Consider the following 144,179-nt stretch of genomic DNA (forward strand, 5'->3'; position numbering starts at 1 on the left):
TACTGGGCCAGATTTGTCTCTGTGGCTATGCCCTGCTGTAGACAGAGAAACCCCAGCCAGGAGAGATTACGCCTGAAGAGTCCAGATTCAGGGAATTTGTCTTTTCCCTCCAGCAGCCCCCAAAAATACCTGAGAAAGAGCTACCAGAGAGGGAGGAGGTGACCGGTATGGCATAAAGGGAGGTCTTAGCGGGGGTTTTAGGCTCATTAGGACCGAATGGTGCAAAATAGTCAAATGCTGGAAAGTAGGTCAGTGGAAAAGATAAGATAGACTCAGTGAAAATCATACGTGCTTTTCCACTCTGATGCAAAGCTATCCTGAGTCACAGCAAATGTTGTTGTTGCGGTCTCACACACTGTCTGAAATGCAAATGGACAGCGAGAAGCTGTGCAGGCCACCAAGAGTGGCCAGGACTCTCAGGCCCGCAGAATGGTGTCAAGTGCAGTTCACACAGAGCAAAATTAATGCTGGAAACGAGAGGCAAAGTTCACTTATAAGCAACTCTCTAATGGACAATTACCTCTTCTCTTTTCCTTCATTTCTCTTTCCTTTTTTCCCCCCCTAACATTAAGGTACAGTAGGCAGTAGAGGATATGAAGGAGACTGCAGTTTTATTTAGTCTGGCAAAGAAGGCGGCTTTTATGCATTTTCTGAGGTGTGTATAATTACAGGTGCAGTTAATGTGCTTAAGAGCTTAGGGGAAGCAATTGCATATGAAAGATAACTTCCTAACAGACAGCTTTATTACAGCCGGGCCAGCCGCCTCTCAGCTCCGGAATTACGCACACATCTCCCTATTTCCCATCCCTCTTGTCCTCGAGGTCAGCTCTGTTAAAGATGCGGGCACCTGTGGAAATATTTGGCAGGGAGTGAAGCTGGGCCCTGAGACTTACACATATGCTTAATACAGGTCCTCAAATCCCATGCAACACAGTGATGAAGGGAAGCCCTCAGGGGAGGCTATGCCCAAGACTCTCACAACTAATACCTCACTGACACCTAAAAACTGACACTGAGCAACCACACATCATTTCAAGAACACAGATGAGGCGCTCCACTGGAGCCATTTTTAAATGGAGATGAGATTTTAGTAGCATCAATCAGATAAGCCCATTGAACTGGGTACTGGTCAGAGCCCTGCTGAAGGCCCGCTGATGCCCTCATTCTCCTCCATCGGGCCAGACGACCAAGTGACGAACATCATGTTTACCAAGGGCCCAGGATCTGGGAGGAGGAATCAAAAATATATGGAAAACACAATGTGGGTCAATTCTTTCACAGAGCAGACATGGAGATCAAGTCAAAGGAGAGAAAGAACAAGAAGGAAATGAAGAGCCAGGAACAGAGGGAGAAAAACAAAGGAGTTGAAAGTCAGCCAGTGACGTAGTCTCCTCTTGCTCCCCCTCTTCTCTCCCCATCTTTCCCCATCTCTATGTGTCCCTCTCCCTCTCTTTCACACACACACACACACACACACACACACAGATGTGCCAAAACAGTCGTACATAACTAGGACCAGACCCAAGGATACAGAGAAAGACAGAGAGACACAGACATAAAGACACAGAGAAAAGCTACAACTTGAACTTCTTCCCTTCAAAGGCTGAGTCAGACGAATGCTCATTTAAAAAAAAAAGGGTTGTATTTGTGTGAACGTAAGCAGCGTCAGTGATACCATCTCCTGGTACTCACTGCATGTTCTGGCTGAACTGGAACCAAGAACACCCTGTCCCTTCCACACAGGCCGTTAGTGGTCTGGGAGAAGCAATGGCCCAAAGCCATGATTACATGTGACACTTGACAGTCTATATTTTCTAGTCTCTCTTACGATTATCCTCTTTAACTTTCTGGAGAGGCAGAAAGCCGAATGTGTAATGCAGTTTTTAGTCTTTTACTTTGCTCCTCGATTAACTGAGGCCAGTTGACATGGCTGCATACCATATGCCTCCCCTCAAAAAAACACTGGTCCTTAAAGTCAGCAGTATTGTGTCAGAAGCTTCAAACGTAAAGGGACTAGATCTTAATTGTCCCCACTACAAAGAAGAAACGAAAATTATGTGATGGAGCTGTTAGTTAACCTTATGTGGTAATCATATTGTACTATATAAATGTATGAAATCAACAAGGTGTACACCTTAAACTGACTCAGTGTTATGTCAGTGATATTTCAATTTTTTAAATATTGTTTTCACAAAGAATTCTTCAAACACCCCCTCCTCTCACACCAGCACCCCCATGCCACAGTTGCTCCACTCTCTTACTGGGTTAAGCGTTGTGAACACAATGGCTAGGATAATGCCAGTCACCCTGCTGGAGCCAGGGGCACAGAAGAACCAGAGAATACTGTGCTACTTCTCCACTCAGGGTCATCTCATGATCCAAAATGGCTGCTGGACTTCCATGCGCAAAAGCTAAGAGACCTTCTCCAGCTGAGTCAGCTCTCCTTAAGTAGCCTTCTCGGAAGTATCCTTGTAACTTTCTATATGATAAATATGTGCTCTGCTGTGCTTGGTTGTGTCCAACTCTGCGACCCCACAGACTGTAGCCTGCTAGACTCCTCTGTCCATGGGGATTCTCCAGGCAAGAATACTGGAGCGGGTTGCCATGCCCTCAGGGAACTTAGCAGACTGTTCCGAGCAGCCCCATGCCTCACGCCTCAATCTTCCCTTGGCAGACATTCAGTTCCTGCGTCCCCAAGCTCCAGGCAACACCCATCAAGCCCTGTGATTTTCCTGAAGTACCCCCCAACCCAACATAGCTAGTGGTGTGGGGAACTGCCCGTGTGGCAGGCTGGGGATACAGCACACTAACCTCCTCCCCAAACAATTCCTCACCATCAGCCTCGGGCTTCTTGAACCATCTTTCCCAGAATTCCCCTCCCTCTATGGTTCTGGGCTCGAGTTGGCCACAAGACAAAACTTGTAGATGCACAAGATGGAAGTGAAGTGGAAGCCATCATTTTTGGGCCCTGAAGACACCCTGGCTGGGCATGTAGGCAGCTCGCTGGTCTGTGGTCTCCCTAGCTGCCGAGGGGTGACACCCCCATGTGCAGCTCCTCTGGTTCCCCGGGCCCAGCAGGCATGCTGCTCCAAGGCAGAAGCACTCCCTTTTCCTGCTCTGAGCTGGACTTGGGGAGCCAGGTGCTGGAACTGGTTTGGCAGGATTGAGTTTTCCTTGTGGCGGGGGTGGGGGGTGGGAGGGTGTCCCAGTTCATTCTGAGGGTTTCATTGCCTCTTGGTTCTCATCCACATCCACACTCCAACTGCTGGTCCAGGAGATTCTCCATAACTTCAGGCCCACAGGCAGATAAGGAGCAAGCGAGCAGAGGCTGCCCCGGGGTCTCCCGCAGCTACATGACATCCAGTCTGTAAGAAACCCCAAGGGCCCTCACAGCAGTTCTGCTCCTCTGAATGAACCCTGACCAAGACCCCTGCCAATTGACTTCCACTCCCCTTGTGCAGCTGAGGCAGGTCTGCAGGGGTCCAGGGCGGGCAGGACTCCCTTTGCAAGTCCTACCTAGGCCATCTAGCACCTCATTTTAGAATGTGGGTGCGCATGTCCTGCCTAGGCCATCTAGCACCTCATTTTAGAATGTGGGTGCGCATGACAACCAATATTTGTTCCCAGCCTGTGGGGCTTCACCTGAAACGCAAGAGATGACAGAATGTCAAACACGATTCTTCCCATGTGCTAACTGATAGACTAGCTGCTGGCTCAGCTGTAAAGAACCCGCCTGCCAACGCAGGAGACACAGGTTCGATCCCCGGGTTGGAAAGATCCCTTGGAGAGGGAAATGGCAACCCACTCCAGTATTCTTGCCTAGGAAATCCCATGGACAGAGGAGCCTGGAGAGCTACAGTCCACTGGGTCACAAAGAGTCGGACACGACTTAGTGACTAAACAACAACAACATTAGATCTAGATTGACAAAAACATAGATGCATCCCTAGAGCTTTTCTATCATGCTTCCCAGAGAACTCAGGCCACGGGGCTATGTAAAATCACACAGAAGAATAATGAGGTCCCAGCCACTACAAACTCTCTTGGTTCAGATGCTATTTATTGGAAATACGAGCCAAACCCAGTTTATGCTAATCTTCCCCTACATTGAGTAATATAATACTATAATGCTCGGTATAAAAATGTTCTAAACACGATCCTATTAAACCTCAAACATTATTTTTAATTTTCAAAAATGGAACTCATTCTTGGAATGGTTTTTCCTACCAATATGTGAACATTTAGATATTCACTTTACTTTAAAAATTATTTATTTAATAAATTTGAGTATTTTTATTGATTTTTTTTAAATTGTATTTTCTTTTGAGGAATTTTTCCATTTAATTTTACATATTGATTTAGTTTTAAGTATATGTTTGTAGCATAACAGTAAATGAAATATTCCTTATTTTGGAAATTAAGGTAAATATTTAAATATTATCTTTACAAAAGCATATGCCCAATAGGACAGCATTTCCCAAGTCAAGTTTTATAAAATGGAATACTAAAAAAGTGTTAATTAAACCAATAAAGTTTTTTTTGTTTGCTTGTTTTTGTTTTTTTGTCCAGCAGATTTGGAATACATTGGGTTAAAAAGTTCAAATTGGTTTCTTTACCTTAAGACTCATCAGTGAGTTACCTTTGCTGGCATGCTTAACCTCACCAAAAGGAGGTATACAATGTAGGATTTTCCAAATGTATTTACCAATAGAAACTTTTTTGGTAAAATATCTTGAGGAGCCAAAATACTAAGGAACACACTTCAGGAAAGTATCCCTGGAAAGTTACACAATATCTCAAAATAACTGGTAACATTTAAATATATTTGTATCATGTTGTATACAGACAAGATTTATGCCATACACTGGCTGCATGTCTTGACTATGATTTATTGAAATCACTATTTTATCATGACACCTCCATATCTCCAGTGAAAAAGAATAGTAAGAATACCAAAGCACACTTTTAAGATTATACATAAATAACTAATTGGGGGGGAGTTACTCCTCATACACAGCAATTTCTACAGAACTGACTGATGATAACATGACTTTGGACTTCATTTACCAAACACTTCTCTCTAGCCTAAATGACACTGTAAGACAGGGGTTCGGCACAGACACCTGAGAAACAATGGTAATAACTCTGTTTCAAGCTGTAAGATGGAATAAACAACCTGAAAACCTTCCACTTGAAAAAACCTTCTCAAATACAGATGAAGCGTAGCAAATACTCTGTTAAAAGGATAGCTGAACTTACAGTGTAGTAGAGCAACTCCCCAAGGGCTAGTAAAGAATTAAGAATTAGAAATCAGAAAGTTAAGGTCAGCTATGTTGAAGCAGGAGAGGCTCCACGCAAACCAAGAGACAGGTTAGAACATCTCACAGGAATAGGTGACAAGACCTTAGTCCCAACAAGACTGAAACTTAAAACTGAGACCCATAAATGAAGCCAAGACTTTCAAACGACTACATTCCCCATGAAAGGATGAATCGGAGGGCAGGGGGGAATTCATCCACTGGCCCAGAGAAATATCAAGGAAGTTTTTAATTATTGGCCTGAGCTTTGGCTGGAAAAAGATTATGCTGAGAATTTGGGAAAAAAAAAAAAAATGGACCCACTTCTCACTCTAGTTTTTGGCTTAAATGTATAGGTTTACATGGTCCAGAAACCTTCAGGCCAAGAAATTAAGATGAAAATGTTTCCAAAATGCTAATATCTTTAAGGTGTCTGGCAGAAGAAGACTCAAAACTACCCTGAAGGAGCGCATCCCAAACTCAGGCCACAGAGAAATGCACAGATAACCCCACCAAGGACACACATGTGACCTAGAATTTAGAGACATGCGCCTGATAAGCCCCTCTGCGGGCAGCAATGGAGACACAGACATAGGGAACAGACTTGTGGACACAGGAGGGGGTGGGCAGGGCGGGACGAATTGACAGAGTAGCATGGAAACACATATGGTACCACATGTGAAATAGGTAGCTGGTGGGAATTCGCTGTCATGACTCAGGGAGCTCACACCCGTGGTCTGTGACAACCTAGAGGAGTGGGATGGGGTGGGAGGCGGGAGGGAGGTTCAAGAGGGAGGGAACATACGTATACTCGTGGCTGATTCATACTGATGTTTGGCAGAACCCAATACAATATTGTAAAGCAATTATCCTCCAATTCAAAATAAATAAATGTTTTTAAAAAGACAGTGAGACTCAGAGAAATAACTGCCCAAGAAAAAAATCAAAATCTGTCTATATATATTTTTATACTAGTTATGCTTGCTGCTGCTGCTGCTGCTAAGTCGCTTCAGTCGTGTCCGACTCTGTGCGACCCCATAGACGGCAGCCCACCAGGCTCCACCATCCCTGGGATTTTCCAGGCAAGAACACTGGAGTGGGTTGCCATTGCCTTCTCCAGTGCATGAAAGTGCAAAGTGAAAGTGAAGTCGCTCAGTCGTGTCCAACTCTTAGTGACCCCATGGACTGCAGCCTACCAGGCTCCTCCGTCCATGGGATTTTCCAGGCAAGAGTACTGGAGTGGGTTGCCATTGCCTTCTCCGCTAGTTATGCTTAGAACATAATATTACAGAAAGGTTAGAAATATAAGAACAGAGAAAGGATACACCAGAAAAATACAAACCAAATCAAAGCTCGTTTGTGTGTGTGCTGACTGGCTTCAGTCGTGTCTGACTCTTTGTTGACCCCATGGACTGCCGCCTGCCAGGCTCCTCTGTCCACGGGATTCCCCAGGCAAGAACACTGGAGTGTATTGCCATTTCCTCCTCCAGGGGGCTTTTCCGACCCAGGGATCAAACCCAAGTCTCTTACGTCTCCTGCACTGGCAGGTGGGTTCTTTACCACTAGCCCCACCCGGGTATTATGTTCTGTTCAGGATACCCAATTAGAGACAAGGGATGGGAACACTGGAGAGCTGCACTAAAGGGAAAAAGCACACATGGAAGTTTCAGAAAATGCCCGCTTAAATCCAAACCAGTGGCCATGGGTTTACACGGTTTATGATTAAAGGAGCTGAAATGAGTGTTTGTTTACAATTTAGAAAGAGAAATAGAATAGCCTAAGAGCCTTCTCACCAAAGAGTGATTTTCACTGAAGCAAACCCAGGACAAGGGAGAGAATTTAAAGTAAGGTCACAGAAATGTCTCTCAGAAGCCCAGAGACTGCATACAGCTGGACTCATCGTATCCTTGGGAACAAGGCCACTCACTCCACCTCTTGGGGCCCCCACGGCTCGCATCCCCTTCCAGTTTCCTGCCTGACCCCTCTCCTCTCCCTAAAGACCACTTTCTAGGTACATCCATCAGCTTGCCAGGCCCCCAAGACAGCCACTGCAGACGCTAAGTCTCCATGGCCTGCACACTGGCCGCAGTCTTTCTCATTTTCATAATTTCAAGCTACAGAAAAGAACCGAGCCATAAAAGACCTAAGTCCCCAGACAGCACGGAGCCAGGAGCCTCCTACCCTTGCTGGATCATCCCAGGCCAAGGGAAGTGAATGATCTACTGGGACCTGGCCTTTTAGAGCAAGAAAGCCTGCGGGCAGAGAAGCCATAACAGAACTACCCTCTACACTGAGAACCACTCTACTCAGTATCTAATTGAGTAGAAGAAAACAAGGATGTCATTTGTGAGAGGAGACATTAAGGTTAATAAATAAGAGCTTATCTAATGGAGGGAGGGACTTCCCTGGTGGCTCAGACGGTAAAGAACCTGCCTGCAATGTAGGAGACCCAGGTTCAATCCTGGGTCGGGAAGGTCCCCTGGAGAAGGGAAAGGCAACCCACTCCAATATTCTTGCGTGGAGAATCCCATGGACAGAGAAGCCTAGCAGGCTACAATCCAAGAGGTTGCAAAGAGTCAGACACGACTTAGTGACTAACATGGTTTTCACTCATCTAGGGGAGGAACTGTGATTGCTTGCATATTCATTCAATGGGCGTTTATTAAACACCACAGGCCAGGAACTGAACCCAACCCAGGTGATACAAAGGTATGAAGTGCCACCTGCAAAAAACTCAAGGGTGACAGAATGCATTATTAAGAAAAGCTGTGCCATTTGCTTCTCAGGAAAATTACAAGAATCGTCCTTCTGGAGAACCCTGAACACAGCAGAGCCGCAGGCACACAAGCTATTCTTAAATGTCCTCTAAGTGACACCCAGTCCTTGCTTGCACGAAGCTCTACACGTGAGCCTTAGGTTTCGTGTTACTTCTGGGACCATCCACTTCATCTTAGGAAATCACCTGCCAAAGGCAGCTAGAAATGAGTCAGTCACCTTTGTGAATTATGGTGTTTCTTCTAACCGAGTTCATGTACTATCCAGTCGGTTTTCTCTTTCAGCATAGAGACCCGGGATCTACCAGTAGGTGGAATCAGAAGCAGACAGGTGTCTCCAGTGTGAGGTTACTTTGTTACCACTGGAGCCATGTGTGCCACAGACACAGGGCTGCGGGGTTTACACAGTAGCCCCTTGCTCTGGGCTGCTCAGCAAACATCACAAACATATTAGCCCTGATGCACTAGTACATTTCTACAATAAAATTCTATTCCCTGGTGGGAAAGTTAAAGCTCGGTAAGAGGACTTAACCTGCTGCATGGAATTAGCGATGAGCGAGTTCTGAGCTCCTAATTCCCAGTCTCGGTGTGGGAAACAGAAAACCCACAGCCCAGCAGTCAGAACTCTCCAGGCACAATCCCAGCATCACCTGTTTCTAATTATCCCTGTTTGTGTGATGAGTTCCTGATTAGGGTCAGAGTCAGGAGAACAGAACCAGGAGAAAGCAGAGGTCATAAATTTCTTTTGCTGTCAAGTGCCTGCAGGGCGCTCCGGGCCAGTCCTGCTCGATGGTTCGGGCCATCCCCCAGCAGTGACAGTCCCTTCTCCACGGCTGAGCAAGCCTGCCTCGGAGGCACCTCTGGACAGCATCAGCCGGAACTGGGCTCACTTGGGCCTCGGGTTCTCGGCCATGGAAACCCCGCCAAGTGGCTTTTTTTGCTTGTCATGTCTCTCTGATTGGCTGAGAGCAGTTAAAGGAGCTCGATGGGGAAAGATAATCGGGGGCTTAATTCAAAGTCAGTGGGGCTTTGGGGCATCACCCCCCTGGAGTGGGAAACCCAATCTAACCCCAGCCCACACTGGCGCCCTTCCAGGGAGGTTTCATTACCAAAAGCAGCAGAAAGGCCGCTTTTGAACAGGGCTCCTCTATAACACAGCCCTGCTTGGAACCCAAGGTCAGAGGTTCAAGGATCCCTGGGCAGAGCCTTAGCTGAAGTGCTGAGTGCTTTTCCATGAGGGAGACCCTCCTCAGAGTCAGCAGTTTTGAGAACAACTTTATTTCCACTGCTCTGTTCCTAGAACGCATCACTGTGCGAGTTTTTTCCCCCAAAAAATAAATGGATCAAACTTGATGTAGCATTACATCAAATGAGGTCCATTGACCTTTTTAATTCTTTTTCTCTCTCTAAGAATAGCTGACACGTATCTTGCCAACCACCTTTCTACCCAGGAAAGTGAGTCAAAGTACCCTGCGACTCCAGGCTGCAGTCCCACCATACACGTTGTATTTGTTAACTGTGGGACCTTGGGAAAGCTAGTTTACAGAAACCTGTTTCTCCACAGCTAATGTACAGGATGGTAGCATTCCCCAGGTCATGGGTGTAAATAGTGAATGAGACAATGTAACCATTTGGCAACCATCACAGTAGTAACTGTTTCAAGTGAAAAATCATCAACCAAGATGCTAACATTAGTGATTAAAAGGATGATAAGAAACAGGATATTTACATAGTCTCAAAGAAGCTGCCCAGGAGATACTTATTAAACACACAGGGGAAAACAGTGGCCTCACAGAGAAGAAACAAGACACCACCCTAGTGAAGACACCAACAGCTACAGCGTCACCACTAATGGGACAGACCTTACCACACACCACCCCGTGAGCAGGACTGAGAAGAACACACAGCACAGCCGCCCACCAAAATCTCACGGTCTCAGTCTAGTCTGATGGAACACCAGGCAAACACAAACAAGAGACTGCAAACATCTGGCCTGTATTCTTCAACACAAACCCTCCCCCGCCCTTGAAAATACCTAGCCAAAGGGTTTCTCTAGATATGGCAATTATCCTAGATGAACGGGGTGGTCCCAATGTAATCACGTGGGGCCTGAAAGCAGAGACTGCCTGCCCTAGGTGTGCTCAGATGTGATGACGAATGACACATCAGAGTGATGCAGCCATTCAAGAGGGGCTCAACCCAACTGGCCATTGCTGGCTTTGCAGACAGAGGAAGGAATCACATTCCAAGGAATGCAGGAGGTGTCCAGAAGCTGGAAAAGGCAAGAAAACAAGTTATGCCATAGAGCCTCCAGAAAGGAGCACAGCCCTGCGGACACCTCAGTGTTAGCCCAGTGAGACCATGCCAGACTTCTGACCCACACGGATATAAGACAGCACACTTGGTTGGTGAAATCACTGATTTTGTGGTAAACCGTTACAGCAGCATGGGAAATTAACACAATGAAAGAAAACAGAGAAGTATGATCCATTGCAGCTTAAAGGAAACTAAAAAGGCATGACAAATACATGTAATGTATGATCCTGGACTGAATTTGGACCAAATATAGAAAGTAAGTTGTATAGCTGAAAACTCTAGTATAACTGTATCAGTGTTAATTTTCTGATAGGGGTCATTGTGCTAGTCATGGAAGAGAATGGTCTTGTTTTAGGAAACACACACACTGAAGAATTTAAAGAGGCATCAATATTTGCAACTTATTATCAAGTGTTTCAGAAAAAATGTGTGTATGTGAGATATAGATAGATGATAGATAACAGGCAGACATGATAAACAGCAGGTAGGCTGATACATAGACAAAGATACGGAGAGAGATGACAGATAGATACGTAGATAGATGGATATGTTCAGAGACAGAAAAAGAAAGAAGTCTGGTAAAATGTTAGTATTTGGTGAATTTGGGTTCTGAAGAGTATTCAGAAATCCTTTGTACCATTACTGTAACTTCTTCATATGTCTAAAATTTTTCAAAGAAAGAAATCTGAAATACTGAAAAGTGAAATATACATATAATTTACTCAGAACTCAGCTGGCACCCAGAATATTTCCAGTGAATCTAGACTTCTCTTATTCTTCCTGGGTTAGGCATCAGTGCCCTCCTTGTCCAGGGCAGGAGAGAACAATTGGGGCACAGTGGTTAAGAGCATACATTTTGGAGCCAGGTTGGCTTGAATCCTGGCTTTGTCCCTGACTAGGTGTGTGACTTTGGACAAGTTACTTAACCACTCTGAACTGCACTTTTCCCATCTATAAAAGGGGGGGGGGGGGGAATACCTACAGCATATTAAAAAGCAGAGACATTACTTTGTCAACAAAGGTCCATCTAGTCAAGTGAAGTGAAGTCACTCAGTCGTGTCCAACTCTTTTCGACCCCATGGACTGTAGCCTATCAGGCTCCTCCGTCCATGGGATTTTCCAGGCAAGAGTGCTGGAGTGGATTGACATTTCCTTCTCCAGGGGATCTTCCCCACCCAGGAATTGAACCCAGATCTCCCACATTGCAGGCAGATGCTTTACCATCTGAGCTACCAGGGAATCCCCATCTAATCAAGGCTATGATTTTTCCAGTGATCATGTACGGATGTGAGAGTTGGACTATAAAGACAGCTGAGCGCCGAAGAATTGATGCTTTTGAACTATGGTGTTGGAGAAGACGCTTGATAGTCCCTTGGACTGCAAGGAGATCCAACCAGTCCATCCTAAAGGAGATCAGTCCTGGGTGTTCATTGGAAGCACTGATGTTGAAGCTGAAACTCCAATACTTTGGTCACCTGATGCGAAGAGCTGACTCATTTGAAAAGACCCGGATGCTGGGAAAGATTGGGGGTAGGAGGAGGAGGGGATGACAGAGGATGAGATGGTTGGATGGCATCACTGACTCAATGGACATGGGTTTGGGTGGACTCCGGGAGTTGGTAATGGATAGGGAGACCTGGCGTGCTGTGGTTCACAGGGTCACAAAGAGTCAAACACGACTGAGCGACTGAACTGAACTGAACCTACACCAAGGCTGAAGACTTAAAAAAATGATGTATATACAGTACAGAGAACAGTCTTAGGCACATAATAAGCTCTACATAAATAGGGCTACTATACAGTGGAGTCTGAGAAGGTATCAGGAGAACCCTTGTCTAAAGAGTCATCTGCACACTTCTCCAGCCTGCAGCTGGGGTTCTACTCCACTCAGAATTTATTTACTGCCTAAATTCAGAGTCTTTTCCATTTTTTAGAGATAGGTATATAAACATATCTGCTAGAGCTTTTACTAAGAACAGATCCTATGATAACAGAAAGAGAGCACCCAACAAATAACATGTCAATAAAACATAGAGACAAAAGAATGCTTGAGCATTGCTGGTGGGAATGTAAATTGGTGCAGCCACTATGGAAAAGGGTATGGAAATTTCTCAAAAAATTAAAAATAGGACCATATGATCCAAAAATTCTATTCCCGGGTATTTATCTAAATAAAATGAAAACACTAATTTGAAAAGATATATGCACCCCTACGGTCACTGCAGCACTATTTACAATTGTCACAATATAGATGCTAACTAAGTGTCCACCAACAGACGAATCAGTGAAGGTGTGGTACACACACGCACACATATATAACAGAATATTATGCAATCATAAAAAAGTATGAAATCCTGCCATTTGCAACAACATGGGTGAACCTAGAGGGTACTATGTTTAATGAAATAAGTCAGAGAAAAACAAATACTATAAATACCATATGATTTTATCTATATGTGAAATTAAAATAAAAAAACAAATGAACAAACAAAACAGAAACAAATCCATAGAGAACAAACAGGCAGCTATCTGACAGCAGTAGGGTGGGGGAGTCAGACAGACAGGTGAGGGAGATTAAGAGTTATGAATGCCCAGTTGCAAAATAAATAAGCCAAGGATATGGAACAGTACAGTGTGAGGGACAGAGTCAATAATTAGGTAATACCTTTGTATGATGACAGTAACTAGATTTACTGTGGTGATCATTTTGAAATGCATAGAAATATCAAATCACTATATCACATGATAGGAACTAACATAATATCATAGGTAGATTATACTTCAAAGACAAGCAAACAAACCCATAGGAAAAAAGAGATCATATTTGTGGTTACCAGAGGTAAGGGCTGAGAGGAGGGGGACTGGGATGAAGACCACCAAAAGGTAGAAATTTCCAGTTATAAGGTAAGTAAATACTATAATGTATGTGCTAAGTCACTTCAGTCGTGTCTGACTCTTTGCAACCCCATGGACTGTGGCCCACCTGGCTTCTCTGTCCATTGGATTCTCCAGGCAAGAACACTGCAGTGGGTTGACAGGCCCTCCTCCAGGGAATCTTCCTGACCCAGGGATTGAACCCTCGTCTCTTACATCTCCTGCATTGGCAAGCAGGTTCTTTATCACTAGCACCACCTGGGAAACCCAGGGATATAATGTACCACGTGATAAATAAAATGAATACTGAAATATATTATATATAAAAATTAATAGAGTAAATCATGTATTGCTGGTAGGAACGCAAAATGGTTCAGCCACTATGGAAAACTATGGTGCTTTGATGCTTCCTCAAAAAGTTAAATATAGAATTACCATATGATTCAGCATTTCCATTCCTAGGTACATACCCAGAAGAATTGAAAACAGGACTCAAATAGAAAATTGTACACCATGTTCACAGCAGCATTATTTGCAATAACCAACAGGTAGAAACATTTCAAATGTTCATCAACAGATGAATGAATGGGTAAACACAGTATATACATACAACAGAACATCATCCAGTCATAGAAAAGAATACAATTATGATACATCCTGCAATATGGAAGAACCTTAAAAATGTTATGCTGGGACTTTCCTGGTATTTCAGTGGCTAAGACTCTGTGCAACTAAATGCAGGGAGCTCAGTTCAACCGTGGGTTGGGGAACTAGATCCCACATGCCCCAGCCAAGTGTTCACATGCCCTAAAAATCCCACATTCTGCAACTTAAAAAAAGACCCCACGTGCTGCAACTAAGACCTGGTGCAGCCAAATAAATATTTTTCAAATGTTATACTAAATAATGGAGAAGGAAATGGCAACCCACTCCAGTGTTCTTGCCTGGAGAATCCTAGGGACGGGGGAGCCTGGTAGGCTGCCGTCTATGCAGTCGCACAGAGTTGGACACGACTGAGGTGACTTAGCAACATACTAAATAAGCTAGACAATAAAGGACAAACACTGTATGATTTCATTCATATAAGGTACCTAGAATAGGGTTCATAGGGACAGAAAGTACAATGAGGATTATCAGGGGCTGGGAGGAGGGGAAAGTGAGAGTAAATAATGCTTATTAGTGCATACACAGTTTCTGTTTGGGATGATAAAAAAATTTCTGGAAACAGATAGTAGTGATGATTGCACAACACTGTAAGTGCACTTAATTCCACTGAATTGTATACCTAGAAAGGGCTAAATCAATTATACTCCAACAAAAACTTTTAGAAAACAAAAACAAATAGCTAAAATGCTCAATTTTACACTATAGTTTACCACAACAAAAATGAATAAATAAAATCATGACAGAGACAAAATTTTCAGTAGAAGGCTGACAGATGAAATTAAGGAAGTCTCCAACGAAACACAGCAAAAGAGCAAAGAAAAAATGGGGGCGGGGGGTAGAATCCAATATCCAGGTTAATATCCAAACAATAGGAAGTCCAGAAAAAAAGAACAGGAAAAATAGTGTAAAGAAGGGGTGAATTCCAATGAAATCATTCAAGGAATTTCCCTAAATCGATGGATATGAATTTTATATTGAAAGCACCCACTGAATACCCAGCAAGCTGACTATAAATGGACCACATCAAGGATTATCACAGGAGAAGTTCAGACCCAGGAGGCAAGGGATCAAGAAACTGAGCAACCCAGGGTCTCAGTCCCCTTGACTCTAGAACGGTCTGTGGGGCCCCAGGCTCAGCCCCAGTGCATACGGAGTACCTGGTACAGGGCAGGCAGTCAATAGGTATCTATCTGCTGAATGCATGAATGGGCACGTGCACATGCGCCACGAGGCACGTCAGAGTTCATAAGCATTCACAGGAAGTCGAGATTACAAACTTGGGGGGACGGGTTGGCTCAATAAGCATGTTGAAGAACATTCAAAGTGATTCTTACATGATGAAGAGCATTTCAACAAGCACAGACTAGACAGCAATATGAAGACAGGCATCTATTGGGACAAAACAGAAGCAAACCTGGGGTCCCTAATCAGGCCAGGACGACTAAAGTGAAGGGAGGACAAAGATGGGAGACGTGGCTGGACAGGTGGCACGGAGGTGCTGGGCCTACGCCAGCACCCCAGGCTGGCCTCTGAGCAGGAAAGCAGGACAGACTAAGCAAGGAAGGATCCCCAGATTCTTTCCAATTCACTCAGGTTACAGATTTCAACACCCTGCCTTTCTTGATCACGTGCGTGTGTGCACATACACGGGTGTTTAACGACGATGAGTTCAGTGCCAACTTGCAGACTGCTGAATCAAGTACCACGCATGCCTACCTGTGAGTAATAAATGACCCTTGCCCTCAAGATACTCAGATTCCAGTGGAGAAGACAGGCACCCTTTTCAGCAATAACAGACTAAGCCGGAGCCAGGAGGAGGGTGGGGAGAAGGAGAGCTGAAACAAAGTTAGCAGTCTCACATTCTCAAAACAAAACACATGACTAACAGCTCAGCATCCTTGGCACAGAAGATGTTGGACTCATTGATTCTTAGAAGCAGAAAACAGACTGGCTGCACTAAAAAGGAAGTGTAAGTTGTAAATCCCTTACCAGTATCAGGGCTGTGCTAGGAATCATTTCTGGTTTCTGTTTCAAGATATTTATTCCATAAACTGGAAAATAGGGGGGTCCTCCCCTCACCTTCCAGGCAAGGGACTAAGTATTTCACCTTTTATATCCCTCTTTACAGTGCTAGGCACTCCAAACATATTCGTTATCTGATAACTCAGTTTCTGAAAAGATGGACAGACCATAAACAATCTCAGGCAGTAGGCTGAGCTAAAGATACCGCAGCCTCTTCACTGTGAGAGATCAATTATAATCTATTAGTTCAACAATTCTCATCCCATCAAAATTAAAAAATAAAAATTATACATCACTAATGAGCTACTCTGCTACACTGGGTCACAATCTGCATTTTAAAGTATCTATATTCACAAGTGCAGGGTATGCTGAACTTCACTGGTGTTATTGTTACTGACTTTCTGATAATTAATGGGAATTTTTCAAATTGTCTAAATCTCTATTTAAATGATTTATATAATGGACCTTCAAAGTTGCTGTTACAATCTATCACATTGTAATGAAGTAACTTAGGTGTGTTTATTACCAATTTATAGTGAATAAGGCAGACTGGAGGTGATAAAACTTTATTTTTTTCTGCTGCTTTCCTTACAGTTCTAACATTCTGTGTTAGAACGTAGCATATGACACATCTTAACACATGAGACATTTGTAGTTTGAAACCATAGATATTTTATTTAGGGTGCCGGCCAGTCCCTGGTGATTTATGACATTATTTCATTACAAATTGCTGTAAGGACAACCACTGCTCACCCACGAGGTGCTGTGCATTTACTCATAAATTTTCTGGAATGAGATAGTGTGGGTGCCAGGAATGATAGAATACTGTTTATTTTTCCCTCCTCCAGTTCTCTTAAAACAAAAGGATGTTTTAGGAAATGTAGTTTAGGAGTCCCGCCTGAGTCCAAGCTAGCATGTGCATATCTTAGGTGTAGGCCAAAGCAGAGACATCACGACCTCTGCTTAACTTTACGAAAAACAGGAATAATATTCATTCCATTTCTCTATCAGTGTGGCAGGACATCTACAGTAATGAAGCAGAGTTCGTACAGAAATATGAGCTCCTTTAGGGCCAATAAAGCCTTATTCAAATTTGTTACTCCCTCTAACTCTATTGAGTTCAATGCCTGGCAAATGGCAGTTGCTCAGTAAACACAGAATTTGAGTTAATCGATCTAAGTCTTTAAGTTGTGAAATATATATTTGAAAAATAAAACCAGTGACCAAGACATCTTTATTTGAAGGGTGCATACCATAGGGAGGTCTTTCACCATCATAAGATATTTGTAATACTATCTGAGGTTTTGAACATAATACACTTTGCATTCTTGATCTTTTATCTTTCATATTTCTTAAATATTGTAAATATGCAAAATGATGATCTTTTTCATCTGACTCATTTTGAGAGAACATAAAGGAAATAACCTTTTTAAAACAAAGATTGTTTTGTAATGATTAACAAATACAGGTATTTCCTAATTCAGCAAGTTCAAATGTATGCAAGTAGAAACTTTTCCAACTCTATGGGAGTTCTCTACACCAACATTTTTGTGAATTGAAATTTTTATAATGAAAATGTTTTAAGTTAGAACTATTGAGTTTACTAGTTGGCCGTGTTATGCAAAGATTCACCCAGAATTATGAGACGTCCAAAGTATTTTTTCACTGAACCTTTAAATTTCTTACCTTATGTCTTCTCCCCTTTTGTGTTCATCTGTTTTCTTTCATCCAAAGTATTCTCCAATACCTTGTTTTTTATCAAGCGTTTTTTATCAAGACTTCAAATTTAAACTTTGTGTGTCTGAAAATGGTTTTTGTCCTTACTGGATTTCTTTAGGGATAATTTACATATTAATACAACAAATTGAATCCATTTAGATGACTTTCATTATGTGTAAATACTCATAACACTCCCATTACAATCAACATACAGACATTACCATCACTTCTAAAAGATTATTTGTGCCCCTTTGCAACCCACCCCTCCCTCTGTCCCAGAAAATCACAGATCTGCTTTATGTCATTACTGATTATTTTACAGTTTACATAAATGGAAAAATACAGTTCATACTCTTTGTATCTCATTTCCTTCATTCAGCATGATTTAAAGATCCACGTTGCTGCATGTTTCCAAAGTTTGTTCCTTTGCACTGCTGAGCAATACTCCATACCCTGGATACACCAACTATTGCTTATCTACTTACCAGTCGATGGATATTTTAGATTATTTCCAGGTATTTGTCTATTGTTATTAAAGCTACTATGAACATTTCTGCATAAATATTGGTATGTATATATGTGTGTGTGTGTGTGTGTGTGTGCATGTGTGTTTTCAGTTTGGGGTGGTAAATACCTAAACGTGGAATACCTAGACCACTTGCTGAGTATATGTGTAACTTTGTTAAGACACGAATGTACAGGTTCCCAAAGTGGTTGTACCACTATGCTGCTGCTGCTAAGTCACTTCAGTCGTGTCCGACTCTGTGTGACCCCATAGACGGCAGCCCACCAGGCTCCCCCGTCCCTGGGATTCTCCAGGCAAGAACAATGGAGTGGGTTGCCATTTCCTTCTCCAATGCATGAAAGGGAAAAGTGAAAGTGAAGTTGCTCAGTTGTGTCCGACTCTTAGCGACCCCATGCACTGCAGCTCACCAGGCTCCTCCATCCATGGGATTTTCCAGGCAAGAGTACTGGAGTGGGGTGCCATTGCCTTCTCCGCTATACACATTCTCAAAAGCAGTTCATTAGAGTTCTACTTGCTCGACATCCTTGACCAAACTTGGTATTGTAGGTCTCTTAATTTTAGCACTTCTGTAGTATATAGTGGTTTCTCATTATAGTTCTCATTACAATTTTTCTTGATTTTTGCATTTCCCCGATGGCTAATCATATTAAGCATTTTTTCAAGTGTTCACTGACCATTCTTTATTTCCCTCTGAAAAGTGTTTGGCTCGAATATTCATTATTTTTGTATTGGGTTATTTGTACTTTTATTATTGAATTGTAAGAGTGTCTCATGATCTTGGAAACAAGTCTTTTGTCAGATAAAGTGAAAGTGAAAGCCACTCAGTCATGTCTGACTCTTTGCAACCCCGTGGACTATACACAGTCCATGGAATTTTTCAGGCGGGAATACTGGAGAGGGTAGCTTTTCCCTTCTCCAGGGGATCTTCCCAACCCAGGGATCAAACCCAGATCTCCCACACTACAGGTGGATTCTTTGCTAACTGAGCCACCAGCGAAGCTTTGTCAGATATATGTGTAGCAAATATTCCATTCCCTAGTTTTTCTTTTTCTTAACAGTATCTTTTGGAGGGCAAAATTTTTAACTTTGATAAAGTTCAATTTATCGATTTTTTTCTTTCACGTTCATGTTTACTTGTGTCCTATCAGAGCAATTTTGTCTTTCTTACTGACTCGATGGACATGAGTTTGGGTAAACTCCGGGAGTTAGTGATGGACAGGGAGGCCTGCTGTGCTGCAGTCCATGAGGTTGCAAAGAGTCAGACATGACTGAGTGACTGAACTGAAGGTCAAAAATATTTTCTTCTGTATTTTCTTCTAGTTTTATATGCCTTCTTGTTTTGTTTGTGTTTGGGGTTTTGTTTTTTACACCTATTCTGAAAAGATGATTCAACCAGGTGTAGAAATCCAGCATGGCAGCTGTTTTCTCTCAGCACTTTTAAGGTTATTATTCCATCATCTGGTATCTCATGTTGCTGAAGAAAAAATCTGCTATTCGTCTGATGTTGTTCCTTTTAAGTAATCTGTATTTCTCTCAGATATCTTTCTTTCTTTATTCTTGCTAGACTGTAGTGTCACTAAGTTTATCTAGGCTTTTATGCTCTATTTAACAATTAAGATGCCTTTTTCATCCCAGGATTCATGTCTACCTTTAATTCTAAAAAAGTCTTAGCTGTTACCTTTTCAAATATTGCTTCTCTCCCATTCTTGCTATACTCTCTTAAGAATACCTATTAGTCAGTTCATTTGCTCAGTCATGTCCAACTTTTTGCAACCCCATGGACTGCAGCATGCCAGGCCTCCCTGTCCATCACCAACTCCTGGAGCTTGCTAAAACTCATGTCCATCAAGTCAGTGATGCCATCCAATCATCTCATCCTCTGTCATCCCCTTCTCTCCCCACCTTCAATCTTTCCCGGCATCAGGGTCTTTTCCAATAAGGCAGCCCTTTGCATCAGGTGGCCAAAGTATTGGAGCTTCAACTTCAGCATCAATTCTTCCAATGAGTACTCAGGATTGATTTTCTTTAGGATTGACTGGTTTGATCTGTGTGCAGTCCAAGGGACTCTCAAAGAGTCTTCTCCAACTTCTCCAACAGTTCAAAAACATCAATTCTTCATTGTTCAGCTTTCTTCATGGTCCAACTCTCACATCTATACATGACTACTGGAAAGACCGTAGCTTTGACTGGTACAGACCTTGTTGGCAAAGTAATACCTCTGCTTTTTAATATACTGTCTAGGTTTGTCATAGTTTTCCTTGTAAGGAGCAAGTGTCTTTTAATTTCATGGCTAAGAACGTAACAATTTCCCAACTTGCCCTCCATGGCCCTCTTAAATCTCCTTTCATGTTTCACCTTTTTTTAACCTCTCAATGTTGCATCCCAGGTGACTTGCAAAATCCTACCTCCCACCTCACTTCCACCTACTATAGCCAGTTCAATATTTCATTTATGGGGGCTGTTTTTATTTCAATGATAGTATTTTCCATTTCCAAAATTTCTGATGCATTTTTATTTACATTCATCTATTCTTCATTTAACTGCCTACTTAAGTCATGTTTTGTAGTTGTTATTTTATGCTACTAAAAACCTATGAAAGGAAAGTGAAGTCATTCAGTTCACGTCCAACTCTTTGAGACCCCATGGTCTACCAGCCTACCAGCCTTCTCTCTCTATGGGATTTTTCAGGCAAAAAGTACTGGAGTGGGTTGCCACTTCCTTCTCTAAAATAACTGTAGCTGTGCTTATTTTGGAGTAATTTTCAGATTCCTCTATTATATTTAGCTTTTCGGATAGGAGTTCCTCCAATTTTGTTTGACAATTCACACTGCATGGGAGTTGCCTCCCTGAATCTCTGCTACTAAAATGCAGTTTTATCTTGAGTGGCCATGTGCCTGGCCAATAGGTCTGATTGGCCTAAGTCAGTTGTGAATATTTCTTTCCCTTTACCATACATTCCATGCCCCAGTCTCCCCTGGAGCCAAGGGAAGCCATGTGATCCAGTTCTGCGTAAAAAGACATAATGTAAATTCTGCTTGGGTGCTTCTGGGAAGGCAGGAATTGTGATATTTGGAGCTGCAGCAGCCATCTAACAACCATAAAGCAAAAAACAACAGACTCAGCAGAAAGGAGACAGACCTTGGATCCTTGATGGAGATGGATCCTTGGATCCTTGCTGGGCTGTTAGACCATCCTGAGACAACATGCCTCCAGTTCTCACTATTGAGAAAGATAAATGCCTGTATGGTTTAGGGCACAGTTACTTGCTGCTAAAATTATCCCAAACTGGTAGAGGAGGCTTCCCCACTTGCAGCAATAGGATGCCTCAGTCTAACCCCGAGGAGTACTACAGCTCAGAAGTGCAGTCTCGCCTCGCTGGGTGTTCCTTGTTCCTGACGCCAAGCCAGGACAGGACTTGGTCCACGTCCCAGTCATGCAGGTATCTTGCTTCCGCCCTCTGCCAAAGGTGAGCAGCTTGTTACCTGCTGAAACTCCAGATGGGTTGGTTGGAATGTTCTCAGCTTCGTCACAGGCACAGAAGCACAATGCCAGCTCTGGCTTCATGACAGGAGGCTCAAGCAAGACTCACCACTCACCTACCTCTGTCCCCCTCCTACTTTGAAATCCTTGATCCCAAATTTGCTTCCTTCATCCCCACCTCTCACAGACTCCTAGGTTCAGCCAACCTCACTGCTTCCAGACCCTGCTTCCCCTGGTCCTGGGAGGTTTTCCTCTTTTGCTTCAGTACAATTAAACAGTTCTAACTTTTCTTTATAAGTCATCCATAACTTCTGTATGTGTGGAAAAGAAGAGAATTTTGCACATCTACTCACTTTGACATCTTGCCTAAAGTCCATCCCAGTGCATGTTTTAATTGCTGTATTCCCATATTTGAGATTCTTACAATAGGCTTACTCTTGTAAGTATTTGGAAATGCAAAAAATATAAAAGCAAAAATCAACATTAATCTGTCACCACTGTTAACATTTTGATACATTTCTTTCCAGTATTTTTTCTGTGCATACATACTATTTCATAAGATTGTGGGACTAATGTAATACACAGGGTTATAGCTTGCCTTTATCTATTTAATATATTATAGGCATTTCCATATATACATAATGTTTCTAACATATATATTTAAAACAAAACAAAAATCATAGATACAGTAAAAAGAATGGTGGTTACTAGACAGGTGGGCAAAAGGGGTGAAGGGGGTTGAGAGGTACAAACTTCCAGTTATAAAATAAATTAGTCATGGGGATGCAATGTATAGCATGGTGACTAGGGTCAATAATACTGAAGTGCATACTTGAAAGTTGTCAAAAGAGTAAATCTTAAAAGTTTTCATCACAAGAAAAAAATAATTTTTTGAAACTTTGTAGGGTGACAGACAGAGAAGGCAACGGCACCCCACTCCAGTACCCTTGCCTGGTAAATCCCATGGACGGAGGAGCCTGGTAGGCTACAGTCCATGGGGTCTCGAAGAGTCGGACATGACTGAGCGACTTCACTTTCACTTTTCACTTTCATGCACTGGAGAAGGAAATGGCAACCCACTCCAGTGTTCTTGCCTGGAGAATCCCAGGGACGGGAGCCTGGTGGGCTGCCATCTATGGGGTCGCACAGAGTCAGATATGACTGAAGCGACTCAGCAGCAGTAGCAGCAGCAGGGTGACAGATGGTAACTAGCCTGACTATGATAATAATTTTGTAGTGTATACAAATATTGAATTACTATGTTGTATACCTGAAACTAATATAATGTCATATGTCAACCATACCCCAATAAAAATAATAAAATGTTTATCAAATACATAAAATATGTAAATAATATTCTGTTATAGATGTCTATATATCATATATACCATAGAGATCTACCATAATTTCCCTACTCCTCTATTATGTATATTTTGTTGTTTTTAATTTAAACCTACTGTACATAATGTTGCATCATAAATATTTCAATATTTCCTTAGGATAGAGTCCTAGAAATAGGATTACTGAGACAAAAGACATGAACATGTAAAAAATACATATACATATTGCCAAAGCGCTTTCCCACCACATGTTCATCCTCTCAGACTCTGAGTGTAATACTATTTTAAACTTGCCAATTTGAAAGATAAAAAAGTCTCACAGTTCTTTTAATTTACATTTCTTTGATACTCATAAGTTTGAACATTTTTCATATGTTAATTAGCCATTTGTCTTTCCTTCCAGTGCATTTTAAATAAGATTGTATTTACTTACAACTTTGCAAAAACAGTTATTTCACAAATCAAATCAAAATACCTGATTTTAGTGTATAAACCAGCCTCGAAAAAGATAATGGAGGACTGGGAGTTTGGGATTAGCAGATGCAAACTATTATATATAGAATGGATAAACAACAAGGTCCTCCTGTATAGCACAGGGAACTATATTCAGTATCCTGTGATGAAGCATAATGGGAAAGAATATGAAAAAGGATGTATATATACATATATACACACATATATATGTAAAATGAAACCACTTTGCTGTACAGCAGAAATTAACACAACACTGTAGATAATTATATTTTAATAAATTTTTAAAAATATATTTTAAAAGAGATAATGGATATTTCTCTTGCATAAGGTGAAATGCTATTTTCATTGTATTTCAGGTCCAAGTTATAATTAGGCTTAGTCTTTAGGTAATTTACAATCAAGGGTATAGGAGTGGATAGAAAACTTGTATTTAAAAACAAATGATCAAATTTTTCATGTTATATGGAAATATCTATACCTACATGTCTATACAGATAAACACATATATTAAGTGTGTAATTATATACCGATAATTTGTGTATATAATTCACCACAGATGGAGATGATTTTTGATCTGTAAACCTTAATATATTTCCATAACCTCTGGTCATGTGCAAACTTGGCTTGAAACCCATTAAAAACTTCAGTTGATGTGCCCACTTGAAAATTTCACCAGCCACCATTTGTCTCTGAAACTACAAATCAGGCCTAACAAGTATCTTATAATGAGCTAAAGACAAATGCTATGTGGTTGATTTAAAAGAGTCACCACTGCACACTCTCACTAAGAAAGCAATGGGCATTAAATAGCGTTTATAGAAACTGAAATGCTAAAGTGTTCAGGAAGGTTAAGGGGGAAATAAGTCTGACTGTTTGTCGATTTCAAGCAGCACTGAGGAGATGTGACACTCTTCTGAGGAGAGGAGCAAGAAAGGCCTGATGTTTGGAAAGACAGTAAAGGGGAAAGTAAGTTATATGTGGGACTTGAGCGACCTCTGGGTCCACCCTGGCTCTGCCACACACGGGGATGTCCTTGCACATAGCACTAGACCCTCTGCTCTCATGACCTCACAATTTTACTTTTAGGATTTAATAGCAACTTGCCCAATATCCATCCCACAGAGGACAGGCACTTAACAGGCATAGCACTTAGTATTATTACAACGGCAAAGCATGACAACCAGGAGGCTGGACACAGTGACATTCATGGGGAAACGTGGCAGGGACATTGTGGAGCTGATGAGCTGGGTCTAGGGTCACAGGAGGGCGACTGGAGGTGGGGCCAAGGCTGTAATCACAAAAGAGCTTTCGAGTGACCATGAGGCAGTTGAGTCCCTTCAAGGTCTATGGTGCATGACATGATGAAAAGAAATCAAGAGACTCTCCTGTTGCTGTAATGAAAACAGCCTGCTGGGAAGTGTTTCACTGCATAATGAAAAATCACCTGGCACTGCGCAGGGGACTGTGACCTCACAGGATAAACAGGACCCGAGTGCCCAGCTCCAGGTGGGGGGCCAAGCTCAGCCTGCAGCACCAGGCTCACTGTGCTAAGATGTGACTTTTACAGTGACTTAGGTTAGAAGTAGGCTGCTGGGTACAGACGGGACATAATAAAAACGTGCTAGGTGCTCAGACCAAAGCTGTACATTTCTGAATTTGGTCCCTTGCTTATCACAAATAATTAGGCATCACTGCCTCTGTGATGTTGGCTTCTCAGATGACACATTTCTACATGACGGTACCAGTCAACCTCTGCAGCATTTCCAAATTCCAAGGCAGCTTGTTTTGTCTCATATTTTCTTAGACAGGTTTATGAGGACTCACACAGAAGTCTACTAAGTAAGTACCTAGAAGAACATTTTAAGTTAAAACACCTTCAATTATAATGGTTTTTTTAAGTATAGAAATGCTCCCCCAGTGTCACTATAGAATGACACTCCCCCAGGTAAGCAGAGAAACCCTGCTGTGTAACCCCCACCCAAGTCTGCCCATCATAATTTACCTACCATTTGCTACATCTAGGGGAAGGTCTTATGTTAACTCAGAGTTAGGGGAAATGCTGCACCAGGCTTCATTAGTTTATTATTTGAAATAATGCTTAATTCCCTTCTTTCCTCTTCTACTCTGTTTCTTTCTGCTTTTTGCACACACTCAAATATATAAACATTCACTATGAGTCCATTTCTTAACATACAATTTTTCTTTTCCTCAGTAAAAACCTGGAAAAATCATACCAAAGAGTGAAGATAAAAATTTGATCTTTTTCAACCACTATTCTAAATGCATACCTTGATCATTACCAAATTATTTCACTAAAGAATCTACCCAAGGAAAGTAGAGTTATTCTTTCCATCTTTTATGAAAAAACTTACATAATAGTTTTTTAAAGTGTTTTCTCATGTCTTCAATATAAATTACAAATTCCCTCTCGAGATAGTCTTGCATATCTCAGACCTGATTAAGTGGATGAGCAAGAGGTCTATCTCAAGACAATCTCAATCATTTGTAGTTTGCATTTTTGTTAGTGAAACTTAGCTTTGGTACTTCTTAAACAGGGAAGAATCATTATGGAGTCTGGGAAGGAATTAGCAGGAAATGTACAAAAGTTAAATCTTGGAATTTTAGTAATACTTGTCTCACCAATAAGGCATTAATAGTAATATCTGCTTCATGTGATTTTGTCAGGACTAACTAATATCACATATATGTTACACTTATTTTATAATGCTATGTTTTATGTATTATACACACACACACACACACACATATACATTAGAGAGAGAGGCTCACTGCATAACAGGCAGTGAGCACGTGATTACTATCGTCCCCCTCCCTACTTCTTCATCACTATTTCTTTGAAATAATAACATGGAATTTTTCATCAGAGAGCCATGAAAATTCACGATCCTGCAGGCACCTACTAACACCCTTCCCCCATCTCCACTTCAGACTCCTGTCTGAACCTCAGCTCTCCAACCTTGCAAGGACTCAGAGGATTGTAGGCAGGGGTACTTAATAAATATGTATTGATGATAAGCCAGTATCTGCCATATCACAGCAGCTTTAATAGATCTGCCTCACTCACAAAAACAAGGGCTGGAGAATGTAGAATAACAGTCAGAGGCTCTGACAGCCCATCTCTGGATTTCAATTGGATCGCCCTCCACACAATTTCTTCCATGATTGCACACCCATCTTGAAGTGGTTCTCCGAGTATTCTTTCGGGATCCGCCCCAGTTCCCAACACACACAGTCAGGGTCTGCTTGCTTTAGTGGCCCATTTTGTACCCACCATTCTAGTTCTATCTCAGACTTCTTGCAGCATCTGATCCCAGTGTTGCCCTCTATCCTCAAACCCGCAACCCCAGGCAAAACACCCACTTCCTACTCCTCTCTCCCTCCCCCGCTGTCCCACTCTGCCGCTGGGAAGGAAAACCAGATACTCAGACACTTCAGGACTGGTGTTGTTCAGCCAAGTAAAACACAGAATAACTTCTAGAAAGATCGAATTGCAAGAGTATCCCGGATGTACCAGATCCAGGTCATCCTCTCGGGGCGTAAGGGCCGCGGTCAGCACATGAAGCCAAAGTCACGAGTGGTTAAGTGAAGAGATGGCGCTCGAGGCCAAGAACCAAAGATGGACCCAAACCAGCAGGCGTCTTTTATCAAAGCTACATAACACGCTTTGAGCCAAAGATGTGGACCCCAGTTGACCCAAAGGTTTACCTTAGTCACTGAAGAAGAGGTGATTCCCGGAAGTTCAAGTACCCCTGCAGGTGGCAAGGAAGGAAACAGCGCGAGAAGAAGACCACGAGACTGGAGACAACGCGAGAACATCACGCAAGAAGACCACGCAAGAAAACCACGCGAGAAGATCGTGCGGCTGGAAACAGAGCTGCTGGGGGCAGAGCGTGAGGCTGACGGCGTGAAACAGGGCAGAGCAGGCCGCGACCTGAGGTTCTTGTGGCGGACCAGAGCCTGGGCGCCGAGGCCCTCGCCGGGTGTTCATTAACAGGCCCAAGGCCATAGTTAGAGAAAACAAAGACAGAGCACGGCCAGGTCCCTTCAAAGCCTCCGGCCGACGGAAGGACTGGTTCAGAACTGAAGCCCGCGACGAAGCTGTCGCTTCTCGGGTCCACGGGTGGGACGCTGAACATGCAGCAGACAGCGCCCTGCGTCCAGGTCAGGCTTCAGCAGGGCTCGTGGCCCTCCCTGAGTGGCTCCCACGAACGGGCCCAGCGTCCAGCTGTTGAACGAAGCAACTAAGAAACCTAGGAGTGCTGGGATTTCAGCCAGAGCAGGTGAGGAGACGGTGTGGAGGGCGGATAGGGAGAATCCAGGGAGCCTCCATAACCCGGCTCCCCACCCCGAGGACGTCAGGGCGGTGGTCAGGCAGGTTTGGCGGAACCACAGGACCGCGGGGCTGGCAGCTCCAGACTTCTCCAGGTCTGGACTGGCACGAAATAGGTCAGCACCGGGTCAGACCCTAAACGTGATCAGAGGCGATGGGCGAAGTGGGTCAGTCCCCAGCACACCAGGCTTGGAGGAGACCATGAAGCTCACTTAAAAGGACCCGTTCTTGTTTTCCCCTCTAAAGCTGTCCACACCTAGCAAGAATGGTGCTAAATAAGTGCTTTCCGGTGCTCCCTTCCCCGGGACAGATCCTAATAGCTGTGTGATCATTGCTGGCCCAGACTTGGTCATTGCGTGCAATGACCTCTCCGCAGGTGCTTCCCAACTCAGTGCAGGTTTCCTTGGCTCTTGTATTCTTTTACTGACTCAGTGACCATCTGCCACTGGGTTTTTCTCCTAGATGGGTGGTGGCCACTATTCGTTCAGTTAGCCCATCTCCTGGGCTTTGACAGTACAAAACTTGTATCTAGCCTTTTTAACTAAAGTTAGATTCAGCTTGTGTTTTGGCTCTTAAGATTTTGACAAGTTGGCTGCCCTTGCTTGAACTTCTCTCTCTGCAAATCCAAGGTCTACTGGAAATCTGGAGTTGTCACTTTTTCCCCTGGGCAATCAACTGTACAATCACACGGAATGCTTGCTGTTGCCAGTAGTGTAACTCTGGGGACACAGACACCATATAAGTCTGCCGAGTTTAAAAAAAAAGTTGGGGGCGGGCGGGGGGGGGGGGGGTACTCGTAACTTAAGAAGCTACCAGGGTTTCAAGTGTGGTCTTCAGGAGCCCAGGACTGCTGAGGCACTAACATCCGAAACGCTTGCTGAAAAGAGACATAATGTGTATTGGCATTATCAGCAAAAGCACTTGAGCTGACTCTGTTTTCATATTCCTTAACCCAAATTCCTCTGAAAATGAAAGTAAAAATAAAGCGATACTCCTCATCATTTCCTCCAGACCTTGGAGTCTGGATTAAAGAAAATCTGCTGATTTTGCTGACCTTCACAAAGGTGCCATGGGGGTGAGGAGAGGGAATTGTTGCATCTCAGGCTGGTGTGGGTTCTAATAGCTGAGCTTAGCTTGTGCTTTAGATATTTTCTTTCAAACTTGCCTTTTTGCTGTTGCAGCTGGGCTTGTCAGTTTTCAGTACTAATGGGTTGTGATGGGGTGTCAGGGGAAGTCAACAATCAATGCTTCGGGAAAAAAAAATTGTGGGAGGGGAGAGCATCACTGCTGACATGGCCAGGAACGGAAGTTCAATGGCCTTCTTTTGTAGAAAAAATAGACAAGAAATCCTGTGCTGTGTTTTGCTTTTAAGACTAGTATAGATTTTTATTCTTTGAAGACTGGGCTGTGTGCTCTTCCCCACCTTATACTTGCCTATCAAAAACATACATTTTGGTTTTTAAATAACTATTTTACAATATAGTTAAAATTGTAATTCATGTTGCGGGTTGTAGTTATTTCTTGCAGGGAGATCAAACAAGATAAGGAAATGTCTACTAAAACAGAAGCATAAGAAAAATAGTGTGAAATGGCTGGGGCTACCTTGTAAAAGAGGCCTCTTTTAGGGAAAACTCATTTTGGCCCCAATGTTGTGTGACATGAGAATGCCATTACAGTAACACTCAGCGTAATGATGCTAATGTGAAAACATCAATGCCTCACTGCAGTTTGCATCCAGGGCCAGACATCTCATTGAAAATGTTTTCTTACTAATAATTCAGTAGAACCCTGTTATGACAGTGATGTCAGAATGCAAGAAAAATATTTCCTTCATAGGTTGCTTTATTCAAGTCATATATCAGGGAGTATGCATGGGAAGTGATTTGATCAACAATCAAGTGTAATATAATCTATGATAGCCAAGAACTTTCTAAACAAGGGTTTACTGTACTTTTTTACATAAGTTATATTTATGCCAAGAATCCCAAAGTGGTTATCAAGTGAAAATATTCCAAATTAATGTTACATAATACGTGAATGCCTAAGTTTTGTGTGATTCAGAGTAAAACTCAGCGTCACACCCTGATTTATTCACCTTATAAATCCAGTTCGGCATGTCCCAGGTTGTCTTAAATTTCCTTTAAGTCCCTCTGTATTCATCTTTCTTTTTAAAATTGAAAAATTCAGTTACAGGGAAAAATGTGGGAAGTTTCTGAAGTTGTAGTGAAATGAAGCTCTGCTAATCCCATATCCCTGCCCTTTATTATGTTTTCTTCCTTCACCATACTTCACAGTCTTACCCATGCCGATTATTACTTTCAACTTCAGCCTTTCTGTATTATCAGGAATTTAATAAGCATATAGTATTTTAATAATCAGATAAATAACACACCTAGTTTAATCCTTAAAAAATTATATTATCCACCGGGAAGGAGTAGATGTACTTTTTATATTCCTCATATAATTACAATTGAAAAGTCTGAACAGCAATATATATAATCTAGTAAATATGTCATTATTATTAATATAGTCATTATATATTTTTATTCATTTATTATATAAATACTATATATATCATATATTCATTTATTATATAAATATATTTATATATAATTATATCATTTATATTTGCTTATACTATATGTAATACTTTCATTTGTATAATAATTACATGTAATATATATAACACATAATAAATGAATAAACAATATAAATGGCAACCCATTCCAATATTCTTGCCTGGGAAATCCCATGACAGAGGAGCCTGGCAGGCTGCAGGCCATAGGGTTGCAAGAATCAGACAAAACTTAGCAACTAAACTACACATATCATATGTACATAAATAAATCAAACTCAGAAACTCTGAAAAGTAGAGGGAAGGAGACAGACTGACTTAGCACCTTAGGACTTGAGAATCCAGCCCATGGGGAATTCCCTGGGTTTTATTTTTGTCTTATATATTACAGACTTGAAACTAGAAAAGCTGGCAACCCTGAAATGCCAGCAGATGCTAACCAAAAAAGTCCCAACAAAAGCCTGCCCTCTCTAACCAAAGGACCAGGAAACAGGCAGCTTAACAAGACAGAAAACATTTAAACAATGACCTCTCTACTCCACTCAAACACCACAGATAAAACTGTATTCACACCAGCAGAGGTTGACTGGGAGTCTAGACCTCCACCTTCAAGAGGCTGTAAGAAGGAATCCAGTGCTCTCATTAGGGAGCAATCAGGAAAGACCAAATAAGGAGTCAGGATATTCATCCCCACCAAGTGATAATCAGACTCCCCACCACTTTGCCCATGAAGTGGTTATCAGTAGAAATCACGTGGGGAACCAGAACTCCCACCTCTGCCCAACAGTATTGAGGCAATGCACCCAACTTCCCTTGCCACAGCAGTGCAGAGAAAGCCAGGAAACACCAAAAGTTTAAATATTTATGTCCAGAATCTCATAGCATAATACAAATATGCCCAGCTTTCAATTGAAAATAACCCTTCATCCCAAAAATCAGGATGATCTCAAACTGAATGAAAAAGGACAATCTATAAATGTTAACACCGAGATGACAGAAATGTTGAATTATCTGACAACGATTTTAAAGCAGCCATGACAGAAAAGTGCTTCAACAAGCAATTATAGTCATGCTTGAAAAAATAGAAAACCTCAACAAAGATAACAAAGGAATACAGCTCTACATACATAAATTTAAAAATTTAAATGGACCACTTCTGCAAAAAAAAAAAAAACACTGTCACAATTCACCCAAAATTAGTTTTGGCCCAGATGATTTCATTAAAGAATTATGCTAAACATTTAAATAAGAATTAACACCAATTTTACATAATCTCTTCCAGAAAATAGAAGAGGAGGGAACACTTCTCAGTTTATCTTATGAAACTATTGTTACCCTAATACTAAAATGAGAAAAAAAAAACAGTACCACAAAAGAAAGCTTCAGACCAGTATCCTTCATGAAAATAGATCTTAAAATCCTTAATAAAATACTAACAAATAGATCTCTGCAATATATTTAAAAATTGGATATACCATGACCAAGTGGGGTTTGTCTTAGGAATGCAAGGCTGGTTCAATATTCAAAAGTCAGTCAGTGTAATCCATCATATTAAACTAAAGAAGAAAAGTCACATAATTGTATCAATGCAGAAAAATCTTTTGAACATATTGAACACCCACTGATGATAGAATATCTTAGGGAAAAACATCCTACTCATTCTTCTATGACCAAATAAACTCCTTTACTTACTGGTATAATCTCAGGCAAATATTTACTCTTTCTAATTAACCTCTCATCTGAAAAAAGGGGGGAGTAGAAATGATATCTAACTCACTGAGTTGTTGTGTGAATTATTATTATATACACTAATTATTAGTAATTAGAAGCAAGCTTGTTAAGTCATGTTCTATGAAATGGCTTCTTTCCTGGTTTTGCATACTCAGCGTCAGAACCGAGGCTTCAAAATTGGATAAGACCCTCTTAGTTCAAGTATCTACCTACTACAATACATAAAGTTCAGTTCAGTTGCTCAGTCATCTCTGACTCTCTGTGACCCCATAGACTACAGTATACCAGGCTTCCCTGTCCATCATCAACTCCCAGAGCTTGCCCAAACTCATGTCCATCAAGTCAGTGATGCCATCCAACCATCTCAGTCCCTGTCATCCCCTTCTCCTACCTTCAATCTTTGCCAGCATCAGTGTCTTATACCTAAAAGTACAATACCTAAAAGTGCTCTTTAATTCAGAACATTATAGGCATAGCTCATAGGGATTACAGGTACAGTTCTAGACTACAGCGAAAAAGCAAATGTCACAGTAAAGCAAGCCACATGAATTTTTTGGTATATAATGTTTACACTATGTTGTTGATGTTGTTTAGTCACTCAGTTGTGTCCGACTGTTTTGTTTTGCTCCCAGTGGACTGTAGCCCACCAGGCTCCTCTGTCCATGGGATTTCCCAGGCAAGAATACTGGAGTGGATTGCCATTTCCTTCTCCAGGGGATCTTCCTGACCCAGGGATCGAACCTGCATCTCTTGGACTGGCAGGCAGATTCTTTAACACTGAGCCACCCAGAAATCCCATTTACACTATACTGTAGTCTATAAGGAGAAGGCAATGGCACACCACTCCAGTACTCTTGCCTGGAAAATCCCATGGACAGAGGAGCCTAATAGGCTGCAGTCCATGGGGTCAATAGGAGTCGGACACGACTGAGCGACTTCACTTTCACTTTTCACTTTCATGCATTGGAGAACGAAATGGCAACCCACTCCAGTGTTCTTGCCTGGAGAATCCCAAGGACGGGGGAGCCTGGTGGGCTGCCGTCTATGGGGTCGCACAGAGTTGGACACGACTGAAGTGACTTAGCAGCAGCAGCAGCAGTAGTCTATAAAGTGTGCAATAACATTATGTCCAACAAAAGCCAGTGTGTATACCTTAATTTAGAAATACTTTATTGCTAAGAAAAAAATGCTAATTGTCATCTGACAATGCAGGATTGCCACAAACCTTCGACTTGTAAAAAACACAGTATCTGTGAGACACGGTAAAGCAAAACATGACAGAACAAGGTGTGCCTGTATATGCAGCACAGAAACGTAAATTGTGATTAAAGCGAAAATAAAAGAGTATCATGCATATTTTACTATTCAGCTAATTTAGACATTATATAAAATAAACTAGTAATGCTCTTGTATAAACTTCTAATCACTCCTTAATAAACGATTGTTGAAACCTTTAACCAATACAGATAATAATAACAATGATTAATAAAAGGATCTCGCCTTGTCCACATTTTCCTTTTCATTGTATTTTCCAAACCCCGCTAATCCTCTGCTATGTATCCAATACAGTTCCTTTCCCATGTTAAATTGTTCAGGGGTAGACTCTTCCTTGTCTCATTGCCTTATTCCTATTTGCAGAAAATTCTTAGTCTTTGCAGATTAAGATTAGCTTATAATGTGTATTTATATACTGATTAACAATGCCACCTCTCCACAGCTTGGACTATCCTTCAATATATTAGGTTGGTGCAAACATAATTATGGTTTTAAACCATGAATTTTAAATCATTATGACTAGTCTTAAGCACATCTTTATTAATCAAAATAGGACCATTACAATCAACAGATTTTTGCCAATGAGAATTAAGTTTGCTTATTCCTGTAGCATAAAAATCTGTGCTTCAGGAACTCAGTGAACTCTTGGAAAGTATTTTCTGCATCCTGCTGGTTATAGAAGCTTTTTCCCTGCAAAAAGTTGTTGAAATGCTTGAGGAAGTGGTAGTCAGTTGGCGAGAGATCAGGTAAATATGGTAGATGAGGCAAAACTTCCTAGCCCAGTTCGTTCAACTTTTGAAATGTTGGTTGTGCGACATGCAGTCGGGCATTGTCATGGAGAAGAATTGGGCCCTTTCTGTTGACCAATGCCAGCCGCAGGCATTGCAGTTTTTGGTACATCTCAGCGATTTGCTGAGCATACTTCTCAGATGTAATGGTTTCACTGGGACTCAGAAATCTGCAGTGGATCAGACTGGCAGCAGACCACCAAACAGTGACCATGTCCTTTTTTGGGTTTTTTTTTGGTGCAAATTTGGCTTTGAGAAGTGCTTCAGAGCAGCTTCTCTGTCCAGCCACTGAGCTGGCCATTGCCAGTTGCTGTACACAATCCACTTTTTGTTGCACGTCAGAATCTGATTGAGAAATAGTTTATCATTGTTGCATAGAATACAAGAAGATGACACCTCAAAATGATGATTTTTTGTGAACTGCAGTCAGCTTGTGAGGCACCCACATACTGAACTTTTTCACCTTTCCAGTTTGCTTCAAATACCAAATGACCGTAGAATGGTTGACATTGAGTTCTTTGGCAGCTTCTTGTGTAGTTGTAAGTGGATCAGCTTCAGTGATGACTCTCAATTGTTGTTGTCAACTTCCAGTGGCAGGCCACTGCACTCCCGCTCTGGCCCTAACTACTCCACAATGGTGCAACCTTAGGAGGAGCTCATTTTCCAGCTTTGGCAGAAAGAGAACCTCTTCTTTTGGGGTCCAAGCTAAAAATGGATTCCATTGCCCCAGTTGAACAGCAGTGTCCATATCTTGCATTATGTGTATTTTGATTAAATTTCTTTCCCAGTTGCAGGAGTTCAGAAGATTTACTATATAGAGATTTTGAGCTTGGTGCTGTTGCTGCTGCTAAGTCGTTTTAGTCGTGTCCAACTCTGTGCAACCCCATACATGCCAGCCCACCAGGCTCCTCTGTCTCTGGGATTCTCCAGGCAAGAATACTAGAGTGGGTTGCCATTTCCTTCTCCAATGCATGCATGCATGCTGAGTCGCTTCAGTCGTGTCCGACTCTGTGTGACCCTGTGGTCAGCAGCCCACCAGGCTCCTCTGTCCACAGGATTCTCCAAACAAGAATACCGGAGTTGGTTGCCATTTCCTTCTCCCACTTTGAGCTTATCATTGTGCAAACCATAAATGCTCAAAAAATATTGAATAAATAATCTCTACTGGCACCACAGGCCAAGCTGGCCTAAAAGGACACATGCACACTCCAAACACATGAAAGTGCTGGATAAACTATTTTTTTAATGCATAGCCAAACTCAAAACCAAGGAAAGGAAATCCCCAGATGTCAGACATGAAGAACAACTCAAAGAAGATGAATGTGTGGGAACCGAAGCCAAACACATGACAGGGTACAGCCTCAGAGGCCAGGGACTTGCATTTTAACTCCTGCCTTGGAACAGGAGACAAAACCCTGGGCCCAGGCAAGGCAGGGAGCAAAAACTCAGTTCCTTTATAAAACTAGGAGTCATGACGCTTTGCCTGGATTGTGACAGTGAATTTAGAAACTCAGCACATCAGTTTAGGAGTTCAGCAAAGAAGACTGCCATCAGCTTAGGGCAGTTGGTAGGAAAGGTAGTCTTAGGAAGTTGAAACCAGGGAGCTTCTGTACAAATCTGCACTGTTTTCATGGTGAGAGAATCACAAATGAGAAATTCATTCAAACACTAGGACAGCAATTCCATTTCTTGGTATTTATCCTAAGGTATTGCCAACCGGGTCCTGAAAGGATAACTACACCCATATTCATGGCAGCATTATTCACAATAAGCAAACTGTAGAAGCAGTCTAGACGTCCATCAGCAGATGAATGGATTAACAAAATATGGTATATACCTACAAAGAATATTAGCTTTTAAAAAGGAAGGAAATTCTGCCATATGCTACTGTAGGGATGAAACTGGAGGACATTATGCTAAGTAAAATAAGCTAATCATAAAAAGACATATACTGTTAATTTGTCAGTGGGTGTATAGGTTGCTTCTATGTCCCGGCTGTTGTAAATAGAGCTGCAGTGAACATTGGGGTAAGTTAGTCTTTCTGAATTATGGTTTCCTCAGGATATATGCCCAGTAGTGGGATTGCTGGGGCATATGGTAGTTTTATTCCTAGTTTTTTAAGCAATCTCCATACTGTTCTCTATACTGTGACTATATTAGATTACATTCCCACCAGCAGTGCAAGAAGGTTCCTTTTTCTCTACATCCTCTTCAGCATTTATTGTTTGTAGATTTTTTGATGGTGGCCATTCTGATTGGTGTGAGGTGATAACTCGTAGGAGTTTTGATTTGTGTTTCTCTAATTAGGAGCCGTGTTGAGCATCTTCTCATGTGTTTGTTGGCCATCTGCATGTTGTCTTTGGAGAATTGTCTGTTTAGGTCCTCCACCCATTTTTTTATTGTGTTGTTTGTTTTTCTGATAGCTAGCTGCATTGAGCTGCTTGTATATTTTGGAGATTAATCCATTGTCCCTAACTGTCTTGTCCACCACCCTTACCCCCTGGAAATGGCAAAGATCTTTGCCAGCATCAGTGGCTTATACCTAAAAGTACAATACCTAAAAGTGCTCTTTAATTCAGAACATTGTAGGCATAGCTCATAGAGATTATAGCTTATATAGATTATAGGACAAACAGGCTCTGAGACAAGGAAGGAGCAAAATCCTCTCGTGTAATTTAGGATAGACTTGATAGCAAGAAAGACCAAGAATGTTTCCTGTCAAATGCAGCAGATAAGATGCCATGGTAGATACACCTGGTCATTTGCATTGCCAGAGTACCATTGGTCCACTTAAAGTTCAAATCGTAACTGAGTTCCAGGATACAGTCTGTTTGGAAGAATCAAAGCCAGGCCTTGAGCTTCAGCCAGAATTATACTGCCAAGGATAAACATAGAAATGTATTCTCCCAGAAGTCCATGGATGTCTTTTATACTTCATCTTGCCCCTGTCCTAGTGAACAATGAATTGAGTACACACCATACACTAAACTCCTGGGATCCCTCAAGTGCCATCCATTTTCTAAAGCAAAGGTGGCAGTCTTTTCCTGTAAGGAGCCAGACAGTACCTAGTTCAGGTTTTGAAGATCATAGCATCTCTGTTACAGTTGCTCAACTCTGCCACTGTGGCACAAAAGCCACCAAAGATAATGCATAGACAAACAAGTTGGCTGTGTTTAATAACACTGCATTTATAACAACAGGCAGTGTTTTGCCAACCCCTGTGCTAAAACAACAATCCCCAAAGTGGATTGAATCCACCTGAGCCTTCGGGTGTGTAAAGAAGGATCACAACTTTTGTTTTTATCACCAAAAAAAAAGCCAGTAAGAAATTGTTAATATTTAATATCAGATGACATTTGGTGCCCACATTTAATCCAGTGTCAGAAAATAAGAGGTCACACACAGAGGCACAGAACTGAAAGAAAAAGCTCAGTTGGTAAAGAATCTACCTGCAATGCAGGAGGCCCCGGTTCAATTCCTGGGTCAAGAAGATCGCTAGAGAAGGGCTAGGATACCCACTCCAGTATTCTTGGACTTTGCATGTGGCTCACCTGGTAAAGAATCCGCCTGCAATGTGGGAGACCCATGTTTCATCCCTGGGTTAGGAAGATCCCCTAGGGAAGGGAAAGCTACTCATTCCAGTGTTCTGGCCTAGAGAATTCCATGGACTGTATAGTTCATGGAGGTGCAAAGAGTCAGACACGACTTAGCAACTTTCATGTGGAGACAAAGGGTCTGAAAAGCCTGAAAATAAAATAAAATCCTTTCCTGTTGTTAGTTTCTATTTTCAGTAATCATTTGTCAGGGCATCTATCTGGTGGTTGGTAAATAGTATCAGAGTATAGTTACCAGTTTGACTGCCTTATGAGAAGTGGTAGAAAATGATGTGGTTTTGAGGGGAAGTAAATGTAAAAATCACATTGGGCGAGGTGAGGTGTTAATTGTAGCAAGCATTTGGCCTGTTATTGAAGGAAAACAATAGAATATTTAGAATTAAGGACAGATTTCACTTTTAAAAGTCAGTGAATACTTGATCCATGTAAAGATTTAAAGCAATGAATACCTAATAAAATAGGGAAGACTGAAGCAGGGGAAAGTTTATCCTTTACTGTAAAAAAAAAAAAAAAGAAAAAAGTGTCTTGTTTTTTAAAGGGAGAGGGAATGTAGAGATTTTGTAGGAAGAAGGGAGGGAGGAAGGGAGGCAGGGACATTATCAATATCCACCACCATGAGCCGCCACTCCTTATCCTACTCACTTCTCCCTTTGCTGCTGCCTTTCATTGAAACTGTTTACAGGATGAAACACCACAAGAACAAACACACTGAAGTCCTTTGCTAGTGGGACCCTCCACTGTGGAAGCTCAACCAACTCCTAGATCACAGACTTTGGGGAACCCTGTTCCCGTGAACCTATTCATACCCAGTTAGCCACTGTGGACCAGTACAGAATGTCCCAATAAAATTGTTCCTCCAGAAGTCATCGTACCATAGCTGGACACCTCCACACACAGCTGAGAATGTGTGCGTAGTGCGCGTCGTGCAGCCGCATGTCGGCACCAAAATGTCTGCCTAACTGAAAGGATCTGAAGTCAGTACTATCAAGAATTATAGTCTAGGCCATTAACAACATTAATTAAGTCCTTGTTTTGAGCCAAACACTCTGCATAAGTGATTTAATATATTAGGTCATTTCATCCTCACAGCAGCCCTAGGAAGTAGATATTCCTGCTGTTCCTGATTTTACAGAAGAAGAAACCAAGGCTCAAGTAATTACCACAGGCCAAGTAAACGATAGAGGCAAAGTTTGACTCCCGAGACTGCCTTCTCAAATACTATACCAGTGGTTCTTAAGTGTTAATATATGTAAAAATCATATAAAATACTGCTTAAAATGCAGACCTCACTCCAAAGATTCTGACTCAGCAGGCCCCATGTTTGCCCTGGGAATCTGGTTTTTTGTTTGTTTGTTTTTGTTTTGTTTTCAATAAAATACCCCAGGTGATTCTAATTTGAGTAGTTGGTAGCTTTCAGTTCAGTTCAGTCGCTCAGTCGTGTCCGACTCTTTGTGACCCCATGAATCGCAGCACGCCAGGCCTCCCTGTCCATCACCAACTCCCGGAGTTCACTCAAACTCACGGTCCATCAAGTCGGTGATGCCATCCAGCCATCTCATTCTCTGTCGCCCCCTTTTCCTCCTGCCCCCAATCCCTCCCAGCATCAGTCTTTTCCAATGAGTCAACTCTTCACATGAGGTGGCCAAAGTATTGGAGTTTCAGCTTTAGCATCATTCCTTCCAAAGAACACCCAGGGCTGATCTCCTTTAGAATGGACTGGTTGGATCTCCTTGCAGTCCAAGGGACTCTCAGGAGTCTTCTCCAACAGCACAGTTGGTAGCTTTGGGGGACACATATTGTACTATCATTGTATTACATCCCTTAAATTGGTATTGTACTATAAATAAATAAATTGAACTATATCTCAGAGTTAGCAGTTACTTTATAAGTAACTGTCCTCTCTGATGTTATGAATCAAGGGAGAAGCATGCATGCACATATTCAGACTTACAGACTTATTCAGACTTATCCTCTGAAAAACCAGAGGATATGGTTTACATTACAGTATTAATATTCAGTTTACAGAAAGATTCTTTGCAGTGAGAAATTTCCAAAACAAGGTGCTACATAGCACTGCCTATAAACAAAACTGTTTAAAACAAAACAAAAAGCACTGCCTATTGAACAAAACTATTTGGCCACTAAAACTGAAAAATTAATGGCATAATTCCCAATGCATAGAAAAACAGACTACTGAATGCAATTTTTAACCATTTTACTTTTGTCTACCCTGTATTTTTCTTAAACTTCTAATGTTTGTACCACTAATCTGCCCTTGAGGGTGAGTTGACAACAAGGCAAATAAACATGGACCAAAAATCATTCAAGAAAAGACTCAGAAAGAACTAATTGTGTCACATTTGACAGCCTGCTCGTCTTTGAGGATTTGATGCTCCTGATTTTATATTGTACTTATATGGCAATATAAAAGGAGGTAGTTCATACCTCCTGCTGGTAAAATTGTGCCTGCATCATAGGATACTACTGAATGTATCTCTTTATCATGGGTTTGTACTGGAAAGCATTTCGAGACTTCCAGGTACCCTGCCACCTGAATGAGATTGTGAACAACTGGCCTATTTCCTGTCAACGTGATTCTGTGTACACCATTCAATTATATACTTTTTAGGATCACATTTATTATGTAATACAAAATGTGAAAGAAAGCCTTCTCTCATTGTTAGTTATTAGTAAAATTGTTGTTCTCATAGTTATTTTCCCATTGCAAAGCAGCAGTGACAGAACCCAGGAAGGCCACATCCCTTAGAGAGGTGGAGACGGGGACTGTTGCCCTGCGCTGCTGCGGGTCACCACTCTACTCTGCAGAACAAGGACATCTCTCAGCAACGAAAGGGCAGTTAATGGGAGGAGCCCAGCAGGGGAGCGGAGAGGAGGGGGCGATTGCTGGAAACTAAACCAGACCTCTGCTCCTGGCTGTTGGCAGAGAGACTGGAATGCAGAGGCTGTGGTGATGACTAAATGCAGATTCTAGTTGGAAGTTAAGAAAACTGAACTTCACTTCTGGAGAGCGTCGGCTTCAACAACCAATTGTGCATCAAGGCCAGTAGTCTGTGAAATGGCTCAGGAGTGAGGACTGGACATTAAGTGAAAAGAACAAAATGCCTTCAAGAGGGCAAAGGCAGGTGAATGCAGGGCTGAATAAAGCCCAGTGTGACCTCCATCACGTGGATGGAGAGGGGCCATCCCTCAGAGCCTAGTGCCCACTCCTCTTCCACTCCCGTGGAGCCCTGTGCGTGTCAGACTGCCTTCCCCTCCCACATGGGTGAGTTACAGATCGCTCCTCATCTTTCATTCTGTGCATCTCAGACCAGCATGTCCAGAAAGATGCTGGGTGATTTGAATGGGCTTTTAGATGCCTTGACTTGATTAAGCCCATATTCACCTCGGATATGCCTGAGCGACTGAACTGAAGAACACCTCACAAAGCAGCCAGCCTGCGGGTGGAAACTGCCACAGGACAAACTGCACATGAAGCCAAGGGGATGCGGAAAATGCAGTTTGGGTCAAAAGAGGAAGGAAGCTGTCCTGAGGAACATTCAGCTTGAACTGGCAAAAGACAGTGGACAAGTGTTTGAGGAAAGGTTCTGGAGGAGAAGAGAGAGAAGCTGCCCCACTCTCATGCTTGCATGGATTTATACCCTCCCCTGGTCAGCTTGGATGGCACCACCCGGGCATGAGTAAACTATGTTAAATTGTGTTGGAGAAAATTTTTTGTCAAAGTCTTTATAAAGTGTTCAGGCACATGTGCCAATTTCATGTCTATTGCACTATTGTTGTGGTTATGACTGCTGTAATTCCTCACTTAGAATAAGGATGGCTCACATTTATTGGACACTTTCTATGTGCCACACACCATGCTAACATCACATACATTATTTCATCTAATTCTCACACCAGCCCAACAAAGGTAGGCACTGCAGTCTCTCTTTTACAGATAAAGAAGTTAAAACTGAAAAAGATAAAGTGATTTGCACTCACTCAGAATGAGCAATCCTGGGGAGCACAGTTGCCTGTAAGGACCTTAGGGGCACCCTGTTTTATAAGCACAGCATAACTGGTACATATAAAAATGCCTCCCAAATCACTGAGATAAGCTTACATCATTCTCATGGAAGCTATTCATGAAAACAGGTGTTTAACACATTTTAGAAAGATTGCTATTCACAATGATGAAAACAAACTAAATTTGGGTGCTCAAAGAAGTGGAGTTCAGTCAGCTGGAAAATAGAGTTATGGGGAACAGCTCATCCCTGATGATGCTGGATAAATGAAGTGTTACCATATTAGTAACAGGAGGAGGAGGAGCAGCACGAAGGCGATTAATAATATTAGTCAAGCTGCAGTGGTTGGACAGACTGGGACAGGAGAGAATGGAGAATTAGGGGAACGTCTGGGAATTTATCTGTGAAATAGCCTCAGAAGTCCCGTGCTTTCCCACCACCATCACCAATTGCTCAAGTGTAATGATGTGTCCAGGTAACGTATTTATTTCTTACAACAAACACTTGGCTCTTCTCTCGTTTTGAACCCCCTGCCTCTGGGTTCCTCTGTACTTTGGCACCGGCAGCATTAGAGAATATATATGTGCTGCAGCCCTTGTGCACAGTACAAGGCTATAGGGAAAGCAAACGGATTCTCCTCATCTGGTATATTGATGCCATGCAGCAGAAAGCCAATAAGAGCATGACCTTGTTCCACACACAAATACGTTCTTTTAACGGCTTTTCCTCTAAGGCAGCAAGTCTGCACCGGCAGGGAGAACAGAATGAATTTTCCTTTTAAGAAATATGTAAGATGGTGCTCGTTTTCCACAGCTTTTTTTTTTGCCTTTTATTTTCTTCATTTCATAACATAAATGTGTTAAAGCGTACCCCTTTTTGCATATAATGATACTGACTAAGCCATGTTGCTGAAGGGTCTTTCTCCTCAGGCTGCTGGTTTGGTTCTAACTGGTGCTGGAAATAGAGCCCAGCCACAGAGATTAATGCCAACTCAGATTCTTACCACTCACATTGAAGACACCATGTTTCTGCTTGTGTTCCTGCCTGACCTCTTGACTGCATTAGACTTGTGGATGTATGGATGGACAGAAAAACAATGAGATGCTGCAGGTCAATAACTGCTTTCAAACCAGTGTTATAATTAAGAAAGCATGGGTTTGATTCTCCTGCTCCTACGTAACTTTTTGAGGTTGTGCAGAGGTGAGACTGATTTATGCCACAGCATACCATGAATAAAGCTTTCAAAGAAAAGTGTAGCCACAAATGTTGTGTTTAGTTTACATATATAGTAATAGGTAGTCCATGGGGTCGCTAAGGGTCGGACACGACTGAGCGACTTCCCTTTCACTTTTCACTTTCATGCCTTGGAGAAGGCAATGGCAACCCACTCCAATGTTCTTGCCTGGAGAATCCAAGGGACGGGGGAGCCTGGTGGGCTGCCATCTATGGGGTCGCACAGAGTCGGACACGACTGAAGCAACTTAGCAGCAGCAGCAGCGTACATGTGACTGTCCTCATACAGCCTAGGAGCTAGCATCTCAGCATTCTGCATTCTACACCTACTATGTGCTGGGAGCTCATCATTCAAAGACTAATAATAGAAAAGAAAAAAAAAAACCTGCAACCAAAGGGGCAGTGCCACAAAATAAGGATTCAAGGATACTATTTTAAAGACTGTTTCCACACTGTTCTGTGTTTCAAACTGAAAACCACCCCTTTCCCCCCTCTGCGCATGGATCAGTCAAGAACAAAAGGAAATATTTCTGCTTTTTTTCCTTTCTTTCCAAGCACCTTGGGAAGAGCCAGGCATGGAGCCAAAAAGGAGGGAGATGTTACTAAGGGAAAAAACCATCCTGTTTGACTTTGATGGGGAAAAAAAAGGGAAAGAAGCAACTGCATCATGTATGGAGGCTTGAATGAGGGTATATAGGAAAAGAGTGTTTTTATGGGTAACTGCCATGGGCGAAACAGCAGATCTAATCAAAAGCACTACACACGTGGATGTTCCCCGCCTCTGGGAGAAGGGAACTCTTACAACGGGCTGGGTTTCAGAGTTTTTCTTCTTCAATTCAGCAGAGGGTAGACAGCCTTACAATGCATAAAATATTCCTCACAGCCTCGCTATCCTCCAGGAAAAAAAAAAAAAAAGACAACTCATCACTAAGACAAACCATTAATTCCAAATTAATTCTAAACTAATAAAATTCTCTTATCTTCATCACACAGGTGAGTTGTGGTGTGAATATCCATGCGGTTCCATACATATGAGCAGCCACGAGTTGTCACTGCTATCCTCTCTCCCAGCCAAGTAGCACAGGAAGTGAGTCTTGGCTTTGGGAAACAAAAACGCTAAGATAAATTATCCCCTCATCTCTTTACCCTCCCTGCCATTCCCTCCTTTTGTTTTCCATTTGAAGCTGATTATGCCTAGATAAGCCCACCCAGGGAATAAGCAGTAGCAGGCTTCCCAGGTTCAGTGGTAAAGAATCTGACTGCCAACACATGAGATGGGGGTTCAGTCCCTGGGTGGGGAAGATCCCCTGGAGGGGGAAATGGCAACCCACTCCAGTATTCTTCCCTGGAAAATCCTATGGACAGAGGAGCCTGGCGGGCTACAGTGCATGAGGTCACAGGGGTGGACACAGGAGGCCGCCGCAGTTCTCACCTCTAGAGGGCGCTGTACACCCCAGTCTCAGGAAGCCTAAGGAAGGAGTGTCTGCTCTTCATATCCGGTTTTTGGAAAGTGTAAGCAGTGAACAAAGCTGAACAGGCAGGAGTGGGAGAGGGAGTTACGAGAGGAGGCAGGACAGAGGCGGAAGGAGGAGCAGAGCTCTCCTAGCAGTGCTCCACTCGTCTCCAGTGGCAGATGGTGATTGTGCTAATTGGCTCTGTGCTCTGCCCTACGTGATGGAAAAACAATAGCAACGAAAGCAAGATGAAACCAGAAAGCAGGAGATTCTATATGATCAAACACAGCCCTGCACAAGAATTCTGCGTATTGGAAGGTCAGATAAAAGATACCAAATCCACCAGGACACTTCTTTACCGGACCCACAAATGGATGTGTTTTAAAACGGATCCATACTCCTCAATTCTCTTTGACCGAATAATCTGACCACTGTGGCGAACAGTGATAGTGCAGTTGCTGCAAGCCAGGCACCATGCTGTGTGTCCGTGTGGGTCACCTCATTCACTTCTAGCAAGGGTGTTAGTACATCTTATGTATGAGGAAACAGAGACTTGGTGAAAACTCACCCAAGGTAACACAGCCAGCAAGTAGAAAAGCCGGGATTTGCACCCAGCTCATCAGACCCGTGTCCACGTCCCTAACTACTCTGCTGGTTGGCTGCTAGATGCCATGCCTCTAGCAATAGATGGGGGCGGGGGGGGGGGTGCACGGAGTCAATGGCCTTCAAAATCCAAATGCTAAAATCCAACTTTATTGACCTGCATCAGTGCTGGCAAGATGGTAGAGTGAAGCTGCCCCCCAGTTGTCTGTTCTTTCTTATTTAGCAGATGCCAAAAGGTACAGGAACATACAGCAGAAATAAGGCTGTGTGAAAAGTTAGTGAAACCACCCCCCTTGGAAAAATAAAAAGTTAAGGCCAGGAAACCAGTCTCCAGAAACTGCACTAAGACCCAGCAGCTAGGATATTCCACAGATTTTTGCCCCAATTTGAGCCTACTTCAGGCTGTGGGGATCAGCGCAGGCTGGATCCACCTCCACTCACAAGACCCTCCATGTCCTACTCTGTCTCCACCAGCTCCTTCACGACTCTAGTCCTGTCCCCCTGGAATGAATCCAATTCCCTCAGACTCATTTGCTCCCCACTTTACTGAAAAATTCAAGGCCCTTTTACACAAATCTTCGGTTCTTCTCTCCTCACCTTGCCAGTATGCTGTTAGCTCCACTTTTCAGGGTTTTTCCTTCTTATAGCAAAAGAGATGTTATTCCTCCTTTTTCCAAAGCTAATGTCTCCTGCCTACTCAGTCACCTTGAATCAACAATGATCCCCTCTTGCACCTTCATCTGACCTACTCTCAGCCTCTTTCATTCTGCTTGCAAGCCTATGGTGCCTTCACAATCTAATAAATATAACAAATTATGAATAAAATTTTCACACCTTCCTTTTAACCATGCCTCCGTCTGTAACAAAGTTTACACAATTTTCTGCTAGAAGAGCCACCTGGACCCTTGTTAGTTATGCAGATTCCCAGGCACTTTGCCCTGGATATCAACCCAGCAGGTCTGAAACAGGCATGGGAAGCTGTGTGATTGGGCAAGTTTGGGAATCACCTCCCTGCAGGCTCTCCCTTCTGTGTCTGCACACACTGAACGTGGGGTTACAGCTGCTTCCTGCTTCCTCACCTCCTGCTTACTCTTAAGCATATTGCAAAGCTTCCACCCTAACAATAGCTCTCCTGTGGGAATTTTGTAGTGTGACAAGCCAAGTTGAACTACAAGCCAGAATTTCCTAACCTGCATGGCTCCAAGTGAGGTCATGACATTTGTGAAGTGGGAGTGAAGCTGCAGGCTTTGGGGCTGGTGGAAGTCGGTGGGGGCCCAGGACCTGCTGGCTCACGTTAGTGTGCAGTGCACTTCGGCCCAAAGCTCCTCCCTCTGTGGGTCTGCCCCTGCAGCTTTTTTGAGTCCTGGGTCAAGCAGGTGTGCAGCTCCATGGCAAAGGGCACTGCCTTCTGCAGGTCACTGGGTCACTCATCAGGGTTGGACGTGGGAAGAGACAGATGCGGGTTACAGTTTGCCCTTGTGCTTTTACTTCATCCTCGGTTTCCCCCGCTCGTATCCAACTTTTCTCCTCAACTTCTGGCCCCCACTAATGACTTCATTAATGACCCTGTCACAAGTAACAAAGAGAACTCTGATGCCTGTTACATGCAATGGCAAAATAGTCACTAACTTATCACCTGTAACAGTTGTCTAAGTCTCTAGAAAATAAGGCTTTGTGTGATCAAGGAGGTACTGCTATAATAAGTTTTGATACAAATAAAAAATATAATACAGTTGGTACTAGAGAACTTAGCAGAAGAAAATGATAAATTTGGGGTCTCTAATTCCCAGCTTTAGGCCTGTAGGAAGGACAGTAAAACTTCTAAACTGCCCTAAAGGAGCTCTTGTCTCCTGGAGCCAAGATTTTCAGAGGTGGGGACCCAAAGTCCAGTCCTAAGGACTGCTGAATCATAAAGAAAATTGAATTCACAAACTTGCAGGATTTTTTATGTGAAAATCATAAACCCTCAAGTTTAATTATGTTAAATTGTTACTTGTGTTTGACCAAAATAAAATTTTTTTGGAAACTAATCAAATGGGTCCCTCTTCAAACTGTGATTCTCAAACTTTTTGAATTAGAGGGACCTTTTAGCATATTCAAAAGCAGAGACATTACTTTGCCAACAAAGGTCCGTCTAGTCAAGGCTATGATTTTTCCTGTGGTCATGTATGGATGTGAGAGTTGGACTGTGAAGAAAACTGAGCACCAAAGAATTATGCTGTTGAACTGTGGTGTTGGAGAAGACTCTTGAGAGTCCCTTGGACTGCAAGGAGATCCAACCAGTCCATTCTGAAGAGATCAGCCCTGGGTTTTCTTTGGAAGGAATGATGCTAAAGCTGAAACTCCATTACTTTGGCCACCTCATGCGAAGAGTTGACTCATTGGAAAAGACTCTGATGCTGGGAGGGATTGGGGGCAGGAGGAGAAGGGGACGACAGAGGATGAGATGGCTGGATGGCATCACTGACTCGATGGACGTGAGTCTGAGTGAACTCCGGGAGTTGGTGATGGACAGGGAGGCCTGGCGTGCTGCGATTCATAGGGTAGCAAAAAATTGGACATGACTGAGCAACTGAACTATTTAACATATTACGAATTTTACTCCTCACTTCAGTCAGCACACACATAGAAACACATGATGGTGATTATACTTTTAGTGTCTTTTGAAAGGGAAAATAAAAAAAGGAAAGACTATCAGAGCAGGAATTGGGACCTGGAAACTTGAGATAGTTTCTGCCAAACCTTATTTGTCAGTGGAAGCAGCCCTTCCTTCTTATCTTGAGTTTTCTCTGAGCTCTTCCTGTACCTGAGGAGTCTGCAAGGGTCTTCATGAGGCAGTGGCCTCACAGCAGATTGCTGGTTCTCCCCAGGACCTACCCACATCCTTCTCATGGTTTCTTGAGCAGACTCAAATCCTGGCCAGCCTCCACAGCTAAGTACCAAGTGTGACCCAAGAGGAGGTGCAGTATGCACCCAAAAAACTGAAAGAGTTTATGAACTTTTATCAACAGCATCCTGGAAAATGTGTTTGGGAATGAATCCTACAGGTATTGGATCAGGGTAGAAAGAAATAATTGGATTGGGCCAAATTTTGATTCTATGTGTTAACTCAGGCAGCTGGATGTGGCTCTAAAAGTTTGTGTCGTTGGTTTCCTCAAACATAGAAACAAAAATGTCCTATACAGAATGGAGTTTAAATGCCTGAACTTCATTAGTAAACTTTAAAAGAAGACATCCAGAGGCTACAGGGGATCTGAATTGTAGAGGAGACATATTACCTAAGACATGTTCTCCCACTCCCTAACTATGCCTGCTGGGAAGGTTCTGGGCTCACCCTTCATCAAGGCTGTGAGAAATGAGTTTGTGAGGGGCACCCTGGCATCTTTGAAGAGCTCTATGGTGGCCCTTCTCTACAGGTCAGGAATGACAGTGGGAACTACTGCCATCAAACTACCAAATTCATTGGGGATAAGGAGTTCCAGGTGGCAAAGGGCTTTAATGACAGAGACAAGATTTGGCAGGTTACCATAATGGGTAGGAGAGCTAAAGCAGTAATTAGAATAGCTGAACCATAAGAATCTTTGGCATTGACTTACTTATCTTGGTATCTCTGGAACTGAAAGGAATGTATGACTTACTGGATCTGGTGACAAGTCTGACTTGAATCATCATTTGGGCAAGTTCACCATCCCAGGGCCCCTTGAATAAGGGTTGGCTCTTTCCCCCTGAGAAAGATCCCAGCTTGATTAGCTGATAATTAACTGACACATCTCCCAAAAGTCTGCTGGGACTCCTAATTGCCAAAATTCTTGACTATGGACTACAGCACTTAACACCATGGACCACCTCCCCATTGAAACTTCCAGTTCTTGCCATCTCTCCAGCATCATATGTTCCTGCTCCTTCCTCTGAAACTCTCTCCCAGGTTGGCCTTTCTAGTCCCTGAATACAAGCATCACTATGTTTCCATCTTGGTCCCTTTCCTCATTTCCTAAAACACTTGTTTCAGTAATTCCAAATGCCTGTATCTCCTCTACAGAGACCCCAGACTTTCCTTTCAGGTCCCAGTTTTTTCCTCAGTGCATCGCCCCTGCTTTTTGGTTAACTAAATTAAACATCTGGATATACTGTTACCACCTCAAAATCATTCCATATCTGCTACGCACTAAACGTTTGTATCCGCCCCAGATTCTGGAGAAGGCAATGGCACTCCACTCCAGTACTCTTGCCTAGAAACTCCCATGGACGGAGGAGCCTGGTGGGCTGCAGTCCATGGGGTCACTAAGAGTCAGACACGACTGAGTGACTTCACTTTCACTTTTCATTTTCATGCATTGGAGAAGGAAATGGCAACCCACTCCAGTGTTCTTGCCTTGAGAATCCCAGGGACGGCAGAGCCGGGTGGGCTGCCGTCTATGGGTCGAACAAAGTCGGACACAACTGAAGCGACTTAGCAGCAGCAGCAGCCCCCAAATTCATTTGTTGAAGTCCTAACCTCCAGTGTGGCGGTATGTGGAAGTAGGGCCTTGAAAGGTAATTAGCTCCCTTGGGTGGAGCCTTCATAAATAGGATTAGTGGCCTTATAAACAGGACCCCAAAGAGCTCTGCTACCCCTTTGCCACCACGTGAGGCTACACCAAGAAGCTGTCATTCTGCAGCTGGGCAGAGGGCTATTACCATATCCCAACCATGCTGGCACCCTAATCTTGGACTTCCAGACTCCAGGACTATATGAGTTACATTTCTGCTGTTTGTAAACACCTAGTTTGTGGTATTTTGTTATGGCAGCCCAAAGTGACCAAGACAGTATCATTTTTCCTTATTTCCATATCGGTAATACCACAGTCTTCCCAGTCAGACTTAAAACATTAGACATCCTTGACCCCACCTTCTACTTCTCTTCCCATGTCTAATCAGTGACAAAATACTAGAAATCTTATTTCAGTCTCACGTGTTATTTGAAACACAGCCCAAACGCAAGTCCATGTTATCACTGGAGAAAATAAAACAGCCTTCCACTTCCATTCTCTCTCCCAGTCATCCAGCCTATTCTTCATAAACCATGAGCTGTTTCAGTGTGCACAGTTGCACTATTCAGACACCCTCCACCATCCCTACCTGCCTACAAAATAAAGTCCAAGCTTCAGAATTTAGTATTTTCCCCCTTTAGTGATAGGCCCTGAACCTACATCTTTCACATTCCGACATTTTCAGGGCTTATACGTAACCAATATTCCAACCAAACTCTACTATTCCCTGAATATGACTTGTATGTTCCCAGTTCTACATCTTTATTCACGACATTCCTTCTGTCTGCCATGCCTGCCTCATCTCCACCTGTTCACTTATTCCACAAATACTATTGAACATCTCTCATGTGTAAGGCCTTATGCATATCAAGGGATTACACTTAGTGTTGCTCAGAATCTGCCTGTAGAAATCCTATGACTGCTATTAAGGCTAGTTCACATCGCCACTGCCTCCATGAACTCCTCCTGGCCAGAAGTGACCACCTGATCATAGTACTGTTTATCTCCCTCATGGTGTTTATCAGTGCCAGATGCTAGTGATTCATTCCTCAGGGCCCTTATACTTGCTGTTCTTTCTGCCCCATGTGCTCTTCCCAGACTCCATATAGTCAGATCCTTCACTTACTTAATTTTCTGCTCAAATCTCACATCCTCAGGAAGTGTTCTCTAGCCACCCTACCTAAAATATCCTCTCTACTTTATTTTTCTTCTTGAAATTCAGTTCAGTTCATTCGCTCAGTCGTGTCTAACTCTTTGCAACGCCATGAATCGCAGCACACCAGGCCTCCCCGTCCATCACCAACTCCCGGAGTCCACACAAACCCATGTCCATCGAGTTGGTGATGCCATCCAGCCATCTCATCCCCTGTCGTCCCCTTCTCCTCCTGCCCCCAATCCCTCCCAGCATCGGGTCTTTTCCAGTGAGTCAACTCTTCGCATGAGGTGGCCAAAGTACTGGAGTTTCAGCTTTAGCATCAATCCTTCCAATAAACACCCAGGACTGATCTCCTTTAGAATGGACTGGGTGGATCTCCTTGCAGTCCAAGGGACTCTGAAGAGTCTTCTCCAACACCACAGTTCAAAAGCATCAATTCTTCGGCACTCAGCTTTCTTCACAGTCCAACTCTCACATCCATACATGACCACAGGAAAAACCATAGCCTTGACTAGACGGACCTTTGTAGGCAAAGTAATATCACTGCTTTTGAATATGCTATCTAGGTTGGTCATAACTTTCCTACCAAGGAGTAAGTGTCTTTTAATTTCATGGCTGCAATCACCATCTGCAGTGATTTTGGAGCCCCCAAAAATAAAGTCTGACACTGTTTCCCTATTTCCCATAAAGAGATGGGACCAGATGCCATGATCTTAGTTTTCTGAATGTTGAGCTTTAGGCCAACTTTTTTAATCTCCTCTTTCACTTTCATCAAGAGGCTTTTTAGTTCCTCTTCACTTTCTGCCATAAGGGTGGTGTCATCTGCATATCTGAGGTGATTGAGATTTCTCCCAGCAATCTTGATTTCAGCTTGTGCTTCTTGCAGCCATTTCTCATGATGTACTCTGCACAGAAGTTAAATAAGCAGGGTGACAATATACAGCCTTGACGTACTCCTTTTCCTATTTGGAACCAGTCTGTTGTTCCATGTCCAGTTCTAACTGTTACTTCCTGACCTGCATATAGGTTTCTCAAGAGGCAGGTCAGATGGTGTGGTATTCCCATCTATTTCAGAATTTTCCACAGTTTATTGTGATCCAAACAGTCAAAGGCCTTGGCATAGTCAATAAAGCAAGTCCATGAATCAAGGCAAATTGGAAGTGGTCAAACAGGAGGTGGCAAGAGTGAACGTCGACATTCTAGGAATCAGTGAACTAAAATGGACTGGAATGGGTGAATTTAACTCAGATGACCATTATATCTACTACTGTGGGCAGGAATCCCTTAGGAGAAATGGAGTAGCCATCATGGTCAACAGAGTCCAAAATGCAGTACTTGGATGCAATCTCAAAAACAACATAATGATCTCTTTTCGTTTCCAAGGCAAACCATTCAGTATCACGGTAATCAAGTCTATGCCCCAACCAGTAACGCTGAAGAAGCTGAAGTTGAACGGTTCTATGAAGACCTACAATACCTTTTAGAACTAACACTCAAAAAAGATGTCCTTTTCATTATAGGGGACTGGAATGCAAAAGTAGAAAATCAAGAAACAAGTGGAGTAACAGGCAAATTTGGCCTTGGAGTACGGAATGAAGCAGGGCAAAGGCTAATAGAGTTTTGCCAAGAGAAAGCACTGGTCATAGCAAACACCCTCTTCCTTGAAATTATCCATACTTTAACTGTGTGTGTGTGTGTGTGTGTGTGTGCGTGCGTGTGTGCGTGTGTGCATGTGTGTGGTTTGTGTATTGTACATGTATGTCTCCCCCAGTGGACTATAAGCTCCATAAAAACAGGGATATTGTGATATTATATTCCCAAAATTGTCCTTTCAAGACAGCAACCATCTTTCCCTAATCACAACACATAACTACAAAGTTTAGTTTATATGTTCTTTGGAGCAACCAAATTCTTAGATGAGACTTCCTTTCCCCACTAATTATATCCACAATCAGAAAAAGAAACATACGTGAATTTTTTCTCTTCTCTCCAGGTCATTGATTTTGATTTGTTTTTTTCCTGGTTATACCTAAATCAACTACTGCCCTCTCCCTAAGCCTAACACTGTATCAAGTAAGAACTAGATATCTCTTGAATAAATCCCCCTCCCCAAGAAACAACCTCTTGTATATATTTTCCACTAATCAGTATCCTCCAGATGGTCTAAAATATTGATGGGGCTAACCACTGGCCACAGTTCTTTTTTAGAGCAGCTGCCTTCCACAGGGACTCCTAAAGTCCCTTCCCACAGCACAGCCAGGAGACCCAGGAACTGAAAAAAACAGAGAACCCTACTTAAAAGCAGAAACAAAGATGCTCAGCCACACAACTGCCTGACTTCAAGTCAGAGCCACCCCTTGGTGTCTCATTAGCTCTAGGAGAAGCGAACACTGGAAAAGGGCCTCTGTCTCCTCCCTGAGTTCTCCAGAGCCTTTGTCCTTTAATTCTGTGTGTCTCTTGGAGTATTTTTTAACCATTACTGACTGGACAATGGGGCTCTGTTGGAGTGTCAGTCATCCTAAGTAGCAATGATAGCTTGTTCTTCCATGATGCATCTGTCTGAGAAGTGGATTGGGTAGCAAAGGTGTTTTGCCCATTCCTTTTCCATGGTATGATAATGAGCGGAGGACTTCCCTGGTGGCTCAGACGGTAAAGCATCTGTCTACAATGCGGGAGACCTGGGTTTGAGCCCTGGGTTGGGAATATCCCCTGCAGAGGGAAATGGCAATCCATTCCAGTACTATTGCCTGGAAAATCCCATGGACAGAGGAGCCTGGTAGGCTACAGTCTATGGGGTCGCAAAGAGTCGGACATGACTGAGCGACTTCCCTTTCCATGGTATGATAATGAGCACCCAGCAGAAAAAGGCAGCCTTGGCTGCTGCTGCTTTTTTTTTTTAATGTATTTATTTGGCTGCGCCTGGCATTCAAACTCTTAGTTGCATCTTGTGGGATCCAGTTCCCTGACCAGGAATTGAACCCAGGCCCCCTGCCTTAGGAGCACGCAGTCCCAGCCACTGGAGCCCCAGGGAAGTCCCCAGCCTTGGTTTCTCTAATGCAATGGTTGGCCCTATGAAAGACCAAACTCAGAAAGGCCCCTCAGGCAGGGAAATAGGCACCCCCTGCCTAACACTACTGGGACACCCAGAGCAGAGCATGTCAAGACAGTGGGCTCTGCCACTCAGGCTTTCATGAAAAAGCAAAGCCAGGACAATCCCTTTATGTGACTCTGCAACATCAGTCACTTCCAACCCTTTGATTTGTGCTTCATCAGAAAGCCCTTTGTTATGTATTTGTGGTCTCACAGGGCGTGCATTTCCCTGGCACACGGTACACACATCTGTAGCCTTCATCACCAGTCTTCATCAGCTGGTTAGGTCCCTGGCTTCTCTAAGATTTGGTCTGTATGAGTGACTTAATTATCTAGCCTCAATTCATTTAATTTACCACAGAATCAGCCCAATTGAAAACTGTCAACCCAAAGAAATTTTTTGCAGCTCCTCCGATGTATTTCTAAAGGGAATAACAGCCTGTCACTTTTAGACAAGTTGCCTGATTTCTCTGGGCCTGTGCTCCCTCACGAATAAAATGAGGCAGGTGACTCTGACGCTGGCTGCATATTAGAATCATCTGGGGAACTTGTAAACCAACCATGGGGCCTGGACCTCTCCTTCCCAGACCAATTAAGTTAGAATCTGGGGGGAAGGAATGGAGGCCTAAGCCCCAGTATTTTTTAAAAGCTCCCCAGAGGATCCGAACATGCAGCCAACATTGGGGAGCAATCACCAAATTGGATGATCCCTCAAAATGCTTCAGCACCAACCTCACTTCACTCTGCAGGGCCCCATGATGCACCATCAGCAGCGGCTTGGGTGACTGGGTTTGAGAACCATGTCTAACAATGGCTCGCTCTGGAGTGAAAGGAAGCCACAAGATTGTTTACCACCCAGCGAAGTCCTGTAGTCCAAAGAAAAGGCTGTTACCATCAAAATGGCCTCCTCAGAGGCTTATTGTGTCTGTGGGGAGAAAGAACCCAAGGTCTTCAGGATTCTCTGTGGACCTTGATCTCACCAAGCAAGGCCCAGAACAGATAGTCTGGACCCACCATGTAAGGCAGCCCTGCCTCTCATAGGTCACCTCACACCTTCACAGCAAAGCCGCCCTAAGTCCCACCTCTCCTTATCTGTTCCCTCCCTGGTCTGTCTCATTCACTCATCCAACAAATATCCATTCTGTGCTGGCTCTCTCGACAGTCACTGTTCTGGGCCCTGGGGATATATTTGTGAGGAGAAGTAAACAAGAAAGAAAAGAGAGCTGTAGGAGGGTGAGGAGACAATCCAGGGAAAGCAGAAGGGAGCATTCAGTTCAGTTCAGTCGCTCAGTCGTATCCGACTGTTTGCGACCCCATGAATCACAGCACGCCAGGCCTCCCTGTCCATCACCAATTCCTGGAGTCCACCCAAACCCATGTCCATTGAGTTGGTGATGCCATCCAGCCATCTCATCCTCTGTCGTCCCCTTCTCCTCCTGCCCCCAATCCCTCCCAGCATCAGGGTCTTTTCCAATGAGTCAACTCTTCGAATGAGGTGGTCAAAGTAGTGGAGTTTCACCTTTAGCATCAGTCCTTCCAATGAACACCCAGGGCTGATCTCCTTCAGAATGGACTGGTTGGATCTCCTTGCAGTCCAAGGGACTCTCAAGAGTCTTCTCCAACACCACAGTTCAAAAACATCAATTCTTCGGTGCTCAGCTTTCTTCACAGTCCAACTCTCACATCCATATATGACCACTGGAAAAACTATAGCCTTGACTAGATGGACCTTTGAAGGGAGCATTAAGGTGAGTGAACTAATAAAAGTGATCAGGCTAGGCCTCGTTAACAAGGTGAAATCTGCACAAAAATGTGAAAGATGTAAACAAACAGCCCAATCAAAAAATGGGCAGAAGGCCTAAATAGACATTTCTCCAAATAAGACCTACAGATGGCCAACAGGCACATGAAAAGATGCTCAGTGTCACTAATTATTAGAAAAATGAAAATCAAAACTACAGTGAGGTATCACCTCATACAGTCAGAATGGCCATCATCCAAAAGTCTACAAATGGGGCTTCCCTGGTGGCTCAGTGGTAAAGAATCCACCTGCCAATGTGGGGGACACGGGTTCGAGCTCTGGTCTGGAAAGATCCCACATCCAACAGAGCACCTAAACCCATTCTCTACAGCCCAGGCACCACAGCTACTGAGCCCGCATTCCTTAAAATACTAAAAATAGAGCTACCATATGATTCAGCAATCTCATTCCTGGGGATATATCTGGAGAAAATTAACTTGGAAAAAAAACATGCATCCCAGTGGTCATAGAAACCCTATTTACAATAGCCAAGATATGGAAGCAACCTAAATGTCATCAAGAGAGAAATGGATAAAGATGATATGCACACACACACACATATACAATGGAATAATAAGCAGCCATAAAAAGAAATCATGCATTTGCAGCAACACAGACAGACCTGTGTTGTCAGGTCCACGTGAAGGCCCACTTCACCGCCATGTGAAGTTAGACAGAGACAAATATAATATGAAACCATTTACATGTGGAATTTTTATAATGATACAAATAAACTGTTATGAAACAAACAGAGTCACAGACATAGAAGACAAATTTATGGTCACCAAAGGGGATAGTGGGGCAGGGGAGAGAGAACTTAGGAGTTTGGGGTTAACATATATGCACTACTATATATAAAATCGAGAAACAACAAGATCCTACTGTATAGCACAGGGAACTCCAGTCAGTGTCTTATAATAACTTATAATGGAAGAGCATCTGAAAAATGCATCTGAATTACTTGCTGTACACCTAAAACTAAGACAGCATTGTGAATTAATTATACGTCAATATTTTTTAAACTGTTATAAATAAATACTAAAAAAAAAAAAAAAGTCACCTTTTCCTCTACAGCTCTGTTCCACACAGAATACAGCCTTATAATGTGGTTATTCCACATACTAGTCCCTTCCTCCGCTAAATTTTCTGAATCTTCCTTCTCAGGACAGCGCATGTAGTAGACACTGGGAAAAGGTAGAAATAAGGTAAAAGGAGTGTCTTCTCTGATTATCTGTAATACAGTCCACTTCTCTCTCACGCACACACCTTGAAGGTTCTCAGTTCCACTTTTAGGTCAAATGGGCTTAACTGTATAAAATCATAGCATTTTAGAATAGGAAGAGTCCTTAGAAATCATCCAATCCAAATCTCTTATTTTATAGATAAGGAGTCTCTAGCCTGAAAGTCAGGGGTTCTCCCAAGTAGGCGAGTGGCAGACGTCTCCCCAAAGGTCACACTGCAGCTGAATGAGCTGTCACTGCCACTTAGGAACACCAGCCAAGCCAGCCACACCCTGACAGTGGCCACTTAAACGCCTGCCTCCAGGGCCACGCAGACACAGGAGCCACAAATGGTCTCCTGTGCACCCCTGTGTTCTCCATGGCACCACAGTCCCCTCCAGTTCCCTTCAATTCCTGAAGTTTGGCCAAATCAATTTATAGAGAAGAGTTTTTCTATAACTGTGGTTTTCTGTAATGAACCTGCCTGCCCCTTGACTTCTCTCTCAAAGAAGACAGAGTAACAACCGCCTGTAACAATCACCTTAAGTGAGCAGTGAATTTATAATAAAACTGAAACCTGTCATAGTCTTTCCAACCTTCGTTAACCTGTGCTCTCTCTGATAAGCACAAAGTCACATATGCATTCAGTGGTTTTAAAGCTGCAATAAACAAACCATGGCTAAACATAAAACAGTAATTTTTAAATGCATTTTTTTATCTTGAAAGATGTTTTAACTGAAAAGTCACGTAAATATTAATAAGACACTAATTCTGCTCACCTACTTGCTCTCTAGCTTGTTGAAGAGGAAGAAGTCAGAATTTTTTTCATTTTCCAAATATAAAATACCATAATATTGACAGTGCTTTTCCAAAACAACATAGAGTCTTATTATTAGGTGTTAACAGGAGAAGGCAAAGCTGTATTTTAAGCTATGATGACCTAAGAGTTAAATGATGCCAGAAAACAGCAGTTTCTGGAATGAGCACACAGCTTGGAATCAGGCACTATGATTTTTAATTCAGATAATAGGGGCGCTTGGCAGGAACAGCTTTACCAAATCTACTTGATTTGACTACTACAATCACAAGTTCTGAAACCTCAACCTGATTCCCAAGATTCGTGAGATCTTAGGGCCTGTCCTCAGCATCATCCATGACCTGCGTGGAAAAAAGATGAATGGAAACCAAGGGCCATGTGTGTAGCCTTTAAAAAGAAAAGATTTCTGCATCTGCACTCTGCCAGAGGCTTATAATAGAACCTCAGATAATAGCCAAGCTGGGAAATAGGCAGGGGCCTGCAGTTTCATACCCTGGAGGAAGAAATCATATTGTCAAGTAGTGAGAAAAATAAAAATTGAAAATGTTACCAACAAGAACGTTGGACTGAACGGCAGACTATATTACATTTTGTTGTCCTTTGTATTCAAAGATAATGTGCCTGACAGTAATTGTTCTCTGAGTCTTAGAATGTAGCTTAAATACCAATGGGAAACTCAAGAGTCTTTTCCATGCTCCATAAATTGTCCCATGGTTTGCTGCTGTTTTGTCACTGTTGCTTTGCCACTTAGATTCATGGTTAACCTGAAGCCTTTGGTCCAAGGAGAGGGAGCTCTTGCCTTCCTGCCCACAGTAGGATGATGGGCTCGTGGCTATGGTTTAATAGAAGTTGATGCTACAAAGAATAGCCTGGGGAGGAACTCTTGCTGTAGGAGGGATGTAACTCCCAGCCGCCCTGCTGCCTGCACCCCACCCTAGTAACCAAGGAAACAGTGGGTTATGATAATGATGGGAAAAGGGCACTGAGTAGGGAGCATGAGCCAAGCATCCAGTCCCAAAACCCTGCCTGCCCAAATGAAACACTGCTTCAGAGAAAAGATTCACCCTCTACAGCTGCCATCGTCAAGCACAGTAACCAAATGTACATACCTTATCTGATTAAATTCTCATAACAACCATGCCATATGAGGATTGTAGTCATGATTTACAAAGAAGACTGAGGTCCAGAACAATTAAGGTATTTGTCAAAGATCAAAAGTTAATAAGGACAACTTCTAGTGTCCAGTCCAGCATGAAAGGAACACTTAAGTCACCACTCTGTTCTGACAAGTAAAATGCTGAACTGAAAAAAAAATCAACAACTCTTAAGATCCATCAAAGAAATGAGGTTACATGGCAAACTGTTGTCTCCGCCCCCCGACCAAAATGGAAAGACAGACAAGCAAATACCAAGACTCACAACTTACAGCAACAAACCCCCATACGCGGAAAACTCCATGGAAACCAGAGCCAGTATAGGAAAATCTGAACTGTAATTAAGGAAGTGCTGGAAGCTCAATGTGGACAAATCTCAAAGCTAAAAACTCCAGGAGGACCCAATCATAAAGGTGAACATTTCTGAGTTTTAATTCCAGGAGCTGAATTAGATACTCATAGTAACATTAAAGATGAATCCCCTTGTGCTTCCAGCAGGACGAAGAGAAAAAGAACCATTTTGACATACACCAAAGCATTCTATTTTTATTTAAAAGGGCCTGCTCTCAGGATGGATACTTAGGTTGCTTTTTGTCTACATTTTATGTTAAATCCCTTAGCATATTAATCACCATTTTTTAAAATTCCTTATCCGATAATTCCAACACTCCTATAATATCAGACTCTGGTTCTGATTCTTGTTCAGTCTCTTCTGTCTGCTTTTGCTTTTCAGTCTGCCGTGTAGTTTCTGATGCACTGGGAAAAGGGACTATAGTCAAGATGCATTCAGAAACGTGGTGGTTTCCCTGGCGGCTCAGTCGATAGAGAATCTGCCTGCAACGCAGGGGATGCAGGGGACACAGGTTCAATCTCTGTGTTGGGGAGATCCCCTGGAGGAGGAACTGGCCACCCAATCCAGTAATCTTGTCTGGAGAATCCCATGACAGAGGGAGCCTGGTGGGCTACAGTCCTTGGGGTCACAGAGAGTCAGACATGACTTAGCAACTAAACCACCAATGTGGTGGTAAGGTGCGGGGGATGAAAGCATTCTGCAGTCCTATGATTAGCTCTCAGTTTTTGGGTGAATCTGTGTCCCTGGCCCATGAACTTCACCAATACTTCTCAGGATTTTTTCTTTCCCCTTTAAGTGGGACAGGATGTCTACAGGAGCCTGGAGTTGGCTATTTCCCTTCCCCCAAGTGGTTTCAGTTCAGTTCAGTTGAGTCGCTCAGTCATGTCCGACTCTGTGTGGTTTAGGTGCTGGTAAAATAGATTCTCCTGAGAGCACCATTAGATTTGGAGACATTACCACCTCTTTATGAGAAATACACAGATCCAACAGGGAGAAAATCAGTAAGAACATAGCTGAACTCCACAGCACCTTCAATCAACTGGATATAATTGACACTGTAGACTACCTTATCATTCAATGGCAGATTCTATTTCTACTCAATCTTACATGGAACATTTAACACACCTAGCAAATTTAAAAGAATAAAAACCATATAATGTATGCTGTCAGACCACATGCAATTAAACTAGAAATCAATTTTGTGAAAGGTAGATGGAAAAATCCAAAATATAGGAAGATTGAACAATACATGACTAAATAACACATGTGTCAAAAAAGAAATGTTAAGAAATTTTTTTTAATATTTTGAAGTAAGGGAAAATGAAAATAAAACATCAAAATGTGGGATGCAGTGAAATCAGTACTTAGAGGGAAATTTATAGCATTGGTTGAGTGTTCATTGGAAGGACTGATGCTAAAGCTGAAACTCCAATACTTTGGCCACCTCATGCAAAGAGTTGACTCACTGGAAAAGACCCTGATGCTGGGAGGGATTGGGGGCAGGAGGAGAATGGGACGACAGAGGATGAGATGGCTGGATGGCATCACCGACTCAATGGACATGAGTTTGAGTAAACTCCAGGAGTTGGTGATGGACAGGGAGGCCTGGTGTACTGCTATTCATGGGGTCACAAAGAGTCGGACACGACTGAGCAACTGAACTGAACTCATTAGAAACTAAGAAAGATCTAAAATGGATAATCTAAGCTTCACCCTAAGTACACTAGAAAGAAAAAGAATGAACTAAATCCAAAGTAAGCAGGAGGAAAAAGGTAAGAATTAGACTAGAAATCAATGAAACTGAAAAGAGGAAATCAATTTTTTAAAAAAAAATCAACAAGCCAAAGATGGTTCTTTGAAAAGATCTAAAAACTAATGATCTTCTGCTGTCATTCAGTCACCAAGTTGCGTCTGAGTCTTCACAACCCCACAGACTGCAGCATGCCAGGCTTCCCAGTCCCTCAACATCCCCCAGAGTTTGCCCAAGTCCATGTCCATTGAATCAGTGATGCCATCCAACCATCTCATCCTCTGATAGATAATCTTCTAGCCAAGCCAATTAAGAAAAAATAGAAAGAGAAGACACAAGTTACTAAATGACAGGAAAATCACTACAGATTCCATGAACATTAAAAGGATAATGGAGAATTATTATGAACAACTCTGCTCACAAACTTGATAACCTAGATGAAACGACAACTCCTTGAAAGACACAATCTGCCAAAATTCATACAAGAATAAGTAATCTGAATGGGCCTTTATTAAAGAAATTAAATCAATAATTAAGAACCTTCCAAATCAAAAGCACCAGGCTGGAACAAATTCATCAGTGAATTGAATATACCAGTTCTCGAAGTCTCAAGAGCATAGATAACACTTTCGAACTCATTCTATGAATCCAACATTACCCTTATATACCAAAAGCAGACAAAGACATTACAAGAAAAATACAGACCAATACCTTTCATAAACATAGATGCAAAAAGCCATCAACAAAGTATTAGCAAATCTAATCCAACAATATATAAAAAGCCCAACCAGGAGGAATTAACCCTAAGTATGCAGTCAATTGAAAATCAATCGGAAAAAAATGTAATCCATCATATCAACTGGAGAAAAGGAAAACCACATGATCATATTAATAAATGCAGAAAAAGAACTTGACAAAATCCAACACCTATTTATGACAAAAACTCTCAGTAAGTCAGAAATAGAGGGGAACTTCCTCATTCTGATAGAGAATACCTACCCAAAAATACATATATCACTAACATCATATTGAATGGTGAGAAATTCAAAGCTTTCCAAGAAGTATCAAGATAAGGTTAGGATGTCCACTCTCACCACTGCTTATCAGCATCATACTGAAATAGTAGCTAATGGAATGAGGCAAGAAAAGAAAGAAAAGTTACACAAATGAGCATGAAGAATTAAAGCTGGCCTTGTTACAAATGACACATTCATCTATGTGGAAAATCCTAAAGAATCAATTAAAAAAAAAATCCTCAGACTAATAATTGACTATAGCAATGTTGCAAAATATAAGGTCAATACACAAAAATCAACCACTTTCCTATATACCAATAATGAACAAGTGAAATTTAAAATTAAAAACATAATACCATTTACATTAGCACCCCCCAAAATGAAATACTTAGGTATAAATCTAACAAAATATGTGTGAGATCTATATGAGGAAAACTGCAAAAAAAAAAAAAAAAAGATGTGAATTAAAGAGGAATTAGATAAATAGGGAGATATTCCATGTTTATGAAGAAGACAATATTATCAAGATGTCAACTTGATCTACATTCAGTGCAATCTAGAATCTAGCAACTTATCTTATGGATATAGACAAATTGATTCTAAAATTTATATAGAGAGGCAGAAGATCCAAAATAGCCCACACAATATTGAAAGAGAAGAAGAAAGTTACAGGATTGACACTATCTAACTTCAAGACTTACAGTAATCAAGACAGTGTGATATTGGCAAAAGATGAGACGAATAGATTGACGGAATCACAAGGAGAGTGCAGAAATTAACCTACATAAATTTAGTTAACTAATCTCTGACAAAAAATCAAAAACTGCAGTGGAGCAAAGATAGTTATCTCAACAAATAGTGCTGGAAAAACTGGATATCCACAGGCAAAAAAAAAAAAAAGAATCTATACACAAACTTTACACATCTCACAAAAATTAAAGTGGACCACAGATCCAAATGTACAATGAAAAACTATAAAACTATTAAGCTAACATAGAATCACTTTGGATATTGTGACAACTTTTGGATATAAAACCAAAGGCAGAATCCAGGAAAGAAATAATTCATAAGCTGAACTTCATTAAATTAAAAACTTCCACTCTGTAAAAAACAATGTCAAGAGAATGAAAAGCCAGGCCAGAGTCTGCTCAGTCGCTTCAGTCGTGTCCAACTCTGTGTGACCCCACGGACTGCAGTCCACCAGGCTCCTCTGTCCATGGGATTCTCCAGGCAAGAATACTGGAATGGGTTGCCATTTCCTTCTCCAAGGCCAGAGTCTGGGAGAGAATATTTACAAAGAGACACATCTGATAAAGGACTGATTCATACAAACAAAGAACTCTTAAACAAGAAGAAAATGAAAAACTCAATTTAAAAATGGGCCAAAGACTTGAACAGATATCTCACCAAAGAAGATATACAGATGCCAAGGAAGTACATAAAAGATGCTCTGAAGTATATGTCATTGTTGTTTTTAGTCGCTCAGTTGTATCCAACTCTTTTGTGACCCCCATGGACTGTAGCCCTCCATGCTCCTCTGTCCATGAAATTTCCAAGGCAAGAATACTGGAGTGGTTGCCATTGCCTTCTCCAGGGGATCTTCCTGATGGGCATCAAACCCACATCTCCTGCACTGGAAGATAGATTCTTTACCACTAAGCCACACATATGTCTTTAGGGAAATGCAAATTAAAACAAAAATGAGATGCCACTACATAGAATGGGCAAAATCCAAAACACTGGAGCACCAAATTCTGGCAAGATTGTAGAGCCCATATTGGTGGGAATGAAAAGAGGTATAGTCACTTTGGAAGGCAGTTTGTCAGTTTCTAACAAAACATACCCTTACCCGATCATCTAATAATCAAGCTCCTTGCTCTTTCACCAAATGAAGTGAACACTTATATTCTCACAAAAACCTATACTTGGATATTTATAGCAGCTTTATTCATAATTGCCAAAGCTTGGAAATAGCCAAGATGTTCTTTAGTAAGTGAATGGATAAATAAGCTGTGTTACATCCAAACAATAGAATATTATGAGGGGCTTCCCTGGTGGCTCAGTGGTTTAAAAAAAAAAAAAAATCCACCTGCCAATGGATAAGAAAGCTTTGGTACATTTACACAATGGAATATTACTCAGCTATTAAAAAGAATGCATTTGAATCAGTTCTAATGAGGTAGATGAAAACGGAGCCTATTATACAGTGTGGAGTAAGTCAGAAAGGAAAACACCAATACAGTATATTAACACATATAAATGGAATTTAGAAAGATGGTAATGATGACCCTATATGCAAGACAGCAGAAGAGACACAGCTATGAACAACAGACTTTGGACTCTGAGGGGTGATTTGAGAGAATAGCACTGAAACATGTATATTACCATATGTGAAATAGATCACCAGTCCAAGTTCGATGCATGAAACAGGGCACTCAAAGCCAGTGCACTGGGACCACCCTGAGGGATGGGATGGGGAGGGAGTTGGGAGGGAGGTTCGGGATGGGGGACACATGTACATCTGTAGCTGATTCATGTAGATGTATGGCAAAAACCACTACAATATTGTAAAGTAATTAGCCTCCAATTAAATCATTTCTTTCTAAATCTGCCTGCCAATGCAGGAGACATGGGCTCGATCGCCAGTTGGAGAAGATCCCACATGCTGCAGAGCAACTAAGCCCGTGTGTCACAACCATTGAGCCTGTGCTCTGGCGCCTGGCAGCTGCAGCTACTAAGTCTGTGTGCCACAACTACTGAAGCCCACGGGCCCTAGAGCCTTGCTCTGCAACAGGAGAAGCCACTGCAATGAGAAGCCGCCTACAAGTAGAGAGTAGCCCTGCCCTCTGCAACTAGAGAAGAGCCTGCACAGCAACAGTGACCCAGAGCAGCAAAAGATAAACGCATTAATAAAGAAAATTATTAAAAAAAAAAAGAAATGAGCCATCTAACCATGAAAAGAAATGCACACTAATAAGTTAAAAGAGCAAGCTGAAGAAGTTATATACTGTATGAGTCCAACTATATAACATTCTAGGAAAAGCAGAACTATGAAGACAGTGAAAAGATTAGTGGTTGCCAGAGCAGTAGCAATGGGGAGGGAAGGGTAAGTGGGTGGTATGGAGTACGGAAGATTTTTAGGGCAGCGGAACTACTGTGCATTATACCATAATGGTGGATACATATCATTATACATTTGTCACAACTCATCGAATGTAAAACGCCAAAAGTGAACCCTAACACAAACTATGGACTTTGAGTGATAATGATGTGTCAGTGCGGGTTCATTAATTGTGTCAAAGGTAACACTGGTGTGAGGTGTGGATAGTAGGGGAGGTTCTGGACAGCGGGGACAAGGATATATGAGAAATCTCTGTACTTTCCAATTAATTTTGCTATGAACCTAAAACTGCTCTGAAAAGATAAAGTTTATTAATTTAAAAATTAATATGTGCTGGAGCTAGAATTTGATCTCAAGTAAATTTAACTGTAAAAATCTTTGCTTAATTCAGCAATGTAACAGGTCTCTAAAGTAGCAGTTCCCAAGCAACTGAATTGGGCCCTGTAACACTCCGTATTTCTTTGGCCCTTTCTTCTTAAGTGTTCCCAGTTTTAACTTTAAAACAGCCATGGGGATTTTACTTCTGTCACCCAAGACACACAGTGAAGAACTACACTATACTGCACTGTGTACCACCACTGCAAGGACAAGGCTGTCTAGGAAATGCTTTAGTCACACCAAGCAATACTCAATTCTAATTTATCAACTATACACTGCTATCCAGCAAACCACCCCCAAACCTAGTGGTTCAAAAGTTTATTATCCACATGGTTCTGCAGGTTGGTCAGGCAGGTCTGCTGCTGCTCCCCAACTATGCCAGTTCATACAACCGTGTTCATCGAAGGACCAGCCGTGCTCAGCCGAGATGGCTGAGATATCGGAGCCTTTCTCACAGTCCTTTATGCCAGGCTTGTTCAAAGCATGGTAGTCTCAGGGTTACAAGAGAGCAACAGTGGATGCCCCAAAGCCTCTAGAAATCTAGGCTCAGGAGGCACTCAGTATCTGCCTTTTTCTATTGGTCAGATCAACTCACAAGCCAGGCCCACAGTCAAAGGACAGAGAAATGTACTCCACGTCTTACCTGAAGGAGTTTCAAAGGTACACAAATACAGGGAAGTGTACTTCAGTGGGGCTATTCTTGTAACAGTCTACCACGTAATATATATTTTATGTGTGGGAATGTGTGAGTATATGCACGAAATGATTTTTTTTACATCTGAATTTGAAATCATGGTATTTGCTTTACAAGTTTATTTATATAAATGTAGTTGAGTCATAATACTTTATGATAGTCAGCTAGTGAATGGCCTGTAGTATATTTGGCAAAAGTAATGAATTCTTAGTGATTTGAGATTTGCCTAGAGCTCCTCACCATAAAATGTTTCCTGTGAAGTAAAATGATATTGCTGAGGAATTTTTGTGGAAATTATAGGGTTTATGGGTTAGCAAAGTGAGAATTAATGAGGTTCCTCTGTCTTTACTGCAACCTAAGAACTAGAATTCTTATAAAGAAATTAGTTCTAAGAGTGAAGGCCTTTTTCAAATCATCCTGGCCAAGATGACATCATATTGAAAGCAAAAGCTGTAAATGCTTAACTTTTGCTATTATAGAGATTATTTTTATTGCAGTGTATAACTTTTATTAATTAAATTTTCATACAAATAACTGGGCAATAAAATTATTTATAACCTAAGTGTATGTCTCTAATCTTACTGTGTAATATATTTTTTACAAAGGTTTGAGTCGATGTAAGCTATAGTCTCCTATCTTTATTTCTCAGAGTCAGTTTTACTAGTTAAATTAAGACAGTTTTATACATTAGAGTATAAAGTGCTATTTCTTAAGATATTTGTGTGTGAAATAAAATGTTATTCTTACTGTCTTTAGAAATGTGTAAAATGAGTGATTATAAAAATACATCATAATATCAATCATCTTTCATATATTAAGGGAGTTAATAACAGAGTTGTTCTGAGGAATAGTGAATAAGATTGTTCTAGCTAGAAGACACTTAACTTTACATATAGAAGCAAGATCCAATCAAATTAGATTAAGACTTAATTTATAGTACTATCCTAATTGTTCAATAGTCTTTATCAGGCTAAAAGTTTTGACCCTGTGGATGATGACTTGAGACATAATGATATAGTCAGTTTCAGAATAAATTACACATTCACGGAAAATTAAAAATCTGTGTGCAGAACACTTAAATGTATTAAAAATTTCAGTAATTCATCTTGTGAAATCTTTCTCCAGCATCAAGTCTGAATGCCATTCTGCCAAAAAGCTTAAAATGTAAAATGGTTATAGGGGATACCTAGGGTAGCTTCCAGAGGAGGGAGGAGGGGGAGAAAAGGGAGTTGCTGGAGATGGATTGTGGTGATCATGGTACAGCCATGTGAAATGTACTTAATGCCACTGAACTGTACACTTAAAATGATTAAAATGGTAAATTTTATGGCACATAGATATTTCACCATAATAAAAAATGTAAAATGAAGTCAAAATACTGTAACTACAAGATAAATACAAATACCTCAGAACGTTTGTAGGTACAAAAGTAAGCAACTTGTAGAACAGAATATTATCAACATCAATAAGATATTAAAGTACAATAACCATACAAGTAAAAGAAAAAAAAATCACTTCTCAAAAATAGCAGCTACTGCCGCTCTTTAAAACTCTTTAAAAGGGTCAGTCATATTCAAGAGAAGCCTTTGCTGAAAGACAGAAGTGGAAGTGAGCTCAATCTGAAAAACAGCTTGTAGCTTGAAAGGTGACTAAGTGATGACTTCTTACATTTATCACTGTTTAAATTATGTTTAATGTCCAGACTAGCTTAAATATCTCTGTATCTAGGTGTCTTTATAGAGCGCAGTGCAAAATTAGTAACCTCCACCCAACATTTCAAAGACTTACAATTCCAATCTCCTTTCTTTTTAAAAAAGTTATTGAAATATAGTTGATTTACAGTGTTATGTTAATTTCTGCTATACAGCAAAGTATCCAACCTCCCATCTTACTATATTCTCACGTGCCCTGGCCTTCATCTGGCTAATTCCCAGACATTTTTTTCCTAGGTCAGACTCTCTGAGGCTTTCCCCTTCCTTCTCCATTCCCTGACTGCTGTCCTTGGAGTTTTCATAATCACTCCAGTCTCACCATCAACCTTTATCTGATTACCTCCAGGTCTTTTCAACAAACCTAGAAGCTGTCGAAAGGTTCATCTGTGTATCCCCAGGTCCTAAACAGCATCTGGCACACAGTAGACAGATAATACTTGTTTACTGAATGAATAAATGAGGAAGGAAGGAAAACAGAATTGAAGAAGAAAAGGAAGGATTGAAGGAAGGAAGAAGTAAACAGATGGCAAGCTTATGAAAAGGGCCCCGTTTCATGAACCAGGCTTAACCCCAAGAACACTGATCTTGGACCCAACTATCTAAAGAGAATGAAGCATAAGAGCAACCACGGAGATGATGCAAACCAAGCCAGAGATAGCAGCACGGGATGGCACACAACCTTGGCGGGCACCTTCTGAGATGATATTACACTTCCCAACTTTGTGTTTTAGAAAGCAGTTTCTGTTCCAGCAGGTTGTTGTAACTATTGCATTCAGAATAAAACATCCAAAGGATCTGTGAAGAGTAGTAGCTGACCTGTTTGCTCCTGAAAAAATGTTTTTCACCAGTCTCATTATATGTATGTCTACATATATATATCAACCATCTCAAAAAAATTTTAATCTATTTAAACATTTTATAGTAAATTAAGAAAAAGCATAAAAACGTTGTAAGTACTTTTACAAATTAAGCTGACATCTACTGATTTGTGAGCTTGAATTGACTTCCGGCCCACACCTTTCATTCCCTCGTGCCCTTCTTGGGTGAAATTAACCATGACAGATTGGAAACTTTGGATGACCACTGCGGGCCAGGGAAATGAAGCCCATGGGTAGGCGTGTAAGTTTCAGAGAAAAGAACGCTGTGCCCAAGTTCTGTTCGTTTCTACATGAAACCCATCGCTTACTCTGAACCAACAACCAAGGGCACTGTCTGTACCACATATAAGAGGGTATTATAAACACTAAGACCCCAGATCTGCTCATTTTGGTGCCTAAATCGGAAAATATTTGGCCTCTTGAACTTAGCATTCTGAAAATCCCAAGAAAGGTAGAACTACACCAGAAAGAAGCTGAAGAAAAAAAAGAATTTCTATGAGCAAAGGCCAGCTCAGCTCAAACCCTAGAGAGCTTCTTCCCTCCTAAGCACATGTTATAGAAAATAAACAATATTTTCATTTAACAACAGATGGTTCAACACTCATTGCTATGCCAGGACCTAGCAGTGCATAAATGGCTTCTCCTTCTTGGAAAAAGCATCCTCTTTTCCCAGTTGGACTCCAAGCCCCTAGAGAAAAGAGCTTACAAAATTCTGTCTTTATGTTGCCAGTACCTGGTTTAACCTTCCGGAGTAAGGGCTAACATGATATTGTGGGTGGTGAGGAATAACCCAGGGGCAGGAGAAAGAGCAAGGAAGAGACTGTCAATCTCCTAGCTTATTTCACTTACATTTATTACAACAACGGGCAGGTTTAGTACCTACTATAAAATTAAGATATTAATAAAAGCTATCATTTGCTCATTTATACACTTATTATTTATTATGTCCCAGGGTTCTATGGGTTGACTGGGCTCAGCTGGGTACTCTCTGCTTCAGATCGTTCATGCAATTACAGTAGGAGAGCAGCTGGGGCTGAAGTCATCAGAAAGTTTAACTGAACTGGACTACCAAGGTGGCCAACTCCCTTGGTGGGCAGTTGATGTTATCTGCTGTCTGGGAACTCGTTGCTGGGAGCAATTACATGTTATCAAGCTGAGCACTACAGGTAACCTGGCCTCCACACGCTTCTCGAAGAATGCAGCTGGGTTCTAAAAGAGAGTGTCCCAAGAAGGAGCATTCCAAGAGACTCAGGTGTAGAAGAATGAAAGATTCTTAGGATCCAGCCTTGAAAGTCTTCAAGTGTCACTTCAGCTGCAGTTCAGATTCACAGCAGAGACTACAGAAGAGCACGAATAAAGGAGGCATCCTGGGTGGGGGCATCTTAGGAGAAGGAAGACATTTATATAAAAACATATATATAAGTATCTCACAGTGTCTTACATATATTATGTCATTCGCAAAAGCCCTGGTGGGTAGGGATAAGCATCCTTCATCGTACAGATGAGGAACCCAAAGCTCAGAGAAGCTAAGTCACTTGTTTGAACTTACCCAAAAATCATCTTCCTTTTTGAATGGATTTCCAAGTGTGGTCAGTGTGTGATCTGCTACTGTCAGCTTGACTCAGCTCTCTCTACTGGTTTCCTAGGTGTGAGGTTTGGTTCTCAGAAGCACTGTTATGAATGAGAAAGGAGAAAAATGCCCTTCCTCCAAGCATTTTATCATCTAGTGAAGCCAGAACAAATTCAGGTAAGAGGAGGTGTTGCTTGAACAAAGAAATCTCAATTTTGATAGATCCTGCTCTATCCAAACAACTGCAGTAAATATTGGAAATATACAGGGGAAATTGTCCTGAAAAGCCTCCTTGCTCTTTTTTGTGTTCTTTAGAGAGTCTGAAAGACAGGGTGAAAACAAGAAAAACAGGAGAAAGGGGTGAAGACTGGAATGCCCAGCTGGTTGAGGAGCCTCTAGAGACCATCTAGAAAAGAAGGGGCCACCACCCCTGGCAGCTGAATTCCCTCCCAATAATGAAGGAACTTCGTTAAAGTGTAAACATTTAAACGCTATTGAGTCCTCTCCAAGAGGCCATGCAGATAGGGTGTATACTTGTGTTTCTGTGTTAAAGAGTGGGTTTAAAAGGCCTTTTTCCCTTTCCCACTGTAATAATAAGTAAATAGCTGTATAACCTTCAACCATTTTTATCACATTGTTGATCACTCTCTCTACCTACAGGGCAATAATTTTCCACTCCACAACCCAATCAATATGCTATCTACCACAGTTAACTGTCCACCCTACCCTCCTCTTCACATTCACAAAATATCAGATTTTTTTTTTATATCACAACTTTTTTTAAGTTTCAGACCATTTAAATCTATGGTATCTTCCAAAGCTGTTAGTTTAGTTTCAATTAAAGAAAAAAAAAAAAAAAAGCAAGTATATATGCTCTGGCTCTCAACTGTTGAAAGCCCGAGTTTAGTTTAAGAACTTGAGTCACAGCACAGCGTATTTGTCCCCTTGTGCCTCGCTACTGCAGCCCTGGGTGTTTTGTATAATGCATGAGTGAACCCCGCTTAGAAACAGAAATGCATTTTCGGTAAGTATTTATTATGTTGTTCTGCGCATACAGCTTTAAATTTGCCTGCTGTAGCTTGAAGCATGACACAAACTGTTGGTCTGCTGACTGCCTCTCTGGCAGCAGCACACACAGAAAATAGATTGCTAAGGGGTTTTTTTCCCCCTCCTCCCCCTCTCCTCTCTCCTCTTTTTTTTTAAACCGGTCGTGAACATTTTTTAATCTTGTGGCATTTTTAATCAACACGTATTTCCTTCCAGGACCTATGATCCTCTATTGATTCCCATTAAAATGCTTTTCTTTTCTTTGCCCCCTCTGCTGATCGAATTTCAGATCAGCCACAGGATATGCAACTAACCTTCCGGCACTACTGAACCCAACCGAGCGAGGGTGATCAAAAGGCTTGATGCATTCATTAAACATTCCCTTCGCCGGGGCTGGAGCTCTAATGGAAGCTATCTCTTTGCCTTGCAATTTTTCCCCCCTTTTTGTCTTTCCACCTCCAAAAAAAATGTTTTTTGCCTTTGATCGCAGGGGAGGGGGTGGGGGAGAACATAAGAACAAAAGAGACCTATCTTTTTCCCCCGGGCTGACGTCAGTTTGATTTTACTGACAACTATTCGAGCGTGTGTAGCAGTTGGAAGCGGCCTCTCGCCCGCCCCCGCCCCCGACACCTTCCACTTTTGGGGAGAAAACAAGACTTTTGGCGTCTCCGGAGACGCGCCCTGAACATGGCCCGCTCGGACGCGGCTCTCGATGCCCTCCCGCCCGCCCGGCAAAGGGCATTCGAGGCTTATTTGTGTGGCACGGTCTCTCCTGGGGCGGAAAACACGCGGCGGGGGAGGAACGGGCGCGGGCCGGGCGGGGAGAGCAGGAATGTCTCCTCCCAACGCAGGGAGGAGGACTCGGGCGGGGAGCTGCGTCCCCGCCGGCGCGCCCGTGCGGGCTCCGGTTACCGGGCGGTCCCCGGGGGCGGGGGCGGGGGCGGGTGGGGCGGCGGCCCGAGGGCCCCCGGTCGCGCGGAGCCGGGAGCAGGGACCCGCCACCCCCGCGGGCGCGCTTGCGCGGCTCTGTCCCCACGCCCGGGCCGCGGCGGCCTCGGCGGCGCCAGCTCCCCGCTCGGCGAGCGCGGCGGCGGCGGAGGGCGGCCGGGAAAACCCGGGCCGGAGCCGGCGCGGAGCGGGCCGGGGGCGCGGCCGCCGCGGAGGTAGGGGTGGCGCGGGGCGGCAGGAAGAGCCGGAGAAACGTCGCCGGCTACGAGGCGTGCTCAGCGCGCGGAGGCTCCGCTCCCGGATCGGGCACGTGGTCGGCGGGCCGAGGTGCCCGGCGAGCCGGGCCCGGGAGAGACTCCCGGTCGGGTCTCGGAGCCAACGCCCCCAGTGAGGGCGCAGCCGGTCCTACAGCTGAAGCTCTATACCCAACCCAGACTATTTGTGGAAAAGTCATATTTTCCAGGCTTTCGCCGAAGAGTCGTTACCTCTAAATCCGGAGGGGAACGTGCGTCCATTTCACCGAGAAAGAAAGAGGTGAAAAGTAGAGTCCGGGGAGATGGTATTGCGCGTGGACCCGCGCCCGGGGACCACCCGCTGCCCCTTCCCCTGATCGCACCTGTGCCGTTCCTTTATTAAAGTCACCACCTCGGGCTCTTACTATCAACAAATGGCCAGATCAAAGGCGAATTTGAAAATGGGTCCCTTACCTCAGGATCAGCATCTTTTATTAAGGGAAAACTTGCTGCAAATAAAGTCAACCCGTGTCTGCCGGGCCTGTTGTTCCCCTGGCGCCTCGCACCTTCCTCCATCTGTGTGTTCACCCATCCACCTCCTCGAGGGCAGAAGATTCCTAGAGGGTGGATGCCAAGGCTGGTTACTGTATTGTATGGTATGGTTTAGTATGGTATTGTATTCTAATATCTACATCAGCACTCCAGAGCTTACTTACCACAGGTGCTGAATAGATGTTTCCTCAATAAGCCCGTAGTTGCGGTAATAGTAAAGCGCTGAGAAGCACGGACGAAAGGACAACTAATTTTGACTAAGGGGCCAGAGAAGGCTTCTTGAATAAACAGACCAACCCCAGATGACAGGAAAGACTGTTCCATGACCAGAGAACACCCCCGGTACAGGAGGGTCCTGCAGAGGGTAGGGATGTGTTGGGTCTGAACGGGGGAACTTGGGAGCACCATGGCTAGAGCTGGAAGGCAGTGAATGCCTCTCTGTAGAGGCAAAAGCGGTCACAGGCATTATAAGAGATCTAGAATAGGGACATGCAAGTGTAAAATAAAATAAGGAGTATGGACATATAGGAAGAGAGAAAAGAAAAATAAGGAAAGCAGTTTATATGTGCATTTTGAAAAATTATGTGAAAACAAAAATGCCAAGGAAAATCCCCGTCTTGAAACACTAGGGAAAACAAAAAATTATTAGCATTTGAGGGAGGGTCCATATGGAAGAGAGAGAAAAAGGCTTTGATTAAAGAGCTTTGACCATTATATAGTGTTTCTCATAGGTGAAAACGTGAATTGGTTAAGAAAAATAAGAAAAGCTCTTAGATATCACTATTGGGAAAGAAATGGAACTCAAAGCAACAGAACAGCGATACATTGAAAAAAAGGTAAATGTTATTTATTTTGTAAATCATTAAAGAATTCTAATTAAATTGCAGCACAGTCAAGAGAATATTATGCAACCGTTAAAAATGAAGTTTATTTATTGGAAAGATGTTCCCAATACATTGCTAAGTGAAGAAGCAAGTTATAAGTCAGCACCTCTGGAAAGACATATCTAATACATTAGGTTAAAATATATATTTTTAATTTAATTAAAAAAATAAAATGTTAGCAGTGTTCCCTCTCAACGTTTTGATTATTAGTCATTTTTCACTTTCTTCAAACCCATAAGCACTGTCTGAATCTTAACAATGTGCAATTACTACTTGTTTAATTAAAAAATAAATGTGATTAGCTAATCACATTTTAATCTTTTAAAAATGTATGTGGCTTTTTCTTGTGAAACTAAAGTGACCCGCGCGGCATTGGACATCCTCATGGCAGTCTGGAGTCGGGCTGACCTGAATGCTGCAAAAAGCAGCTTTTGCCCCTGTGCCATCGGACTCAAGCTACTTCGAGACTTTTCTGTGCCTTGAACTGTGAAGTTGATGGTAATAATAGTCTCTCCCTAACAGAGTTGTCGGAGAAGGCGATGGCACCCCACTCCACTACTCTTGCCTGGAAAATCCCATGGACGGAGGAGCCTGATGGGCTGCAGTCCATGGGGTCTCCAAGAGTCAGACACGACTGGGCGACTTCACTTTCACTTTTCATTTTCATGCATTGGAGAAGGAAATGGCAACCCACTCCAGTGTTCTTGCCTGGAGAATCCCAGGGACGGGGAGCCTGGTGGGCTGCCGTCTATGGGGTCGCACAGAGTCGGACACAACTGAAGTGACTTAGCAGCAGCAGCAGCAGCAACCGAGTTGTGGTGAGGAGTGAAAATCATATCTGTAAAACGTTTAACACTGTGCCTGGCCCCCAGGAGGTGCTCAGTGAGGGGCAGCGTTCATGAAAGAGTAAAGAGCACAGGCTTAAGAAAATATTTTTCTTCTCAGATGCTCCCTCTGCCTACAGAAATTCCTCCTCTCCCTCCCAGAGGGTAAGACTGAACTTCCTCCTCCAGCTGACATTAGGAGTGGCCGTGTGACAGACTCTGGCCAACAAAATGAGCAGAAGGAACACGTGTCGCCAGAGAGCACTCTGCCACATTCTCTACTCCCATCTGCCGCGATAACCAGCACTCCCATGGAGGGGCTGCTCTGTTTGCCCGAACCCCAGAGTGAGGAGAAGCAGAGCCTCCAAGCCACTCTACAGACATGGAGCCTGAGTGAGGATAAACCTTTCTTGTTGTCAGCCACTACAACTTGGGGGCTATTTGTCACAAAGCCTGGTTCAACTCATGCTGATTGACACAGCCATTGACTGACTTGTTTCCGGACCTTAGGAAAGTTAGTTAACCTCTCTAGGCTTCCATTTTTATCTCTGTAAAATGTGAATGTTAGTACTTCCACTGCATAAAGTGGTTGAGAGAATGAGTTAATGTATAAACCCTCCGCCCCTGTGCCTGGCACCTGGGGGGTACACATGCGATGAAGGGACTGTTGTCGTCTCACCAGGAGGGCTTACATCCCCGGCTACGAAACGGGATCAGGCCTCTGTGCCAAGGGAATCAGTTGACACTTGGCACATGGCCTTTCTAGCATTGGATATGCTCTTACTGTAGCCATACAAATAAAGATACGCATAAATAAGAGATAGAGCCAGTGCAGGTAAGAAAACTCACTCAGATGTTATTGATAATCTCCTTTCCATCCTTGGAAGACATGCCAAATGGTAAGTCTTAGTAGTCAGCAGCCACATCACCACTAAATCACTCTCCCATGACAGCCAAGAGAGTCCTTTCGGGCTTAGGAACACTGAAAGGGTCCAGTGACCCTCAGGGTCACAGGTAGTGAGTCACTCATGTGAATGTGACTTAGAGGAATGGCTATAAGGATAGTGACCACCCCCCCACCCCGCCCCCAGTATCTTATCCTCTCAGAGTCTTAAAAACACAGTAGTCTCTAATGCAAGAGAGAAAAAAAGAAATCTATGTGTCTGGATTGTTTTAATGCTCTGCGTTCTTCCCAGCTTCGACTGGGAAGTGAGAAGAGCATGTGGCCGTAAAAAATATTTGCTTTTCAGAGCATAGAAAAGCTTTGTTTCCATTGCTACACAGTCAGGAAGGCTTACGGTTCTGACCGAAAGTGAACAGTCCTCTGAGGCATGTTTGGGCAGGAGGCCAGACACCTCAGAGGGCCAGGAGGAATGTAAAGAGTGGCTCTTCTCCCCCAGGGGCTCAGCGGGGGTTCTGGGAGCACCTTCCCACTTTGGAAAGGGATGTGAGTCCGGTAAAGTTCTCAGGCAGCACACAACGGAGCCTCTATTACCTGGATTTCAGTTCCCCAAGGCTACTGTGAATGAGGCACTCAGAAACCTCTCCACTCTCTTAGGAAGAGTAGTGAGCCACAATAGAGTAATGAGGAATGAAGAGTCTTGTCTCCCCATCTGCTTTATATTTAACCAAGTGGTTCCCCATCCATTTGCTCATTCCGTGCTTACAATGAAAGGATCAGCCGAACAATAGGGAAGTGTCACCGCCATTGTACCTCTAGTTGAACAACAGAAAAGCATAGTGTCTTTCTGGACATTAAGTATTCCACCAACACAGGAGGCGAGGCAGAGTTACTTCTGGGACTTAGCGGCCCACCTGAAAAGAAGGCCGTTGAGCAGTTGGCACACAATTTAACTATAATACAGGCCTGAGATTTCTGTGTCCGTCACAACCAACAAGCAGCTGCCTCTGCATTTCCAAAGCCGTTACACTGATCCACTCATTAACGACCATGCCCTTGGATGACTTCCTGCTTCCTAAATTCTGCAAACAGCCTCCCATCCTCTGTGTTCCATCCTCTGTGTTGACACCCAACTAATCTTCCTAAGCATCACTTTCATCATGTCACTTGCTCACGTAAGAGTCTCCATCGCCTAAGAACAAGCTCCTAGACCCATAAGTACAGGTCCTGTGTAGGCTGGGCCCACCCGACTGCGTTGTTAGTCTAGTTGAAGTCCATTCCCCAGGTGCGTCCACTCTGGCTAGGATGCCCTTCCTTCTCCTTTCCACAAATCAAAATTCTACTCACAAGGCCAGCAGATGTCATAGCCTTCATGAAAATGTCATCAGCACCTCCGGCTGACAAAAGTTTTTCCACATGGCTGAATTTCAGTAGGTTTTCTACAGTTCAGCACAGTCATCTTCAAAGTAGGTACACTTACTCCTCTGGGGCTGAATAAGGCTTTCCAAAGAAACTTGCGGACAAGAATATTTTGAAGGAAACAGCCTACCGATCTGAAATGCAGTATATGCTTTTTATTAAATAGCCCTGCCTCACTTCTTGCAATGGTCCTTCCCTCAGTTTACAAGAGAAAGGGGCCCCTCTCATTATTACCAGTCTTTCTAGGGTGCTTTGCTCTTGAGTTTAACCTCCTGCCCCAGGAAAGGAAAAAGTGAAAATGTTGGTGTTGGTGTAAGTGTAGGGGAGGTGAATGGGTCTAGGAACTGTGCATCTGTTTGTTAGCCTCACTGTGACAAAGTCCCACAAACCAGTGGTGTGGACAACAGAAAGGTAAATACAAAATCTAGGTGTGGACAGGGCTCCTTCCCTCTGAGGGCTGCGAGGGAAGCTTCCCTCCCAGGCCTTTCTACTCGGCTGGCGGCCTGCCGGCTTCTCCCCAGTGTCTTTACATCCTCCTCCCTCTGTCTCTGTGCCCTGGTTTCCCCTTTGTATAAGGCACAGTCCTAGTGGACGAGGGTCCATTCAGGACCTCACCTGAACTACTTGTATCTGCAACAACATTGTTTCCAAACACAATCACCTTGGGAGGTACCAGTGGTTGGGATTTCAACATGTGAACTTTGGTGGGTACACAGCTCAACCCATAGAGACTGGATAACAAATCCTCTGCACATCAGGTGGTTTTTCAAAAAAAACTGAAGGAAAAAATTGTGAAGACGTCAGGTCATTAAAACCATCATTTGATAATGGATTACCATGTGATTTGGGGCAAATAAATCAGGAGTTTCAAAAATTGAAGGACATTTATATAACAAAACTCCATTTCCATCTCTTTAAGAACAAGGACTTTTCATCTCTAAAAAATGAAAAACAGAATGGCTGCTAAACACTTTGTCTTTCTAGTGATAAGTAATATTTATCCATACTACATACAATGTTTAAAAAAGGACAGCATCATCTGTTGTATTAAGTGCAAGCTTCCAATAAGACTTTAATTTTCATGTTAGTGTTTATCAAAATGTTCTATTCATTTAGGTTGTTTTGAGCTATTGTGTAATACTACTAGTCAATGTAATGATAACCTAATCCAGAAATCACTTAGACCCTATGGTTACAGGAATTTTTAAAGTGTATAAATTTAAACTTTTATACAAATGTTTGATAGATTAAAAATATGATGGGATATTCAGTAAAAGATGTTCAATCATAAACATGACACTAGCATAAAATGTTGAAGGGGAAGTAGAATGGGAATAAAATTTCAAACATGGAAGGCATGGCAGAAGTAGAGGGAAGGCAGGAAGTTACATATAGTTTTTGCTTGCTAAAGAGAAGCTTGTGGGTTTATTTCTTAAATGGATGATAGTGGATAGCAAACTGTTACAAGATTTAAATTCCATTTGGATACATTTAAAACTGATGGTTTTAATTAGATACTGTTGTCAGCTATTAATTGCCATAAAGATAAGACTAAACCTTTAAAAAAAAAAAACTGATGTAACCATTTAATTTTAAAATGTCAATGTTTACAATATGCTACAAATTATATTCTTTGCACCTGTTTAAATTATGATAAAATTATAAATATCAAATTTTAAATATGCAAAGAAGAGCATAGTTTTCTGAACTATTTCAGGCTCTTTGAGCAAAGACTTTAACTCTTCTAAAGTGCCAAATTCTGTGTCGTTCTTTAGGTGTCTGGGTGATTCAGAACGTGTTCTGCTGCAGCTCGCGGTTAATCCAGAGACGTTTACTGACATTGGGTCTTAACCTGGTGCTGTCACCGTTTCCAGCCACAAACGGAAAGGTGGAATTGGATGCATGCTGGCCATCTTGAGTTCCTCTCTGACTGAGAGACAGCATGGCAGCTTGAAAAGTTGCCACAGTCTTCAAACCACAGTGGGATACCACTGGACGCCTATTAGGATGGCTGTATCAGAGAGAATGAAAAGAAAGAAAGAGAAGGAAGGAAGCAAGAGAAGGAAGAAGAAGGGAATGAGGGAGGGAAAGCGAAGAGAAGGAAAGAAAAGTGCTGGTGAGGATGTGGAGAAATGAGAGCTCTTGGGCAGTGCTGTTGGGAATGTAAAATGGTGCAACCACTGGGAGAGACAGGATGGCAGTCCCTCAAAAAACTAAAAATAGAATTTCCATGTGATCTAGCAATTCCATTTCCAGGTATACACTCAAAAGGATTGAAAGCAGGAGTTCAAATAGGGATTTGTATACCAGTATTCCTAGCATTATTCACAATAGCCAGGAAGTGGAAACAACATATATGCCTATCAACAGAAGAGCAGATAGACAAATGCAGTAGATGCAGACGTAGGCGTGTTTTCAGGCTGAAAAAAGAAGGACATCCCGACATGTTACCACATGGATGAACTGTATAATCTTTATGATAAGTAAGCTAGTCACAAAATGAAAAATATTGTGTTGATTCTACATATATGAGGTACTTTGAATAGTCAAATTTACAGAACAGGAAGTAGAATGGTTTCCAGGGGCTGGAGAGAGAAAAATGGGAAGTAATGGCTTAATATCAATATTATTGTTACAGCATCTTATTGTTTAATAGGTAGAGAGCTTCAGATTTGCATGATGGAAAGACTTCTAGAGATGGATGGTGTAATGGTTATATAATATTAATGTACTAAATGCCACTTTTAAAATTGCACATTTAAAAATGACTAAAATGATCAGTTTTATGTCCTGTAGATTTTACCACATTTTTTAAAAGTACATGTTCTCTGAACTCAGAGGGACTTAAAGTCAAATCCAACATCTGCTAGGTGTGTGACCTTGAACAAGTTTCTTAAACTCCCTGAGTCTCAGAAAGGACACAAAAATGCCCAAGTTGGGGAATTGTTACGAGAATTAAAACATGAACAGATCTGTGGTGACCCTGAGGTGTGCCACAGAGATGGTGGATGACCGTGATCCTTCAGGGATCCTTCAGGGGTGACCATGCCAGTGTCACTGAGGTGTCACTGCCCCAACGCGACGGTGGTGACTGCGGGTGGCCCACAGGCACAAGCCTCTTCAAGCATCGCCCGCAGTGGAGCTGCCTCACCCAGAGTTCGTAGCCCCTCTTGGGAGACAGCAACTGATGCTGGCTTACAGGTCCAGGCCTTCACCTCAGTCTGGGAGCACACTGAAGGGCCATCCCAACCCCACAGCTTCCAGCAGGACCCGAGAAGTAAACACATGTCTGCCTCTCCCCAGGCCCGCTTCTCTCACCTGCTCACAGTCACGGGACAATAAGTCTCCAGCATGTAGAGCTCCACCTCGGGCTCTGTTTCCAGGTGGCCCTCCTCGGCCCAGAGTTTCCTGAGAGCTTCCCCTTGTCCTCAGAGTGAAGCCCGAAACGCTCATAGTTGCGTGTCTGTCCCGCTGCTTCTGCCCCTCCTTCTCCTTCAGCCCATCCCAACCACCCTGGGCCTGCAGTGTGCGTGCCGTGCTCCACTCAGTCCGGCCCCTGTACGCTTGCTCTTCTCTCTACCTGGGACACCCATCCTCACGGCCGTGCACAGCTCATTCTGCTCCTCTAGCTCACATCTTCAGAGCTGCTTCCCCTAAAACATTCCCTCAGTTCAGTTCAGTCACTCAGTCGTGTCCGACTCTTTGCGACCCCATGAATCGCAGCACGCCAGGCCTCCCTGTCCATCACCAACTCCCGGAGTTCACCCAAACTCATGTCCATCAAGTCAGTGATGCCATCCAGCCGTCTCATCCTCTGTCGTCCCTTTCTCCTCCTGCCTGACGTCAATCCCTCCAGGCATCAGAGTCTTTTCCAATGAGTCAACTCTTCACGTGAGGTGGCCAAAGTACTCTCAAATCCCTCTCTGTCCCTTTACCTGCTTTCCTGGTCTTCACCACACATAGCATAATGTGAAGTGATTTTGTATACCCACATGCTCATAAGCACCAGAATGCAGGTTCCCCAAAGGCGGGGTCCTCTCCCTCCTTCAGCCTGAGGTGTTCCCAGCAACCAGGATGCCTGGCACAGAATCGGCACTTTGTGAAAAGCATTCATGAATTAGATGATGTACTATAAACACATCAGTCCTAAAGGAGATCAACCCTGAATATTCACTGGAAGGACTGATGCTGAAGCTGAAACCCCAATACTTTGGCCACCTGTTGCGAACATTGGAAAAGATCCTGATGCTGGGAAAGGTTGACAGCAGGAGGAGAAGGGGACGACAGAGGATGAGATGGTTGGATGGCATCACCGACTCAATGGACAGGAGTCTGAGCAAACTCCAGGAGATGAAGGACAGGGAAGTCTGGTGTGCTGCAGTCCAGAGTCAGACAACTGAGTGCCTGAACAACAACAGGAGGGCAAAGCGCGAGTCGGGGGCTCGACAGGTGGTGTCTAGAGTCCTTCTTTTTGTATTCCTTTTTATAGTACTAGCACAAAATCACTCAATAAATACATACGTTTTAGCTGGACTTGACTTGTTCTAAAGCCCACAGTGAGGGGGAACTGAGGTGATTCTTGTCCAAGCTGGCTGGCTGGCTCCACGTTGTTTGAATGACCAAGATTCTAGCACATCCTGTCAGGTCTTCACTAAAATTAATTATAGTCAGACTCCACCCATCACTTCCACGGGAGAGAAGAAAGCAGCTTCCCACAAAAGTCATCCTGGCCACTGTTGGGGGCAGAGGGTCACTATGAGGCCTATGTGACATCCCTTCACGCTGATCATCGAATACCGTAAATATGAGATCATCTTCTAGAAACTATAAGAAAGGGGGTAATAGATAGGATCTCTGCCCCCAAATCACTTGAAACCCACACTTGTCAGAGCAGAAGAGAGGCCCCCTTACTTCTCCCTGATCCCTACCAGGTCTCCACCGCCTTTGACAATGTCCTCTCTCGCCTCAAGACTGGCGGGAACATATTTCCTGGCATTCCTACGTGGCTGACATCCTTGTTCTTGGCTGCATGATGACAGCGCATTTTACAGATTATCTGGGACACAGTGTCTCCTGCTTTGCCACAGCCAGGGAGACGCGCATACGTACTTTAAAAATGCCTTGTTTCCTTACTGTAGTTATGTATCTCTGTACCGCAAAGCCAGCCCTCAGGATGCTGTGTAGAAGCTGGTGATAATTCTTGGCTCTTCTTTTTGCAGATGCAAGAAAATCTAAGAAAGGGAAGCTATGTCCACTGCCACTAGGAGTGCGTACGAAGGAGGACTGCCTGCCAGCACGGCGTTAGGGAAATCCAGCTCATTTTGTAATTTAATCCCCAGCACAACACTCTGAGGTAGGTGGTGGTATTGTCCATTTACAGATGAAGAAAGAAGGTTAGAGATTAAGTAATGTATGCTGGGTCACCCAGATGGTAAGTAAGAAATCAGGATTTAAACTAAGCTTTCTCTGTTTACGAAGACGCTTCTAAGCCTACGCTATACCGCTGTGCGCCCTCAGGCTGGTTACTTAACTTTTTTGGGCCCAAAAAACGACCTTGGTTAACGACCTTAATAGCTCCCACTCTACCCTGGATACCATTAAAAAAAAAAAAAACGTAAAAAGTTGCCCAACCAAATTACAAATATTACAAAGCTACAATAGTCATAAAGTTAAAAGAGAATGGTAAGGAAAGGAACAGTAGAGTTCAGAAATAAAGTCAGGTATATGATGAAGGGACCATTTCGAATCATTTCAAATGGAAGAAAAATGGATTATTCTATAAATGGTGTTGGGAAACCTGGTTAGGAAAACAATTAGTTGGCGCCCAATAAGTGATTGTACTCTGTACATTGAGCAGTTATGATCTAATACACGTTGTCCAGCTCCTGTGTGACTGTGGAGAAAGAGTTTGGGGATCACTGTTTGAGTTCTGGACTTTCTAAGTATCTTGTCTATACGGCACTCTGATCTTAATCTGTCACGCGATCTCACAAAATACTTCCAACTTACCAAGTGTTTTCACTACCCTATTAGTGCAGGGTGGGTGCTGTTATTTCCATTTTCTATGTAAAGTCACTGAGGCTTGGAGAGGTTAGGTTCACAGCCGGCATGCAGGGAGAAACTTCAACACCGGTTTACTGATTCCTTGTCTATTATTCCTTGTGTCACCGTCTTACTATCAGAGTCAGCGTATAATCTCTCCCTCACTTTCACACCCACGCAATATAAACCCTGGAAGACAAATAACATCACTCCATTAACACAACAACTATGTTAATTTCTCTGGATTCCTGATCAGTTTGTATCCATAACACACATATTTAACATAATTGCAGTCATAGTTTCATTACAAGTTAGTGGCCCATTTTCCCACTTAACACTGTTATCCTAAGTCGTCAGCGCTGTTCACAGTTTTGAGCAAGTGACTGATGCACATCTTGACGGTCTCTCACACGCTCCTCTCCGTTAAACCCATCCATGTAAATCTCCATTTCTAACCCAATTGCGTTTAAATGAATTTCTTTCACAGGAGTGAGTGCGTGTTCCTCAAACAGGCAGCCGTTTATCTCCCTTCCCTCAAGGACAAGTCCTGTTTCTTTTCCCAGTCCCTGGGTCACTCCACATGCTCAGTGTGTCTGGTTCCCTCTGCTTTCAGAGTTTCTCTCCAGGAACTCCTCTTTTCCAGACTCTCCTCTGGGTATAAGCAGCGGAAGGGGGCGTCTGTTTGCCTTCTGGGAGTTGATGACCGTTGTATTCACTCCTGTTAAGGATTCTCTCGCCATTCCTTTTTTAACCTGTGGCTTCCCAGTTTAGCTTCCTCAGGACAGTCATCACCAAAACTGTGATTCACCCGCATGGTTTCCTCCCTGGCCAGGGAGAAATTTCACACTGAACATTTTCATCACCATTATGTATACAGTATGATTCATGGAGAACAGACTCTGCTTAGAGTATTAAATAAATCATTGTTTTCAATCAGCCACGCTGGTTGTTTAAAGAGAGACACATTTCTCATACTTAATGCTCTATTCTCCCCATTTCAAGAGATGAAAATGGCCTCATGGAAACATACCCTGAGTTGACTGGTCTCTGTTTAAAAACAAGTATATAAAGAGAGACATGGGGAAAAACACATTTTTTGATCAGTGCCTGTCCTAAATATTCATAAGGTCAAGTTCAGTCTACTTAAGGAGTTATAAGGTCTCAACTAGGCACTACTTAAATAGGTTGTCATCAAATACCTATGGAATGTCTGTGCACAAGTCTTTTAGATCTTGAAAGGACATATACAGTCTCTGCTCTCAAGAAGTCGAATCTCTACCACCAGTTGTCTGGCAGACACACACACTGGCAAAAATCTGCCAAAAGAGGGTGAGATAAAAAGAAGGTTGTAACATTTTTACAAAATGTTGATTTAGACCAGGGTTGTAGCTGTGAAGTGCTTTTACTTAATTGAAATGGAGATAATTAAGCTACAGAATAATAATAACAACAATAATAACTGTGACAGATGCTGTTGTGATTTGGTTTTGCTTTCGGACAGTTAGTTGTAAAACATTTGTGCAAGACGAAGAGTCAGAATTGTTTTTTTTCCTTTTTTTGTCCTAAGAACATACGCAGTCAACAAAGTCAACTATTTTCCTTTTCACCATTATGGAGCCTTTCCTGGGGAAAGGAGCTCTAATTCCATTTCAGGAGCAAAGAAGGAAGATGTATGATTTAGTACACCCCAGATTGATTGTAACTTTTCATGACTCAGCAAAGATGGGTTAGGAATGTCCAAGTATATTGGAATGTTATGCTTCTGTGAGGCATAAGCATTGCCAGTAGTTGAAAGTTATGGTAGCTGTGATTCAACAGGGGAGCAGCAGCCTCGACCTGAGAAAAATGTAGCACTGTAGTAACAAGCCAAATTGCTGGCATTGTCAGGAGCTGTGATTTCACTTTATTGATTGTCTCCTGTGAAACATGAGGCTCTTTATTTGAATCATTTGTATAGGTGTCATATCAGGTTAATTGCAAAGCAATTGGATTTAATAATAATATAACTGTGTATCCATGTACATCGATTCCTAGAATCATGAGATGTGAATTACACTTGATCATGAGGTATTGTGATCCAATGCGGTGGGATGAGCCAGTCCCAGGCTGATCGTGTAAATGTAAGCAGCCCAGAGTGAGCTTTAACTTATATGCCAGCTTGGATTGTTGCTGCAAATATTTTATAGGTCTGGAACATGATTAGTTATAAGTGGGATGCCCTTGAACTTGAATTGTTTGAAAAAGCATAGCTTTAGGTTGAGTTAACGGTGTTCTGTTAAAATTGGTACCAGTATAAACACAGAGAATGAAGCCTTTCTGTTGGCCACACTTTCTTACACATTTTCAAGGTTGTTGAAATTATTTTGCTCTTAGTTGGGCTGCTTTGTCCTTGTTAGTCCACTGAGTAAGGAATGTAAGGTGGTTCTCAAAGTGGACAGAAGTTCTCTGAAAAGCAAGGTCACATACCAAATAAACATAGCAGTGACCAAGTTCACCATTTCATCACAGCTAAAGAAACAGCATCATTATAGATTTGCATGATTATATTTACGTTTAAAATTAGTGGATATTTTCCACTTTTTCAGTTGAGGACATTCCTTTCCAAGAGGGTTGAAACAGGGGAAAAAATAGATTCTGTGGGAAAACTTCACATTCATATGTTGAAAACAAAGCTTGAGGGAAAAAATTAAGACAAATCTAAGTAGGAACGTTTAAGAGGTCTCAGAGATAGAAGGAAAAGGAGGAGGAGGAGGAGAATGAGGAAACAATACGTCAGAAAGTAGCATGTAGTAGCACAGAATATATGATCTGTCACAATGTCGGCACTCAATGAATGGTTTTGAATCAGTGACCTGATTAAACCAAGATATTTTAAAAGTTGTGAAGAAAGTTAGTAATGAATCTCAATATATTGCCTAGATTGCTGTCTTTAATGCACTTAAACAGGAGCAAGAAACATTTTTGTCTAGGCCAAACTTCACTATGTGACAAGTGGAAGTATTAGTCGCTCAGTTATGTCTGACTCTTTACGACTCCGTGAACTGTAACCCTCCAGGCTCCTCTGTCCATGGGATTTCCCAGGCGAAAATACTAGAGTGGGTTGCCATGCCCTCCTCCAGGGGACCTTCCCGACCCAGGGATCAAACCCAGGTCTCCTGCATTGCAGGCAGAGTCTTTACCATCTGAGCCAACAAGGAAGCCCTCGGTGTGTGAATTTACATTAAATTATTGTCTTCAACAGTTATATTCACTTTGTCTATCATTTTAGCTAGCACACTTGCCACAACCTTTTTTTCCTGTCATTTGGCATTTTGTGGCTCGGCTGGTAAAGAATCCACCTGCAACGTGGGAGACCTGGGTTCAGTCCCCGGGTTGGGAAGATCCCCTGGAGAAGGGAAAGGCCACCCACTCCAGTATTCTGGCCTGGAGAATTCCATGGACTATACGGTCCATGGGGTTGCAAAGAGTTGGACACAACTGAGTGACTTTCACTTCACTGGCATTTTGGAGAGATCACTGGGAGAATCACTGACTGCTGCAGTTCATCCAAACCAGAATGTAGAACCATTCCCCTAAACCTAAATGCATCTCATTTCCCTTCTGCTTCAGTGAAGCCAACTTTCTCAACAGCTTAAAGACAATTTAGGGGAGGGTGGTACCAAATCAAAAACAAAACTAAATATATTTAATAAGTGTATTTATCTAAGATATAACTATGTTTATTAGTGCCCACAGGTTGCTCTATGAGCACAAACCCTACAAAGTGGTTTTTAACCATTTTTCAGAAACAGGTTTGAATGAATGTGTTAATTGGCTGAGACACAGGTCCTGTCTAAACACTAATGAATTATATGACCGTGTGTTCAGAGCTGCTGTGACCCACAGTCAAAAGCTGAGTCCACTGAAAGGAACAGCAGCGACAGGAGACGAGAAAAGAAGCCACTTTTAGCTGTCACAGATCTCTATTTGGTATGAAGATAGTGATAATACTGCAGACTTAGGAGGACTCAAAGAACTGAAAGTGGAAGTCGCTCAGTCGTGTCCGACTCTCTGCAACCCCACAGACTATCCAGTCCATGGAATTCTCCAGGCCAGACTACTAGAGTGGGTGGCCTTTCCCTTCTCCAGGGGACCTTCCCAACCCAGGGATTGAACCCAGGTCTCCCACAATGCAGGTGGATTCTTTACCAGCTGAACCACAAAGAAAGCCCAAGAATACTGGAGTGGGTAGCCTACCCCTTCTCCAGTGGATCTTCCGACCCAAGAATTGAACCAGGGTCTCTTGCATTGAAGGAGGATTCTTTACCAACTGAGCCATCAGGAAGCCCTAAGGAAGGAACATAGACAATTCTAACAGTGAAGTGTGAGTTACACACACTATCCAGAGGAAGACTTCACATTCAGGAATAAAGTTCAGTGCGTGGTATTTTTTGGCGTAATGAGGATAACAGGAATCAGAATCCTTCTGTCATGCCCACAGTCGCATCTCTTTGGCCTGTGATTTCACCATGTCATTGCCAGACGCTGGATTTTCTTAATTAAAGCGAGACTCTTGTTGAATGAAAACAATAAAACGAAGAGATTCAAGTAAGAATCAACAGAAGAAAAATGACACTAAAGCACTGAGTCTTGCCTTACTATTCACACTTTTTTAAAATTTTATTTTATTTTTAAACTTTGCAATATTGTATTAGTTTTGCAAAATATCGAAATGAATCCGCCACAGGTATACATTTGTTCCCCATCCTGAACCCTCCTCCCTCCTCCCTCCCTGCTGTTCACATTTTCATGTAGCCCCTCCTAAACGCTCCCATATAGTACAGCAGTTTTTAACTGTTATGATGAATTTTGGACCCAAGAAAAGTTAAAAATGATCAAATGTTTTCCTTCTATGGAGATGCTTCCTCTGAATGAATTCATGGTTTTACATTCTATGTATTCCATAGGCACCTTTTTCTTTGTTCACAAACATTTTATTCATAGCCTAGAAACACACACACACAAAAAAAACCCTGAAAATCTAATTTGCTTTTAGTTCTTGCTGGGAAAATCCCATGGACAGGGGAGCCGGGTGGGCTACAGTCCACAGGGCCACAAAAAATAGGACATGACCGAGCAACTGAACACACACACACTCTCTCAGTCCCCACTCCCTTTTTCTACCTTATTTCTAGTGCCTTGTCATAGGAGTAGAGAGAAACAAGGAGTCTACAGTTTGAGCAAAATCTCACTGAACTGCTCCGCCCTCCAAAACCTGTGTCCTGTGCCCGAGGGGCAGACACCAGCTGGAAAGACGAGGCTGGGGAGTTGGAAGGGGGAGGGGAGGGGGCACCACGTGACCTGGCAGCCCTCTCTTAAGCTAGAGTTTCTAACTTATGAAAGATTTACAATTTTTATCCTGTCCAGAACAAGTAGTACCATGACTATTGTTTCACAATCTATGCAGCCGATTGCACGTACTGATTGCGTGTTTCTTGTTCTATCACATTTCCAACTGTTGCAAACGTTTTTTCCCCTGGGAGGTCAGGATGTCATATGAGTTTACCATGGGGCTGGGGGGTAAGGAAGGATCTGACACCGTGGACAGATAGCCATCTATCGGACGATGGGAGATGACGCTTACTGCTGCTCTGCCCCAGTCCCAATGCCTGCTCTGATTAAGCACTGATCCACTTGACTCATTGCTTAGCCATCCCCTATTTCACTTCCATGCACTCGTTCATGTCCACATTGACCGTATTTCAAACCCACCAGCTCTAGCAATTATGAACATACCTGGAGGATCATGCTCATATTTGAAATCAAAACTGACTCAGAAGACCTAGAACATGATAGTCATATACACTGCATTTCTTCCTGCTCATCCATCCATAAAAACCTACCCCATTTCTAGGGACTCACTTAAGTGCTCCTCCTTCAAGAAAACTCCTTTTAACTATTCCAGTGTTACCTGACTCCTGTAACTCCTAATAGTCTGTAAAATGTTGCCTTATATTACAATGGTGATTTATATCTACTGAATGCATTACAATGTTATAACCTCATCCACACTTTTTTTAAACCATGTAATATAAGCCATGCACCTGTTATTCTGATAAAAATGTAAAAGAGGGAAGTTTTTAAAAGTGTGCTACATGTATGTCATATATATGTATATATATAAAAACACTTTTGAAAATGGAATTAACACATGGCTTTCATGGTATGTATAACTGTTTGCTATTATTTAAGCACTATTCAGCACGGCATGATATATAGTGTTGTAGTTTTTCATTATCTAAGGCAGTTTCTCTTTATAAATTATTTTGCCTACCCTCTTGGCACTCCAAAAAAGACACATCTGTAATCAATTTATTTAAGCAATTATAGATGAAGGCATAGATTGGGGAGGATCTACCTGAAGATCCTCTGTGTCAGTTAGAAATTTCAAACCCAGATGAGAACATTTATATGGCGCCTATTTCCTGTGCCATTCTAGAGGCACAGTAATATTATCTGATAATCGGTGCCCTATATTTTTCTTGCCTCCTTGTTTACGATCTCTATTTTCTAATAGCATTATGCCACTTTGGAGTTTGGGGATCAAATATTACCTTCCATTACCATCTAGATGGTAGAATGTCTTTTACGATGTCCATTATGATCTGGAATGTCTTTTGACATTTTCTACTTGAACAAATACAAAGAACAGAGAATTTCTAATATCAATACTCACTTTATCAAAAAGTTCATTTTTACTGTGAACTGAAATCTGATCCATTGCCTCTAACTTCTTTCTTTTTTTTATTGGAGTATAGTTGATTTAAAGGGAGAAGGCAATGGCACCCCACTCCAGTACTGTTGCCTGGAAAATCCCATGGGTGGAGAGCCTGGTAGGCTGCAGTCCATGGGGTCGCTAAGAGTCAGACACGACTGAGCAATTTCACTTTCACTTTCCACTTTCATGCATTGGAGAAGGAAATGGCAACCCACTCCAGTGTTCTTGTCTGGAGAATCCCAGGGATGGGGGAGCCTGGTGGGCTTCCGTCTATGGGGCCGCACAGATTTGGACACGACTGAAGCGACTTAGCAATAGCAGCAGCAGTTGATTTAAAATGTTGCGTTAGTTTCAGGTATATAGCATACTGATTCAGTTGTGTGTGTATACTATATTCTTTTCCAGATTCTTTTCCATTATAAGTTATGACAAGATATTGATTATAGTTCCCTGTGCTATACAGTAGGTCCTTGTTTATCTATTTTGTATATAGCAGTGTGTTTATGTTAACTCCATGCTCCTAGTTTACCCTTCTCCCCCCCCTTTCTCCTTTGGTAACCATAAGTTTGTTTTCTACATGTCTGTTTCTGTTTTGTAAATAAGTTCAATTGTATCTTTTTAAAGATTCCACATATAAGTGATATCAAATGATACTTGTCTTTCTCTGTCAGACTTACTTCATATACTATGATAACCTCTAGATCCATCATCTATGTTGCTGCAGATGGAATTATTTCATTCATTTTTATGGCTGAGTAATATATATATATATGAAAGTGAAGTGAAAATGAAAGTTGCTCAGTCATGTCCGAATCTTTGCAACCTCATGGACTATACAGTCCATGGAATTCTCCAGACAAGAATACTGGAGTGGGCAGCCTTTCCCTTCTCCAGGAGGTCTTCCCAACCCAAGGATCAAACCCAGGTCTCCCACATGCAGGCAGATTCTTTACCAGCTGAGCCACAAGGGAAGCCCATATACATCTATATACACACACACACACAAAACACAGTCTTCTTTATCCATTCGCATGTCAGTGGACATTTAGGTTGCCATGATTTGCATTTCCCCTAACTTCTAAACTTTGGACCTAGATATGCTCTCTGAAGGAATAAAAATAAATGTACTCCCACTTTTCCATGAAGCCCTTCACCTTCATACATGTGTAGCTTTTAGCCTGTTCCACAGGAGTATTCTCGTCTCCAAGCTAAACATACTCAACTCTTCCTGTGGTTCTTCTAAGCATTTCAGCTTCCTTCTCCTTCATTCATTCAATCAAGTGTCATTGAAGATCTATCATGTTTAAAGCATCATGTTGGGTACTGTCTACAATGATGAGCAAAACAGATAGAGTTCTCTTTTGGAACCGACATGGATCTCAGAGTCAGGACCGGGAAGACAGACATTCATCACCTAATCACACCAGTGGGTTGATAATTAAAAGTTCACATTAGTGCTCTGAAGGAAAAGAATACAGTTCTCTGCAAACATAGGACAAAGGAAGCCGACCTAGGCTGGGGGGACCAGGAAAAGTTTCTGAGTAGAAGTGACAACCTAGCTGAGACATGAAGAAATAGTCTTCATGGAAGACAGGTTGAGAACATATAGAAGGATCCGCATGTTCAAGGACCCTGAAAAACAGAGTGTGTGGCCTGTTCAGAGAATGGAAGAATAATGTGTTGGAGTACAGGCAGTGAGCGGTAGGGAGGTGAGAGTTCAGACATCACCAGGACTCTTGTAGGCCTGCTAAGTTTTTTATCCTCAGAAAAATAGGAAGTGACTGAAGAGTGTGGTAATTTGCATTCTTGGTCACCAAATATTCCGGCTTCACCTCCTCCAGCATTTCTCCCTGAGAAAAGATTATGCATCCCTCCCTACTGAACTCAGAAGAGACTTTGCGGGACTTCCCTGGTGGTCCAGTGGGTAAAAATCTACCTTCCAGTGCAGGGAACACAGGCTTGATTCCCAGTCTAGGAAGATCCCACATGCCGTGGAGCGACTAAGCCCACAAACCTCAACTACAAAGCCCACATACCCAGAACCTGTGCTGCACAGGAGAAGCCAGCGCAATGAGAAGCCAGCGCACCACGAAGAAGAGGAGCCCCCGCTGGAGAAATGCCAAGCACTGTGACAAAGACCCAGTGCAGCCAAAAATGAAAAATAAGTAAAATTATTTTTAAAAAATAAAAAGAAGAGACTTTGTGACCTGCCTGCCAGTGAAATGTGGGCAGCGGTGACATGTGTCCCTTTCAGACAGAAGCTTTAAGAGCCAGCAAGCAGATCACACTTTCTCTTTGGTCATTGTCATTGCCATAGTGACCAGCAGTCACACAGAGCCTGCTTCATCAGCTTGAATCCCAATGTGGGCTTTCCACGGAGCAAAGCCACAGATATGTTGTGAATGAGCAGTAAGCTGCTGCTGTTGAAAGCTAATGAGATTTCTGTGGTTGTTACTACAGTATTACCTAATTTATCCTGACAGATACAAAGGATTTTGTGTGCCCCGAGGGAACGTGACCAAACTTGTGTCTGGAAAAGATGGGCAACTACTATTCAGAAAGCCCAATAGATTATTTAAAAGAAACAAAAGTAGGTTCTGGAAAACAAATCAGGCATTTATTACATTAAGCCAAGTAATTGCACAATGGTGAACACAGAGATACAAAAATGTAGATATAGCCGAAAGCTATTTAGGAGGTAAACTTTTGAGGGTTTGGGGATAGATTTGGATCCTTGGCAGAAAAGCAGAATGGAGAGATGAGGGTATTGGGGAGGATGCCGAAGTTTCTGGCAGGTTTCCGATGAACACTGGTGACTTACGATGAAAATGGGCAAAGCTGAAAGAGGACGACACTCGAGGGAAAAGACCGCGCGGTTTAGAACGTGCTGAATCCGTGGCGCCTTTGAGACGGCAAAGGTTGTTGAGTGAGCAGTTGGCTCCAGGTTTAGGATTCAAAGGAAAGGTCAGGCTGGAGAGAGAACTTTAGGAATCACTGGCATAGAGGTGGTAACCATGGGAAGCAGTGAGTTTGCCAGGTGGAGAGTCAACAGTAACAACAGAAAGAGAGAGAGAGCACAAAGAGAAAAGGATTTAGGAATAAGTGTTGAGAGCGCCAACATTTAACATCCGGGTGATAAACTTATCAAAAAGGATTAGCCAGAGAGCAGGGAAGAGAATCAGAAGGATATGGTGCCCCACGAGGTAAAAGGAAAGAGTGTTTCTCACAACGGAGAGAGTGATCCAATGTCCAGGCTGCTCAGAACTCAGGAAAGATGGGACCAAGGACTCTCCACTGGGTGGAGCAGCGTAAAGGTCCCCGAGGCCTTGGCCACAGCCGGCTGTTGCCAGAATGGTGAGGTGCCACACACAGCCCCGGTGCCCCTGCTGGCTGCTGCTCAGGACGCGAGCCGGGCCGGGCAGGCATTCCACGCACAGCCTCCCCGCAGCAGGGCCAACCTCTAGCATCGGTCCTGCTGACAGGCGCGCACCAACATTCACTCACACACTCCTGTGCTACCCAGTTGTGTGTCCCCTTTCTCCACCCTCTGCAAAGGTTAAGAAAAAAACTCTAGCTCCAAACCATGATAAAACCATTATTTAACATCATTTTGTGGGTATTTAGGAAAATAAGATTAACTACACATGCCATGACATTCAGTTACAAAACTCAACAAACACTCAAAAACTTTATTCCTATTAACTTAATCTAATTAAACGTAAATACCAAAACCCACATGGAATGTTGAAAAAAAAACTTTCTGCTGATTAAAATATACACATGTTCTTTTAAATTAGAATAGTTTTGTTTTCTGGGGGAGGATCGAGGAGGTAGGGATAAAGAAAGAATCTCCCTTATTTTTTTAAATTTAAGTATAGTTAATTTACAATGTTATGTTAGTTTCAGGTATACAGCAAAGTGATCCAGTTTTTCGTGTGTATCTATTCTTTGTCAGGTTCTTTTCCATTTTAGGTTATTACAGGACATTAAACAGTTTCTTGTGCTATACAGTAGTACCTGTTAACCTCAAACTCTTAATTTATCCTTCCCCCACCCCTCTTCTCCTTTGGTAACCATTTCTTATTTTTCTTAATTCCTGGTCCAGATTACTCCTCCAAGTATCATGACTACATATTTCTGGCTTAATCACTTATAAAATAATCTTATTCTTTTTGTCTCTTGAACTGCCTCTCAGATCCGGCCTTTTCTCCCCTATTTCTGCCACCTCTTGCTTCTGTCTTTGCCCCCTCTCCAATGCATTTTGCATAAGTGCCTGCCTGCCAGAATCCTATTCTTAAAAATTCCACTTTAATAATTTCTCTACCCCTTCAAGAACTTAGAGTGGCTCCCTTAGTTCCCATCATGTGAAATTTAAAGTTAGAACACTGGACTCGGTACAATCTATCCTCATCCGATACCCCATCCCCCACACACAGCACAGTTTCTGCTCCATTCAGGCTAGCATCAGAACCAGGGCCCACACTCCGATTTGCCTCTTCTCTGTGCTTTGGGACCCGCCTCCCCTTTGGCTGAAATGCCCTCTGCCAGTCCCTTCACATAACCAGACAAACTCATCTTTCAAGGCCTTGTAGGAAAATCTGCATGTAGAAATTTCTTACCTTCTTTAAGAAATTTGGCAGTTTTACCACATTTTATGGAGACTTTACGTGAATCGTGTCATGGAATACTCAGAATAGCCCCTTCAGTAGACAGCATTTTGCATATGATGAAAGTAAGGATTAAGTTCATCTGTGGAAAAGCACCCAGCACAGTGTCTACCCATGATAAGGAGTTGGTAAATGCTGACTGTCGTTACGCTTACTAGAGAGATTTAGTCATTCTTCCAGGTCACACAGCTGTAAGTGAAAGAGCTAGAACTCAAACTCTGGCTTCAGAGCCCACTCTTGCACTTTGACAAGTGCAGCAATGCTCTGTCTGCCCTGCTGCTACCTTGCCAGCCTTCCTCAGCTGTTAGAGTCAACAATGATTCCTGCTGTCTGAATTCCTTAGCATTTGGAGTGTCTGGTTTGTACTTGACGGCTCTCTTGCTTGGACTTCTCTTTTTCCTCAGTATATGTCTTATGTTACTAAAGACTAGTGGTGTACAGACAAACGTCTACCAACCAGCTCTCAAAGAGGTGAAGGGGCTGATTCATAGTATTTGCTGATGTCAGTGGTATGAATACTGCTACCATGGTTAATTTCAAGATGTCGAAGCAAAGTCAACCAAGTCATAAAATTCTTTCAATTTTATCCATTGGTTCGTGCGACTTGGTGATAGCTGTCTATAGCACACCACTGGTGCTAAGGATTAGATATTATACTGTATTCTCTTGTTTCACTTAGTGCCAGGCTTAGTGCTGAGCAAATAGGATGCATGACCATTATATTTGGAGATTCAAGGTTGCAAATCGTCTATAAACATTTCCTCAGCCTACTTCCCAAAATCAAGTTGAAATGATGATACACAAAAACTAGTTATTTCCATAATCGTGCTTAAGCAAGAAAAAGTGCCAACAGTCAATTAGAAAATTTGACAAATTTATGAAGGACAAGAAAGGAGATGGAAGCCTATTGATAGATAAGCCAGAGGAAACCACACATTGAAGCTAGCACCAGTGAGGCTGCCATGGAGATAGGAACCGTTCTTCTCAGCAGGGCTCTAAGCTCAGCAGTTACGGAGTGCTGAAGTGGACAGTGGAACAAATGACCAGGATAACTAATTAAAGGTTAAGGAATACCTGAACCAGTCTGCCCACTGCCTCCTGTACAGATTTTGAGCATTGTGTCCCTAGTTACAGGTATCAGAATTGCTTTTAAAACCAAATATAGGGCTTCCCCGGTGACTCAGCGGTAAAGAATCCACCTGCCAAAGCAGGAGATGCAGGTGCCATCCTTGAGCCGGGAAGATCCCACATGCCAGGCCGCAACCACTGAGCCTGTACGCTGGGGCCCGGGAACCGCAACGACTGATGCCACAGGCCGCAGCTACAGAAGCTTGTGCGCTCTGGAGTCGGTGCTCCACAGCAGGAGAAGCCACCACACCGAGAAACTCGTGCACCGCAACCAGGAGTAGCCTGCCCGTCGCAACTAGAGAAAAACCTGCACAGCACTGAAGACCCAGCACAGCCAAGAAATAAATAAAAACTACTTAAAAAAAACAAGTACTTAAAAAAAAAAGTATGTTTTTCTGAGAAGGACTACCCCCACCCTAACCTCACAATGTGGATATCTGAGGCTGAAGAAATAAGAGCAGAGCCTGTGAGATCTCAGACCTTTGAAAGGACTCAGAGGGGGAAAAAAACTGGATAGAATGAATTAAAATGTGTTTTAGCAGCCAAGTTGTAGAGGAAGGCAAAGGAAATCTTCAGTGGCACAAATGAAGAGAAACATCAAAGGCAAGGCCTTACTTGGAAGCTGAGTGGCTACATCTTTGCAGCTGGGGGTGACCACGTGATACAGTTCCAGCCAATGAGAGGTAAGCAGAGTGGGCTAGGGATTTCAGGGAGAGTTTGGTTTTCCTGATCTGGAAGCCATTCCTTTTTTCTTGTTGCTTTCTTCTCCCTTTTCCCACCTGGACTGTGGCCATGAGGCTGGAAGTGAAATAGGCCAGTTTGTCACCATGAAACAAGCAGAATGGTAAAAGCCATTCCTTAAGGATAAAGAGGTAGGAAGATATAAGGACCTTGAGGAAAAGGACATGGATGACAGTATTTCTTCCCTGCTCTTGCTATTTCCAACCTTCTTATTACGTTAGAAAAATGAAACTCTTCCAAATGAGGCCACTATAGTAAAGTCTGGTTGCGTTGCTAAATAGTGTCTTGTATGTCTGGGATCTTGGATGGGAGAAAAACACCTTTGAGAAATGGCAACTCCAGGCCTGAGTGCATGGTGGCTGAATTTATACTATATGCTTGACTCAGGAATCCTAAGTTGAGAAATAAAATTTAAAAATCAAGCCAGGATATTTGAAACCTTATCTGTAAGCAGTAAAAATGTACATGCACTCCATGGGAATGTTTTCACATCTCCTGGGAAGGAAACATAATTAAAGATAAGTTCATAGTCAAAAATTACAAGGTCTATGAAAGAATAAACTACCATGGGTGAGTCAACAGATACAGCAGGGAGGAGAATCCGCACTCAGAGAACTGCATGTAAAAGAACATTCTGAGAGACTATGAAATGCCTACAACATGACTAAAGATATAAACCAAGGCACAGAAGACAGGGAAAAAAAGAAGACAACATAAAAACAGAATAAACAACTCTGAAAAAGAACAAAATTGAGTCTCTATAAATGAACATCAGAGTCACTGAAATTAAAAATTCAATGGAAAGGGGAATGAATACTTAAGACAAAAATGAAGAAAGAATCCACAAACCAGAAGATAGACTGGAAGAAATTTCTCAGAATGTGGGACAGAAAAACTATGAAATTGTGGCCAAGAGCCATAAAAAACAGATCAAGAACTTTCAATATATATCAAGTAGAAATTTCAGACAAAAAAAAAAGAGAGAAAGTGAGAAAGAGATAATATTTAAGAAAAATTATACCTGAGAATTTTCTAGATATAAAGCAAAACATAAATGAGTCTTCAGATTTCAGAAGCATGCACACATCCCAGCAGTATAATTTTTAAAATTCACAATTTGATACACTCTGGTGCAACTTTGGAATGTCAATGATAGAAAAAAAAAATCTTAAAAGCAACCAGATACTCTAAAAACAAAAAGCAAAAAAGTGTACAATTAGACCATCATCAAACTTGTCCTCAGTCACCACAGATGTCTACAGGAAGCAAATGGCCTCTTTATGTTGCTAAGAGGAATAATACTCATCCTAGAATTCTATACCCAACTAAATTTATATTTCAGACTGAGTGAAGCAGAAATTTCAAACCAACAAAGTCTGGGAGTTTCCCACTCATCAACTCTTCCTAAAAAATCTACCATAAGGTTTGCTTCAGTAAGAAAAACACTTGAATTCAGAATAAAGAGGTAGAGACCATAAGGATGAATAAAGAAATTGGTAAACACATTGTCAAAATTAAATAATGATTTACTGTAAATAATAAAACTGATACTAATCTGAGAGGACTTTAAAAATAAGGTAATGCTAATACACCAGTCTAATACTAATTAGTCTAATACATTAATACCTGAACTGTAAACTTCCAGATGTTCAAGCTGGATTGTGAAAAGCCAGAGGAACGAGAGATCAAATTGCCAACATCTATTGGATCATTGAAAAAGAAATAGAGTTCCAGAAAAACATCTACTTCTGCTTTATTGACTACACCAAAGCCTTTGTGTGGATCACAACAACTGTGGAAAATTCTTCAAGAGATGGGAATACCAGACCACCTCACCTGTCTCCTGAGAAATCTGTATACAGGTCAAGAAGCAACAGTTAGAACTGGACATGAAACAACAGACTGGTTCCAAATTGGGAAGGAAGTACGTTCAAGGCTGTATATTGTCACCCTGCTTATTTAACTTATATGCAGAGTATATCATGAGAAATACCAGGCTGGATGAAGCGCAAGCTGGAATCAAGATTGCAGGGAGAAATATCAATAACCTCAGATATGCAGATGACACCACCCTCATGGCAGAAAGTGAAGAAGAACTAAAGAGCCTCTTGATGAAAGTGAAAGAGGAGAGTGAAAAAGTTGGCTTAAAGCTCAACATTCAGAAAACTAAGATCATGGCATCTGGTCTCATCACTTCATGGGAAATAGATGGGGAAACAATGAAAACAGTGAGAGACTTTTATTTTGGGGGGCTCCAAAATCACTGCAGATGGTGACTGCAGCCATGAAATTAAAAGACGCTTACTCCTTGGAAGGAACGTTATGACCAAACTATGTCTAGTTATGACTAGACAGCATATTAAAAAGCAGAGACGTTACTTTGCCAACAAAGGTCCGTCTAGTCAAAGCCATGGTTTTTCCAGGAGTTATGTATGGATGTGAGAGTTGGACTATAAAGAAAGCTGAGTGCCGAAGAATTGATGCTTTTGAACTGTGGTGTCGGAGAAGATTCTTGAGAGTCCCTTGGACTGTAAGGAGATCAAACCAGTCAATCCTAAAGGAAATCAGTCCTGAATATTCACTGGAAGGACTAATGCTGAAGCTCCAATACTTTGACCACTGATGCGAAGAACTGACTCATTTGAAAAGACCCTGATGCTGGGAAAGATTGAAGGCAGGAGGAGAAGGGGACAATAGAGGATGAGATGGTTGGATGGCATCACCAGCTCGATGGACATGACTTTGAGCAAGCTCCAGGAGTTGGTGATGGACAGGGAAGCCTGGCGTGCTGCATTCCATGGGGTTGCAAAAAGTCGGACATGACTGAGCGGCTGAACTGAACTGAATACACTAATCAACAATCACACAAATCACTGTAAAGGAAGATCTGAGTTTAAACAGCCATAAAACCCAGTGTTAGTTTGGAGGAGAAGACATATTGATTAACTTTACATTCTTTTAACAATTTCTAAGAATAAACATTAAAAGAATAGAAATAATAACTTTTAAATGAAAAGAAGAAAAAAGGAAATTTAAAAAAAGGGAACTTGAGATATTGACAGTTGAATAAAAGGTGAAAAACGAAGCAGATGGAAAAAAGCAAAAATACAAAACCTAAATAAATTCTAAAATAGAAAATCCAAAAACATAATGTTGAGTGAGACATAACATACATTACACAAATATGAATGTATATGTTAAAACATGAATCAATATAAAATTGTTAACGGACAGATGAAAGTGAAAAGTAAAAGTATTAGTCCCTCAGTTGTGTTCAACTCTTTGTAACCCCATGGACTGTAATTCTCTTGTCCATAGAGTTTTCCAGGCCAGAATACTGGAGTGGGTAGCCATTCCCTTCTGCAGGGGATCTTCCCAACCCAGGGATCGAACAAGGGTCTCCTGCACTGCAGGCAGATTCTTTACCATGTGAGCCAACATGGTGAAAAAAATATGAAAATAAGGATAGGAAAGAGCACCAGTTTCAGAATAGTGGGTACCTGTGGAGGGAAAGGAATGAAACTGGACTGAATACAAGTACAAAGGCTTTAATGTATGTTCACATTCTTTCCCTATACTGTGAAACAGAAAGAAAGAGAGGAAGGGAGGGAGGGAGGGATAGATGGAGAGAAAGGGAGAATAAAAAGAGGGAAGGAGGAAAAATGATGAGTCATTCACCCTAAGGGTAATTCTACACAAACAGGCAACACACGAAAACTGCCCCCTTAACAAATCAAAATGTACAGAGAACATAGAGTGAATAAACAGGAAACAAAACTTAGGGAGGTTGATTTGATAACAGTTTATCTTCAGTTACTGGTAGTAGCATTAGCGTTCTATGTGCAGAGGTTTCTGAGAGAGAAAATGAATTTCATTTGCAAAAGAAAAGATTGATATTAGAATGAATGAATCAGGATTATGTGACCCTAAGGATGTTTCAACCTTTGATAGAGGTTAGTATAGACATTTTAGAAGAGTCTTGTTTCCGTAAAATATTTACATATAAGAATGATTTGACTAATAAAAATCTCTTTCTGAAGGCAAAGTGGTACACTAGATGGCTGTTCTCCAACGTGTTGGCGTGCAGACGTCTGGGTAAAAGAACCACAAGTGGTGAAAGCCCTCCATGGGATGCCTCCAATTCAGAAAGTCACAAACTGAGGAAGCCCGGCACCCACTGCTGTTCACCACAATTTTGACGAGAAGAGGGAAGGGGGTGGGGAGGAGGAGGGGAGAGCCCAGGGAAAACTGCATAAACCACTCACCTACTTTCACCTGCTGCTGCTGCTGCTAAGTCGCTTCAGTCGTGTCCGACTCTGTGCGACCCCATAGATGGCAGCCCACCAGGCTCCCCCGTCCCTGGGATTCTCCAGGCAAGAACACTGGAGTGGGTTGCCATTGCCTTCTCCAATGCAGGAAAGTGAAAAGTGAAAGTGAAGTCGCTCAGTCATGTCGGACTCTCAGCGACCCCATGGACTGCAGCCCACCAGGCTCCTCCATCCATGGGATTTTCCAGGCAAGAGTACTGGAGTGGGGTGCCATACTTGTTCCCTTTTTCTCACTCAGGCAAAGGGTTGGATGCAAAAAGAGAACTGGAACGAGCTTTTTGAAAAACAATTTTTATTGTATTTATTTTTGGTTGCGCTGGGTCTTCATTGCTGTGTGCGGGCTTTCTCTAGCTGTGGCAAGTGAGGGCTGGTCTCTGGTTGTGGTGCATGTTGCAGAGGCCAGGCCCTAGGGTGCACAGGCTTAGTTGCTCTGCAACAAGTGGGATCTTCCCAGATCAGGGACCGAACCTGTGTCTCCATTGGCAGGCAAGATTCTTGACCACTGAGCCACCAGGGAAGATCCTGGAACAAACTTCTAATGCAATCGCTTTCTATTGTACATTTCCTCTTCCTACAGTTTTCCAGACAGCTGGCCTCCTGAACCTCCGCCAGAGTGCAGAGAAAGTGGGGTCTAATTACATTCCTTCCAACTCAAGCTGGCCATGGGGACAGTATCAGTGGGAACATTTGCTCATGGGTTTTATTGTTAAGCCTCATGGCAACTAGAAAGGCAGCCCTGCCCTTTGTCTTTTGTCACAGTGATGGCGCAGATTTCCACCCAGACACAAGGACCACCAGGCAGGACAACCTGGGCCGGCCCTGCACTCCCTCCCTGCTTCCCGAGTGGCCCCGTGACTACTTTGAGGACCATTCTGCCACCCATTCTGAAAAGTCATTTCCCCAACAATTCTCTTTTTTTCATTGAGGTATAATTTATATATTACAAAATACACACATTTTAACTTAATTCTATTAACTTTGATAAAATTATACTCCCATCTCCATCAGGGTACAGCATAAAATCACTTTTAAAGGAAAATTATTTTCTGGATGGACCCAATAGCAATGAAACACAATGGCTTCTACTTCTAAATCTTATACTTGCAATTTTAGAAACAGTATCTAAGACTTGAAGATAATGAGCTACAGAGTAGTAAATAGTACATTTTGCCCCATCTGTAAGAATAGTTCTATTTTCCATAGTCATTTAGATAAGAAACAGAAATGCTATAAATCACTGTAAAGTGACTTGTACTTTAAAATACAAATCTTAACATTTGTCTGCTGAAAAGTGATTAATCATACTTTATTTTCTTTTCATATTTTCTTATAATGCCACATGAATAAGCCGATATACCTTATCTTCTTTCCTATCTGAAAAAAAATCTGGATTAACAGCCCAGACTGAATTCCATGCTAGCAACAGGGGTCGGTCAGTTCAATTCAGTCGCTCAGTCATGTCCGACTCTTTGCGACCCCATGAATCACAGCATGCCAGGCCTCCCTGTCCATCACCAACTCCCGGAGTTCACTCAGACTCACGTCCATCGAGTCGATGATGCCATCCAGCCATCTCATCCTCTGTCATCCCCTTCTCCTCCTGCCCCCAATCCCTCCCAGCATCAGAGTCTTTTCCAACGAGTCAACTCTTCACATGAGGTGGCCAAACTACTGGAGTTTCAGCTTTACCATCATTCCTTCCAAAGAACACCCAGGACTGATCTCCTTCAGAATGGACTGGTTGGATCTCCCAGCAACAGGGGTATGGAGCTACAAATGGTTCTCTTTAAATCAAACAAAATAACAACAAGTATGGGAACACCTTACTCTGTAGTTTCTGTATTTGGGTTTAAACCTCTCTTCACAGGCTTTTTTCAAGTCTCTGAAGCATTATTAAACGATCCTACTATTGACTTTCCGTGACTCAGTCCTGGTGAAAGTGGAGTGACTTGGACCACTGACGACTACAGTTCACTCGTCGTCTGAAGGACAGTCACAAAGCCTGGGCTCATTCCTACAAGCATCCTTATAATTTACATGTCGACTCCTGGAAATAGGAGAGGTGGGAAATAGGACACAGAATTCAACTCATCTCTCTTACTTAAATATAGCACTGCTGCTATTTCTGTTGCTTATCTTGGGGAATTTTGTTAAGTATTGATATATTTTGCTATTCAGCATTAAGTTGTATGCCTCATTTCTACCTTTGAAATCCAAATTTCCAAGTAATCACTTTTAGGAAAAAATCCTCTATTTTCAGCTTCATTCTCCATGGACCATTTATTTGTGATGCCGAGCCACTGAGTAACTTCAAGTTACAGTAAGAATTTGTCATGCCAGTTTCCATCTTAACAAGGAAGGCTTTTAAGACAAACAAACCAATTTTTGTTAAATGGATAAAAGAAATGAACAAGCGTTTCACATAAGAGTGGGAAAAGAATGGTCTCATAACTTCAACCTTGTAAATAATTGGAAAAACGCAAATTAAAATCACAATGAGACACCACTTCAGCACCCCATCAGATTAGCAAAAATTTGTAGTCTGACAATACCAAGTGTTGATGATGATGAAAAACTATAGAAATTCTCATACAAACTGGTAAGCCTACACACATTATAATTTATATTATGTGGGTTTTAAATGACTATATGTCATGTGACTATGTTAGGTGATATTAAATTACTGTTAATTTTCTTAAGTGTTAATTCTGAAGTATTTGGGAGTGAAATGTCAAGATGTCTACAACTTTATAAAATGGTTCAGCATAAAGAATGTGGAGAGAGAAGGAAAGAGAGAAAACAAGTGTGATTAAATGCCTTTTTAAAAGTAGAGGGCAAACTATGGGGGCAGAATCTGTAAGTCTGAATTGTGACCTGGCCATTTATTGATTGTAATCTGGGTAATTAAGCTCTCTCTACCTCAGTTTAGTTATCTGTGAAATGGGAGCGATGGTGGTATGTACTCAATAGAGTTGTAAGCATTAAATGAGGTAAGTCATGTAAAGTACTTAGAGCAGTTGCTGCTTTGTCATAAGCCTTCAGTCAGTGTTATTACCTCTGTTGGCTTCATTCTGCAGATGATGTCAGTTGAGACTCAGAAAAATGATGTAACTCGTTCATTCCCAAAACTGCTACTGGAGGTTGGAGCTGGAAGAGCTGGAACCGTCAGGAAGCTCTTCTGCAAGTCAGCAGCAACACACACAGCAGCCCTCTTTACACCAGCAAAAACCTGACACACCCAAGTGCCCATCTACCGGAGAATGGATTGCTAAGTTGTGTTACACTTCTGTACTAGAACCCTATACAGCCAAGGAAAGGAATAAGACAAGTTAATGTGAAAGGGAAAGTGAAAGTCGCTCAGTTGTGTCTGACTCTTGCTACCCCATGGACTATATAGTCCATGGAATTCTCCAGGCCAGAATACAGGAGTGGATAGCTTTTCCCTTCTCCAGGGGATCCTTCCAACCCAGGGATTGAACCCAGGTGTCCCGCATTACAGGCAGATTCTTTACCAGCTGAGCCACAAGGAAAGAGTATCAAAAAATTGAAATAAGTTAAAAGCTGTTATTTTATCCTTAAAGATTTTAGCTGCTCGAGCAACAGAAGGACTGATTAAGCCACTAAAACTACCATGAAGAAGATAAGTAAAAAAAATGTTTTGGTTCATAAACACTTTGTACTTCATCACAGCATTTTCCATAAGAGTGAGAAATTACTATCTAAATGTTTAACAGATGAGTAGTTATATAAACCAAAGAATTATTCCTACAGTGAACTAATTTGTAACCATTAAAGTTGCATCTTTAATGAATATTTAGTGATATGGTAGAATGCCCACTATATAATGTTGAATTTTAAAATATAGAATATATTTTATTTTATCCCCAAACATTAAATACAAATATACAATTGACCCTTAAACAACTCAGGGGTTAGGGGACATGACCGCACCCCAGCCCTCCTGCAGTTGAAAATCCATATAATTTTATAGTCGGCCCTCTGTATTCTCAGTTCCACATTCATGGATTCAACCAACCACTGATCAAGTAGCACTATAGTATTTACTGAAAAAAAAAATCGCATGTAAGTGGACACAAGCATGTGTGTTCAAACTCGTGTTTTCCAAGGATCAACTGCATACACATATATATTTGTATGTGTACACATATACCCATATAATAACATGTATATACCTATACCATGTAATGTACTTATATATATTCACATATGATACATAAAAATACATACATCTCATAGAAGAAAAAACTTGGAAGATTATGGTGGTGGTGGTGTTGTCACTAAGTCGTGTCCAACTCTTGCGACCCCATGGACTGTAGCCTGCCAGGCTTCTCTGACCATGGGATTCTCCAGGCAAGAATACTGGAGTGGATTGCCATTTCCTTCTCCAGGGGATCTTCCCAACCCAGGAATTGAACCCAGGTTTCCTGCATTGCAGGCAGATTCTTTACCAACTGAGTTATGAGGGAAGATTACACACAAAAACAAATTTTTTAAAGTGAGTTTCTTTGGATGGAGAGATGGGAATGACTTTTCCTTTTTATTTTCATTGCCAATTTGGATTTTCTTTTATTTCTACAGTGAAAATGTAAAACTGGCAACTCTCAAGAGTAAGTAGACAGGGTCTAATTAAGTCATGGATTGTGCACCTAGAATCCTGACACATTTCCTGTCCTGGGTGAAATTCTTCACATGTGTCTATAAGAAACATCTACAAGAAGGTCCACAGCAGCATTGTTTACAATGGGGGAAAGTAGGAACCACCACCATCTCTCAACAGAAGCACATCCGTCCAGACAGTGGATATCTAGGCAGCAGTTAAGAGGACGGAAGCAGAGCTACTGTAATCAAGGTTATCACAACAGGGCTTCCCAGGTGTCTCAGCGGTAAAGAACCTGCCCGCCAATGCAAGAGATGTGGGTTCAATCTCTGGGTGGGGAAGATCCCCTGGAGAAGGAAACGGCAACCCACTCCAGTATTATTGCCGGGGAAATTCCACGGACAGAGGAGCCTGGAGGGTTACAGTCCATGGTATGGTGAAGAGTCAGACACAACTCAGCAACTAAAAATAACAACAATCAATACATACATAACAAAAATATTTTTAATGTGTGACCATGATAAACATCAGTTCATAAGAGGGATGTGAGGAAAGGCAGTAAGATTAGGAAGGGGACACATGGTGTGGTGGGGGCGTCGATGACACTTGAAAAGCTTCATCTCTTGGGCTGAGTAGTAGATGCTTGTTATATATTAATAATTCTCTGTGGGGCTTTTGGTATGCCTGAAATGTTTCACAATAAAAGTTATATAATGAAATAAAAATTCAAATGTATCTCTAGAAATGAAATTCATTTTCATTTCTAGAAGGTGCAATCATGGACTTCTGGACTACTTAAAATATTTTTACATCTTCATTTTTTGGCATAAACAACAATTCCAAAGAAGAATAATTATTTTCTGCAAAAATAGAAATGACTTTAAATAAGTATATTTGATTACAATTACTGCCCAATTTTGTTCAAAACTCAAACGATCTTCACAGGGGAACAAAGTTAATACATATGACACCCTCTCTAAAAAAATGCATACTTAAAAGAGGGAGTTTAAAGGAAGGCATTGAATCTGGAAAAAGTAGTAGTTCTTCTATTCTTTCCATATATTCTAAATGTAGAGGGAATCTGTGCTGGGAGAACCCCATGGTGTTGAAGCTGCGCTTCCAGCCTTGGCATGGCCAGTGATCCCAATCCTGGCCAACGTGTCAGGAGGCAGAATTACACATTTGCACATGGTTAAACAGTTTCGTCAGTGAAACAGATTTAAACTAGCTTTCAAAGAAGGAAAAGAAAACATTCGATGCATTCCACGTTTTCCCTAAAGTATACTGTACCTTCAAGTTATGCTGCATTTTGCATTCCTTAGAGCCCCCCAAAACTATTTAAATTGTGCACATAAATCATTCTATCCCTTGTGAAATATAGCTGCCTCCTCCAAGAGAAGTAAGGGGCGCCCTGTCCCAAGTGGCTACACCCGGGGGTGAGGAGCCCAGCTCAAAGAGAATCAAAGGCAGGTGAGGTGAAGGGACACGCATTCCGCCTTGAAAGCAGAGTGGAGAGCTTCGGGGACGTTCTCATGGTTTCTGGATGCACCACAGGCTTTGGGCTAAAAGCCCATGTTTTTAAAGCTGGTAAATTCTGCCTCCTGATGACACACTTCTCAGCCATTCCAGTAGGTGGGAAGTGGAGGGTTACAAGGGCAGAAAAGATCATCCAAAAAGAGGACCGAAGAGAGAAACTCAGAGCCAAGCTGGAAAAGGTGACGACCACCTGAAATCAACAATGATATAAATGGCGGGGGTGTATTCTCCCAGCAAAGAGGCTTTCCTTTCACCAAAGAATCCACCGCGCGGTGCCTGTAACTCTCCGACGCGACGTGATTGACAGCAATTCTGTTTACACAGCACCCGCTCCGGGAACCGCGGTCCAGCGTTCACAAGCCGGTGCCTGCGTTCTGTTCTAGACGCTTCCTCTGGGAAGGAGCGGCCTGCGCGGGGCGAGGCGGGGCGTCCGGGCCTCCCCACCCGGCCCCCACTCGCTGGGGAGGAGGGAAACCGGTTCTCGAGCCAGCCTACCCGGGATCTGGCAGAGGAGGGCCAGGCGGGGCTCGCAGGAGGCTGTGAAAACACTAGGCATCTGGCTGGCACGTCCCAGGGCCTCCCTCCCAGCGCCCCGACTCTTCTGTCTGCCTTACTGATGAGGGCCTCTGAGAATAGACCTCAACCCTGCCCCACGCCCAGCACACACACACACACACACACACACACACACACACACACGCACGCACGCACACGCAGTCACCTGCAAGCGCACCCACACACGCGTCCCCTGAGCAGGCAGGCGTCTCCAGTAGGTGCCCCTCTTTCTCTGGAGGTGCTTAGTAGCCGAATTGATCGGTGCTCCAGGCCCTCCCTGAAGAGGGGGTCAGAATTCGGCATCTAGAAAGCCCTGGCCCAGGCCGAGGGAGGGAAGTCCACCTTGCCTTCGGTTGGCCCCAAATCGCCCCTTTCCTTTGGGGGCCTGGCTTTTCTGTAACTAAAAGAGCTACGTCCCACGTGAACCACCACTCAGCGGCTTTCCGTGGAGTAACGGTGGGCTCTTAGGTTCAGAGTCAAGTCCATCCCCTATCAGGACATGGGCACCATGCTAGGCACCTGCACGAAAATCAGCTCACCTTGTCCTCATGCAAGGTTATGGGACTGTAACTCACTTCTGCCTAGAAAGGTGAGGGGAAAGGGTTTCGTAGGTCCTGCCGCGTGTGTCAAGTCATACAGACTAGCTCAGGCTTGCCGGCCTAGCTTTTTACAACTCCCGAGTTTCAATACTACGGAACCTAGACGTGACTTCACCTTGACCTAGCCTTTTCCCCTCCAACCATTTCTCTCGAGCAGTCTTCCTGTCCGCCGCCGCCGCCTTTCCTTGTCCTTTTTCTTTCTGCTCCCTTCCTCCACGCAGTCACTTTTTTTTCCTACACGCAGGGTGGCTGGAGAGCGGAGGATGAAAGGGCGGCACGCGGGGGAAATCTTATCCCATCAGGAAAGGATGAGGGCAGAGCCGGGGACTTCTGCTACTGCTGCCAAGTTAATCTGGTACGAGAACCAGCCGGGTCGGGTCTGGACATGCTTTTCTGTTCTGCAGCTCAGAGAGGTGTGGGTTTTTTTTGTTTTTTTGTTTTTTTTTTTTTGTCACTTTAACTTCAGTGATCTTCGGTGCCCCTGAAGGCAAGTAGCGCACCTGAATCATAAAGCTTCTGATGAGTCGAGTTCAAAGTTTATTTTCCCTTTTTAAAGCCCTCAATAAATTAGGCCAAAGGTAGATTGGAATCCAGCCTCTTGCCCGGCCGTTCCTCTGGGATTATTAAGGTTGGCTGAGCAATCTGCTCTTGAGAAACCAGGTGTAACGAGACCTGGGCGGAGAGATCTGAGAGTTGTTTGTGGAACTTTCTCTCTCTCTCTCTCTGTCTCTGTCTGTCTCTCTCTCTCTGTGGCCGATGCCGGAGTCTTTCTGGAGCAGTCCTGCGGGCGGGCCGCCAAGGCTCTGTGGTGTAGTCCTGGCGGACACACCAGTGAGGGGGTCACTGAATCCAGGGCTGCAGGCTCAGGACACCTCTGTGCCCTCCGCCTGCTTACCTTCAGCCTCACCTTTAGAAGCCCCGTTTGCTTATATTCAGAAAGTAATGCTTCAGAGCTCTGCCACCAACTTGAGTTGTTAGGATTAAAGGGATATATAACAGTCAAAATGAACTTTGTGCACGAAGCTAAGTTGATCCTAAAGAAAGCAATTAATTCTCACTGTTCTCTGTTTCCCTTATCTTTATATGGAATCTTTTTTTTTTTTCTCCTTGCTCTCTAATGTTTTTACACTGCCAGCCAAATAGTTGTTTCTTTCTAAGACCCTTAAAAATTATAGTGTCAGGGATAGGCAGCCATTCCTCTTTTTTGCCCCCTCTGAGCATGTGTATCTGCAAACCTTCTCCTGCTATAGCAACTAACATGCTTTTTGAAACCAAGCTGCAGAGATGCCATTTGCTCTAATTTTCCAGGTTGTGCTGCTTCCCCGGGGAGTGCTCAGAGACCCTGGGACACGTGTGTGTGTGTGTTAAGGGACAGGAACTCAGAGCTGCAGAAGGAAGATGGCACGAGGTGGCTTCATTCCAAACCTCTGCAATGCCCTGCTCCATCAGACCAAAATCCTGTTCTGGAAGATCCACCCACTCAAATCCGGTTCCCAACAAAACAACTGACAGAAGTAGGTGGGAGTGGGAACTATGGAAGGATCGGCCCCCCATGGAATGGGCTGGCCCTGCTTACCAATGCCTTCCTTTTGAACGGAGTGGAACTCAGAAAAAAGAGGCTTTCTCGCATGAAGAAAACAAAAGAGAAAGCAAAGTACTTATCAAAGATAAAGGAAGTCTTTTGCACTCTGCTTTGTACTGTGATCTAAACCTACTGGAAGTCAGAGCCAAAAGAGCTGCAAACCCAAATTGACAAGAATATCATGCTGTCTTCTCCATGGGGTTTGAAAAAAGTTGAGAAATGACTTCATTCCTCACGACCCTCCCAGGACATTCTCCAATGATCTTCATGGTGGTGCCAGCTGTTTCTGTACCTCTGGTTATTTACTAGAGGGTGTTCTGCATAGAGAAAAAAGATCCCTTTCTACTTTATTCCAATATAGTGGTCATTTTTTATGGCCCTTTATCTCAGTGGTCCCCAAAGCATTCTACAGAGGAATCTAAACCTATCCATTATTAAGGGGAAAATACAGATTTTTAGGGAACTGAAATGAGAAAACCCTTTGGCTGGAATAACTTATCCTTTATTTCACAAGGCTCTCAGTAACATGGAACCTATCTAAGCGGCAAATAGATTCAAAGTCATAGAGAAAATGACCCAAAGATTACATTTTGTTTTTACTATTCCATTAGGTTCTTTGAGTCAATTTAGAAAGTGAATAATATTCAAAGTGGGGTAGTCTTTCACTTACACCTTTACAAATCAACATTGACACATGTCCTTAAATAAAATTAAAAACCGACTCCTAATCATTTAAACCATGGTGGGAAAAAAAAAAAAAAGCATTTGTTATAACCAGCAAACCAAAGGGCCATTCACAGAGTAAGAGGTAGATGAATGAGACTGAAGGGGAAGAATGGGGATTAATCTAAATTGCTGATTGTTCCTTTCCTCAAAATTCTCTTTTGGTAAAGATTAAGTTGCACCAAATATCAATCAGTTTTTTTGATGATAAGACTATCAAGCTTGTTTCATTAAACACTCTCCCATCTCTTAGAGCTATCTAAATAGGATTTTCCCATTTAGGCCCCTATCAATCCAGATTTATGAATATGCTGTAACTTGGGAGATCCTTGTATCAAATATTAATATTTGTATAGTTATTAAAGTATTTGATGATTTGCACAGGGACTCTCAAATTAAATATAGCATGTCATTTATAGTCTTTTCAAAGACTATAAATGGAAAATTATTTTCTAACCTTTGGTCTTTGCTGGAGCAACTTGCAGGATGATTTACATTTTAAGCAGTATATATAATAATGAAACACTGTTTAAAAGTACAGCATTTAGGCAAAATCTTTTACATTATATAGTGCAGTCGTTTTTCAGACTGCGTTTATCCAAGGACTCTTTTCTAAAAAAATTAAGTAGAAGCCAAATAAATAAAACAGATAAAAAACAGTGTTGCGGGGAGTGGGCAGTGGGGCAACAGGTTTTAGTACTGATATTTTTAACCTTTTCAAGGGCTACAGAAGCACCTTTGAGGAACATTGGAGTTCTGGGAAGTGTGAAAGCCAGTGTAGTATTGTAAAACGTATTAAAAAGGGCGTGTTGGAGATGACATACCTCTTCCTTACAACTGTATGTGTGTATTTGTGAAATCTGACTCAGATAATATCTGACTACTGTCTTTATCCTTCTTGCTCTCAGGTTGCAAATTTTGTGGCATTTTATGATAGTGCAAATGGATTCCATATTATGAGTTTCAAACTCTTTAAAAAAAAATCTTAATAAGAGGTCAGAGGGCATGTTAGGGCAAACTACATGTGACCTCCATGAAATTATATAGATAAATATTTCTACTTTGTAGAATAACAGTAACATCTCAAGAAATGGTTGTCAAATTATGATTAGGACTTTAGAGACTATTTCACCCCAAGATTCTGATCTTTTTTTCAGTTGAAAATACTGGAAGTTGAGGGATCTAAACACGGTTACAGGAGTAAATTCCAGACAGTAACACAATTATCTTGCCCTGAGTCACACACTTTTCCCACTCTTCTGTGTGTTGCATTGTGTAAATATCAATATGAGACTTTTACAACTTGAAAATATCAGAATTAACTATTGACTGAAATCAGTTTAATATTTCTACGTTTGTCTAGCCTAATCCAGTCTGGTTCATGTTCAGTCACAGGCAAGAAACACAGCTTGTGTTAGATCAAAGATCATGAAAACATCCTTAAGCAACACATGTCTCCTGCAAAAGGATTTCAGGAAGTCATCCAGGGAGACAGAGAATACTAAAATACAAAAAACTTCCATGCCTTCCTTGGAAAGTAGAGGTTGCATAAAGCATGCTACGAAGACAAATTAGGAAATCCAAGGCTGAGATTGGAAGGCTGAAACTTTGGTTTGGAAGAGTCTGGTCCTTTCCCTTCCACTGAGAGCTCCTCTCACACCTAATTCCTTGAGCAGAAAGTGGGGAAAGACTGATCCAGAGGCTGACCTTCTCATAAACCCAGAGCAAGAAATTTGGGGCTGGATGCAAAGGTCTGTGATTGTTGATGTATGTTTTGTGTATGTACTATCAAAATAAGGGAGGTTTACATGGTTTTTAACTAGTCCGGGGTATTTGTGCCTATGCCACATACATTTTCAAAATTACGTTAATTGGATATTTTATTTATAAGTCACATTTCTTTAAATATACCATTCTCTGCTCCAGGCTAAGTCAGAATTGTTTGTTTAGGTTCCTTTTGAGCTTTCAAGAGAAATAGTAGAGAAGGATTTGCTATGAACCAAATTAATACTTTGGATTCCATTCTTGGTTTTTGGCAGCTTTGTTTCTGCTGGGGACTATTAGCTCCTGTAACACTGGCTGTTGTGTGCCTAATTGTATATACAATTATATTACATGTGTTTCAATATTTATAAATGCAAATGCTTTAGAGCAAACAACTACCATAGGCTTCAATGAGGCAGCCGAACAAGGGGGCAGGTCTGTAGGTGAGGCTGTTCAGCCAAGTCTACAGACAGTGAGCCACAATGGGTCTCCAGCTGGGGGCTTACCTGTTGTTCAGAATGGTTTGGTAATTGAAAGATAATTGTCTTCTCAAAAGCATCTGGGGTACTTAAGGCAATGATGATGTTTGTTATCCAAGTTATTCAGATTACATTATCCAAGTTGGCCTTGATTTTTAAATTATATGCTGTATTCGGCATATAAAGTTTCCTCAGAGTAAAGCTGAAAGGAAAAAGAAAAATGCTTATTGTCTATGATTCACCTGTACACCCTATTTCACAGGACTGGTGTGAAAAGCAGGTAAATTTGAAAATTGTAAGGGATGTTGAAAACTGTAAATGTTGATGTAGATACTTGTCTGAATTATATTTCAGCACTGAAGTCAAGAGAAAAAGTTCAGACGACCACTTCAACCCACTCCAGTAAAAACATACACAACTTATTGGGCTTTCCTTTAACAGTTTTACTGTTGTATAATTTACATACTGTAGAATCCACTCATTGTAAGTAGTAAACAACTTACTGACTTTCAGTAAATGGATGCAGTTGTGCAGCCATCACCAGAACCCAATTTTAGAACATTTCCGTGACCCCAGAAAGTTGCCTCCTGCCCATTAGCAGTTAATCCCTTTTCTCACTCCCAGCCCCAATCACTGGTGTGCTTACTGTCCTGTAAATTGCCTTTCCTGGATATTTATATAAAGAGAGTCATACAGCTGTTGTCTTTTCCATCTGGCTTCTTTCATTTAGCATACATTTTTGAGATTCTCCCATGTTGTAGCATGTATCAGTACTTGGGTCCTTTTTATTGCTGAGTAGAATTCAATTGTATGGGGAAACCATGTTTTGTTTATCCATTCATCAGCTGACAGACATTGGGGTTGTTTCGAGTTCTGGGCTATTATGAAAAATTCCACTATTCCACTATTCCACATTCACATATATATCTTTGGACATATGTTTTCATTTCTCTTGATTAGTGCATAGGAGTGAATTGTTGTATTTCGTGGTAAACTTATATTTAACTTTTTAGGAAAATGCCAGTCTGTTATCCAAAGTGGCTAAATCATTTTTTTTCCCCATCAGCAATATATGGAGGTTCCAGGTTCTCCACATTCTTGTCAGCACTGTATATTGCCTGTCTGTCTTTTTTATTATAGTCATCCTAGAGATACGTAATCATTTCTCACTGCGGTTTGGATTTGCATTTCCCTAATGACTAGTGATCTATTTCTGCGTTATTGACTATGCCAAAGCCTTTGACTGTATGGATCACAATAAACTGTGGAAAATTCTGAAAGAGATGGGAATACCAGACCACCTGACCTGCCTCTTGAGAAACCTATATGCAGGTCAGGAAGCAACAGTTTGAACTGGACATGGAACAACAGACTGGTTCCAAATAGGAAAAGGAAAGGAGTACGTCAAGGCTGTATATTGTCACCCTGCTTATTTAACTTCTATGCAGAGTACATCATGGGAAATACTGGGCTGGATGAAGCACAAGCTGGAATCAAGATTGCCGGGAGAAATATCAATAACCTCAGATATGCAGATGACACCACCCTTATGGCAGAAAGTGAAGAGGAACTAAAAAGTCTCTTGATGAAAGTGAAAGAGGAGAGTGAAAAAGTTGGCTTAAAGCTCAACATTCACAAAATGAAGATCATGGCATCCGGTCCCATCACTTCATGGGAAATAGATGGGGAAACAGTGGAAACAGTGTCAGACTTTATTTTGGGGGGCTCCAAAATCACTGCAGATGGTGATTGCAGCCATGAAATTAAAAGACGCTTACTCCTTGGAAGGAAAGTTATGTCCAACCTAGATAGCATATTCAAAAGCAGAGATATTACTTTGCCAACAAAGGTCCATCTAGTCAAGGCTATGGTTTTTCCTGTGGTCATGTATGGATGTGAGAGTTGGACTGTGAAGAAGGCTGAGCACCGAAGAACTGATGCTTTTTCACTGTGGTGTTGGAGAAGACTCTTGAGAGTCCCTTGGACTGCAAGGAGATCCAACCAGTCCATTCTGAAGGAGATCAGCCCTGGGATTTCTTTGGAGGGAATGATGCTGAAGCTGAAACTCCAGTACTTTGGCCACCTCATGCGAAGAGTTGACTCATTGGAAAAGACTCTTATGCTGGGAGGGATTGGGGGCAGGAGGAGAAGGGGATGACAGAGGATGAGGTGGCTGGATGGCATCACTGACTTGATGGACATGAGTCTGAGTGAACTCCGGGAGTTGGTGATGGACAGGAAGGTCTGGCGTGCTGTGATTCATAGGGTCACAAAGAGTCGGACAAGACTGAGTGACTGAACTGAATGATTAGTGATATTGAACATCTTTGTGTGTGCTTATTAGACATTAGTGTATCTTCCTTGTTGAAATGTCTATTCAAATCTTTTGCCCATTTAAAAAAACTAGATTGAATGCCTTATTATTGTTTACCTTATGTTGCTTGGTTGTTTTTTTTTTTTTCACTGTTAATTACCAGGTCATTTTACACTCACTTGTGGCTCTTGTATTCTGCTGGCTTCCACTATTACTAAACTCCTATATTGTTGTTTACCTTTTAGTAAATGCATTTTCTTTCCCCAGACCTGTTTATTTTAAAATTTTTAAATTGAGGTGTAATTGACATGTAACATCATTTTAGTTTCAGATGTATAGCATAATTCAATATGTGTATATATTGCAAAATGGTCATCACAATAAGTCTAGTTAACATCCATTGCCATAATAGTTATAAAAGTATTTTTCTTGTGATGAGAACTTTTAAGATTTACTCTCTTAGCAACTTTCAAATATGCAATACAGTATTATTAATTGTAGCCATCATAATATATATTATATCCCCAGGACCGACTTATTTTATAAGTGGAAGTTTGTACCTCCTTTTGACCTCCTTCAATTTAACAGTCCTCAACCCAGCCTCTAGCCACACCAACCTATTCATCATATGAATAAGCTGTTTTTTTTAGAGTCCACATATAAGTGAGATCATATGGTATTTGTCTTTCTCTGACTTATTTCACTTAGCATAATGCCCTCAAAGTCCATGCATGTTATCACAAATGGCAAGATTTCCTTTTTATGGCTGAATAATACTCCATTGTATCATAACATGTACCGCATTTTCTTTATTCATCCATCAATGGACACTTTCTCCAAACTTGATTTTTAAATTACCTCAAGAGAATGAGCACTTGCACTTTCTGTACTTTATTTTTTACAAACTAGGCCTCCAATATAAAATTATCACACAAATGATAAAAAGCTCATCATCTTTATGGTAATATTTTCAACACACCTGGTATCATAATTTAGTGAACTGAATTGAATTTTGTTTCTTTATTACTTATTTTGTACATCAGAGTTTTCAGATTTAAAACCATTTTTGAGAGGAAGGAATACTTCAGAGTATAAAGTTGGACAAACAAATTTAATTATGAAGAAAAATTAAAAGAGATTCTGAGGAAATATTAATATTTTATGGTAATTAATACATTTAAACAAAATTAAAATTTTAGGTATTTTTTTCTGCAAATGTCCCTAAGTCCCTTAACAAAAATAGCAAAACACAAAACATAATTAATCACAAATAGTCAATGCTCTCAAGTGTACCTACAAGTGAGTAGAAAGTGAGGAGAAAGCAAACTATCATCAGTACTCTGGACCCAAAATAAAAGATTTCAAATTATCAATATAGATTTACTTATGTATAAGCCTGAGTGTAAAACAAAAACAACTTTTCCTATAACTGGTAAATAATAGGGGGGAAAAAAAAACTTTTAAGCCTTGCCTGGAAGGATGCCAAAGATATACACTTGAGAATATTTTAAGGTAATTAGCATTTTTGTCTCTGTGTCAGTAAAAATAGGCTTTTGCCTGCTACTAATTTTCTTTGGGTTAGTGAGACCATTGTATGAATGAAGGGCTGTTAAAGGCCATTTATATTGTGCAAACAGAGGCACAAATTAGAGGGCATGTTAATAAGGAGAGGGGGCTTATGAGTGCTCAATTATGAGCCCAGAACCTGTTTCTATTTTAGGGGGATAGAAAACACATCAATCTTGCTTTTAGAATATTTTCAATTAAAATGAACAGCACATGGCACACTAAGAACCAGCAAAGGCTGCAGCCATGTGGATTTTGAATAATTCTTACAAACCATCTTAGTATCAAAACTGAATACGTATAATGGGCTGAAATATAATTTGGGATCCCAGAAGACCGAAGTCCCTGAGCTGCATAAGAAATTCTAAAGGAAGAGAAGTATAAAACTGGACCATCTGTTTCACTTTTTAGCATACAACCTTTGGAGTAGAATATTTGGAGGAGGATGCTGTTTAAAACCTGAATAGGGATGAAATATAGCACCTGCACTCCCAACATGTCACTAACCTCCTCTCTCCTAAGTATAATCAATAGCGTCTGCAGGCCTAGTTCCCCCTGTGAAAAGCACAGCACAACGTTAGCCGAGCAGAGATTCATGTCTCCCTCCACCAAGACAATAGTGAGTAGATTTCTCTCTGGCCCTAGGCAGTGCCTCCTGCCTAACTGGGGGTGCAGAGGGAGGCGTCCACTCTGCACAATTTGCATGTACAACTATATGTATCAGCGGCATATCCAGTTTGCCCCATTTTAGCCACTACTTCCAATCACGTAAAAATATGTAATTTTATATGTACTTATGAAAACATTTCAAGATGCCCCCAAAGCTGTGTTTTCCCCTATATAAAATACCTATTTTAGAATTACAGCTAACAGGTAACCAGCATTCACATGGTGTTCATGGAGTGGAAAACCACTAAATAAAGCAGCAAAGGGTGACAAAAAGGAACGCCTTTGGTCTCAAAGCAGAAAAGCCATCACCCCCCAAGGCTATTCAGTAAGTCCAGTGCTGAACTTCTGCAAATCATGATTGTATTGGACTTTTGGCCTTTCTTTTTCAGGTGGCGCTAGTCCTCTCTTGAAATCTTTGTAACTATTACGGCTGAAGTGCCATTTAAAGAAAAAGAAAGGCAAAGAAATGAGCTAAAGGAAGCCATGGTGAGTCGTTTGTCAATGTATCCTTTCTTGAGCTCATGGGGGAATCAGGCTTGACGGTGGTGGGATCACAGGCTTTATTTTGAATTTGTCTGTTATAACCTTAAAGCTTTCTTCAAGGGAGATACATAGGGCTCATGCCTGATATACAGTGTCTGTTGCTATGGAAAGGTTTGTGCTTAACCATATTACAGTGTTCTGTTAGGAGCAGGGAAATCGGGGTATCAGTTCATCTCTTTTTAAAACCATACCTTTTATGGGATAAAACAAAATAAAACAAAAATGTGTACAGCACATACTTCTGACATTGGGAAACAATTTTAAGGGCCTTTTTGTATTGTGTGTATCAAGAAGTTATTCTGCACCCTAAGATTCACAATAAGTAATGCCATACATGGCAATTACTCAGTGTATTAGCTAATCTCCTCTGATGTTTTCATCTCTAAATTCATTTCCTTGTGACATTTCTCATTTCTACCTGAATATCTGCTGTTGGCTCCACAAGACAGCTTCTCCTTTGTGCAGGTCGCCTAGTGCCCCATTCTTAGTGAAGAGTTTCATTGTAAGATGGCACCATGAGTGTTCACTGACCCTGAGTCCTCTGTTCAAAGATGGAAAAGTGGAGGCTGTCCTGCCATGAAAATCTTGGCTTTTCTGGGAAAATGAACCATTGCTTAATCCAAAAATGTTCAGCTTTCACATCTTTCTTTGTATCCAAGATGGCAACGTATTGTTTGTTTCGTGTTTCAAGAGGAATATATTGTATGGTGCTAACTCCTACCGTTGTAGGAACATTTACTGGTTCAGAGCATGGAGCCTCAAGTCAGACCACCAGGATGTGCATTTGGATACACCATGTGTAGCCTGTGTGATCTTGGGCAGTCTCCTGAACCTCTCTTCGCCCGTTTCTGCATCTATGGCACTGGGTTAATAATAGTATCTATTTCGTGTAGTTGAAGTGGAACTAAATGAGATAGTTCTGGTAAAGCACTGAAAATAGTGCCCGGCACATAGTAGGTGTGCAGTGTTTGTGTATTATGATGTTGAATGTCTTCATCATCCTGCAATTTTTAATCTTGATTTTCCCACAGATATGCAACCATTTCCGTTAATTCAAAAGAATTTTAAATGGCAGAATCTGGAGCAGGGTGGCAGGATGCTTGAAAAACATGGGGATGGCGGGGCTTTGCTGTTTCCCCAAAATAATACTAAGAGTATAATTGAAGGTTTCCCCATACCTGTAAGGACCACTTTGCCTTTCAGTCTGCAATAACGATGATTCCTGCTTTGCCCATTGTCCTGCTGAAAGCTCCTTTTTGGTTCCAGATAATATAAATGTAAAAACAGTTTGTCTAGAGGTATATGTGTTACATATGCACACTCAGTCGTGTCCAACTCTGCAACCCCATGAAATGCAGCCCACCAGACTCCTCTGTCCATAGATCTTTACAGGCAAGAACACTGGAGTAGGTTGCCATTTCCCCCTCCAATCTTCCCAACCCAGAGACTGAATCCATATCTATTGTGTCTCCTGCATTGTAGGCAGATTCTTTACCGCTTGAGCCATCAGGGAAGTCCATATGTGTTACATATATCCTTACAATTTGTTCACATCACTGCTTTGTTAACAATCTTTATATGTTATTAAAGGTAGAAAGAGGTTTAAAATAACTTTGATAATTTAACCCAGTACATGCAAGGTTTTACCAGTATCCCAAGTAGAGTAAATGTAGATATATAGAAAAAAGACAAAGGGCTCATTTTGTGCCTATTCAAACTGATGCCTGAGCTTTCAGCCCAGACCTGGAATTCATTGTCAGTATTTGGCATTTATCCACGACCAGCGGAACCACTATTAGTAGGCCTGTTTTCTTTTCTCAGAACATAATTCGGTACTGTCAAGTCAGTCTAGCTACAACTGAATGGAATTTTTTTTCTTTAAAGTTTTTTTTTTCTTTGCATTTTGTTTATATACTGTCTCTAGTGAGGTCAAATCCCCCTGTAAATATCATCTAATTTATTCTCATAACATCTCTAAGAGATAGGGTGCATTTGTCTTTATTATTAGCATCTGGAGAGTCACACTCACTTTGTTGGGAATCACCAGGAATAAATCTCATGTAGACACTAATGGAAAAATATAATAGGAGATAAATATAGGTATGACTGCAAATGAAGATATTTTCCCACCTTTGAAATCTGTTGACTAAAAAGATAAAAAGTGGAACAACTTATGATGATTGAATAGTAATAAAAAGCAGCATTTAATCTAAATCTTTCCTTCCCATGATTACCGCATGCTAAATATTACTCAATACTAGAGAGTCTGCTGATGAGCTCTGTAAATGTTTTCCAATAAAATTAAATAGATTAGATTTGGAAAGCGAATGCTAATGTTTCTAAGGATGTTAAAGAGTCTTCTTTTAAAACTTCCCTGAAAAATCCAGCTTAGGACTGCATCACAGCGTCATCAGCCTGAGCAGTCATTATTTCCACAAGGACATGCTAGGCAGAGGCAACCAACATGTTCGAGAACTTCTTGTCATCTCCGACCCGATGTTGCTAATTCTCTTCGTGTATTTCGCCTGCTGCTTTGTTTTGGTTGTCAAAGTTTGTTACTGAGACAAGACTAAGATCATCCCACTCTGACAGCCTGAGATTGAGTTGGCATGACGCACCATGAGGTGAGTCTAATTGCTGTTAATATTGGAAGGATGAATAATCCTATTAAAAAGAAGAACAGTTACAAAAAAGTAAATAAGGGGAAGCAAGTTTAGATTACATGAAAGAAGGACAGCTTGATGAGGAGGAACCCATTAACCTGAATGGAAACAGTGCTTTGCTTTCAATTTAGCAGGCATGAGCCAGACCGCATTCATACTAAATTGAAACAGAAACAATTTTTCTGATTCATTTATAGACTTAAATACTAGGTTTCCTTATATATGAAAAAAGAGACCCCACTGTGATTCCAAATTGTTAATAGAAGACAAAATGCCACATTAGGTAGGTTTATGGGAAACCTTCATCTTGTTCCTTAGGTATGATTAATGAGTTAAAAGAGGTAACTATTAGGTGGAGAGGGCAATACTCTACATCAGTTTGCTTTCCAGACATGATGTGCATGTGCGTCACCTGGGATCTCGATCGAGTGCAGATTCTGACTCAGCAGCTCTGGGATAGGGCCCCAGATGCTGCACTGGAGAGGCTCCCAGGGGGCTGCCATGGAGCACCGTCAGGACCACTCTCGCAGAAGTCAGGCTCCAGACAACTATTTCAAAAAGAAATCTGTGCAAGTACAGTGTGACTTGCCTTATCATTTCAGGAACTTGAGGGCATTGGGATAACAAACCCCAAACCACCAGCTTTGTTAAATGGAGAGAATGCGCCAACTCGGAGCATCAAGGACTCTCTTAAGGACACCTTGAATTTCTGGGAGAGTTGAAGCTATAACGGAACAGTGTGGAAAGGCAGAATGTCTCCTGGTTCCTGTTGGAGCTTCACTCGTGACCCCCTCCAGTCCCTCCTTCTCTGTGGCCATCGTCTTCAGACGGCCACAGAAGTGCTAAAGTAGTCCCTCTATATGATAGACTTCATACTTGAATTCATGAGGCCTTAGCAAGACAGAGCGTTATGCATCTCTTCCTTCATCCTCCTGCAAGCCAAGTTGTTAAGAGAACACCACAGCAGTCTCAAGCATGCACATTTCACCCATGCTGTCTGTGCCCAGGACATGCAGTTTATCGCTGGTTACATACTGGTAAGATCATCTGATACCCCCAGCACGAAGTCTTGTGTCATGGGCTCTTGAATACATTAATCTTTAAAAAGAATTTTTTATTGATGTATAGTTGAATTACAATGTTGTGTTAATGACTGCTTTATAACAAAGTGACTGAGTTATACACATGTACATTCTTTTCCACGTTATTTTCCGTTATGGTTTATCACGGGATATTGAATACAGTTCTTTGTGCTCTACAGTAGAATCTTATTGTTTATCCATTCTTTGTATACTAGTTTGCATTGACTAGTCCCAAACTCCCACCTTTATTCATCTCACCTCCCTCCCCCTTGGCAATGGCCAGTCTATTCTCTATGTCCCGGATTTTGTTTCTGTTTCACAGACAGGCTCATTTGTGGCATATTTTAGATTCCACATATACGTGATATTATATGGTATTTGTCTTTGTGTTTCTGACTTACTGCACTTACCTTGATCATCTCTATGCATCCATGTTGCTGCAAATGACACTGTTTTTTCTCTTTTGTGGCCAAGTCGTATTCCATTGTGTATGTGCACCACGTTCTCTTTATCCAATGAATGCATTAATCTTAACCAAACCCCAGATAGCTGAATAAGAGGGAGAACATAGAAATACTTGAATAACTAAGAGTACATTTGAGTCAGGAGAGCTTTAAATGGGGAAAATATGTTTCAAAACCTTGACTGCATGTTAATTATGCTAAATTCTGAGTGATCAAAAACTATCATTTAATACTTATCCAGTAAGTACGTAGTGAAAGTAAAGTCGCTCAGTCGTGTCCCACTCTTTGCGACCCCATGGACTGTAGCCTACCAGGCTTCTCTGTCCCAGGAATTTTCCAGGCAAGAGCGCTGGAGTGGGTTGCCATTTCCTTCTCCAGGGGATCTTTTCGACCCAGCGATCGAACCTGGATCTCCCTCTGCAGGCAGATGCTTTACCGTCTGAGCCACCAGGGAAGCCACAGAAAGTACATAGGGACAGCATAAACCTGAAAAACAGATGGTAGGAAAGCTGATTACAGCTATTATGTATGAACAGTATGTGCATGTATGAGTCTGCTCAGGCTGCTATAACAAAATACCACAAACTACAGACATTTAGTCTAAAGTCAACGTGCTGCCAACTCAGTTCCTGGTGTGCAGACAGTTACTAATCCCATCATGAGTAACCTCACAAAGTGCTTTTGCATTTGCTTCTATTAGATTCCTAGGGGTCCTGATTCATCACTTCCTCTAACCTCAATTATCTCCTGAAGGCTCCGTCTTCAAATACCATCACATTAGAATAGAGCTTCAACATACAAGTTTAGAAGACACATTTCCATTTCAGTCCACAGCAGTGCATTGAACGTTGATGAAGATATCAGTTACTTTGCAATTATAATACAAGCACAAAGATGCTTGTATTATTCTTGCTTCTCAACTTATATTTGTTCCTTACATTTGCTGTCTTTAAAGTCATAAGTCTATATGTATATCACCCTGATATCAAGTCTGGAAATAAAGTTCCTTCTGATGGTTTCATCATATTATTGAAACTTATTTGTTCTAGAATGAATTTATTCTTCCTACTCACATAGAACCTTTTAAAAATATAGTTGTGACAAATTTACTGACTACTAACTCTTGTAATCCTACCCTGCAGGGACAAATTTGGTCCAACTCTATGAAGACAAATGTACTTCTAGTGTGTTAGAAAATATTTTTTCATTTTCTTGTATACACAACTAGAGAGTGAGCATGGTGGACAGATGGACGTGGAAAGCCTGCCTTCCTAGTACAAATTCATGGAAGTCATGGATAGAATGAAGCAGCAAAACTCCCTGAATGTCAGAAATAAAACAAGAAACCAAAGCCAAAGAAATAAGTATAAGCTGATGCTACAAGGACCCATGGGGGTTTTAGTCCTGGATAAAGATTTGTGGAGATGAGGATGGGATGGGAATTAAGGCCTCAAACACATTGGGTAGGGAAGCCGAGGCCAGTCCCCTGCAGAAAGTCTAGAGCCTCAGAAGGCGAGTTAGAGAAACACCACTTGGCCTGTGCAAGGAGCAAGGAAGTTTGCTGTTACTGATCCCTAGAGTGAGCACAGGTCAGGGAAGAGACATCTGCTGAGAGAAACTATTAATAACACCAGCCTGGTCACATATGGAGAGGTCTGAATTTATACTATTTGCTTAGAACACTAACCCTAAGTCCATTTTCTTGGAATGGACCCCTAAGTCAGTAAAGTAACATAAAACAGGGCCAGAGCCTTGAACCCCTAGGAATCTGATTGTAGCAAATGCAGAAAGGTTACTTTCACAACCTAGGGTTCAGAAACTGTCTTAATCTGCTCAGGCTGTGGTAACAAATATCACAGATTGGGTGGTTTACCTAACAGAATTTATTTTCTCACAGTTCTGGAGACTGGAATTACAAGATTGAGGTGTTGGCAGGTTTGGTTTCTCCTGAGGCCTTTCACCTTGGCTTGCAAACAGCTGCGTTCTTGCTGTATTTTCTCATGGCCTTTACTCTATGTATGCGAGCCTTGATATCTCTTCCACTCATAAGGAAAATAGTCATATTGAATCAGGACCCATCCTTATGACCTTAATTAATGTTAATTAGCTCTTCATAGGCCCTATGTCCAAATATAATCCCACTGGGGGTTAGGGCTATAATGTATGAATTTAAAGAGAGTACACAACTCAATTCATAACAGAAGTCTCATGAAAAACAACTGAACCCACTGAAGATGAATTTACAACAACAGCAAAATGTTTTAAAGTACACAAGGATTACGACCCTAAAGGAGAGCAATCAGAGGCAAAAATAAGGAGAAGGGCCAAAATAACTATAGATTGCAGATCAAAACCAAAGACACTCTAAAGTAAATAAAAGAGCACAAAGATTTTTTTTAAAAGACTTGAAAACATCATGAAACAATAGGACACCATGAAAATTAATAGGCAGATTTGTAAAGAAACAGAATGTCTAGAAATGGAAATTGTAGTCATTAAAATCTCACTAGATAAGCTAAATAGGATATTATGTGTATGTGTGTGCTCAGTCCTGTTTGACTCTTTGCAACTCCGTGGACTGTAGTCCACCAGGCTCCTCTGTCCATGGGATTCTCCAGGCAAGAATACTGGAATGGGTTGCCATATCCTCCTTCAGGGGATCTTTCCAACCCACAGATCAAACTCTCATCTCTGGCATCTCCTGCATTGGCAGGTGAATTCTTTACCACTGCACCACCTTGGAATATTAGTCACATCCAAAAAGAAAATTAACAAACTGAAGGATACATTTGAGGAAATCACTTAGAATGAGGTATAGAGAGAAAGAGATGAATGGGTCAGAAATGTAGAAGATACAATGAGAAGGCCCAATGAACATGTCTCATGGAGACAGAGAGTAAAAAATGAGAGACAGGCAACTTTCAGAACAAAGTCAGTAAAAATTTTCATAATGAAATGCCAGAGTCCAAAAGTGGAAATACACTGATTCTCAAGCAGCAAAAACAAAAGTTAGTGTATATCTAGCTGGAGAAAAATCCAGCAATTCTAATGTTTCCCACAAAGGGAATTTCAATAAATAACAGAAAAACTGGATTCATATGTAACATATTCTCTGATCATAATGCAGTAAAATTAGAAATTAGTAACAAAACAATAGCTGCTAGGAAAATGAAAATTGCCATAGTATCAGTAAAAAGGGTCCGGATAACGCAAACCATATTAAAACATGAACTGAATATTTTAAGCTATCTCATCACCTCAATACATACAAGAAAACAAAACTTTAAGGTTTTTGGTATACAAAAAATTATTTTTTACAGTTGTTTGTAATTGATTATTTACAATTCTGGCTTCATCAGCAAGTATTTTTCCTTTGCCTCATGGCTATTCCTGAGACTATTTTGTTAGTCTCTGTCTGACCTTGATATTAAAGGACTGTATTTTATTGGAACTTTTCAAACGTACTTTCACATACATCCTATCAGCATCTAGTCTCTGCCTCTTGGTGAGACAACTTAGAGATGTATTTGCAACGCCTTTAACTAGCACGCAAATCGCTTACCAGTATGTGAATGCACAAATACTACTGGAGTCAGAAATTTCTTGCCAAGTGATTTTACTTTCTTTGATAGCATACAGAGACCTCATCAAGTATGCCCAGTGAGTAGAGCTTTACAGAGGAAAATTACTGACATTAAGGATGGACTTGAAGACAGTATTTTTCCCCCAACAGTAAGTATTAGATACATGTTATAATCGATTTGTTGTTTAATTGACCTAATTCTGAGTAGCCTCAAAATATGGTATAATGGAGCAGAAACAGCATACATAGAAAAGCTTATTTTTCATCTAATACCTGACTGAAAATTAAATAGATTTAAGAATGTGTACCATTTGGGGGAAAAAAAATATTTAACTGACTTTTAAAACATGATCCTTTTGAATTTAAGTTCCCTTAAGACCTAAAATTCTGTTGAAGATTATGTTCATGTAATTTCTTTACTACATCACCGAGAGAGGCCTGCTTTGGGAGGTTTTTGTCTCTGAACGTGTTTCTAGTGAATTCTGCTTGCTGTTCCAGGGGGGCAGGCCACTGTGTCTTGAGAAATGTCGCATAGGCCCAGTAGCATGCCAACCCCAGATGCAGCCGAATGGCAGAGCATTTGACATAAAACTCTCTCAGTGCTTGTTTATTTATTTCTGGAGTATCCCTAAGGTGTCTGCTCTCCTTTTCATCCTTGTTGTGCTGTTTCTGCCCAGAGCCACATTGGTATGAACTCTTTCCCTCCACAGGCTTCCACTAGAAATCCAATCAGGCCAGTATTCTTAACGATTTAGTGCACCTGGTGGCTCAGAGGGTAAAGCGTCTGCCTGCAGTGCGGGAGACCTGGGTTTGATCCCTGGGTCGGAAGATCCCCTGGAGAAGGAAATGGCAACCCACTCCAGTACTCTTGCCTGGAAAATCCCATGGATGGACAAGCCTGGTAGGCTACAGTCCATGGGGTTGCAAAGAGTCGGACCCGACTGAGCGACTTCACTTTCACTTTCTTGATGAGTTACATCCCACACTCCCTTTCACTCCACAGCCCATCTCTTACCCCATCCCTGACCCCAGGTTCCCAGCCATCTCTCACCCCATCCCTGACCCCGGGTCCCCAGCCAACGGGAGTCCCAACTTCTCACACACTCACCAGCCCAACCTTCACTGGAACTTCGCTCTTTCCTCCAGGATTTTCTCAATTTAAACCTGTTTGCCACTTCCCTCTACTCCCGCCTATTAACCAGGGTAATTTAGTCAGCAAGCCCAAGTCCTCTAGCTTATCCAGAACCTAGTAAACTGACAGCCCTGCAGGTACAAGAATTTATCCACAGAAAGCAAGGAGAGGTACAACCAGAAAGAATTTCGTTACGTATAAATGTTTTATTGAACTAGAGATAGGGACATTTTGCCCCCAAACCATGTTTGTCTTATGAATAAATTAAAATGCAATATAAAGTAATTTTAAAAGAAATACAGTCACCTGACAAAAGGCTTGTTATATTTCCACATTATTACTAATATACCTTAACTTAAATTTGAGTTTATTTTGGGATAGACAGACACTTCTGGATTAAAACCCCATGGATCTGGCTTTCACAAAGTCCAGACAGCACCTGACTCAGACTTCAAATGCTTTTAATTCAGTTCTCATCCAAATTAACCTCAACAAGTTCTTAGGAAATATCAGTTTAATGAATGGAAGGGTCAGTAAATGCTACAACTTCCAGATTCCTTGGGTCAAAAGTCTGCCTATCTTCTGATATATCTTTTCTTTTTTTCATTTACTTAGTCAAAGACAAAAATACACTAGTGTCCCTTGCCCAAACCAAAAAAAGAAAAACAAGGAAAATAAATATAATAAAATAAATAGAATATTATAATATTTTTTCAAATTGTGTGTGTGTGTGTGTGTTAGTCGCTCAGTCATGTCTGACTCTTTGTGACCTCATGGACTGTAGCCCGCCAGGCACCTCTGCCCATGGGATTCTCCAGGCACGAATACTGGAGGGGGTTGCCATTCCCTTCTCCAGGGGATCTTCCTGATGCAAGGATAGAACCTAGGTCTCCCTCATTGAAGGCGGATTCTTTACCATCTGAGCCACCAGGGAAGCCAGCTAGGGTAAAATAAATAGGAAATGAAATAATATTTTAAATAACCCTTACTTCATTCATATTTAAAAGTAAACTAAAAATGCTTACTTTCCAACATATTTTAATCATCAGATTTTACTTTAGTCACTTCATTACAACGCCTGCAAGTTTATATAGACTCTGTGGTGGTGGTTTAGGCGCTAAGTCATGTCGTACTCTTGCAACCCCATGAACTGTAGTCCGCCAGGCTCCTCTGTCCGTGGGATTCTCCAGGCAAGAATACTGGAGTGGGTTGCCATTTCCTTCTCCAGGGAATCTTCCTGACTCAGGAGTCCAATCCATGTCTCCTGCATCGCAAGCAGATTCTTTACTGCTGAGACACCAGGGAAGCCCTATAGACTCTGTACTCCAAGGGATAATTCATTTCTTAAGATTATTCAATTGATTAAAAAAATAAACCATCAGAAATAATCTGAACCTGAAACCATGTTTTGTAAACACAAGTAAACAGTTACTTCCACATAAAATTCTAGGATTGTTAAGTTCATAGAATTTTAGAGTTTGAAGCATGGAATAATATGATTCTTAGAGATTTAGAAAAATTAAAGAATTTCATTTTTCATAAACCCACCTTTTGCATTTAGGTTACTTCATCCAGCATCAATGTTCCAATTTTCCAGCAATAACAGTTTGATGAGTATTAGTTAAATCAAGTGGGTTAAAACACTGTTACTTATAACCATATGCCCAATGATTTGAGCCTTAAACAATGATAAAATTGTGTACGAAATCTAACAATGATTAACTTTTAAATCAAGTCTATTTCCCTCAAAATATATAAAATTTCAGAAGATGTGTGAGATAATTTGGGAGAGTATGGATTAAAAAGAGGGAGTCTGAAATATGTCCCCCAAAGAGAGAATTACAAGTGATAAAGAAAAAATTTGGCAAAGTAATAAAGGAGAAAGTTCTGAGTGAGGCTTGAAATCCTCATGAATGTTCTATGCTTTATACTCTTAATTTATTTTTTCTTAAAGATTTCATAAGAATGAAGATGGTGATCATTATTCTTTGGTTTGTCATTGTTCTTTCCTAATAGATTTCATAAGAATGAAGATGGTCATCATTATTCTTTGGTTTGTCATTGTTCTTTCCTAATTTTTTCCTTCTTTCTGAAACATAAATCTATCCTTGAGATAAGGACAGTGTATTAAAGTTACATCAAACAACTATCTTAAAATTAAATCAAATAGAGGAATGCTTTTTTTGGGGGAAATTGATTAAATCAAGGTTCCCTAGTGAGAGATAAAAATAGAAATGATTTTAAATCAAATTCACTCTGGATAAGGGATCTACTGGTAAGATTAGAAATATCCTTTTAAAGCAAAATGTTTATTACACATTCTTGGAAAAACATTTTCAATACATATGACAAGGTGTTAATTTCTTTAATATCCATATATTCTTACATGTCAATAAAAAGGTAAACAACTTTAAAACAATAGTTTTCCATGTTTGCAGGGAAAAAACTGGTAAGCAAATAAAAGTTCAAGTTCAGTTACAGTTGAAGAAATGACAATTTCTAAAATTGAAAGTGAATTTTCTTCTTTCATATTGCCAGGGATGAAAATATTTGTTGTGGGTGTGGAATTCTGCAGTCTCAGATTCATCAGTAGGAGTGTAAACTGATACAACCTTTTTAGAGCTCAATTTGGCAGGATGTGTTAAATTTTAACATAGGAATTTTGTTTTTAAATTTAAATAACATATCCTTTGATCTTACGATTCCATTTAGAAATTTTCCTTATAGATTTTTTTACACACAAGAACAAGAGTAATCATTGCCATATATTTGTAAATAATTAAAAAAAAAAAGAACCCAGCTGAATATCCATGAATGAGGATCTGGTTCTCTTAAAGATTATGGCACATCTGTGCTTATATGCAGATGTTTAAAGGAAGGAAATAGAGCTATATATGCTACTAGAAAGAAGTCCAAGATAAAATGTTTCATGTAAAAAAAAGCAAGTTGGAGAACATATATTCTAATCCCATTTGTCTGAATAAATATTTTATGAATATTCTCTGGAAAAAAAAAAAAAACATTGCAAGTGGGATGGTTAGAAGCCCTTTGCTTTGTACATTATTCTGTCCTGCACCACGTCCTTTATTTTCTCTCTCTTTCATTTTCTTGGTGTTCTGTTTTATTTCTTCGTTTGCTTGGTTGTTGCAATGAGCATCTATTTTTTTATAAAAATGTAATAGCTAATGGTGAAAGTCATTTTTACCTATCGTAACTATTTTGTTTCAATGTCCCTAAACTGGCTGGGAGCCACAACATCTGGACTTTTCCCAACAACAGGAACAAGACCAGGAATATTGTCAGTTCCTATTTCTCTTGTCCCCTCATAACATCCCTGGTGGACTCTTCTTTAATTGCTGCCTATAGAGAAAAAGATGCCTCTGAGGCCAGAAGATGCTTAGGAACTTGTGTACACCAGGTCAGAGGGGAAAGTGGGCTTTAAAACCAGAGTAAAGAGTGCTTTGGCAAAGAACATACACTTATGTATGGCCCCTTTTCACCTCCTCTCATATTGTCTCACATAGCAGCCACTAAATATGAGTAAGCGAAAATGGAGAGGAATTAAAGGCACAAAATGAAGCTAATATTTTGAAGCTATCTTTGATAGGATAGATTCAATTCCAAATAACTCTTCCAATTCTAAATAGCAGCACCAACAAGAACCAGGATTGCTTCACATCATGTAGACATCAGTTATGCGTGGAGAGAAAAATAAAATATTCGTGCTGCAGGAAAGTGACTCTTACAGACTGAAAAGCAACTGTGATTCACTTACAAATGCTTATTTCAGTGAGATATTCTGCCATTGGACTCAATGCACTGGGGAGAAAAAATAAAGGAGAGAAACAGGTAGTCCTAATCGCTGTTTTTATTTTTTTTTCTAATAGTTCTTTCTTATTTTCTAATAAAAATTGTTCTTATTTTCTAATAGCTGTTTTTATTTCTCTTATTTTCTTATTTTATCAAATTCTCTTGCAAACGCCTTTGTAGGTAAAAGTCTATTTCAGGAGACAGTACCTTGGTTGAAGCTGCTTTTCAATAAAGAGGAGGATGGATTAATCTGTCCTCTTTCTAATTGCTTTGTGAAGCCTTCCCTTCTCCCTAATCTCACTGTAGTTTCTCAAGAAATGAGGCACTTACATATCCCAAGGGGTTAAATGGAGATTTCTGCTGCAGAGGGTAAAGTAGGGAGTTTGCTGCATTAATCATTGAATAACATCAATCAAGCATCCGCTTGGGCAGTTAAATTTCTGTTGAACAAAGTACAGAAGTACCTGGGGAATGTCTCCCTCTTTGTAAGTGGTGTCATTAGACATCTGTCATGAAGGCCTTGTAAAAATAGATTTGGGGATGCAAACAAAGTCATTTCAATGCTAACACAATTGTAGGCACATCCTGAGTAATATTCTATAAAAATCATTGAATTAATAAATAAAACTGTAAAATAAATTATTGTGCCAATTTCCTAAGGAAATTCTTAATTACGTTCTTACTCCAAATATGTGTGCTCATTGCAACAAGAATTATCTTCCTTAAGCACTATTTTGATTTTCAGACTCATTTTAAGTAACTAACAGGTCCAAATTTTTGCTCTCATAAAACCCATACTGCTGGTCCATGTTGAAATGTTTTTTGACAATTGGTTATCATCTCCCTAAATCCCCTTTTTAAAAATCGTTGTATATTTATGTTATCTTTGCTAGCCTAGAACACATGTAAATCTGCCTCATTACTTGCTTCCTCCAGTCCAAATGCTCCTTTTGCCATCTGCAGTGCCTTTTACCCTCCCCTTCACCATTCCAGATCAATCCTCTTATTGACACTTGTATTGCGGCCAGATTTGCAGGGTTTAAGTACAGAGCAGTGTATGTACAATAATAAAGTTACAGAGCATTTCATTTCTGTTCTACACAGCTTCATGTCAGCTCAGGCATGAGCACGTCAGAGGCAAACGCTGCTTTCGTGACTTTCTTAATTCTTCTCAAAACGTTTAACCTATGCAAGAGGCCTGTTAGCCAACTTAATGTCAAGGATCTGATAACATCTCAGAAAAAGGTCAAAATGACTTCATATGAAAATAAAAAGAAATGATGTATTGATGCTACTGCTAAGTCACTTCAGTCATGTCCGACTCTGTGCGACCCCATAGACAGCAGCCCACCAGGCTTCCCCATCCCTGGGATTCTCCAGGCAAGAACACTGGAGTGGGTTGCCATTTCCTTCTCCAATGCATGAAAGTGAAAAGTGAAAGTGAAGTCGTTCAGTCATGTCCGACTCTGTGTGTCAAATATTTACAAATCCACCTAAAATTCTAATGAAGTTCCAATTTAAGTGCCAACTGTGGGATTTCCCTAGTGATGTAGTGGCTAAGTCTCCATGCTCCCACTGCAGGAGGCCCAGGTTCGAGTCCTGCAGGGAACTAGATCCCACAACTAAAGGATCTTGCATGCTGCCATGAAGACTGAAGATCCCATATGCTTCAACTGTGTCCCAGTTGCAGTAGATCTATGGGGTTTTTTGTTTTGTTTTGTTGGAATATATGTTTTAAAGCACAATTCACTATGAGAAAATTTTTAAAAAACTGTTAGGAAGAATACAGCACATCAGTTATTATGCAAATACATAAAAGCTAGAATAATTAAGGCTATGGCACTGGTGGAGGAATAGATATGTAGATCAAATAGAACACAACTGGGATTTTAAGATGATTCATGTACATACAGGGAATTTAATTTTTCCTGGAGATAACATCTTGTATCAGGGGATAAAGGATGACTTATTCCACAAATGTTGAAATATCTGGTTAAACTCTTGGAAGAGTAAAAATTTAGATCTCTTCCTTAGAACAAAATAAATACCAGATGGATTAACAGTTTCAAAGTAAGTCAAAGAAAACCAAAACAACACACAAAAGTATTAGTGGATATTGTAGGCAAATACTTCTAAACTTGTAAGAAAACAGAACTTTCTGAAAAAATGATACCAAAGAAAAAATCAAAAGAGAAAATCCTGATAAAGTTTTAAAATTCTGCATAAAAACACCATAAACAATGTTTATCAATAACGAACTGCCTGAAAAAAATATTAAAGCTATGTAAATCAGACAAAAGGTTAAATACTCTCTCTCTCTCTCTCTATATATATATATATATATATGTATATAGTCTTTTAAAATCAATGTGAAAAAGACTACCTTGATAGAAAAAAAGATCAAGGAACTTAAAAATAGTAACATATAAAAGAAAAAACACAAATAGCAAACACATTTTTAAAAATCTCTAACCCATCCTAGAAATAAAAAAATACAATCATATTCTTGGCCTATCTTATTGGCGAGGATTGGAAAGAATGATACTTAATGTTGGAATGGGTATGGAATAACGGAGCACTTTTATACCTGGTTAGTGGAAGAGTAAAGCTATACAATCTTACGGAGTAAAATTTGGTGCTATTTCTCAAAAACCTTTAAAAGAATATATCACATGACTTACACATTCCAGTAGAAGAAATGGGGAAATACATGCATAAAAGGATGCTTATAGCAGCTGATCATTATAGCAAAATACATAGGAAAACATGTTATTCAGAAAAATTCCAAATAGTAGTAGCTTAAATAAGGTAGAAGTGTGTTTCCCTGCCCTGTAAATAAAGTCCTGAGATAAGCAATCCATGATCAACAATGACCCAGTTTCTGTCTATCTTGTGTCTACAGTTTTTTCTCTGTGAGGATTCTACCTTGAGGTCTAAGATAGTTATTTGATTTCCAAGCATCTCATCCATACACATCAGAAATCATATCTGAAGATACACTAGGAAAAAATAAGAGCAGAAAAGACACAGGTCTCCTCTTCAAGAACATTTCCTGGCAGTTGAACGGACACGCCACTTCCATTTGGTCACACACAAATTGCAAAGGAAACTGGGACATAAGCCTTTATTCCAAACAGTACCTTCCAGCTAAAAAACTAGAAGTTTTGTTGCTAAGGAAGAAGGGAAGAAAAGATGTTAGGAGATAACCTGCAGTCTCTGCCAAACAGCCAGAGTGCTGACTCACAAATGGTTCAACAACAAATAAAGCATGGTACATTCAGACAATGGATTATTTATCTGTTTATCTCATACTTATCTATCTAGTCATATATGTTTTCAGTGTTAAAGTGCTTTTGGTTTCTAAAATATTAGAGTATTTAAATTACCTTATTGTTTTTTTAGCTTCTGACCATATTGCATTGTGATATGAAATGTGCTCTGTTGTGAAATGAATCCTTTGGTATTTGTGTGACTGGACTGTGGTCACTCTCTGCTAATTACCTGTTTTCTTTCATTATTGGGAGCAAGATTCTGTATATGTCCATTATAACAAGCATATTGTGTTGTTCAAGACATTTTATACTTCCCAATTATTAGTGGACTCTCTATATCAGTTTCTGAGATGTGTGTTAAAAAATACCCACCATGATGGTGGAATTTAAGTTATTTTAATATGTAATGTTATTTGTCTTTACATATTTTTGAGGCTAGGGTTTGGGGTGCATGCAGGTTCAGGATTATATTCTCTTGGTAATTGCTTTTTTATGATTATGATTTTTTTCACCTAATATTGTTGCCTTAAATTCTGTTTCATCTAATTAATATTGCTTTCCTCCCTTTATTTGTTTACTATTTACACGGAATATTTTCCCCATAATTTTATTTCATACTTTGAGGGTCATTGTCTTTCATGCTTGCAGAAGACATACATATAGTATTTGTATTTCACTTCAGATCAGTTCAGTTCAGTTGATTAGTCGTGTCTGACTCTTTGTGACCCCATGGACTGCAGCACACCAGGCTTCCCTGTCCATCACCAATTCCCAGAGCTTGCTCAAACTCATGTTCTTTGAGTCGACAATGCCATCCAACCATCTCATCCTCTGTTGTCCCCTTCTCCTCCTGCCTTCATCTTTCCCAGCATCAGGGTCTTTTCCAATGAGTCAGTTCTTCCCATCAGGTGGCCAAAGTATTGGAGTTTCAGCTTCAGCCAATTCATATAATTCCTGCTTTTTAACAGATGAAGTTAATGTTTACATTTTTAGTATTGCTGTAGTTGGATTTATTTATACCATCTTATTTTGTGTTTTCTATTTACCATATTTTTTTACTATTTGATTTTTTCCCTCATTTCCTATTGAATTGATTGAGTTCGTTCCCTTTTCCCCCCTCCAGTGTTTTGGAAGATATATATTCTATTTCTTTCAGAGGTTACCCTTGAATTTTGAATATGCTGCACTTGACTTAAAGGCCAAAGTTAATCAATAGCTCTGATCTCTCTTCTCCTATATTATTTGTTTAGCTTATTAGTTTCACCTGTTTTTAAAAATCTCTCCAAATTAGCCATTATTATTAAGGCTGTAGGGTATACCATACATGTGCTGTACTCAGCTATGGCCGACTCTTTGTGACCCTGTCGACTGTAAACCCCCGGCTCCTTCTGTCCATAGGATTTTTCAGCAGGAATACTGGAGCAGGTTGCCACTTCCTTCTCTAGGGAATCTTCCCAACCCAGGAACGGAACCTGCCTTTTCCTGCATCTCCTGCACTGCAGGTGGATTCTTTACTGCTGAGCCATCAGGGAAGGCCCATCCCATACGTTGTACTTCTCTGGAATTCAGAATCAATTTGGAGAAAGAAGGGAGGGGAGAGGTAGGAGTAACAGATAGAAAATCAAGATACAATATTGGCTTTATTTCAGATAAAGGTGATGGGAGAAAGTGGTTTTAGATCAGTGGCCAGATGGGCTTGCTGATACTTTACTCCTGAAATAGATGGACTGAGCCCCTGATGGCGCAGTGCAACACCAGAAGGTTTCCCTAATAAGGCTGGTCGCTCACCACCTGGACACAGGCGGACTAGAGCTTTCCTTCAGTCGGGCAGGCAGTTCTGAAGGAGAGAGAACAGCAGGGGGGTGAGGCAAGCATCTTACTTGGATCTTCCTCCTCAAGCATCCAATCCCCCTGCCTTCCAAGAGACATGGTTAAGGCAGAAGAGAGAAGTTGAGAGTGTTCTTATATTATTCCTTATGGAGACTGGGGTGGAACTGTTCTCTTGTCTATGGGTGTGTAAGTGGGAAGTAATTGTCCTTGTCAATAGTGTTTGCTGTAGTCCCCACTTAAGGCTGATTTACCCTGAAGCTAGGGGTTGTGCTTCAGGGCCCTTAATGTGATTGCCCCTCTGGAGGCCCTGGTACCAGAAAGCAGCAGCAACTCCAAGAAATTTGGTGGAATGTAGTCCTGACAGCCTGGAGGTCATTCTTTCCTGGGGGGTGGTCTTGGAACTGCAGGAGATGGGGCAGGCGATGGGCACGTCTCCAGTGACAATCTACACTCGATGGGCCCTGTGAAGCGTCAGCATCTCCCCAAGGAGAAGAATCCAACTGAGACACTGCTCCACTCTCAGCTTGAGGGCCATGTGACTTGGCTTTGTGGTCACCTTGGCACACCCCACTGCTGAGAACTGCCCTGCCAAGGTAGCGGGTAGGAGAGATACTGGGCGTGGTGAAACCCAGCCAACTTTGGTCAGCCTGCTGTGACCTAGGATGAAAGGACTGGACTTAACTGATACTCCCCGACCACCAATAATGAGGCTAAAGTAAACTTTCCTAAACTATGACTGATGAAAAAAAAAAAAAAGAACACATTTTGACTATGTTAGAAGACTGGTTTATCTTTCTACTTTATATAAGTGATATTTAAAAGTAATTATCACATTAAGAGGTGGGCAAAGAGTATGCAAGGCTTGGAGGCTCAGTGGTAAAGAATTCACCTGCCAATTCAGAAGACTTGGGTTTGATCCCTGGGTTGGGAAGATCCCCTGGAGAAGGAAATGGCACTCCACTCCAGTATTCTTGGCTGGAAAATCCGATGGACTGAGGAACCTGGGGGTCTCCAGTCCATAGGGTCACAAAGAGTTGAACACAACTGAGCAACTAAACAATAGAAGAGTATGTAGCCAAGAAACAGAAACCAATTTTCACTTCCATAAAGGAAATAAAATTATGATGAAAATAACTAAAGATTATATTACATTCCTGGATATTGTGAGGTTTTGTGGCATTTAGCGCCAGTTTAGATTTTTATCTGTTGTGATTTATATTTTCATTCTAAGGTAATATAAACGTTTGCACCAAATTTTCTATTCATACTTTGAAATTCTTTTCTTAAAAAGCCCAGAAAATGTGGATTCACCCCTGTTTTTTCCAGTTTTCACTTTTTTTTTTTCCTTTGGACTAAGCAACTTTTCAAGAGCCTGTTCTTAATTCAACCTCTTAATTCCAGATATTCACCTTGGGTAGACCCAAAGTCATGTCTCTTGTTTCTGTGTAAGGTTTATTATACTCTATTTCTGTCTAAGGTTTATACCCTATTTCTCCATGGGCTTCCCAGGTGGCGCTAGTGGAAAATGTAGGAGACATAAGAGATGCAGGTTTGATCCCTGGGTTGGGAAGATCCAGGACATGGAGGAAGGCATGGAAACCCACTCCAATATTCTTGCCTGGAGAATGCCATGGACAGAGAAGCCCGGCAGGCTACAGTCTATGGGTCACACAGACTCGGACACGACTGAAGGGAGTCAGCATGCATGCATGACCATGACCCCATTCTCTAAGTGCTGGTTTTATCAGGCTAGCCTTACAGCTCGAGCTACCAGAGGATTTCTATTTCTTCCTTCCTAGCTCAATTGTCTGCTTACTTAGAAACACAATTATCAGTAATTTATTTTATTGATTATAGTGGTGGTGCTTTAGTCACCAAGTCGTGTCTGACTCTTGAGACTCCGTCCATGGTATTTTCCAGGCAAGAATACTGGAGTGGGTTGCCATTCCTTCTCCAGGGGATTTTCCCCACCCAGGGATCAAACCCACAGACCCATGTCTCCTGCATTGCAGGCAGATTCTTTACTGCTGAGACATGAGGGAAGCCCTTTATTGATTATATTTTACTCCCCAAAGCTATGTGTTTATTATGAGTGTGTCTGTATCTGTCCCTCATGTTGCTGAACCAGTAGTAACGAAAAAAAGTCTTGATTTACACCCAAATTTACATCATATTTAAATAAATAGTCCCCATTGAGTGGGATTACAGGTGCTTTGGATTTTCTATTAAAACTTTATTTTATTGTTCACACTTTATACAGTGACTATGAAACACATTAGTTGAAAATATTATTAAATTTTTTTTCAATTTTGAAAAGAAAGTTTAATGAAAACTAGATTAGGATATCATATTACCATATAGTTCAGAAATTATTTTATCCAACTGTCTGTGTGAATCAGGGAGAGAAATCAAACAAAGTTTTAAAATTATTTTACACTTGACTTTAAAGTGCATTACAATTGGTTACAAACGTCACCAGTTCAGACTAAATGAGGAAGATGAATCTAAGTTAGTCTAAAGTCTGAATATTTTTAATGTTTTTAAAATTTCTTCAAGTAAATGCAATAAATGGAACAAGAAATGGAGTCCATTAAGCAAGGTTCTATGTTCTACAATAAAAAATATTGTTTTATGTTTCTAAATAGATAAATATTCTGCACTCCCATTTCTACTCCTCAGTCCTTGTATTTACTAGTCGTTACCATTAAGTTCAAGCAAGCCTCCTTGAGACGGTTGGACAGATAACCTTAAAAACTATGCATTTATTTGTCTGGCTGTGTCAGGTCTTAGTTGCAGCGTGTGGGATCTTCAATCTTCATGGCAGCATTTGGGATTTTTAGTCGTGCTAATGCGGGACCTTCACTTTGCAGTATGCAAACTCTTATTTGTGGCGGGTGGGATCTAGTTCCCTGTTGTTCAATTACTCAGTTGTGTCCAACTCTTTGCAACCCCATGGACTGCAGCACACCAGGTTCCCTGTCCTTCACCATCTCCCAGAGCTTGCTCAAACTCATGTCCATTCAGTCAGTGATGCTGTCCAACCATCTCATCCTCTGTCGCCCCCTTCTCCTCCCACCTTCAATCTTTCTCAGCATTAGGGTCTTTTCAAATGAGTCAGTTCTTCCCATCCAGAGGCCAAAGTATTGGAGTTTCAGCTTCAGCATCAGTCCTTCCAATGAATATTCAGGACTGATTTCCTTTATGATGGACTGGTTTGATCTCCTTGCAGTCCAAGGGACTCTCAAGAGTCTTCTCCAACACCACAGTTCAAAAGCATCAATTCTTTGGTGCTCAGCTTTCTTTATGGTCCAACTCTCACATCCATACATGACTACTGGAAAAACTATAGCTTTGACCAGATGGACCTTTGTCAGCAAAGTAATGTCTCTGCTTTTTAATATGCTGTCTAGAACTGTGGTGTTAGATAAGACTCTTGAGAGTCCCTTGGACTGCAAGGAGATCCAACCAGTCCATTCTAAAGGAGATAAATCCTGGGTGTTCTTTGGAAGGAATGATGCTAAAGCTGAAACTCCAGTACTTTGGCCACCTCATGCAAAGAGTTGACTCATTGGAAAAGACTCTGATGCTGGGAGGGATTGGGGGCAGGAGGAGAAGGGGATGACAGAGGATGAGATGGCTGGATGGCATCACTGACTCGATGGATGTGAGTTTGAGTGAACTCCGGGAGCTGGTGATGAACAGGGAGGCCTGGCGTGCTGTGATTCATGGGGTCGCAAAGAATCGGACACGACTGAGCGACTGAACTGAACTGAACTGAGGTTTGTCATAGGTTTTCTTCTAAGGAGCAAGCGTCTTTTAATGTCATGGCTACAGTCACCATCTGCAGTAATTTTGGAGCTGAAGAAAATAAAATCTCTCACTGTTTCCACATCTATTTGCCATGAAGTGATGAGACCGGATGCCATGATCTTCATTTTTTTAATGTTGAGTTTTAAGCCAGATTTTTCACTCTCCTCTTTCACTTTCATTGAGGCTCTTTAGTTCCTCTTAGCTTTCTACCATAAGGGCGGTGTCATCTGCATATCTGAGGTTATTGATATTTCTCCCAGCAATCTTTATTCTGGCTTGTGCTTCATCCAACCCAGCATTTCACATGATGTACTCTGCATATAAGTTAAATAAGCAGGGTGACAATATACAGCCTTGATATACTCCTTTCCCAGTTTTGAACCAGTCCATTGTTCTGTGTCCGGTTCTAACTGTTGCTTCTTGATCTGCATATAGGTTTCTCAGGAGGCAGGTAAGGTGGTCTGGTATTCCCATTTCTTGAAGCATTTTCCACACTTTGTTGTGATCCACACAGTCAAAGGCTTTAGCATAGTCAATGAAGCAGAAGTAGATGTTTTTCTGGAATTCTCTTGCTTTTTCTATGATCCAACAGATGTTGACAATTTGAGCTCTGGTTCCTCTGCCTTTTGTAAATTCACCTTGAACCTCTGGAACTTCTCCATTCGTGTATGTTTGAACCCTATTTTGGAGAATTTTGCTAGCATTATTTTGCTAGCATGTGAAATGAGTGCAATTGTGTGGTAGTTTGAACATTCTTTGGCATTGCCTTTCTTTAGGGTTGGAACAAAAACTGACCTTTTCCAGTCCTGTGGCCACTGCTGAGTTTTCCAAGTTTGCTGGCATTTGAGTTGCAGCACATTCACAGCATCATCTTTTAGGATTTGAAATAGCTCTTCTGGAGTTCCATCACCTCCACAAGCTTTGTTTGTAGTGATGCGTCCTAAGGCCCACTTGACTTCACACTCCAGGATGTCTGGCTCTAGGTGAGTGACCACACCATACTGCCCATTCCAAATTATTGGTGGTCCCAAGTTAGAAGAAGTAAGGAAAATGGTGCCTGTGTTACGGGTTAGGTGTGCATGAACTAGCCACAGGAGGCCAGAACAGCTTGGCAGGGTCCAACCCTGGAATATGACTCATCTATTAAGTTGAACGGAAATGACAGAACCAAATTCAGCCCAGGAAACTGGGAGAGGTGCAGCAGTTCAGGCTTCTCCTAATTTCAGAGAGCATAGCCACTGGCCACAGGACTTCCCTAACTAGCTAAAACCAGCTGAAGATGCCTCCCGTTTAGTCACACTTATTTTGTGTCCATTCCCAGATTCTTCATTTACTGGTTTCATGAGGTTAAGTTATTTCAGTTCACCTTTTTTCATGATTCTTATCCCTATACCTGCGTTTCCCTGGTGGCTCAACTGGTAAAGAACCTGCCCTCTAATGCAGAAGATGCAAGAAACGTGGGTTTGATCCCTGGGTCAGGAAGATCACCTGGAGAAGGAAATGGCAACCCACTCTGGTAATTCTTGCCTGGAAAATTCCATGGACAGAGGAACCTAGTGGGCTACAGTCCATGGAGTTGCAAAAAGTCAGACATGACTGAGCACTCACTCAGGCACACACATCCCTATACCTGCCTCCTAGGATCTTCATGAAGATCAAATGAGACGATGCATGTGGAGACCTTGGCCCCACGCCCTGTCCCCATCCCACAGCAAACACTCATCATCATTGTACAGTTACTCTAGTAAGTAACTGTAAGCAGTAGGTAAGCAGTAGGCATCAGGGAGTGTTCAGTAAGGAGGAAGATGATGTTTGGCAATCCAGGCAGTCAGGCAGCATCAGATACAGCTGTCAACAGATACCAAGGCCACAGCCATGAGCCAAGAGTGGACGGACCAGACTCCAGTGCCAAGGGAGGATGGGAAGTTAAACTGCTGTAGTGTAAGAGCAAGGCAGTACTCCCAGCTCAGGATAGAATAACAAGCAGGATTCAATGACTGGGACCCAAGCCCAGGAAACAAGACAAGGATGTGTAACCAGCAAACCTCGTGGAGAAAATGAAGACTGACCTCGGCTACAAGCCACAGCATAGCCCTGGGCCACCAGCAGTAAAGCAGAGTGGATGTCCAGTGTAAAACTTCTGGCCATAGCTTTTGAAATCTGCCATATGCCTCACCCCACTCCAGTTAATTCATGACTGGTCCTTGAGCCAGAAAGGGCTCTACCTGCTGGAGAAGATTAATGGATTTTTTTTCAGCTTTAGTTTGATTTATTTTTGAACATGTATGATTCAGAAGTGAAAGCTATACAGAGAGGTACACAAGGGAAGTCTCGCTTACAGTGTCCTCTCCACTCTCCTCTCCTCCACTTCCTACAGATAACCACCCACTACAGAGAGTTATCCTTTCTGTGTTTCTTTTTATAAATACAAACATATATGTGTACATATTCTTACCCCCCTTACCTCTTATACAAAAGGTAGCACGCTATATATACCTTCAGTTTTTTACTTAGAAAAACACCTTGTAGACTTCTCCACACTGGAAGATGGAAATCTTTGTTCTGTTTCATGGCTGCATAGAACTCCACCATATGGATACATCACAGTTTTAAATTATTTATTCATTTATTTGGCTGCCCCTGGTCTTAGTTGCTCCACGTGGGATCTTCGGTCTTCACTGTGACGTGTGAGATTGTTAGCGGCATGCCAATTCTTAGTTGCAGCCTGTGGGATCTAGTTCCCTGATCAGGGATTGAACCCGGTCCCCCCACATTGAAAGCATGGAGTCTTTAGCCATTGGATCACCAGGGAAGTCCCACACCACAGTCATTTTGAACAAATTTCCTATTATTGCTGAGCACTTGGGTTGTTTCTCATCTTTTGCTATTAGAAACAACGGCACAAAGCATGATCCTGGCTACATACTATTTTGTACTTCTAGAAGGTATCAGTAGGAGAGATGCTTAGAAGGGCAGTGGCTGGTCAGAGGTAAGCTCATTGAAAATTCTGCTCATTATTACCAAACATTTCAAAAGGAACTGTTCCATTTATACTAGCAGTATATGAGAGTTCCTGTTCCTCCACAGCCTCACCAACAATCAGGTCAAACTTTTCAATTATCACCAAGCTGGTGGGAAGGTTATAATTCTGGAGTCTAACGAAAGGTGACGGAGAAGGCAATGGCACCCCACTCCAGTACCTTTGCCTGGAAAATCCCATGGATGGAGGAGCCTGGAGGGCTGCAGTCCATGGGGTTGCTAGAGTCGGACACGACTGAGCGACTTCACTTTCACTTTTCACTTTCATGCATTGGAGAAGGAAATGGCAACCCACTCCAGTGTTCTTGCCTGGAGAATCCCAGGGACGGGGAAGCCTAGTGGGCTGCCGTCTATGGGGTCGCACAGAGTCAGACACGACTGAAGCGACTTAGCAGCAGCAGCAGCAGCAACGAAAGGTGAACTATACTTTCATAAAAGCCACAGTAAGTAATGTTTTATTATTTAGAGTGGTCCTTCTTTCCTTCTTTTCTTTCTTCCTTTAAATGCCATCAATCCAACTATTTTGTGGTTAGTTATGTGGGTTTAGTTATATATCCAAAAACCTAAGGCGTTCTGGCTATGGTGAATTAGACTGGCTTGTGTAGGTAAGAAAGATGAAGAATTGAAAGTTCTGACTGATGGCTGGGTTCTGGACTTCTCCTCCCCTGGGGCCATCTTGGCTCCTAGCCACCCTCTAGCCTCTGCACCAATACGTGCTGGGTCTCCTCCACACTGGGCTGACCTCCAGTGTCTGAGCAACATCTCCATGTTCATTCTCTAACCGCCGGTAGCCCTCTGGCTGCCGCCTTCCCTGTGGCATGTGGGATGCGGTGGGAAGAGTTTTGGAAGACATGCATGTTAGTACAATAATTAGCAGACTAAGAATAAAATCACCTTGAGAGTTGTCACACAGAGGCCCCAGCCAGGGTGACAAGTTTGTGGAAGAGCACATGTTATTTCCAATAAGTTTGATTTTCAATGAATGGGGTCTAGAAGGATACATCTTATTCTACCTTATATTTTTCTCATTTGGACTCTAATCATCGAACATGGTTTTGAGTAAACTCCAGGAGCAGGTCTAAGGGTTTTTATGGACAAAGGGGAGGCTCTTGGTGCTCAGGACTGGAAGAACAGATGCCAGCAGGGAGTCCTGGGTGTGCTGGCATGTCCACCTCTCCATCCTGGAGACGATGCTCCCACTTGTGCGAGGCCCCTGCTGCCGATCATGTGGCCACCTTCACTGGGGAATTTTCATATGGAGGCTGCCACAAGCCAGACTAACACTTTTTGAGACTGTGAAATAAATATATTTCCCCCAACTTTGAAATGTAAAAATTTTCAAAACAAAGAAATAAAATCAGATCCTGACAGATTAAAACAAGGCTGAGATGGCTCACATATCACACTAGCATCTTAAACTGGGATGAAAAAAAATTAGAAGTTAAACTAAAGTATCTGGAAAGTTTAGTCGCTCAGTCATGTCCAACTCTTTGTGACCCTAAGGACTGTAGCCTACCAGGCTCCTGTGTCCATGGGATTTTCCAGGCAAGAGTACTGGAGTGGGTTACATCAACTCAGCTACGACTAGCCTAGTTTTAGATCAATCACACTAATAATTTTATTCTTTGTGGTACAAAGAATATTTAGTATATGTATCTATTTATTTTAATTATCTTGGGACAATGGGCTTCCCTGGTGGCTCA

At 41.7% G+C, this 144,179-nt stretch overlaps 1 long non-coding RNA gene across 1 annotated transcript; it reads left to right on the forward strand.

Moving 5' to 3' along the window:
• Positions 1 to 26,870: 26,870 nt before the first annotated feature.
• Positions 26,871 to 68,726, forward strand: LOC133254217 (uncharacterized). Its single transcript, XR_009738609.1, has 2 exons — positions 26,871 to 27,789; positions 68,271 to 68,726. It is a non-coding gene; the product is annotated as an uncharacterized LOC133254217 (long non-coding RNA).
• The last annotated feature ends 75,453 nt before the right edge of the window (positions 68,727 to 144,179 follow it).

This window comes from Bos javanicus, chromosome 9, assembly GCF_032452875.1.
Source record: "Bos javanicus breed banteng chromosome 9, ARS-OSU_banteng_1.0, whole genome shotgun sequence".
NCBI lineage: Eukaryota > Metazoa > Chordata > Mammalia > Artiodactyla > Bovidae > Bos > Bos javanicus.